At 39.8% G+C, this 114,344-nt stretch overlaps 3 protein-coding genes across 6 annotated transcripts; all 3 read right to left on the bottom strand.

Moving 5' to 3' along the window:
- Positions 1 to 731: 731 nt before the first annotated feature.
- Positions 732 to 2,355, bottom strand: LOC135203286 (uncharacterized). The gene is made up of 4 exons (XM_064233044.1): positions 2,189 to 2,355; positions 1,445 to 1,662; positions 1,029 to 1,190; positions 732 to 906 (listed from the first exon to the last, which is right to left on the bottom strand). Exons 1-4 carry the CDS (start codon positions 2,333 to 2,335, stop codon positions 735 to 737), a joined length of 699 nt encoding a protein of 232 aa, XP_064089114.1. The 5' UTR covers positions 2,336 to 2,355; the 3' UTR covers positions 732 to 734.
- A 20,031-nt stretch (positions 2,356 to 22,386) lies between these two features.
- Positions 22,387 to 90,391, bottom strand: LOC135203283 (major facilitator superfamily domain-containing protein 6-like). Of its 4 annotated transcripts, none has more exons than XM_064233041.1 (10): positions 90,267 to 90,391; positions 85,498 to 85,619; positions 75,665 to 75,819; positions 66,611 to 66,840; positions 59,002 to 59,163; positions 58,715 to 58,878; positions 49,065 to 49,268; positions 40,866 to 41,033; positions 37,771 to 38,033; positions 22,387 to 23,422 (listed from the first exon to the last, which is right to left on the bottom strand). In XM_064233041.1, the coding sequence occupies exons 2-9, from the start codon at positions 85,589 to 85,591 to the stop codon at positions 37,792 to 37,794; spliced, it is 1,419 nt and encodes a 472-aa protein (XP_064089111.1). In that variant the 5' UTR covers positions 85,592 to 85,619; positions 90,267 to 90,391; the 3' UTR covers positions 22,387 to 23,422; positions 37,771 to 37,791. The 4 variants fall into 4 exon arrangements, with proteins under 4 accessions (XP_064089111.1, XP_064089110.1, XP_064089112.1 ...); XM_064233040.1 differs by lacking the exon at positions 90,267 to 90,391 and adding an exon at positions 90,092 to 90,211; XM_064233042.1 differs by lacking the exons at positions 49,065 to 49,268; positions 90,267 to 90,391 and adding an exon at positions 90,092 to 90,211.
- Positions 90,392 to 104,016: 13,625 nt separating this feature from the next.
- On the bottom strand, positions 104,017 to 106,068 carry LOC135203527 (DNA/RNA-binding protein KIN17-like; the record flags this gene model as incomplete). Its single annotated transcript, XM_064233263.1, is given in 1 exon segment — positions 104,017 to 106,068. A coding segment is annotated over 1 exon segment (1,188 nt). The 3' UTR covers positions 104,017 to 104,863.
- Positions 106,069 to 114,344: the final 8,276 nt, after the last annotated feature.

Below are 114,344 nucleotides of genomic sequence, written 5' to 3'. Positions count from 1 at the left end.
TTTGTCCCAAAACTAAACAAAAAGGCACCGTGTACGAAGTAGAGTAGAGTTCCTATTACCTGCACTACCACTCTGGAGTGGCAGTGCGCTCTGTGGTCAGCTGCTGAACTTTTATTGACTTCTTGATCTGTGCCAAATGTAAGGTTTCTGGTACTCATTCCATTTGCTGCAAAATTCACTTTCATCTGTAGACCGAATTATCCTGCTTTTAAGATGACTGACTTTTTTTTTATTAATGACAAACAAAAAGAAACCCCTAGAACACTATTCAGTGAAACCCAAACACTAATCTAGTCTTGCTGGGACAAACTTCCAGCACAGAATTTATGAGCTTTATAAGTAAGTGTCTTATTATTGAATAAGTCAGAGGCAACACTGGAATTCTTTTAAACAATTTTCATTCCTCTTTTGCAGAATATGCTGCTTGACATGTAATAGCTGCCAGCAAGTCTAAAAGTGAATCACCAGTATGCAGTTTTTCTTTACACTTACTGACTTGTCTAAAGCAAGTTTCTAGATTCGTTTTAGCCAAGTGTTCTTGTGCAGAAATTAAATTGCATAAATTTTCCAGTGAATACAGCAGTCACAGTCTAATCAGTTTTATTTGAATCTTTATGATTTGTCCTTATCTAGAAAAATATCTCACTATTTATAGAATATAACCAAAATGAATCCCTTAGAAGCTTTATTTTGGACATGTGACAGTTTAATATTAGTCCCCCAAACCATGATTTTCACTTACCTGCCACAAACAAAGCCCCAAAGAGGAAGAGAGGCTCTGCCCTGAACAAGAGCTGGGAAATCTCTCTAGTGAGTGAGATAGAAGACATCTTGAAGTCCATATTAACGCCAAGCATTAACAGCCCCGTAATTACTTGCAGTGCAGCCGCGATGTGGAAAATTTCACTGTGAAGTAAATTAAAGCATCAATTTCATATTTATTTGACACACCTGTGAGATGTGCTCAGAATATTAGAGAAGTTTCTCGATTATTATTGAAAAGTGAATTTGTCATTTTTCCCACTCACTTGAAGCTTCCTGTCCGGTCCATAATAACCCCGCCCACATAAGAGCTGATGCGGCCACCCACTGTCCCCCAGGCTTTTTGGTAGCCAAAGTTGACATCTGAATCTTGGGCGTTAGCCATCACAGCAGCATCAAAGAAGACTAAAGTTATTCCGTTAAATACCCTGCGATAAAATCATTATTCGTCCTAGATAATCCCAAGGACATTAACTTTATCTCTCTATGTAATTTCATCTCTAACAAATAATTGTTACTAGATTTATCCAAAGGGAATTTAACTTCTTAAGTCATTGTGAGATATTATGCAAGACTTTCATAGTTAGTGAAATGTTAAAAATAGAACCTTATTTGTAAGGTTAGCACAGCTTTCTCAATCTAAAACAACAATTGCCAGTTGCATCATTATAAAAAGTCTTACCCATAAGAAGTGCGAACACAAAGGTACATCCAGAATTTCCATTCCAGCGGATTATCATCAACCTCGGTCATTGAGTTGCCCTGACCTGAGCTATTGACCTCAAAGGAAATGTTTGATGATGTTGCATTAGAGAAATTCGAAATCGGCATCTCAACTTTAGCTGATGGAAAAAGCAAGGCAATCCCTCCTGTTATTATAGAAACAGTAGCCATCAGGATCTGTAAACAGAAACAGAATGTTGTATTTTTTCAAAATGGTTACACTTATTTATTCTATAGTCATACTAAGACTTCCCTGCTGCTTTTTATTCCTGTATGTCCTTCCTGAACCAGTTTTTTCTTCATATTGATGTAGTTTTAAGACCTATGCCATTATGGTTTAGTTATAAGGGATTATCTTGCAATCTTCATTTGATTACCTATTATCCTGATTTAAATATTCTTTTAAAATGAAGTAATTATAAGTAAATTTTAAAATTAAGTAATGATAAGTGAAATATCTCTTTGAACCCATTTTATTATCTTTTACTTGGAATCACTTTTTACCCATGCATATCAATGAAAGCATCAGATATATCTTAACAGTGGCATATGATTGACATTCCAGCTGTGGTAGGATCAGTATTTTCTTCTTTTACCTTTATCCCATTTTTGCAAGGTCATTAAACTTAAACAATATTGGATGACAAAATTCTGTCTTCAAATACTTTCACTTGATTTACAGAATTGCACTGTTTTCTCTTACCCTGTAGTTACCAACTTTATCCCCAACGAAGCCACCAATGAATGGGAAGAAAATGGTGGAGACAGAAATAACGGAGGCAATGGTACCAGTCTGGTTTTTATTAAACCCGAGGGCTTTTTGATGAAATATTAACTGCGGACATATCATCTCAGTAGCTGTAAATAGAAGAAAGTGTTAAGGTTATTAGGATATACATTTATACCCAAACAAGTTAAATCATCAGTCCATATAGAAATATCCTTGCAATATTATGGCAAGCCACTTTCTGTGCTTTGCCCATCATGTCTCAAAACTTTCTTCATTGTAACATCTTATGTTCTATTTACTCCCCGAGTACTTTTATGAATTAACCTCTTTCATTTTTGCATCATGAATACAATAAGTAATTTTTGTATCTTCCATACTTATACTTAACCCTTTATAACTTTGTGAGGTCCAGGGCTGTCGCCGGGACCCTCAGGCCACCCTTGCTTGAAGATAAATCAACGTGATTTGCCGAGACTCTCAGGAAACTGATCCACTCCCTATTCAAATAACTTGTTATCCATTTTTCAGAAGATACCCTATGTCCTTGTCAGAACTGTAATTACTGATATATGTAAAGCATTGGAAGCTTTCTAATCAGATGTATATGAAGCCTCTTCCTAATTTAAATACTTCCTAATTTAACCATTCTTCCTAATTTAACCATTTTTCAGGTGTGAGGTAACACATCTGACTGATTACAGACGTCCTTCTGTTTTCCTCTAATGTCAGATTCTCCTTTACCGTTTACAAGAATTCTTCACTTGTCAGAGATTTTGTAACAATAAATCAGAATACCTTGAACCGTCCCTTACTCACTGACCGTTATACTGGTGACCTCAGAGATGACTGACACCAACACTGCCAGCAACAGCCCACCCAGCGACAATGCTGCAGCAGCAAACATTCGCCAACTCACTGACCATTATACTGGTGACCCCAGAGATGACCAACACCAACATTCGTCTACCGCCCTTCTCAACTCAAAACCCAGGCCTGGTTCTTCAGAGCAGGGACGATCTTTAGTTCTAAAATGATCTCTTCATCCCAAAAATCTGACACCGTCGTCAAGTTCCTGCCAGACGCCACCCCCCTATACCACTATTGAAGCTCCAGGTGGAAAAACATACCAAAATACAAGCTCATACCAGAAGAATATGCCAATGGCATTTGTTTCTATCACTGGATGTTTGGGAGCAAAGCCCCAAAATATGGAAATGATTGCCTCATGTCATAAAACGTGCAAAAGGGTCGCAGTCACGACCCAACAAAATAAACGTCAGTTGTGGGCAGACTGGTTGCCTCATAAGAGACACCATGCCTACTTTCCTCTGTCTTTCTTCCAGTCACAGTCAAAAAGGCTCAATGTTTTCTTATCGTAGACGAGACATCAAATATGGAGTTCCTGGATGACGCCGGCACTTTCAAATCATTTGTTCCAGCCAATTGACATGAACGACACAATCCAACCCCCACCACCCTACAATCACACTTTTAAGAGCAAATTTCCTAAAAGCCCACAACATGCTGGGAGACGTAGCAGAACAGCAGTTGATCACATTACCCACCTCATAGCCCCACCCACACCGACTCCAGCACCAGAGATAAATTGCTTACTACAGGAGTTCATGGAGGTATTTAAGGACGACCTGCAGCACGATCTGATCTGACCAAACCTACAAAGCACCACGTCCAGCACTACATAGTTACCAAAGGTCCCCCAGTGCACATCTATTTTAGATGGTTGGTGCCCAGAAAAACTCGCCCACGCTTAAGAAGCCTTCCAGTCACTGGGGATTTCCCATACACAAGCTACCAAAACTTGACAGGACACGGCAACCCTGCAATGCTTACCGGACGCTCACCATCAAGACAGTGCCTGACGGGTACCCACTGCTGATCATAGCTGTTATAACCAACCAGATGGAGGGTATCAACTTATTTACAGAAATTGACGTGTTGAACGGATACTTCCAAGTCCTGGTCGCAAAGGAGGACATGGAAAAAAATGCCCACTCTCACCCCCTAAGGCACATATACCTTCAACTACAGCTGCTTTGGCCTTCGGAACTCAGGTGTGACCTTCCAGTGTCTGATGGGCGAAATCCTGGGCAACCTACCCTTCTGTGTTGTGTACATCAATGATATACTGATATTCAGCCCCAACTTCAAACAACACATGAGAGACGTGACGCAGGTCCTGCAGATACATAAGAAAATGGACTTATTGTCCAAAAAGACAAATGCAAATGGGCAGAACCAGTAGTGGAATTCCTGAGCCACCAGATAAACCTCTTTTAAAATTCAACTTATGAAAAATTGACAAACAGGAGACCATCCTTAGATCGTCCAAGTCACAACTGCTAATGTTAGGAGAGAAAAACCTACCACCACGAATCACTCTGTCTAGAAGAAATAAATCTCTGTCATTGTTATAAACATACGTAGGTCTTTCATAGAACACCTAATTTTCGTTCGAAATTTGCTGACACTTTCATTAGATGTTTCTCAAAGGTTAGATGTAAATCATGACTTTATGTTGTAATAACATATTTATATTACAATAACTTTCATCATAAGTATTCTACATGGGTTCACCTAACGAAACGAAAGACCTGGTTACCTGAAGTCTTCGGCAAACCCTTTGACTTCTTCAATAAACATTTTTCTCTTATTCGAAGACATATCACTTGAAGTCTGTTGTTCCCTCCCTGGAAAACTTTCTCTGCTCCTTTTTTGGATGTTCTGTCCTCAGGTCTTATCTACAGCCATCTGAAAATAGAAATATGATTAACACAGTACCTTGTATGTCCTGAAAATAACATATTCCATTATTTCCATGCAGTGTTATCAATCTGGTAGCCCAAATTCGCTTCCTGCCTACCCCCAGTGCTGGACCAGAGGAATTTGTTTCTGGTGATTAGAAATTCATTTCTTGATATATTGTGGTTCGGATCCAACAATAAGCTGTAAGTCACGTAGCTAAGTAACCAATTGGTTCCTATATATATAGCTGCGTGAATAAAAATCTAATCCTTCAGGCCAGCCCTAGGAGAGCTGTTAATCAGCTCAGTGGTCTGGTTAAACAGCTATACTTTTTTTCCATGCAGTGTTATGCATTCAACATTTGCCCATACTTTTATTTCCTAGCACCAATGAAAGATGCATCATATTGTGCAGCAATTTTGTTCCAGTACTTTCCCTCAGTTCAACCATATTTTATTTCCAACAGATGTGTGAGATTATCAGGAAAATGCTTCCTCTTTGGCCTTCCTGTGCCTAATTTTGATACTTATTTTATTTCAAATCCAGAATTGTTCCTTTCAGAGGACAAGGCTTCCCTTTGTCCTGGTATAGTGTATGACTCATCCGAGTCATCAACTTGTCTTATTGCTAAGCTTTTATTATCTTAATTCATTCTGATGGTCTTGAATCTAATGAGCAACATATTCCATAGATAAAATATTAGATAGTCGAGTGACAGTGGTTTTTAGCAAATTTTCTTGATCTTCAGTGTCATCTTCACAATTATGACTTTATACCTGACAGGCTGGTCCTGAAGCAAGTCTTAAAAGGACTTCACAGGCCTACCTTTATTGACCACCACCAAAACATGTGCTCAGAGTTTTGGTGTTTATAGCAGAGTGGGGATTTCCATTTATGGACAGAGGTAGAGGAAATGTGAGTACTTTGACATTTTATGTCCAAGTTTTTATAGTTCAGATGCTGAACCTTTGACCATTCCGGATGATATGCAAAAGAAAATGTCCTTGTCTTGGACAGCTGAGGTCCCAATTTTCCTACTCACAGGCGTTTGCTTCTGGGAAATAACTGATGTACAAATGTGATCTCACCTCCGCTATGATTCTGTTTTCTAAATACAAGGCCACTGCCAAGAAAATCCTCTTCTGAGAGGTTGAAGAATGGAAAGGTGCCGTATGTTGATGGTATAGTGAGTGAGATACTGCAGGAAGGTTATGAAGGCAGGACTAAATCACTGATCAGGGTGCATAAGGTGTGTCTGAATGAGGGAAAGATTCCAAAGGTATTCAGTATGAATATAAATAAACTTTACTACATAACTACCAAAAAAGCGATCAAGTAGAGTAAATGTGTGTTATGAAGAATACTGCACATATTCCACTGCATTGTGAGTAACCGAAGCCGCACGTTTCCGTTGTGGGAAAATGTGCAACATATCGGATACAGTTAACTATAAAAGCCACCACCATCTGGTCATCAGGATCTATCAAAAATAAAATAGGAAGATTTGACTCTTCACTCCAACGGATGTCCAACGTAGCATTGTGTGAACAATACGACCTCCATTGGGTCAGTGTTTTGCCCTGCTGACTTACTCCTCCAATGTAAGAGAGGTCCTTTTTTCCTCAGACCAGATGTACAGTAAAAGGATGCTGCAAAGACCCTTAAGTATTGCCTACAGTGTAGCACTTGAGGTACCCTGACAGCACTTTCACCCTAGGGGGAATAATTACTAAGTAGAATACAAAGGCAAAGACTCTCGACTCACCAGTGTGGAACTATATGATTGTGGATTTTTATCATACAAACTTTTTTTTCCTAAAGATTGTGGATTTCTCTGTAAAAACTGATCTCTCGGAACCAACAATATATGCTCAGTAATGCTTGCTCTGCTTCTCCAGCCTTCTATAAAAGCATAGGGTCGGCTCCAGTGTATACTCCAAGTTTACCCATCCCAACGTAATTTATGCTCTCAATTTGTTTATAGGGTATTATAGCTGTGAAAGGTTGAGGCTTTCCCATAATTAACTGCGTTGCAACGTTTCCCATTCTGCCGGAGTAAGTATTTAATCTTAATCAAACAAAGAACCACTTCAGGATTGATTTCTAGGTCAAGGTTAATCCTTGCCATGAAGGGAAAATAAACGAAGGAGTACTGCAAGACCTTTCGATGTTAAACGTCCTTTTTTGCTTGGTAAAGGACGTTTAACGTCGAAAGATCTCGCAGTACTCCTTCGTTTATTTTCCTTCGTGCATTTATCATATTTATGGATTTATCACGTTCCTAACTTTTTCGTGATTCAGTTATACTACATACATACATACATATACATACATACATACATACATACATACATATATACATACTAACATAATAACATACATAAATATACAATATTTTCAACCATATTAATACATACACATATATCACACACCATATAACACATACCACATATATACACATACCACACATATATTATATATATACACATATATACCAACACACATATATATATATATACAATAATATACACATACACACATATATATACTATATATACACATATCATACACATACACACACTATTATAATATACACATATACACATTCAACTATATTATATTTAACTATTATTATATACACAATATATATATATATACACATATATTCAACAACACACATATATATATATAACCACATATATACACATCCACATATTATACACATATATATATACACATATTATATATATAATACACATAATATTTATATATACACTATATATATATATATACAATATATATATATTATTATATACATATATACACATATAATATATATATTATAATATATATCATATATATACACATAATATATAAATATATTAATAATATATATTAAATACCACATATATATATATATATACATATATATACAATATATTAATTATATATCCATATATATACACATATATAATAATTATATATATCATAAATATATATAACACATATATAATATATATATACATATATATATAACACATATATATATATATATAACATATATACACATATAATAATATATAATACATATATATATACACATATAAATAATATATTTTCATATAATTTAACCGTAGGGGAATTTTTTAGTTGATAATGATTTCGTCCTCCCATGGATTCGAACCACCGGAAAGACAGAGAAGAAATCAGGACTATCCATATGTAGCTGTTTTAAGTCACCCCCAATGATAATTCCTCTTTAGTCTTCTTCAGCATTGGTTGAAGGAAGATTTTATCAATGATATCTGAATCCCAGGCACTCTATGAGATATTCATTACCTGTGCTTGTTTAATCAAAGCTCACTCTGTGATCTGGCTTTTGTACCGACATTTGCTGCGATAAATTATATTTGCCAAATTCCAGTTTATTCTGTGGTTATGGTTATTTTTATGGTTGAAAATAGCTGAGCTCCGTTATCAGCACCGAACTGACCATTTATATTGTATCAATCTCTGGGCTGTGATTTTACCATAAAACCGATGTAAGATTGGTCACAGTCGAGGCATAGGATCTCTTATACTCTTGTGTCTTTGGGGATTGTCTTATGTTGGACGTTAATCAAATATTCGGCTAAGGTATTTGGATAGGTAAAATCAAAAGGGTTAGATTTTCCGAGGGTCTGGGTCACCGTGTTAATCTTGTCCAGTTGTGGGATCTTTTTTTTTATTACTGTTGGGTGTCTCTCTGGTCTTGTTTTGAGGGTGTTGGTAGAAAATTATGTTTGCTTTATGAATCACTTTCTCAGTTATACGGTCAGGATACCTTAAAGACGAAAGCTGCTTACGAATTAGTTCAAATTCCTTTTCCAGGAAATCTGGGGAACAAATTCGTAAGGTTCTCAAGAATAGGTTGCCGGCTACGCCTATCTTGATAGAAATGTCATGATAACTAAAGAAATGAATGTATGAAAGTGAGAATGTTGGTTTTCTGTACATGGTAAATTTGTATTCTGTCGTGTCTCTAATTATTAAAATATCAAGAAAAGGAATTTTGTTGTCAGTTTCCCTTTCAACTTTAAATTTGATGCTGGGCACTAATGCATTTAATTTTGAAAGGAATTCGTTGAAATTGGCCCACCTGTTATCCTAACATTTTTAGAATATCATCTACACATCTCATCCACAGCATGTTCTTGGGTTTTGTTGCATTTATTACCAGAGTTTCAAAGTACTCCATGTATAAGATTGGCTAAGACCGGACTTAGAAGGATACCCATGCTACACCCGAATTTTTGCTTATAGAATGACTCCCCGAATGAAAATACATTATTACATACACATAATTCAACTTATTTTATTATTATTGTGTCAAGAGCCAGTGGGATATGATCTTCATAAGGGATCATTTTTCCCTCAAAAACTATAGAACGGCTTGTACTGGTACTTTTGTGAATAGAGAATCTTAAAAGGCTTAAAAGTTTTATATTGCGAAGTGGTGTATGTGCTTCTCTGAATTTGTGACAAAAATCTTCCGAATTTTTTATGTGACATGGAAGATTTTTATATGCTATTTCTCAGCTCTTGAGTGTAAGAGTTCACGCAATTTTACAGTTTTGATATTTGTGTTTTGCTTTTGTGAAAAGGAATGGAGGGAGGCGATACTCAATCCACTTATTACTTGTGACCCTTCGTCGACTTCACTCGAAGGTGATTAGCCCTTCTGCTATATCTTCTTAAACTCTGACAGACTTTTTTGTATAATTTTTGAGCTGCCATTTCCTCTTATATGGATGATTAGTGTAGTGACAGCGGACCACGTTTATATATGGACTGTCTGTCACCTCCCTAAACGAAAGATCAAAACATTTTACTTGGACCTTGCATCTTTCATTTCGCTTAATACAAAATTTAATTCAAGGTATACACACACACACACACACACACACACACACACACACATATATAGTAATATATATATAGATATATTTATATATATCATATATATATTATATATGAAACTTCTTCCTCATCCTCACGTTAGCTGCGCATAGCCTCCGCTCGCCATAATACTTTCTCCTTACACAACTAATCTGTCTGTTTCTGAGCTCGAGTTGACAACCCTACGTGCAAGGCAAACTGACACATTCTTTCAGAATGCTGGATATTCAAAAGTGCAATAGATGATCATGTCGTCTTGTATTTGATAAAACCTTAGATAAGAATTCCTTATCAGCTTCACGAAAAAATGAGATAATTAACAGCTAAATTTGTTTGTGCGAGAAACTTAAGTCCTCGAAAGTCTTTCAACTTAATCTTTCTGTGCATTACAGATATATATATATATATATGTGTGTTGTGTGTGTGTGTGTGTGTGCATGTATGTCTGTGTCTGTGTGTAGGAAAATAGAGATATGTTGGATATATCATTATTAGAAAAATTGTAATTCAGAGTATATATCTATTATATAAAATTATATTTGCATATGTATGTATAAATATCATATGTGTATACACAACATGTGTATGTATATGTATATATATATATATATATATATATATATAGAGAGAGAGAGAGAGAGAGAGAGAGAGAGAGAGAGAGAGAGAGAGATACTTTACATCATCAAATAATAGTGCTTGGAATGTATGAAACTGTGCGCAATAACTTTGACCAACAAAATAAAGAAATCCAAATCGACGCAAGACAAGGAAGCAGAGAAACACTTCTCGAACGAGCCAGGTCGAAAATTTCCTAGTTCTGATATGCAGGCCGGGTGACTGGGGTCAAAGTCCTCCTGCCCTTGAAATACCTGCTGCCCTTGAACTTCGCCCCTTCGGTCGGTGAACAATGATACACTACTTCAGCCTCCAGTCGGAGCAGCTGTTCAGGATATTGTGATCATATCATGTTCTATAGAAACCGTGATTTATGCATTTAGATAGATTTCCTAACAGGCATAAGAACAAACTGCCAAGTGCATTATGCATGGATGTTGTCACAGGAATTTAAATGACCTGTGGATACTTAGTACACCTAGGTGCGTTTCAATGTAGACGACTGTATTCTTGATGATTCTCTCTCTCTCTCTCTCTCTCACTCTCTCGCTCCAGATAAACCTAAAAATCTATTTTGTCTATGCCAAATAGTGAAAAGCATGGAGTAGATAACAATAAAATTCGCAATACAAAGGATTGTACGATAATGGGAAATAAATTTATAAGTGGGACTGATTTTACTAGACAATGCAGTATTCAACATGCTGCAAGAAAGTCTACATATCACTTGTTTTACCTAATCCGGAATTAGCGTTTCATTATGTTGGTATTATATATTTATATAGTTATGTATTGTTTGAAGAACTACATCTATTTACCGCATATATCAACCCCGTGAACCTATCCAAGCACCAGAAATATCTGGTATGATTATCATTGCATTTGTCATATACAAGAGTGGACAAAATATCATAATTATCGTATGTTAAACCAGGCTTTTCCTCCTCCTCCTTTCTTCATCCATTTCAACTGGGAAGAGTGAAGAATGGCCACTCTAAGTTCACCCTGGCAGTGGCGAGACTAGCGCCATCTATGTACCGTGAAAATGATGACGAGGGTGTGTCGACGGACTTTTGAACTTGACTGTACTACGTATGATGTGGAACCTCTCTTGCAGGTGGCAGAGAATCAGTGTAGCTTATGTCCAAACAACAAAAGGGCATATTCTGATAATAAATATGTATCATAAGGCAGCAGCTATTGAAAAAAAAAACCATATGTATTAAAATGTTTTGACATTCGAAAGTCATGGGTGGAAGGAAGCCTTTTAATATCTAGTACTAGAGCAAGGCGTGATCCGACCTCCAGCTTATGCGGGACATGTGCAAGATTTTCCCCTTACGCATAAGTTGTAAGCATTATATTCCTAACAACGCGAATTAACGCGCTAAAATCTACGATCAAATAGTGCCTTGTTTAACCAACGAAAATTAAAATAAATACGCTATATTTTAATAGAAGTAAGCTTTCTGTACTGCATAACATGCACATTATTTATTTGTTTATATTTTCATTCTAATGAATAAATAAAAAATATCCTACCCTAAAATTCCCGTATCCATAACTCAATACAAAGCACCTTTTTCAGACCTTTTTAGGTTCTTCTGTAGACCTTTCCTACCCCCCCTCCATCAGCAACAACAAAGTAAATTGTAGTAAGAGAAAAGTTCTGCATTCCCTATAATGGCGTGTCATGATGTACCTCGCATCATTACAGTTATATTGCTATGGCTGCCCAATTTCCATGTGTAGTAAGCAAACCCAGAACACAACAGAAGTCTGTCCACTCTGCCGTTGGAGTTAATTCAGAAAACTTCACGAAATCTACAAGCGTAAATTTGTTGGCTGGTATCAGAGGCAAGTAATGAATAGATTTTTGTATGGATATTTTTTACTATTGAAAACTGATGATGGATTTGACCCACACGACGAAGAAATAGCACCATACTTTCAAAGTTCACATAACTGAACATATGGATTGAACTTGGTATAGACTTTTCTTATTGTAATATTTCGCAGCCTAATAATTTGGAAGTAACCAACATAATTGTAACTAATGATTAAGTACATAAACACTAAATGACTCATGTTGTTATCGAATCAGTAGTACAAATATTTCAGTCATCTGCATGTACTAAACATATTTTTCATTATGATCTGTGAATTATAGTAATGCATGCTACGATTGTCAGGAAACCAATTCAGCCTGCGCACTGTTTTAAACATCGCTTTCCTTAACATAATTGCTCCAGATTTGAACGGCTATTAAGAAGATTAAATAACTGTACGAGTGACTAAATAAGCAGAAGAATCAAATAAAACGAGAAAATTAGAGGAATTGCTATTAAAAGGACATTGTAGACCAGTGGTTCTAAAAGTTAAACTTTCTTGCATTGCACAGCCACCCGCCCCCCCTCTGCATTATGTATATATCCCATGGCTTCCAACCCCTGAAAATTTTGCCAACTTCAAACTATAAATAATATGTTATCTATTTGTATACTATTATTCCTCATTAGCTTATAATAGTATGGATGAATGATATATTTTTGTTTCACTGCTGTTAAATTCCGTCTAAGTATGCGCTGTTTATTCCAGTTCACTGGAATAAACAATGTTCATAGAAAATGGGTAAAACAGGCATTACGATACTGAATTTGATCTTAATCCTTATTTAAACAGTTTCAGTACGATGCAGATTACTTTGATAGAAAATATTAGAGAAAAAATACTTATATTTTGAGTTTTTGGAATGTACTGAGATAATAATTAGAAAACATATGGAAGCAATGATAATGTTTTTGTCAATTTTGCAATTAACTTCACGAATTACAAGAACAATAGGCACCGTCTGGCAACCCTGCTTGCGCGTCCCTTTGGAAGATTCTGCCCCCCCCCCCCCCCCCCCCCCCCCCCCTTTCCCTTTTAAGAATTGAGAACAGCGCTTGAGCATAACTATGAAATAGCCAGATTTTATTACTGTAACTGCCATTATAATCACGGTCTAGATATATTTGGTATGCCGAGTTCAAATTATGGCAAGAAGTGTATCTTCCCAAATGGTGGTTATCAGGCCTTGTCCTGTTTTTCTGATATAGCAGTCTTCTTCTACATTCCTTTTAGCCCTGCCCGTCGTTTTGTTGACAGTTCTCTCGGTCATTGATTTCTTTTCTGCTGATTGGTCTCTCTGGAATTATTTGGTTTTTGGTTGACCTCTTGAGCCTTCATTTCTGCAAGTGTACTGTCCTCTCTGGCCATTGTTCTTTTAGATTGGTATTTTTTTTCTTTTTTAAAGCCTTTATTCTTTGATGTCTTAATATCCATTTCCCTGACTCAGCTGGTCATTTTGTTTAGCTTTTCCTTTTCCTTGCACTTCTATTTCCTTAGCTAGAATAATTTATTCCTTTGTTACCTTTGTTACGTGTCCTTGCCCACCAACTAGAGAGTTTACCTGCCCATCCATTCCTTCTTGACCACATTTCCATCTGTCAACAGAACCTTTGAGATTTCATTCACCAGCATTGTGGTCTTGCTAGTGGGGAAAATCAAAAGGAGCCAAACGAGTCAACCTGAAAGCGGATCATCTGTTTATGAAGTGGTGGCACTGGGCTTGAAATTGTGGGAGTATGTCTCGTTAGTTTTGGTGAACAATTGTGGATATATGTCTCATCGCTTTGGTCATTTCACCCATTCAAAAGTTTCTTATTATTGCCAAACTGCCAATGTAAAGGTGTGGTTGTGCAGTCTTGCTAAGGAGATCAGTGAATCTTTGAAGTGGATCAGGTTGCTTCCATTAAAATTGCTCTGTGGAACATGTTACTATTGTCCACAGGTCAACTACCCTTTCTCTTTTAGCTATGTATAAAATTGCTATAATCTGCTCATAGCTTGATCCAGTGCATTTATTGATAGTTCAAATATTTTATACCTAATGTCATGTAATTTCTTTGAAAAGGTTTACTAAAAAATCTTCTCATGTGTCCCACATTGATTACTAATTTCTTAATTTCCCAAATCTCATAAGCCACCCTCTTTAATTATTTACACCTTTTCCACGCTAGTACCGTCTCCTTTTGGTAACACTCGGTGGGTACTGCTTAACCAATTTCAAAGCAGATAAACGAAAAAGGAATGGTTCCTTTGGCGGGTTAACGGTCCAGACAGCGTCTCAATTTTAAGCCTCTTCTGCGCAAGGTATATAGAATAACTGCGCACCTACGTCATCTGAGGGAGCGCGGTGGTGAGAACCATTAAGAACGTAGGTCTAACACGCCGTCAACAATCTTTTTAGAAGAGAATGTTTTTGATGATGTGCTGTTTCAAGTGTCAAAAGAATGTAAATAAAACAACATTTGCATTTTGAAAATATTTTATTAAGTTGCAACTTTTATCTTTATTCTTAGTGCCTCCCTGCATGGTCACCCTTGGCGTTTCCTTTACTTAATCAAATTATTAAGAAATCTCATTCGAAAATATACGGATATCTTTACATAAAAAGCTATAACATCGTCAGGAACTTCAATATTAGACTTTTTCAATTAAAAGTAAAGCTTTTTAAAACAATGTTTGCCCTCTATGAGTGCTTTCCCGTGCAGCATTAAAGATTTCCCGCATTTTTACTAACTGTGAAAAAAAATGACTAGAAAGTACATGCAACTCCCCCTAATTACACAGTCTACCCAAGCATCACTCCTTGGTACTTCTTTATTCTTATTTCCTAACTCAGGGTATTTCACACAAAATATTTTGACAATATATCCCCCCAATGTATTTAAGAGCCTCCTCCTCAATAACTCCCTCGATATCTTTTTTTATTTCTGTGTTTGCTCTCAAAAGGTTTTCTTCCTCATCAAAAACATCTTTTCCTAAATCAAAATCAAAATTTCTAAACATCTGTGTTGTTAGACATATTTCTTATGCTGACTCCCTTTCTTTTGTTACATACTCATCTTCATTGGGTGATTCAAGGGATTTTTTCAACTGAGGTGATATTACACTTTTCACTTATTACCTTCATTTCCTTCCCTAACAACAATTATTCCTTTCTCCAGACGGAATATATATATATATTTTTTGCATTAGGACTTTTAACTCATAATACTCATTAACCCGATGACCTTGAGCAATTCAATTTACCTGTTTGTTTTTCTACATCAATACCAAAACAGTGCTTTACCAAAGTCTCCATACATGCATGAAGAATTCGTGATGTCGAGCCAATCATTCGTCATTAAAAGAAAATCGGACGTTTCACTCCAGTTTTGACACTTCAACAGTCTCCTTTCGCCTAAATATTTTTCTGAATTGGTACATGATGTAAACACTAGTTGCACTGCTAATTTAATGCGCTGTCTTTGTTGACCCGTTACATTTAAATGCATTTCATTGATCTTATATGCAAGCCCAAAGGTCTGTTTTCGTATGCTAGAAGCTGAAATACACTCTTCATTATTAAGGAAAAAAACCGGTCAATAAACTATTTCCTACTAATTTGATTAAATGGGGAACATCAGAGAACACGACGTTAATTCTGTCAGCACAACAACAGGCATGTACCCACTGGTCTTTGGATGACTTTTCTTTTGGATAACGATGGTATTTTATATTCGAGTTTTTCGTTTTTTAACGTGTATTAGAACAGCCAAATACTGTGCAGTTACTTGGCATTATCAATGGTAGAATGAATGAATGAATAAAAAGATATATGGACACACAGCAAGTCCTATAGTCTACCTTACAATTATGGGTAGCATATTGTTTTGGTTAAAAGCGTGTGAGAGACCAGGGCGCGTAACGTCACAGTATTGGTGATTCATACCCAAAGCTGCGCGCTGGCTGACCTGTTGTATCTGGACCTTGGGCGGGTTATAGACGTTTCGCCGTCAGTCGCTTTCGCGGTCAATGACTTTCGCCCTCGGGTGAAGTCGATTCGCCGTCAACATAGGAGTCGTTTCGCCGTTAATATAGGAGTTGTTTCGCCCCGTTATTAAGAAATGGACCAAGACGTGCAATTGGCAGCAGAATTTTTTTTTTATTGTTTGTAAAGTCATCGTTAATATAATTAAGAATAATATCACATTTTATTCTACTCTATGTACAATAATTTACATTATTTCCGTAGAAGATAATAAATTTAAAATACACATTAGAGAATACATGGCACAACTAAAATAAATATATACAAATCACATTTTATAATAAATTTACAAAAATTACACAAGACAAGAGATATATATATATATATATATATATATATATATATATATATATATATATATATATATATATATATATATATATATATATATAGCAGTCTCGAGGTTGAATTGATGACCACTGACGAGCAGTTGGTTTTTATACCCTATGACTACTCAACAGGTGAGAGAGAGAGAGAGTGTCTATGTTTTTCAGCGAGCGAAAGGTAATTAGTGCAGTGGTTGTTTGTGCTGAGAAAGACCGATGGAATAATTGACGGCGAAACGACTCCTATGTTGACGACGAACAGACTCCACCAAGTATGGATTACATCAGAAGATATTCTAAAAAACTATAAGGAAAGACATAGCAAGAACAGTAATCTCCCAAAGGAAGAAAGGAATGCATTCATATAAACCAAAAACAACATGCATTCGTGGAGTGCTTCCTTAGAAACTAAACAAGGAAAAATATTCTTCAAAACCAAGTGAGGAACAATTCTTGTGACAAAACAAGGAGCAGCAGCCCTTGCCAACCAGACACGGAATACAACCTACCAGTCCACACAAGAAATTACTTTGCACTCCTTGCCTAAATTTGAAGTGAAGGCAAGGCGTGCATACTTACACATCAAATACAATATGCATGCATCCAGCCTCAATATGACTAGTATCTTCCAAATGAAAGAATGTATCCTTCCAAACTAAAGAAATTACATTTTTTAAAGAAAGTGAGGATTGATTCTTGTAACCAAACAAGGAACATAGCCCTGCCTTGTCGAGAGTGGGGGTAAAAGGGCTGTCTGTTCAAGTGCAAGGAGTGAATCTTCCCAAATGAAGAGAGATGCATACTTCCAGACCAAATGAGCAATGTACTCTATCAAGCTAAAATTATTATGGCATGTTTCCATTTATCAAAGACACGTTTTAGCCAGATACTATAATAAAGTTCATCCATGTTGAAAATATAATTATATTCCAGGTCTTCAAGAGTTTCAAAATTGAATACTATATTTTCTTTTTGTCTTCTGATATTTTGAAAATGTATATCTAGGCTAGAGTAAGCACTGATGTTTTCAAAATGCTTTCCAATTATATTTGACATTTCATAAGTATCATTTTATATTTTTCCATTTAGATGTATTGCACTTCTTGGAGGTCTTATATGTTTTCCATTGATTTTTCTTATCTTTTGCCAGATATCCCTTGTGGATGTGTTTGAAGAAATGTTTGAGACATATTCTTTCCATGATGCAACTTTTTCAGCTATTACTGTTTTTCTAAATTTGGCTGTATATTTGTTATATGGTGGTTTAATGTGGTTAATTGTTATGTTTGTTATAACTATTTTGTTTAATATATTTATAGTATAGGGCACATTGTTGAGTGATTTAAGGCGAGTTTTGAATCTGTTAAGATTGCGGCCCAATATACGTTTTATTTTACTCAAGGTTGGATTCCACCATGGGACAGGGATTTTGTGGAATGTGATTTGGTTTTTGGAATGCTTTTATCTGCAGCACTTATTATGAAATTTGAGGATTCACATATAGCATTGTGATCTTCGTTATGTGGGAATGGTGGTATGTTTCGAGTGTATAGGAAATATTTATCCCAATTAGCTTTTTGGATATTATATCTTGTAGGTGGCAATATTTTGATATTACTTAAGTAGTTCAGAATGATTATGAAATGGTCACTTGTGTATGAATCATCTAGGACATTCCATTAAAATTTCTCGGCTACATCATTTGAACATAATGAAAGGTCAATTGAGGAAAAGGTTAGGTGTGCATTTGAAAAATATGTTGGAACTTCACTTTCATTGAGACAACACAGGTTGTGTTTCATTATAGTTTTTTTCTATGTTAGTTCCGGATATGTCAGTGGGGTTATTAGTATCCCATAATGGATTATGTGCATTAAATTCTCTTACTATAAGTAGGGGTTCTTGTATACTTTTGCTAATAAGTTCAGAAAAATCACTAAAATTTGCACTGAAATTTTGTTGGTTATATAAATTACAAATAGCGATTTTACTTTTGTCAGGCATATACATTTTAATAGCTGTTATTTGATATGGCATAGATGGTATATTGAAAGGTTCATGTGTTATGCTATTATGAACGTATATAGCTGTGCCTAATTTTCCACTGTCAGTTGGTGAATAACAGGCAATTTTATAGTGTTGGATATTTGTAGGGTTACTTCCTATATGCTGTAGACATATGCACATTAGGTTGCAGTCTTGTATGATTCTTTGTAATTCACCCAGTCGGGTTAAGAAGCCATTTATATTCCATTGAATAATTTTATATTCCATTATTGGAAGGAATTGGTGTTAAATTCTGTAAATTGATTGCCGATTTTACTTTGCCTCGTAGTTTATATGCATTTGAACTTATGTGTGGTTTTTAAATCGTTGTATTTGTATGTTGGTTATTAGATTCAGCAGTTGTTTGTTTTTCATAATTGAATATTAATAATTGAATATTAATAAGTCTATTTTTTATTTTGTAATTTCCTTCTTGTATTTTAAGGATTCAGAACATAATTCGTTCTCATGTTGATGTGTTAAAGGGCATTTCCTCTGTCTTGGTAGTTAGTTGGTTATATGCAGAGCCGTATCTCTATATAGGGCTCTAGTTGTATGTACTTACAAAGCAATTTCCGGTTTCGTAATTCTATTGGTCCTTTCTGTAGTGACGAGGACTGTTGGTTTGAGGAGTTATTTGTTTTGTTGTTGTTAATAGAATATTTGGGTCTTGTGGATGGTTGGGGAGTGATAGTTACATTTTGGTTTGGTTTAATGGTATGATTTCCATTAGTAATATTTGATGGTAATTGTAGAGAGTGATTAATTGATTCTTTACTGTCCAGATGTTTGATTGGGATTGAGGGTAATTATGTATTTCCACTTGTGATAAGTTTGTACCTTATTTATATTATTTTGTTGTTTGTTATTGATGTGATCGATATTTAGATTTTTCGTTACATTTGTGAAAGAGAGGCTTTTAGATGGATTACTGACTCCTCTTACTTTTAGCTCGAGTCTAGCTTCTTTGACTGACATTCCTGTTCTATTCATCAACAACTGGAGCTCTGTGTTGTATTGATAAAAGGAGCATTCCTTAGATTTTGCGTGATGGGGTTGTCCACAGTTAATACATTTTGTAGATTTACATTTCCAGTTAGTAGTATGGGTGTCTGATGCACACAGCGCACTGAAGTGGTTTTGGTATAAATGGACGCACTTCTTTATTTTGTCCAAGAATTTTGATTTTGAGTGAGAGATCTTGGCCTGTAAATTTTATTATTGAAATATTATTTTGTTTATTTTTATCTTTCCTACTTGTTTGTTTGTGTGGTGTTTTTACGTTGCATGGAACCAGTGGTTATTCAGCAACGGGACCAACGGCTTTACGTGACTTCCGAACCACGTCGAGAGTGAACTTCTATCACCAGAAATACACATCTCTCACTCCTCAATGGAATGGCCGAAAATCGAACCCGCGACCACCGAGGTGGGAAGCAAACACCAAACCAACCACGCCACTGAGGCGCTCAAGTATATTATTGTATCTTAACTTAAGGGAGTCAAGAATCAATTGTTTTGAGGGTAGTCCTTCTTCTTCAATGTTGGGTAAAATAACTGTGCCCTGTATATAATCTAATGTTTCATGACTTATTATAATTATTTTTGTGCCATTTATTTCTATTATATTTGAAAAGGTGGTGGACTGTTTTTTTCGTGGTTACCTGAAGTAACCATTCCTTTTCTTTAATATATCGGCATTCCATTTCTTGTGTTGGACATATATTCAATAATTTGTTTTCTGGTATTGCTGTTGATATTTATTTCAGCTTTAAGTACTAGAAATCTTGACGAGTTATCTGGCTCAAAAAGATGATCAAAATACACCGGTGTTGGATTAAGACGATAATTTCTATTTCGCTTTGGACCTTTTGCCTTATGTGGGTTATCTGTGTATCAGGTTTGTTTCCTTTCTCTGTTACATATGATTCCATTGTTATTATGTTTGTATCTTCTGATTGATTTTTACTCTTTTGTATAATTTCTATGGGCTCTGCTGGGAGTTTAGGATCATATAATTTATTTGGAACTGGATGTTCCTCCTTTGCTGCATTATTATTTAGAACTGACTGAGGGAGATTCAGGGATAAATTTCCAGTAATCATCAACTGTGCCGAATTTTGTCCATGAAGGGGCCCAGGGGTATTAATAACTTTATTCGTATTTATCATACAAAATTAGAGAAAAAAAATAAAATAAAAAAAATAAAAAAAGAGAAAAAATACAATAATACATTTTGAAAAGATATCATTGGCTTTTTGTGAGGTTAAATCTTCCGCCAAAGGCACAAGTGAGAAATGACTACCAAATGTCCGCATCCCTACCCTACCCCAAAAGGGGGTGGCATAACATGATTAGTATGGCCCAAGTGTAAGCAATACCCGCTTGGTAGGACTAAGAGTATTACGAAATACAATTATCCCCATCCTAACCACGTCATGGGCAAACCGGACAGAATGCCGAGAGTTCTATCCCTAGAACCAGGGCCCCCGTGGAATCCGTGGTCCACCTCCACAGAATAGTTCCGCCTGGAAAACCAGGTCCGGACATTGTCGGGTAGATGATGGATCTACCACATTTCCCACTATTTAGCTTCGGATTTAACTTCAATCCAAGTTATGATATGTTTTTTTATTTATTAGATATTGAAAATTTTGACAAAAGTGGAAAAATCCAGATTTTATTCCAAAAATATATAATGTCATATGGGACTCTTGGGTTCGAACCTGGGAAGAAATTCCTGAAGTTCGAGAGCCCCCTCACCACGTCAAGGTGGTCCCATAATGAGGGGGAACTAAAGCAGAATAACATACTACTTTCTTAAGTACCCAGTATCAAGACTTTTCTATTACTCAAACTAACATAGCAAAAGACCCTTTCTCACAACTACTAAGAGGACTTGACCCAGTGGAATGCACACAATGGCCTTCCACATTAGGGAATTTTCTGGTTTGTAATATAATTCCAGTGCCTAAAATTCCTACCGTTGTTGCCTTCTTAAAGAAAATTATGTGCTGTGGACCATTTTGAGCAATCGGAGGATATAATTTCACCACAGTAATCATTTTTTCAGGTCCTTTCGAACCAGATCGGTCATCATATCCTAACCTTTCCGGTTCTTGGTTCTCGTTTGCATAAACCAGTCGGCGGTTATTATCGTTATGGCAGAGCCCAACCTTGTTTGCATTCATATAGGCTAGGTTACGATTTCGTTATTATATTCGGATTCAGTCATCATTTGTATTTACCCAGCATAACCTTTCTGTAACTTGGAATTGCTACTCATATAGTAAATTAGTCATCAACTTATAAACTGTTTTTTACACCACTTGGTAAATTTACGGTGATGTCATTAATTGCTAAAGCAAACAATGTACAGCTCAAGACACTACCTTGAGGGATTCCTTCTTCAAGTTTATAGGTTACTGAGTACGAATTTTCAACTCTTACTTGAAAAGTTCTGTTTGTTAAAAAGTTCTTAATGAATCTTGGTAAGTGGCCTCTTAATCCCTTGGAATGGAGTTTTCGCATGATATTATGTTTCCATGTTGTCATGTGCTTTTAGCTATTAATCTTTTTTGTTCAAAGCCTTTTTGATATGATCCTCTAAATTTGTTAAGGGGTCTAGGGTTGATCTGCCAGCTATTTTACCTGATTGTTTTGGTGTTAAAATGGATTCTTTGGTTATTACATATGTTACTTGTGCATAGACAGCTTGTTAGGGATATCGGTCTATAATCGGATGGACTACCTGAATCTTTTCCTGGTTTATTTATTGGAATTATTATGGCATGTTTCCATTTCTCAGGAAAGACCCGTTCAGCCAGATAGTATTTGAAATGATGTGTGTGTCTGCGTATCATTATTATTTCAGTAAATGAAACCAATTCACATAGAGCAAGTACACAGGGGTCTTTGACTTGAAATTCAAGCTTCCAAAGAATGTTGGTTTCAACCTCCCACTGCAGCAGTAACTGATCACGATACAGAGCCAGTGATTTTTCATCGCCCTGAGGGAGGGCAAAACTGAGAATATCAAAGTGGCATGTGAACACTAAATACTATACCAATGGACCATTATGTTAGGCCCTTGATGAAAATGTGATGATAAAAGACCAGGGGTGTAAATTGCTTTCTTAGTATGAGAAGAAGCAACTATGTGAATTGTATAGGCCCTGGGACTGGCCTGAATGTATAGACAAACACTATATGTCTAGGAGGGAGCCTGTTTGCTGAAGGTGCTGGAGACTACATGTATAATAGTTTTTATGTGGGGTGCAGTTACAAATGCCTGTAGAGACTCACAATCAAGAAAATATTTTGGGTTCCCTTAAAGATTAGTAGTTTAGTTAAAGGAAATACAGCAGGATGCAAATATATTGTTAATTGGGTGGCCATAAGGCTGTCAACATCCTGTGTTTGTGTTGCTCATGGGTCTTTATTATCAATGTTCGGTTCCAATGTGGACGTCAGGGTCGGGGTCGGGGTCATGACAGTGTTGACGACTGAGGTTGTTCAGAAGCTGAAGCAACAAAGCAAGGTGTGATGGTGACCTCCGGAGTTCTGTCGGCTCATCTCTGGCAGGCTGACACTTGATGGCCACTAGGGAGACATTGGAAACAACTTCTAAACTTCCAGATCATGAGAATCATATATAAGGACATATCAAAAGTTTCGGCACTGCAATCATCCTGGCATAGTAATACTTTTGACTGCATTCAATCCCTATAACTGTAATTTTACTGCTATAACAAAAACATTACTCAATTACAAGAAACCCATGCATTCTCATAATACTGGCTTCAAAGCCATAAAAATAATAAAATCATTTATAAGCATTTTCTACTTTCAACCAAGACATGAGCAACACTTTTTATCACGTCTTTCCAAGTGATTAAAGAAACTAATGGTTGGACTGGTGTGGTTTTTATTTATTTATTTTTTTATTTATTTACTTTTACAGGTGGAGTCTGTCAACCAGTAAGGCAGTATTTTAGTAGGCCACCAGTATTTATCAAAAAATATACAAGGCCACTTAATCATAACCTTAAATAAAAAACACTGAAGCTCATGAACTTGAGCACATAAACTAGGGAATACACGAGTGACCCCTTAATTTTTCAACATGAATTATAATACTTTGTCATAATAAGGAATTCCTAATTTATTAAAAATAAAAAAAGATTGCATGGATAACTCAAAAATTATAATTAATCATTAGGTATTTGCAAGTTCTGTCACCTGTGTTCCAAAACGTAGAAATGCAACGTCCGGTTAGGAAGTTTTCAAACAAAAGACAATCAGGAGTAGAAGTGGCATCTTCACTTTATGGTCTGCCACACCAAATGTGGAAAAAATTTCCACGCTCTTTTTTAGCATTTTAAGAGACCATGCCAAAAACTTACACAAAAATTCAACTTACGCGAGGCGATTCCAGACGCCTCGCGCAAGTTGAATTTTTGTGTAAGTTTTTGGCATGGTCTCTTAAAATGCTAATAAATGGTGATTTCTAGAGTTAGAACACTAAACATGACCCTAATTATTCTCCCAAAGTACTAAGCTAACACCTAAAATAAATTAAAGTTACTGTAATTTAATCTAAAATTTGCTATTTCTCCCTTCTTTCCCCCTTCCAACTGATCTATTTTTAGACGTCTTCTCAACTTCATTCCCTCTCTGTCCTTGTTCTGAAATTCCTTTCCATAAACAAACAGGGCTTTTTATTTGGACTAAGACAACTCTTAATTATGTGTCTGTTTTAGAACTGCGCATTTACAGTTCTAATCAGCGAAGGTAAACTTAGATCAATGTAAAATTACCTACCACAAGAGAGAGAGAGAGAGAGAGAGAGAGAACCCACTGACCTGCTAATGGCGACAGTAAATTCACAGAGTATTTGACAGCTCTGACTTCGAGCGTCTCTTCAAGTTAAAAACAAAAGATGAAAGAGAGATTTTAATCTAAATTTTGTAATTACAGTTATAGTATTATTACATATCATTATCATTGTGTTATTTTGTTGAAAATAATGGAAGTTTTTAAATTCTTCTGACAAACAATTTTGCTGACTCAGCTAGGTTGTTGAGTAGAATTCCAATATTCATATTTGTCATAATTAGGATATTTGTCAAAAGTATTTTATCAAAAAATATTTTATTACATATTTTGTTTATATCTCTTTGATGGGTACAGAAACCAAGGCCAGAGACTTCAACGGAATCTTGGTAGCTATCTGGTCATTTTTGGTATTTTCTTGGATACGGGTATATTATGTATCCTTGTACTACTGCTGGTACGACTACAGGGGTTGGTTTAGTCTACATGTTTCGACCATCTCCATGGTCTTCATCACTACGTTGGTGTGGACGAACTGGATGAATGCTGGGTTCAGATCGGTTTTTATAGGAGTGGTGGGTGGTTTCAAATTCGGTGCTTATTTTTATAGGAGGGGTGGGTGGTGTCAAAATCAGTGCTTATTCATCAGGCATCCTTCTTGGCCTAAACTGTCCCTCATGCATCGATGGTTGGGGCTGGTCTTACACGAGAGCCCCATTGTGGTGCTGAGAAGGGGCAGGGGAATTCTGCTCTACAGCAGCTAAATTTTGATTGGTGCTCACGTTGCGTGAGGTGCTCGTTGCAAGTCTCCTGGGCATAGCAGGAAATTCTTTTAAAAAAATGCATCGTGGCCATCCCAATGTAACTGCCAAGGCACCCTTGGATGGGGCATAAATAATGGTAAATCACATAGGTTTTCTTGAGAGGGTCCTGCTGTAGGGTGGCTGGATTATTCTTCATAATCATACTGCTTGTTTTTAGGTTATCGTAATAAATTACTACAATGATCATCTCAGGGTTGGTGGTGCTGGCGTTTTCCTCAATGATTTCTGCGGGGCGCGATCATCATTTTTGTACTTTTTGCAGAAGAAACCCCTATAGAAGAGATCTATATGTTCACTGACGTCAAGGCGTGGCTCCTGCTGGTACCAGTTCTAGACATTCCAGCGGATAGATTCTTCTATGTTTTTATTAGTATGGCCATTATCAACAAGGACCTGGACAACACACTCAAGTTCGTTGTGAGTGTCGTTCCAGGAGGAGCAGTGCGAGAGGACCCTCTTGACGTAAGCACTGATGGCAGAGCGCTTATACCTCTTGGGGGGCACTCTCTCTTTCCGTTGAGACACATTCGTAGGTTTAGTGTAGACCTTGATTGAAAAATGGGCCTCTTTCTCTTCAACCAGGACATTGAGAAAATGGAGGCGGCGGTCTTGGCTATGCTTGATCATAATGGTGAGGCTGCTGTGTCTGTGGAAAGCGCACCTAAGGTCTTCTATTGCTTTCCGTGAATCAAATATCCTAATCAAGACAAATATGAATATTGGAATTCTACTCAACAACCTAGCTGAGTCAGAAGAACGAATCATCAGAAGAATTGACAAGACCCTGTATAAGATTAATTCATTGAAAAATAACATTTTCAATTAACAAAACATGTATCAAAGAAGGTCTGCTCCCTGCATATATTATTATTAATCTTATTATTAATATTTGAAAAATATTAATGAACATATACATACATGTATCATAAAAACTATCATCCCAGTGAGAGAGAGAGAGAGAGAGAGAGAGAGAGAGAGAGAGAGAGAGAGAGAGAGAGAGAGGAGGATGAGAAGAGAGAGTGAAGAGAGAGAGGAGACCTGCTAATCAGCAACTCTCCCACCCCCCAGTTATATTAAATTGACATTTTTGACAGCTCTGGCTTCCTGAGAGTTAAAAGATGAAGGAAAGGATAAAGAAAGGATACGTAATTTGTTTCTTTGAAATACTATCATGTACAAATTTTGTAATTACATTTATTATTATTATTATTTACTCTTTATATTTGGAAATATTAATAAACTTATACATGTACCATAAAAACTCTATTATCTCAGTAAAAGAGACACAGAGAGAAAGATTATCTTTATATTATTTAATGTTATCTAATCAACTCATGAAAGCTTGTAAATTTATAGTTTACATAAAAAAATAAACATTTCAGCAGAGTTTCTCGAGGATTCGTAAATGTTGCGTTTGCACGCCTGTGAAAAAGTCGAGTGTGATAATTACTTAGGGTCCAATGAAAAGTTCAACTATTGTGAATTTGTGCAACTCCAATCTCGTAAGTCTTAAGTATTATTGTATTGTGGTTAGATATATTATATCCTTACACTGAATGAGTCTTACCTATATTCTCGGTCATTTGCACATTTACATATCTATAAGTTTATAGTATAATATTAACTGAATAAAGAGCTATCAGAGAATGGCTGCTTACGCCGAGTTATGAAGCAGCAAAAGTTGACAGAGGAGCGATGTTTTGATTGACATTTCAAATATAAGCGACAACAGAAGGATAGCTTTAGGTTTCCATCTATGTAATTAAAGTAACAAGTATTTAACATTTTTTATCAAATGTAAAAAATTATTGTGATTAACTTAATAAGGGAAATCTATGGGAAATCATCTTTAGATTGTCAAGGAAAGCATATATTGTTTTATAAATATACAGGCAGTCCCTGGGTTACATCAGGTTTGGGTTGCGTCATTCTGGACTTGCGGCGCTTGCCTTGTGGCTCTGTTAACCGCATTTTCAACACCGTTTTACGACGCTGTAACAGCCCTGCAAGTGCTATCTATTCCCATTATAATTATGAAGATTTGAGTTAAGGCGATTTTTGGCTTACACCTCCCGGCCAGGAACGGAACTCCTGTGTAACCCGGTGACTGCCCGTATGTTAGATTTCACAGTTGGTTGAATAAATTTAAAATTTAGGCAAGCGTGGAAGTGAGTGGTGTGGAAATGTGGCAGCACTGTGATACTTGTTCTGGCATCATATTTAAACTACCCTTGCACTTATATTCTTGGGTTACGTTACTAAATGTAAACAGATCAAACAGGTTAAAATGAAGAGTTGAACATTGCCAGAAAAATATCATGTCAGTGTATCATCAGTGATGAAAAGGGTTAACTTGTAAGCTTTCACTGGATACACTACCAAAATATGAGAAGAAAAAACATGGCATATACTACAGTTGTAGCATAACTTGAAACTTATGAACAGCAGAGGCAAAGGGCCTCTCATTCCATTGCTGGACATGTTCTAGGGATCAAATATACAAACATATGATCCACATAAAGGCCCCTTTCCATCCACAATCCAATCTAAGGGGACCAGGCGAATGATAGTTGATGACAATGTAGGTAGACCTGTGGGGCCACAAAACGCCCCATCCCTAGTTTACATGCACAGTGAGGCTGTGCCAGTAAAAATCTATAAAGCCCTGAGATAGGCTTGAATTCAGGACCAAAACCATGGAAAGCTACTAGGAATAAAACTCTTCAACCATGACTTCCAAATTCTAAATCATAGGAAATACAAGACCTCTGGTATTGAGAACTAAACAAAGCACCTCGGCAAATCACAAATGCGAAACTTCTTTTGTCACAGGCAATAAAGGTGTTTATGAGTTCCTAGTTGAAATAGGGCTTTTGGCAGATGGCCAAATGGGGTATCCTCTGCTGGTGGTCTAACACACAATCACCATTGACTGGAAAAGAAAATTGTAAATCTGAGCAAGACTGCTTGAGAAAGAGAGAAATCTTGGCAGGCTGGCGAAACTGCCACCGGAAAACAATGCTCTGCCTATGGCAGAACAAACTATATGAAACTAATACAATCAGCTCTGAGACTTAAGAAACCTAACAGACAATACAGTTTTTAAAAAGTACTGTAACCAATATTGAGAAAATCATGGAGCAGGGGAACAATGAGACTGGGTAACTGCCTAAGTCTAATCAGTTTGGTGTCATATCAAACTGACAGCACCATATACTAATCCATTTTCAGTCCTGTGGTAGCACTCATAGAACATTTTGCATTTGAAAGGGCAAATGACAGCAAGAAGACTGACACTCTAGTATCTTACTTCTACACCAATCATGTTACAACTAGACATTAATACTTTAAAAGAGCAAAAATCCAACAACACTACTCTAAGGAACACAAGAAAAGATGGGAATAGTTTATTGAGATCTCCATCCACAACATTTGTTGCCAGTCTTACCAAAATCTAAACCTGGATAAGTATGTAACCTGCAATATCTTAAGAATTTCAAGAGTCACATGCCTAACTAAATTAAAGACAGAAATCAATCTAACTGGATAGTCATGAATCAAACTAGCAATGCTGTCTTGCATACCTTTCTGAAAGGGTATAGAGGCAAGTTGTTTCTGCAGGCATGACAGCTTGACTGCAAGTTAGGTAAAGTGTTGTGTTTAGTTATTTCATGTATTAGTTGGTAAGTATGCATGTAACAGCTTTAACTGCTAATCGCCAGTTGTTTTTGCTGGTCCTGCAGTTAACCGAATACATTTGGTGGTTCGGTCAACCACAGTTGTAAGCAGTCTCGCTACATCAACCAGTGTTAAGTTGTGCGAAAATGACTCATGGACTTAGCCATAATTTAGACACGAAATCATCGAGATCTCCACATCTTAATCTTAATCACTCTGTTTTAAGTTTGTTTGGGGAAAGTGCCTTTAGGGGATATGTATATCTAGAATAAGGGCAGTTTTCTTTTGATGTGCTTTGAATAAGAGTTATGAAGTATAGACTATTGGAAGCCAGTCTCATAATTCAGGCTAGGATAGCGATCTCGTCTTTCACAACAACGAATCCATCATTCACAATCACAGGAAGTTAATATCATTTATGTACCCATTGGTATACACAACGCAATGATGTATCTTGAATGCCAATTAAAATGAGTATATGGTAATCCGGGTGTCGTAGTGTAGGTCTTAGGCTACAATTTGGTTATTCACGTAGTAATACCTTCTCAAACATCATTTTATAGCATTTGTGAAAATAAAGTTCACCAGTACTTGATTGCAATCAACACTATTACAAATGGTCTACAAAATGCAAAGGCTACTGGAATGCAAAAACTACATTAATCTAAGACTCACATTCCATTCAAGGTTCAATTTCATACTGATCCAAAGATGGAGGATCACAATTGAGTCACCGATCATATAAATTGTAATTTTAAAGCAAGACGCACAACACAGGCAGTCACAAGAGGCAAAAAGACATGACAAGTGGAGTGTAAGCTTAGTCTAAATATACTGCACTCAGATTGGCTAGGAGCACAGAAGTACTGTTTCATGACTGGCTAACCACCAGTACCCTGCCTCATCCATCTTGCTTCAAGATTCACACACACATGCATCAGTTTTAAATCAAAGGAAATACAAGACTTCTGGTATTGAGAACTAAACAAAGCACCTCAGCAAATCACAAATGCGAAACTTCTTTTGTCACAGGTAATAAAGGTGTTTATGAGTTCCTTGTTGAAATAGGGCTTTTGGCAGATGGCCAAATGGGGTATCCTCTGCAGGTGGTCTAACACACAATCACCATTGACTGGAAAAGAAAATTGTAAATCTGAGCAAGACTGCTTGAGAAAGAGACTAATACAATCAGCTCTGAGACTTAAGAAACCTAACAGACAATACAGTTTTTAAAAAATACTATAAGTACTTAAGCCCTCTGGAAAAGAAAGGGTCGAGTCCTCCATTTACTTCAAATGTTATCATATATTCAGCATTATCAAGTAGTGTAACCAATATTGAGAAAATCATGGAGCAGGGGAACAATGAGACTGGGTAACTGCCTAAGTCTAATCAGTTTGGTGTCATATCAAACTGACAGCACCATATACAGTGGTACCTCAAGATACGAAAGGCTCAACTTACGAAAAACTTGAGATACGAAAGCTGACACGAAAAATTTTACTGCTCTACATACGAAATTTTCAAGATACGAAAGGTTTCTGAAAGTCCGAGATTTGCCCTATAACAATTTGAAACTCGCGCCGCGCGCCGCCATCTTAGTTCTAGTAGACTCGCCACCATCCCCCTGCTCTCCCATTGGTTCCTGATGCTAGCCAAGCCATGAGATCCTTCTCTCCTATTGGACAGCATCCGTCCCATCATGCATCTTACGTGGTGGCGTGCCTTCGCTCGGCCATTTCGCACCCGAAGCTTTATTGTACGCATGCGGCATTCGTTCGGTCCAACGATTTCGTTTGTGAGAGGTGGACAAAGAGGCAGGTAGAAGTGTACTGATTTTTATTACAGTCAAGGGAAATATAAATATACAGCATGCGGACGGAAATGTGGTCACCGACCCGCAAGAGAGTAAAAGTGGGTCGAAGGAGTCGCTTTTTTCCGAGGAAGATTGAGGCGCCCTGTGGAATCCGCGTCTGCGAGGTCCTCGTCCATGATGAAGGCTGGTTTCAGACGATCGATTGTGACCCAGTCCTCGCGACCGTTGATGGATAAGAGATATGCCTTGTCAGTGCGTCGTAGGACGCGGAAGGGACCGCGGTAGGGTCTCGTTAGAGGCGGGCGGCGGGCGTCGTCCCTGACGAAGACGTGCTTGCACGATGATAGGGCCTTCGGGAGGAAACGTTTGGTTCTGTCGGAGAAGGTTTTGACGCAGGGCGTGAACTTCCCGGCGGATTCCCGAAGCCTGGCGATGGAGACGTCAGCGTCATCGGCATTGGTCGGGAAGAACTCGCCAGGGACTGTTAATGGCTCCCCGTATACCCTTGCTCCGCGGGTGATGCCTCGCCGTTCGCCCGCGCACGGGGCATCCTGAGACCGAGGGGGAGGACCACGGTAGTTGGCTCTTCCAATTTTCGTCGGTGCAGCGCGCCATCAGGGAAGCCTTGATCGAACGGTGGACTCTCTCCACCATGCCATTAGCTGCTGGGTTGTAGGCGGTGGTGGCATGTAGCGACGTTCCCATTAGGCGGGCCAGGGCAGTCCACAACTCCGACAGGAAAACTGGTCCGCGGTCTGTCGTGATTTCGTCTGGCACTCCGAATCGACTGACCCAGCTGGCGAGGAGTGCTTCGGCACATGCTTTCATGGTCGCCTCCGACATCGGCGTTGCCCTCGGGCCATCTGGTGGAGCGATCGATTACCGTCAGGAGGTACCTGACGCCTTCCGACGGGGGCAGGGGGCCAACGACGTCTATGTGGATGTGGTCGAATCTTCGTTTCGGCTGCGGAAATTCCCCCACGCCTGATTCTGTGTGCCGACTGATTTTGCTAGTTTGGCAAGGCACGCAGGTCCTGGCCCACTCGAGGGAGTCCTTCCGAATTCCATGCCAGACGAACTTCTCCGTCAGGAGGCGCATCATCGTCCGGCCCGAGGGGTGCGAGAGTCCGTGTATGATGTCGGACATGGCTTTCCTTCGAGAGGCTGGGATCAGCGGGCGCGGGTGGCCCGTGCTGATGTCGCAGAGGAGCGTCGTGCCTGCGGGTCCGAAGGGCACGTCTTCCCACTTGAGGGCGGTGATAGCAGTGCGGTATGCGGCGGTCTCCGGGTCGGCGGCCTGTTCCCGGGCGAGGTCTTCGTAGTCGACCCCGAGATGCACGGCGTTGATTTCTATCCTCGATAGGGCGTCTGCCACGGGGTTCTTCTCGCCAGGCACGTACTGGATGGTGCAACCGAACTCCGCGATGGCTGCCAGGTGCCTCTGTTGTCTCGCTGACCAAGCGTCGCCCGCCTTGGTGAAGGCGTGTACCAAAGGGAGGTGGTCTGTCCTGATCGTGAAGGGGGAGCCCTCGAGGAGGTAGCGGAAATGGCGCACTGCTTGGTACACCGCCAGGAGTTCGCGGTCGAACGTGCTGTACCTCGTCTCGGCGGCTGACAGTTTTTTGCTGTAGAAGGCGAGTGGCTGGAGCAAGCCCTGGACCATCTGCTCGAGGACAGCCCCGCAGGCGACGTTGCTGGCGTCGGTGGTGAGGCGTAAAGGTGCAGCAGGGTCTTGGTGGCATAATGTCGCCGCTCTGGCGAGGGCCCTCTTCGTCTCGTTGAAAGCCTTCTCTTGTTCGGCCTCCCACGTTAGGGCCTTTGGTTTCCCCTTCAGGACCTGTGTTAGAGGAGACATGGTGCGGGCGGCGGCGGGGATGAATCGGCGGTAGTAGTTGACCATTCCGATGAACTCCTGCAGGGACTTGACCGTGGTTGGTGTTGGGAACTTCTGCACCACGCCTACCTTCGAGGCCATGGGGCGCACGCCCGTCGCGGAGATCTTGTGCCCGAGGAAGTCCACCTTCTCGGCGCCGAAGGTGCATTTGTCGAAACGGACGACCAGCCCGTTTTCCTGCAGGCGCTTCAGGACCGCTCAGACGTGATGTAGGTGTTCCTCCAAGGACCTGGAAAAAAATAAGATATCGTCGACGTAGCAGACGCAGAAGGATCGGGGGGCGGCGAGCTTCGTGGCATTGTTCGACAACGTCAGTTTCTTTGCCTTCTCTAGTAGTTCGTCGTCCTCTAGGGTGTACACGTCGGTCAGCTGTTTTCGGACGTCCGGCTTGAGTTGCCGCAGGAATATTTCGCTGCTCAGGCTGATCTCTTTCTTTTTTCCGTCGGGGCCTATTTCGGGCAGACGGACGAGGCCCATCACAGTGTCCCAGGCATCTTGGGTGTCGGCGCCGCGCATGGGGTTCGCGACTAGGTCGAGGGCGCGGGCGGCCCTTTCAGCGATGGGCGCGGAATAGGCTGTCACGAGCCTTTCTTTTATCTCGTCGAGCGTGACAAGTCCGGTTCGTGCTCGACCGGTCAGCCAGTTAGATATTCGGTCGAACACCTCTGTCGGGAGGGCCGATGCGACGAGGTCAGCCTGCAGCACTTTGTTCGTGAGCCCCGCGATCCGGAATTGCCCTTCGGCTCGGAAGAACCAGGCAGACGGGTCAGCCGTTGTGAAGGGGGGCAATTTGACAGCTCGAGCAGCCGCTGTGTCCGAGTCCGTTGCTGGGGCGGGGGAGGCCTGGGTTTCCCGCGTGGTACTGTCTGCGCCCATTGTCCTCTCTCACAGAAACGGTCGACAGAGTCGTGAATGGCGAGCCAAACCGTTTGAGGAAACGCCTGAACACACCTTGGGCAGGTATGCCGTATTTAGTCCGTTAGAGGCGTTGGTTATTTCCACGGTAGGAGCTTTCAGAGATCTATACTGAGGCGCCGTGTGAGTCCGTTAAAGATCTCTGAAGGTGAGCGGCGGTAGTAAGTCCCTTAATGGCTGAGCCAAAACCGCTTGGGTCACCGTCCAAACCGGGAGGTCACCAGTTGTGAGAGGTGGATAAAGAGGCAGGTAGAAGTGTACTGATTTTTATTACAGTCAAGGGAAGTATAAATATACAGCATGCGGACGGAAATGTGGTCACCGACCCGCGAGAGAGTAAAAGTGGGTCAGCGAGACCCGATTTGTGTTTCTTGAGAGACATAAAATACAAAATATAAAAGTACACAATATATGGTTATACAAGCTTTATACACTGGCGGAAAGCCCGCTGAATGCTCTCTCGGAGGGAAGTAAGAACAACGCGAATGATGAATTATATACAGAGAAAATTATGAATAAGCGTTGTCCTTACATGTTTAGTATCGTAAATTCGTTAGTGATTTCGTTGTGCTACTTTATCGTGTTGTGAGAACCTAATTAGTATACGTACTACATACGTAACTTAATTACGTACAGTACATATAGTCATCAGTCCCAGGAAAGTTGCTGAAGTTCACAGAAAGAAGAGAATGCTTTCTATGAAGACAAAGATGGAGATAATAAAAAAGTATGAAGCTGGCTTGCGGTTGAGTGAGATCGCTAAGGAATACAGCCGAAATCCGTCGACAATAGGCACCATCCTTAAGCAGGAGGAAGCCATCAAAGCAGCTACACCTTCCAAGGGCGTGACTATTTTGTCCAACAAGAGGAGCCATGTGCATAATGAAATGGAAAGGCTGCTTCTTGTACGGATCGAGGACAAAGAAATCGATGGCGATACGATAACCGAGACGGCAATCTGCCAGAAGGCCAGCGCTATTTTCGGTGATTTGATTGCCCAAGCCGAAGACGACGGCGGAGAGTCTCATGGGTGGTTCGAAAAATTCCGTAAACGGACTGGCATCCATTCGGTGGTGAAGAAATTGAAATTACGTAAAGTATAAAAAAGTAAAAAGAAATGTAAAAATCAAAAAAAGACAAAATAAATTTTATTCTAAGTTTTTTGTAAAGTTAAGTGTTACAGATTTGTTAATGTGTTTTGTAAAGTTTAGATTGTTTATCTGACATTTTTTTATGTGTTTCGTAAAGTTAAGTGTACGTATCTGCCGTTTGTCCTCCTCCTCTGCCGCCACTTTCGGAGATAGCCTCACTCGAAAGTTAAGCTTCCACATTTTACGTTACAGTAATGATATTTCTTGTATACTAATATACACTTTATTTACAGGTTATGCATTTTTATTATTAAGTTTCGTATTGAATGGTCCAAATTGTTGTAGTATTTCATTGTTATAGGTCAATTTACCTTTATTATGAAATTTACTGGAGTGTTTTTGGAGGGCTTGGAACGGATTAGCCATTTTACATGTAAAATGTGGTCCAAGATACGAAAACCTCATGATACGAAAGGCGCCTCGGAACGGATTAATTTCGTATCTCGAGGTACTACTGTACTAATCCATTTTCAGTCCTGTGGTAGCACTCATAGAACATTTTGCATTTGAAAGGGCAAATGACAGCAAGAAGACTGACACTCTAGTATCTTACTTCTACACCAATCATGTTACAACTAGACATTAATACTTTAAAAGAGCAAAAATCCAACAACACTACTCTAAGGAACACAAGAAAAGATGGGAATAGTTTTATTGAGATCTCCATCCACAACATTTGTTGCCAGTCTTACCAAAATCTAAACCTGGATAAGTATGTAACCTGCAATATCTTAAGAATTTCAAGAGTCACATGCCTAACTAAATTAAAGACAGAAATCAATCTAACTGGATAGTCATGAATCAAACTAGCAATGCTGTCTTGCATACCTTTCTGAAAGGGTATAGAAGCAAGTTGTTTCTGCAGGCATGACAGCTTGACTGCAAGTCTGTAGATTCAATGTCCTGTCGAAACTTCGACAAGATTGTACTTTGCTACAAGTTGTAATGTACATTTGTATATATCCTCCTCATTTTCCACACACAGATTGCTGCAAGTTGTAATGTACCTTTGTATATATTCTCCTCATTTTACTTGAGTATTGTCTGAAAGAAAGGTACTGTGTTTTGCTGTATTGTATTTAGTTAGGTAAAGTGTTGTGTTTAGTTATTTCATGTATTAGTTGGTAAGTATGCATGTAACAGCTTTAACTGCTAATTGCCAGTTGTTTTTGCTGGTCCGGCAGTTAGCCGAATACATTTCTTGGTTCAGTCAACCACAGTCATAAGCAGTCTCGCTACATCAACCAGTGTTAAGTTGTGCGAAAATGACTCATGGACTCAGCCATAATTAAGACACGAAATCATCGAGATCTCCATATCTTAATCACTCTGTTTTTAAGTTTGTTTGGGTTAAGTGCCTTTAGGGGATATGTATATCTAGAATAAGGGCAGTTTTCTTTTGATGTGCTTTAAATAAGAGTTACGAAGTATAGACTGTTGGAGGCCAGTCTCATAATTCAGGCTAGGATAGCGATCTTGTCTTTCACAACAACGAATCCATCATTCACAATCACAGGAAGTTAATATCATTTATGTACCCATTGGTATACACAACGCAATGACATATCTTGAATGTCAATTAAAATGAGTATAGTAATCCGGGTGTCATAGTGTAGGTCTTAGGCTACAATTTGGTTATTCACGTAGTAATACCTTCTCAAACATCTTTTTATAGCCCCATGTGAAAAATAAAGTTCGCCAGTACTTGATTGCAATCAACACTATTACAAATGGCCTACAAAATGGCAAATGCTACTTGTAATGCAAAAGCTACATTAATCTAAGACTCACATTCCATTCAAGGTTCAATTTCATACTGATCCAAAGATGGAGGATCACAACTGAGTCACCGATTATATAAATTGTAATTTTAAAGCAAGACGCACAACACAGGCAGTCACAAGAGGCAAAAAGACATGACAAGTGGAGTGTAAGCTTAGTCTAAATATACTGCACTCAGATTGGCTAGGAGCACAGAAGTACTGTTTCATGACTGGCTAACAACCAGTACCCTCCCTCATCCACCTTACTTCAAGATTCACACACACATGCATCAGTTTTAAAGCCGAAAGTGGGATGTGTTTTGTACCCCACTTGCAACTGACAATTTGAAGTGGACAAGTTTGAATCTGTTAGAGGAAGGGTTAAAATGGCTATACATATGCGAAGAAAACAAACTGCTCTGATGGTGCTTTACTGTGTGTTGATTCTTAGAAGCTATCAAATACACTTGTTCCAAACAGTCTCTTCTTTACTTAACCCTACACTGCTTTTATTATTTGCTATACTTCCTAAATTAAAATGGTCATACACTTTCCCAGCACACTAAGAACTGTTATACAGAGGAACATTTTTCGTCCACTTACCATTCCTCTGAAGCCTTGTATCACAAAGAGATACCGTGCACACCACCACCACCCACTCAACTACACTATACTGTACAGTACCATGGCATCTCAATCATATTCCCATCAACTCCCAGAAGCTTTCAGTTCTTCAGTCCATTAATGTTACTGACCTCCCTAGCTTCTCAGAAGCCACTTCCACTGGCATTCTCACATGTTTACTTGTCCTTTTCACTCTTACATCATTCATAATTGATTCTTCTATAGTGAATAACCTTCAGAACACTCCCTTCATCAAGCTAAACAAATTAGTACTTAGGAGGAACACTGGTGGCAGCAAATTGGTTACTTAATAAAAGGTTGAGATCCCCAAAAGACAACTATCATATGCTTCACTAGGCATTAATTCCTCATATCACCTTTGGTTCATTGATCAAAGACTCCTAAAATTACATTCTGTCAAGATGAGAATAACAAACAAATATATCTTACCTTCCTTAAAAATGTCCTTAGCTATATACATCCATCCCATGCTTCATTATAAATTCCTGATTGTTCTTTACTATTTTTAGTTTGCTCGTGTCCTTGTATATCTTTTAAAGAGAATTGTCTCGACCTGCAATTCTTTATTGCAATGAAGGCCAGGAAGTAAGCAGCAGTACTTGCAAAAGCTATACATGCCCATATCCGGAATGTAATTATGTGCCCAAGCCGTTCCAGTATCTCACTTCCTACAGTAATGCCCAACAGACGTCCTGAAAAGAAATTATATGCCAGGAGATGAACATATCAAACTGTGTCATATAACCCTAATGTCGAAACTTTTACGCAAGTTGTGGTATAGTTTTGTATTTTCCTTATTTACGTAAAGTGGAAATGCATATTGCGTGGAAGAAAGTTATTATGTTTTGTTGTGTTTGTATTTAGTTGTGAAAAGCAGTGTTTGGTTGTTTCAAGTATTTAATGTAAATATATGTATTAGTGGTGCCTTCGTGAAAATAACTGGTTGTCATCTAACCGTACCTTTAATGTTGGTTAGGAACTGCATGGCGGGGCAGTTATAGTTAAGATCCCTACCAGAGTGGAGGTAACCCAAATGCATCTCTGGGAGTTGTTGGTGTCTCCAAATCCACTAACGGATCCCTTTAGCATCCCCTTTCATCTAAAAGTTCATTTAGAGAATTTTCTTTGTGGATGATATGGAAATCTAAATGTAAGGCAAATTTCATGGACTGTCCTTTAGATGAGGGTTACGAGGTCTCAATCTCAATTCAGGCTAAGAACAAATCTGCCATCTGAATTACCAGTAAGTTTGTATCATTTATAAATTAATTAATATAGATAACACAATGTAGTGTTTTAAGTGTAATTTAGAATATGAGTGAGTAACCTGGGTGTCATAGCATAAAACTTAAGCTATGGTTAGGTTAGTACATTTAAAATCTTAGGCTATACAATCTCTTGCAATTCGAAATGCTATACTTATTCTGAACAAGTCCAGAATACCTACCGAGTTCAAGTTATGTAAAAATCTTATTTAGTGCCCTGTGTGGTCTGGGTATAGAAACATAATCATCTTTGTCTTCAGCCATAAATCAATATCCACAGTGTTTATTTTTCTTTATACGAACTAGTACCTTTTGGTCAAATCATTTATACCATCGCGAATTTCGTAGTGATGGTTACACGCTTGAAAATATTTTATTAGGAATGTACGTCTTCAGTGATTAAAAAGTGACAATGTTATTACAATGTAATGACAATGTTATTACAAAATTACTTTTTAAACAAAAACTACAAAGTCGAGAATTCTTCAAGTTTGTCTGAAAATTAGTGGAATAACTAAAAAAACAGAAAATTATGTAACTGAATGCATTGAAAAGACAGGTTAATCATGAAAATTAAAAAATATATATATTGTCTGTTATATAGTTTGCTTTTAAAAACTGCAATATCCAGCTGCAGAAATGAAGATATATATATATATATATATATATATATATATATATATATATATATATATATATATATATATATATATAAGGGTCCCCTCGTATTCGTGGGGGATGCGTACCCGGAAATAGTTGTAACCCCTATAAAAAAAGCCTATTTTGTTAGTTCAAACTCAAGAAAAACCCACTAAATACTTTTATACTTGGTTTTTTTAATAGTTTTATCACAAAAAAAGGGCAATTCATGATGTAATTGATAAAAAAAACCAGGAATTTGTGAATATTTCTCATAGAAAAATACCGCGAATGTGCGAATTTTCCAAGAATAATGCGGGAAAATGTTCCTGAGAGAAATCCATGAATGTGTGAGTCCGCGAATACGGGGGTCCACTGTACATATATATATATATATATATATATATATATATATATATATATATATATATATATACATGTATATATATATATATATATATATATATTATATATATATATATATATATATATATATATATATATATATATATATATATATATATATATATATATATATATATATATATTATATATATATATATATATATATATATATATATATATATATATATATATATATATATATATATATATATATATATATATATATATATATATATATATATATATATATATATATATATATATATATATATATATATATATATATATATATATATATATATATATATATATATATATATACAATATATATATATATATATATATATATATATATATATATATATATATATAATATATATATATATATATATATATATATATATATATATATATATATATATATATATATATGTATATATATATAGGGGTCCCCTCGTATTCGTGGGGGATGCGTACCTACAAATAGTTGTAACCCCTATAAAAAAGCCTATTTTGTTAGTTAAAACTCAAGAAAACCCACTAAAAATTTTTATACTTGGTTTTTTAATAGTTTTATCACAAAAAAAGGGCAATTCATGATGAAATTGATAAAAAAAAAACCAGGAATTCGTGAATATTTCTCATAGAAAAATACTGCGAATGTGCAAATTTTCCGAGAATAATACAGGAAAATGTTCCTGAGAGAAATCCGTGAATGTGCGAGTCCGCGAATATGGGGGTCCACTGTGTGTATATATATATATATATATATATATATATATATATATATATATATATATATATATATATTTATATATATAAAATTTAAAATATGACTTTCTAACATCAAGATATCTTTCAAATTAAAGCGCAAATCTGCCTGAATACTGGTCTGCATTTAGTGAATCTAACATGGTCAGTGAACAGATTTAAAGGGATGAAGTTCATTAAAATTAAAACAAAAATGATAATAATATTGCTGACAAAATATAGGTGTCTAAGAAGTGATAAGTAAGGATGCTGCAGCAAGATGACCATTAAGAAAACTTAAAAGTTCATGGCCAAAATTAACAGTTGAGACTAGGCCTAAAAGTGAATTCAGGCAATAGAGCACAAGACAGAAGGAAGTGGAGAGAATCCATTAGGCATCTAATAGCATTAAGGATCAACCATCTCAGAAAATGTTACTGGTGAAAGTGACAAGGACTGACTAACCTATGCCTGAGTATAGTATTCCTATCACTCCCCTGGCTGAAGTGATGGTCTCTGTAGGGAAGAGTACAGTGCAGTACATGATGGCTACAGTGAAGAGGAGGCCATTTACTACAGATTCGAGGATCTGGAGCGGTAGAACCCACCATGGGTCTTGGAGAAAACTAAGTCCTGAAGGAAAATTAAAGAGTAAAAACATGTTTATTGGAAGAATCTAAAAAATGGCAAATTTTTAAATCAATTTATATTTTTCATAGCTAACAAACCTGAGGTCTTAACAACAGGATATTTTCCAAGCGCAGCTGGTAACTGGTTATTACAAGGAATCTGTGAGATCTGGCATCCTAAACTGGCTGGGAATTAACCACCCAGAACGAAACAAGTTCCAAAGGAGGTGGATGAATGCCCGTGAGAAGATAGATGTACAGGCAGTCACCGGCTTACGACGGGTTCTGTTCTTGAGACGCGATATAAGCCGAAAATAGTCGTAAGCCGGAAAACGTCAAAAAATCCTAAGAGAACCTTACTTTGAATGCTTTGGGTGCATTAAAAACTAAGTAAACTGCATTTTTATTGCATTTTTCATCAAAAAACCTCCAAATATTGATTATTCTGCATTTTTGGAGTCATATTTCTTCTGTCAGATTGGCATCGTAAGCGTTGTAACTCTGGAACATGCGTCGTAAACCTGGAAATAATTTATGTTGAATATAATTGAAATGCATTGTAACCTCGGAACATCGTAAGCCGGGGACTGCCTACTTGTATCTACAACTCAATCATCTGGGTTGCAGTACAATGATATATGAGCAGATTCATTAAATTTAAGGGACTAAAGAAAATTCTGACTGTTCAATAACATACCATATAATCACAGAGGTCTGTTATTACTCCTGACACCCTCTTGCTAGAGAGCGGAGTATATGCTACTGAATAGAGGGTTTGATTATTCATAAATATAATCAGCAAACAAACTATCAGGTATGGCTACCGTGCTCACCTGTATCAGACCAGTCCAGCATATGACGTGTTTATTCCTCAACCTGCCCGAAGGAAGAAGAACGAAAAAGAAGAGAAAGACACCAGCCCACTCGCTCATTCTCTCTTCCAAACAATCACCTTAGGTAAGATACAAAACTGCCCAGTCAAGGATAATGGATGAGCTACATAACTTGTTGGGGAGCCACCACAGGACCTAGGGAAAACGTGTCCATAGACCTGTAGGCAACATCTCTCATATAAAGAGAGGTGAACATGGATTGGCAATAAAAAGTACCAGCATTCAAAACTCTATGAACAGCAAAAATTTTTCTTGAAAGCCAGAGAGGAGCTTATACTCTGACGTCATGTGCTCTAGCCTGCACAGACTCAGTGACAGAAACATCAAGAGACTAATAAGCCTACTTGATTGACTCACAGATCAGAAAGAAATGGTATTCCTTGAAACCTCTTTCTTTGATCAACCCATACTAACAAAAAAACTACGACACCCCGGTCTGAGGTGTTGAGTCCTTTTGAGATAGTAATGCAGGGTTCTTACATTGTACAGAATAGAAATAATTTTTCAAATTTTGATTTGCATGAATTAATTTTATTCAGTTGTGTAGCTTGCTATTAATGTTATTCATGATTTTTTTTTAATGTCTAGCTCCCCCATCTAATTGTCTCATTTTTTTGCTCTAAGGTGTTCAAATCAACGCCCTACACCCAGTGGGGTGTTTGAATGAAGGTTAAACAAAACAGCAGAAACTTGTCCTATAACACAGCCACCAAAAGAATGGACAAAGAAAAGTGACATATTCCTGTTGCTGTTGTTGGTTAAGGTGAATTGTGGTGTGTGACTATTGAAATATGAAAAGGATGTCATCAGCCTAGAGATGCTAGGGTGCTTATGTTTTTTCAATAAATTAGTTGTAGTTTTGTCAGCTTTTTTTTTGCATGCCCTCCTCTCACTCCTCAGAATCAGCCCACTTAGTTTTAATTTGAAATAATTTTTAAAAAACTTGCCTGAGTATCCAGTAGAGTACTGTATGTAGTTAAGACGGGATCGGGGTCGGTAACCCGATAGTAAGTCTGCGTGCTACATCCAGCCACAGCCCGCTAACCATAACAACATGACACAACAAGAGCTCTTGTGGGTCATTATCCACAAAGTCATTCAAAGATGGAATGGAAAAGGAGGCAAACCCGTCGTCATGTACCGAGGGATTCTGGGTCTTTGCCATGAATTCCGGAATAAATTTGAAGGTCACTGACCCCCAACCTTTGGTATGTTTCACATCATAACTAAGGCCATGAAGCTCTCCCACACTCTTCGAGGAAGCTGAGGCTAAGAAAAACTTTCTTCAGTGTCAAGTTTCTGTCCAACAAACGACACAAGGGCTCGAAAGGAGCTCTAGTGTAACCCCTAAGGACAAGTGAAACATCCCATGCGGGAGGCTTAAGTTCCCTTGGAGAACAGGTTTGTTTGAAACCCTTGAACAACAAGGAGATTTCCCAAGATGAGATGTCTACACCTCTCAGAAACTAAAAGGCCTTTCTCATCCCTGAGGAAGACCAAAAAATCTACTATGCATTGAACTTAGGTCTTGAGTAGAGAGAAACCCTGTCAACAATGCCAATCACAGTAGATTGCCCATTTCCCTTGGTAGACTGCAGAAGAGGACTTCCTGAGATGGTTGGACATATGTCTTGCTGTCTCCTGAGAAAACCCTCTTGCTCAGAGGAGATACTTAATAGTCTCCACCCGTGAAGAGACGGATTCTACCGACTGGTGAAACCTTTCGACGCGAGGCTGGCAAAGCAGCTGCCAACAAGGGGGAATCTCTCTTGACCTCTGACAGTAGAAAGAGAAGGTCCGGAAACCATTCTGCCTGTGGCCACAGAGGAGCCACTAATGTCATCCTAAAGTTGTGAGACCTCATCACCCTGTTCAGCACTTGACTGATCAGGCAAAATAGAGGGAAGGCATATACCTCCAGGTTGTCCCAAGGGTGTTGGAAGGCATCCTCCACCAGGCCTAGAGGATCCGGGACCACCGAGCAATAAACTTCTAGTTTCTTGTTGCAGTGAGTTGCAAGGAGGTCTAACATAGGCTTCCCCCAAACCTGAAAAAGCCTGTCCGCCACGACTTGATGTAGAGACCACTCCGTGCCCAGGATCTGGTTCCAATGGCTCAACTTGTCGGCGACCACATTCCTTTTGCCTAGAATTTACCTTGCTGAGAGTTCCACAGAGTTGTCGATCACCCACTGGTGAAACTCGACTGTCAATGAATGGAGCTGGCGAGACACCAGACCCCATGCTTGTTAACATAGGGAACCACCGTGGTGTTGTTGGACATCAGAACCAATGAATAACCCTCTACCTTCTCCAGAAAAGCTGCCTTCAACTCCAAAACATTGATATGCAGCAGCTTCTCTTCCATCCTCCAAACACCTGACTCGATGAGGTCCCCTAGATGAGCACCCCAACCTGTGAAAGAGGCATCCGAAAACAGAAGGAAGTCTAGAGGGAGAGAATTCAAAGAGACGCCGACTAAGAGATTCTGATCGTCCAACCACCAACAAAGGTCTTTCCTCACCTCTTCAGAAAGAGGACTCTCTGAAGAGGGGAATCTCCTGTCGGGGACCAGAAGTCTTTCACTCTCCACTGTAGGGATTGAAGATAGAGACGACTGTTAGGGACCAGCTTCTCAAGGGAAGATAAAATCCCCAGAAGAACCTGCCACTGGTGAGCCGGTTGTTCTGGCTGTGAAAGGAAATTGCATGCTACCACTCGCTACTTCTCCAACCTCTCGTCTGAAGGAAACACTCTCGACGCTGCTGTATCTATCACCATACCTAGATTAAGGACCTTCTGGCTGGAATCCAGATTCGACTTCTCTAGGTTCATTATAATACACAGCTCTGAACAAAACCAAAGATGATAATCTCCATCTTGCAACAGCTTCTTCCTGGAGCTCGCTAAGACCAGCCAGTCGTCACGGTATCTCAACAGGCAAGATCCTTGTGAACATCTGAGGGGACGTGGTTAACCTGAAGCAAAGGACCTTGAGCTGGAATATTTTCTCTTCGAGAGTGAAGCAAAGAAACTTTCTGAATGAAGGATGAATAGGAATCTGGAAGGAAGCGTCCCTCAGGTCTATTGACAGCAAAATATCGTTGTCTCTCACTGCTGCCAACACTGTCCCGGTATCTCCATCTTGAGCCTTGTCTTCCTGACAAAATTATTCAAGGTGGAAAGATCGATTACCAGCCTCCAGTCACCTGTCACCTTTGGTAACAGGAAAATGCAACTGTAAAACCCAGGAGAAGTCAGCATTACTTCCTCTGTCTCACCGTTGTCCAGCATCTTCAACACTTTCCCCTGAAGAGCTAAGAACTTCTGAGAATTGTAAGGGTACGTTTGACCAAGCAACGGACTGTCTGAGAGAGGGGGAGAGAAGTCGAACGGTAGAAGATATCCCACCCGCAGAACATCTACTACCCACTTCTCCACTCCATAATCTCGCCACTTGGCCCACTGGCATGCCAAGCATCCCCCTACCTGTGGCAAAGAAGGGGGAAAGGCACCCACACTATTGACGACCACCCCTTCCCGTAGATCCCCTCCTAGGTTTGTAGGGATGGGATTGAAAGGGACGCTGCTTATTTGCCTTAGCCTAAGAGGAGGACTGAGGGACCCTAGCCGAAGCAGAACCCTTAGGAGACTTGACAGGCAAAGATCTTCTTACCTGTGCCTCCAACTTTAAAACTGCTCAGTGGACCAACCTGTCCTTGGTATCAGCCCATTGCCAACCAACCGCATTTTCTAACACCATCCTGAGGAACAGGATTTGAGAATCCAGAAGATCCCTATTTCTAAGTGCCAACAAGGACTCAAGAGTCCACTGAGCCAGCCACCTTTGACAAAGCTGTGTCTCTCCTAGCTAGCAGAAGGTTGGCCCATAAGTTAGCATTAAGGTGGGTTAGATAGGAGTATGCCTTACCCCCAGACTGCAACAGCCTAGCGAGGGAAGACTAACTCACTAACCCCTCTGCCGACTTATCAGAAGCAATCCTGGCTATCGCTGTTGACCATAACTCTAGCCACAAGACCGTCTGAAAAATGGCAGCAGCTGTAGACTCCACAGTCAAGGCTTCCTGAGATGACCAAGAAGGACCTTCCGACCTAACCTGCCCTAAGGTTAAACCAGGCCCGAGACGAATCACATCCGGGTTTAGGTGACGAGGCATCAGATGAACCGAATTGGTTGAAGAATACTTCCTATGCCATGTGAGAGGAGGAGGAAGAAACTTGGATGACCCTTTCCAACGCATAGAGCCATCCCGGTATGACACCAAAGCGTTCACATGGCCCGATGGAGGAAGCTCAAAAAAAGACTTAGGGTCATGACTGACACTCAGCAAGGCCTCCAAATATGTAGGTGTGATTGAAGACTGAGACTGCATCCTACTTTCGAGATTGTTGAACCCACAAATGAGGTCAACAACCTCTGAAAAGGAAGACAAAAACCCTTGACTGTCTCCCTCCTCCTGCTCCGGCAAAGGAGACCAACGACGCGAAGAAGCAGGTGTAGCAGACGATTCGCTAGAGGGTCTAGCCTTCTGGATATCAAAAGCAGGGGAGACACCTCTAACACTTGGAGAACCAGGTACCGAAGGCTGTTGATTGTCCACCAACAACGACACTTATGAGACCAATCCCCGCTCAAAGTCGTCCAGATTCTTGTGAAGAACCAGGTACACCACCTTTGAGACGATCACGTACACATACATCAGGCAAAGCACAGACGCGTTCACGTGAGGGACAGCGTACACGGCCATGCTACGATATGAGTACACATCCATTAGGCGTCGATTGAGCCCGGTCCCAAGACAAAAAGTGAACGAAGCAAGCTTCTTGAAGGTGAACAATTCTCAGGAACGGCAAACGAGGAACCCATCCTTGGACCACATCTTTGTTGATTGAAGAATCCTTACATACAGCCTAAGCCATCTCCGCTTCTGCAACCTTAGACCTCTTGATCAGAGCTTTATCATCCTTACGACAATGAACTGGCACCGAAGCAGACAAAGGATGGGCATTTCCAATCACATCCACACATACGCGAAAGCTAGAGGCCCGTCTGTGTACAGAAGATGAAGGCTCCACACTCAAATTGTCACGAACATATCCATGTGGAAAGACACAGCCATGAAGGGAAGACGTTGATGGGTTACCAGGATGCACAGAGGAGCCCTGGCCAAACATTGACAGAGAGGAAGACTTCTTCCCGAAGGCTCCACTGCCAGAACCACAGACGCTAACCTGAGATGGAGAAGGACAATCATAAGGGGAAGTAGGCGAAGCGCTCCTCTTGGTAGAATGACCACGGACATGCATGGGAGATGGATGTAAGAGAAAGAAGGCAAAATCACAAAGTCCTGCCTCTCCAATGTCTGATTCGATGATGACAAAGCAGTGATGGAGGCAAAGAACTCCTTCATAGCGAACGCAGAGAACTTCTCTTCCAAAACAGAGTCCAGCCTCTTGTAGACCGCCTGAAGCAAAGCCTCAGATGGCTCAGCGAGCGAGGACCATGACGTCAACGCTGCAGGAGGATGTGCGGCTGCTACCACTGACTAGCAACGCCCAAACTGCCGCCATTTTGGACGACTCCGAATCTGAAATAAATGGAGAGAGAGCTACATTACACATAACATCAGCCTGTGGCACTCCCAATACTTCCATTGATGAATCAATGGAAGAAAAGGAAGGAGACACAGGAACACCAGAATTAGCATCTAACAAAGGAGCAGCAGGAACCAAATTGTCCCGAAGAGGTGAAGAATACCCTTCCCAAGAAGAAAAAGTCGAAACTCTGTGATGCTCCCTCTTCTTATTAAATAACTTCCACCGAGCCTTAGGCCATGCACGACATTCCAGGCAAGGATTCGTAACCATACAAAATTTAGCTCTGCACCTACTGCAAGGTGTATGCGGATCCATAGCCAGACACCAAAAATCCCAAGCATGGGAACCCTCGGACGCCTAGGCGCATATGCTGGCAAGGTTTTGGAGACTCAGAGGAAGCCATAACCCAATTACACACACACACACACGTCACGGGCAAAAAACAACCAGCTCGGAAGGAGAGCCAAGCGTAAGCGTCAACTCTCCAAGGCGGTTAGGAAAAGACCGAGCATCACAGGGTGATGTGCAGTCACTGACCAGTTTTCGTCTCGTACATGCAAGTGTTGCTAGATCTCACAGATTAATTACTTACAATCTCTGATTGTAATAACTAGTTACTAGTTGCACTTAGAAAATATCCTATTGTTAAGACCGAAGGTTTATTCTGCATATGAACAAACTTTATTTGTCGAATAGGTTCATCTCTGTTAATCTCATTCTCACATCTTATGACACTTGCTCATTTGGCATTTAAACAGTCGCTTATATCTACACTGGCTAAATAAACATACAGGACAGTTTAATTTAGCAATAATTTACCAAGTGGAAGTCCCATACGATATTCCATGTGCATGATTTTTGTATACAAATGCTTTTAAGAAAATTACGTGAAAAAATAGGTACTAATAGTATATGGATTATGCATTTTCTAACTATTTCCAGTCCAAAGAGTGATGACATTCTAAAATACGTAAGTAACTATAAACAACTGAAACCCAGTACAGTGAACCCCTGGTATTTGTCGACTCCGGATTCGCAGGCTCATGTATTTGCAAATTTCTCTCTGGAACATATGCCCCCATTATTCGTGGGAAATTCATGTATTCAGTGTATTTTCTATGAGAAATATCCACAAATTCCTGTTTTGTTTCATAAATTTCATCATAAAATGCATTTTTTGTGATAAAGCTTAAAAGACCAGGTATAAACATTTTTAGTGGGGTTTTCTGGAGTTTTACCTAACAATAACAAAATAGGCAGTTTTAAGCATGTTTACAAGGGTTTCATCTATTCATGGGGGGTCTGGTACGCATCCCCCACAAATACTGGAGGAACACTGTACACACGAATTTATTTCAAATTGTACTTTGCCATCTAATTCTTACGTATGTATTTGAGATAATGCTGTTATCAATACTTAATGGACAATACAGTGGCATCTGACATGTTTGACTGGACAGGATATGACAGATTAAGGAAATGCCTGGGAAAAACAAAAGTATACACAGTGAATGGATGGCTTACCCAGGAATCGTATTACAAATGACAGCATGCCAATCACAATAAGTTGCGGATGTCCAACCAACTTGAGAAAGAAGGAAGTGACGATGGTCAAAATAAATTCGAAGGGAGCCCCTATAGTCACTGTGAGGCCAATGAGAACAGGCGTGGCCCCTAAATCAGACAGGTACCGGTACATGAAAGTCTCGATGTAACCAACGTACATACCTGCGAACAGTGGTAGAGGAACTCATTTTCCCTGTAAGGCAGTGGTTCCCAAACTGGGGGCCATGTAGCAGAATGCAGGGGGCCATAATCTGAGGTTATTTATGCATAAAGCCAAAAGAGTTTAGTGGGTAGGGAGCCAGTGGGGGCAACTTACAGGTGGGGGGTGAGCCATGGACAAGTATCCTGTATGGAAAGTGGGTAGCGACCAGAAAAAGTTTGGGAACCATTGCTGTAAGGCAATTACTGGTGGGGTTGGGGAATTGCCTAGGTTGTGTCAGAAGCGACTTTTCCTCATAGGGGAAACCTATAAGGAAAGTGAATGGGGAATGTAAAGAAATTTCACTTACTTCCCTTATATGTTTTTATTCAATATTCTAAAGCGTTTTACCCTCAAATTAAAAAAGGTCGATTTCAAATTAAAAAAGGTAAAATCAAATTAAAAAAGATCAACTCCAAATTAAAAAAGATAAAATCAAATTTAAAAAGATCAAATTCAAATAAAGGTGAAAATCAAATGAAAAAAGATGGACTCCAAATTAAAATAAAATCAATTTCAAATTGAGATAAATGTCGTACCTCAATACAAAAATAAAAGTTTTCAAATTGTTTTAACATGTGCAAAGAGTGTGGGTGTGAGTTTGTGCACGTGATTTATATATGCATACTTAAACAGTAGGGTATGAAAACTCCAAAAGTATGATTGTGACGCCTAATGTATGGCAGTGTTTGCTATGGTTTGTTTGTAATGGTGTTTTTACGTTGCATGGAACCAGTGGTTATTCAGCAACAGGACCACGGCTTTACGTGACTTCCGAACCACGTCGAAAGTGAACTTCTATCACCAGAAATACACATCTCTAACACCTCAATGGAATGCCCGAGAATCGAACTCTCAGCCACCAAGGTGGCAGGTCAAGACCATACCGATCGTGCCCCTGAGGCGCTGTTTCTTATGGGCTAGGCACAGTTGTCAACATGCACAGAATTCCATCATTATTACAAAATGAGGCTTTGTTTTTTGCCTTTTGCACATGTAAAACAATCTGAGACCTTTCTTTGTATTGAGGTGCATTTATTTTAATTTGAAATTGATTTATTTTAATTTGTAGTCCATCTTTTTTAATTTGACTTTCACCTTTTTTAATTTGAATTTGATCATTTTTAATTTTATTTTTATCTTTTTCAATTTGAAATTTACTTTTACTTTGAGGGTAAAAAGCTGTAGATAAATATATTAATATAAATAGTGTCTATGAAAAATATTAAACAGCCCAACATAGCAATGACAATATTAAAAACTCTGCATTTCCTAATTTTAGGGCATGTCTAGTTCTATCACTACATTTGGTGCGTAGGGCAAAGTAGGGGGGGGGGGTCACCTCTGATATATGGGAAAATAATGTTTGTGGCATGGTAGAGAGATGGAATCAGATGGTCGGAAACATCAACTTCACATGATTGAAATATTTGATAGAAAAACACTTTACTTTTGTTTGATGGCTGTGCATAAAATGTGTACACCCAAAACAAATGCATAAAAACATGACCAGCGGCACATGAGCCTCATGTTAAAACCCTGACTAGTGACCATCTTGAAAAATGGCAGCCATTTTTGAAGATGGCCACTAGTCAGGGTTTTAACATGAGACTCGTGCGCTGATGGTCATGTTTTTATGCTTTTTTTTTTTATTATACACAATTTATGCAGAGCCACCAAGCAAAAGTAAAATGTTTTTCTATAAAATTTTTCATATAGCATATATAAAGAAAGATGGCACCCAATATGCAGCCAAAAGCCTTAAATAATCGCATCTCAGGATTCAGAGGGCATGGAAAAATTTCTTCCTGTTCAATATATTAGTTTGCAGGTCTACACATAATTTAGGTGGCAGTTTTATCTTGAGTTAAAGTTTAAAAGACTGAATTTCATTGAACATTGGTGACTTCACAGCTGTGTAACTCACCATGGGGTTCAATGTCAGATAATCTTGCTTTACTTACACTGTATAGTTTAGTAGTTGAGTGTCTCAAGTGTTGTTTAATAGCCCCATATCATTAGTTGCTGGTAAAAAGTACACACACATATACAGGCAGTCCTCAGTTACCAGTATAATTGACATTCAAAAGTCTACGGGCGCCGCAATCCACCTTACGGTACTCTAGACTGGTTAACAATGCCTGTAGATGTCACGGCCAGATATTTTACCCTTAATATGTAATAACTTGAATAAAGGTGTGGCATTTCACTTGTCTAATCCTGTACTATGGTCTGCACAGTAGTTCTACAAATTTTTAATATCAGACTTGATTAGTTTACAGAGAGAGAGAGAGAGAGTCACCTTGTTTTCGAATGCTTAATAGTCAATTTTTATTTCCATTGATAACATCTTCCTCTTCTTAGTGGCATTGCCTAACCTCTTAATTCCATCTCTTAATTTATCTTTTCTTCTAATCAAGTTAAAAAAGTAAAAGAGACTGATAAAAGTATCATTAGTAACGTTATATCATATATACGTTGTTTAAATGCCTACAGCCATAAACAACTGAACCAAAACCGTTGTTTTGGTACAAACAACTACATTGAATCAGGTAACACTTGTTTTGTTTGTTTGTTTGTTTGTAATGGTGTTTTTACGTTGCATGGAACCAGTGGTTATTCAGCAATGGGACCAACGGCTGTACGTGACTTCCGAACCACGTCGAGAGTGAACTTCTATCACCAGAAATACACATCTCTCACTCCTCAATGGAATGGCCAAGAATCGAACCCGCGACCACCGAGGTGAGAAGCAAACACCAAACCAACCACGACACTGAGGCGCTAACACTTGTTTTGCTTGCATTTCAGCCATCATATATTATTAAAAAATTAAGTATGTACCATACTTATGTTACAAATGACAAGTAGAATAGGACTGACATATCATTACATTATACTTTTGGTCGCTATGGAGAAAATATCGATCGGCAAGCAAACAGAAAATATAGTATGTACTGCTAAATTTAAGCTGCAGTTGTAGCTGAAGCTGAGAATTTGAGAAAGCAATTACTCAACCATAAATAAAAGTGGAGGAAAAAGTATGTATTTTAATTAAAAAAAAATACTGGGAACAAAAGAACACATTTTACTGATGTTTTCATGCCAATAAAAGATAAACTACATAAAGCTCGTATTATGACCCAATAGGTGAAAAGAGCAAACGGAATCTGTTAACTTTTTACCCAAAAAACATTCTCCCAACACCATCTATTACCGAAAAAATAACTAAATTTAGTTCACAAAAAGACATATTCAACCCATATGTCGACTTAAAAACACTTCATATAATGAAAAAAAAAATCCTTGTCCCATATACAGTACATAAATAGCTTCTAGAAGCAAGAAATCACTATGAATCGAGCTAAATACGAAGAAATAAACTTAACCCTGCCCTCAGCTTATCTTTCCAGACCAAAACACTGATCACTTTGTTTGTATTTTATAATGGAATTGTAATATGAGACTACGTACAGCATTATTGGATACAGTGAAATAAAACCATAACTTTTTAAAATATCCAAGGAGAAGATGAATATTTGTTGTCTGTATTTTATGAGGGTCTCACTGCACTCAAGCCACCGATGATAACCAGACAACAGCGCTGTAAACCCTAAGGAGGGTAAAACCCAGTTATGAATATACGCCAACAACTGGAGGCTGCCTGCAGTTGGTTCATCTAGTTAGACAGCAGCACCTGAATTGACAGGGTTATTATTATTATAATAAACGATTGGTTTATCCAGACCTCTGAGCCAAATAAAGGTTCTTCTCGGGCTGGTTTTCAGGAACTAAAAAAAAATAAATTAAGACATTTTAGAAAGCAGGTTTCATTTAGGAACTTGATCCTATTAAATAGGAAATCTTTGCTTTCAGCAAGAATGCCTTTAAATGCTGGTTTTATAAAGTAAATGCTTCTTTGTTGGTTCCAAATTGGACATTCAACTAATAAGTGTTTGACAGTCATTGGTTTTTGGCACGTATTACATTTCATTGAGGCTGAATGTGGATTTGACATTGTATGACCACGTGAGAATCTAGTATGGCCTGTACGTAGTCTTACTAATGCAACATCTTCAGCTCTTTCTTTTTGAGATGATGCCATCCCTGAATGAACTTCACTTTTTATAGTTCTCGGTTTGTTTGTAATTGGCACAGATGTGCAATCTGTTTGCCAATCTTGATATATTAAAGGCTTAATAGAAGTTATCCAGTCTGACACTGGGGCACGTGTAATTGTTGATGGAGTAGTGCGAGCTAATTCGGCAGCTGCATCTGCTCTTTTGTTTCCTTCAATTCCCACATGTTCTAGAATCCAAAAATTTTCTTATTATGAGTCCCAATTGAATAAGTTGGATTTTTATTTGGATCTCTTGGGCAAGATGATTTGGAGAACTGTATCTGTTTATAGCATTGATAGCACTTCGTGAGTCACTGAAAATCATGGTGGAAATTGCTCTCTACTCACTTATTATGTCTGGTACTGTTCACATGACCGAGTTCTGCAATACAGTGTTCCCCCTGTAGTATTCGCAGGGGGCGGGTGCTGATATGTGAAAGTCACCATTCACTCGATGCGGCGATTTATGGCGCTTATAGTCCCAAGTTTCAGTTAATGGCAACGATAACCAGTTAACGGTGCCTCTCTTAGGGACATTATGGCACCGTAACACTAAGGTGCCGATAACCGAAACTTTCCCTTTGTGGTGCCATAAATCGCCGATTTTGTGGTGTTAGACAAGCTGACTTAGACTGAACGAAGGAGCGTTGATATTGAGGACGGGAGGAGACGAGAAAGTTAAAATATTACTGTATGTATGTATGAAAAAGCAATAACGATTCACATAGAGGAATTTTGCAATAAATTTAACAATGATAAACTGAAAACAATCAAATGCAATACAGACACAATAAAAGTTTTAATTGAGCCAGTGTTAGGTGCACCGAGTGAGACCATCTAGTTGTACAATATTCAACAAAACAGTAAATGAAAGAACAAAGCCTTTCACAATAAAATTTAGCATAAACGATTAACAAAATCATTCGTCATTGCGGTGATACACAGCTAACTTGAGGTAGAGTGAGGGAGCGTTTATACTTTTGAGGAATAATGAATTAATGAGACCCAGGTACTTACTACATGTCCAACCGCACCAGTCCTGTCATTGTATACCCCGTGCTAGGACAATAAAGCATCAGTACCCAGATACCTCTCAATCTATGTCCTCATTATATATATATATATATATATATATATATATATATATATATATATATATATATATATATATATATATATATATTTATATACTAAAGCCTTACTTGAGCAAGTGTTCAGCGCACTGAGTGAGATGATAAGAGAGAGGAGAGGGAAGATGGGGATCTGCTTCCTACCTACTTACCAGCTGGGCTGGGATAATTATTCACCCATTTCTTTCACTTACACTTGATTTTACCCAAATCACTTATTTTTGTTACAGTAAAATACCTATCAAGTGACAATTGCTTTTTACAATTTTTCACCACTGTAGAAGTAACTAAGTAACTAAGCTCCATATTAAACAAACTGGTGCCACATTCAGCTTCTGCCTCCTGCCTTCAATTGTTTGTCCAAACGACTTCCTTGTGAAAAGTTATTTGATCTCTCCTTCCTTTTTTTCATTCTTATTACTTGTTTGCAAAATCCTGTTTATTATAATTTCTGCCATTTACCAGCAATAAGTTGATGTACTGTGGCATAATTAATCTCTTTCATGCACCTATAATCCAAGTGTAAACACGTCAACAATCATACAAATTTATTACTCTATCTCTGTCTCACAGACATAATCGAACACACACTATTAATTCCTTTGATTTTCCTTGTAAAATGTGAATAAAACTGATTTTGTTACCAGCCTTTGCCTACTGCGACCATTTCAGTTTCCTTAAAGGGTTCCCGTCTCTCCTCCCTCCATCCCCCAGCCGGCCGGGCCACCATTTTCACCAAACAGTTCATAAATCGTACACAGAAAAAATAAAATGTCGAAAATTTTACTTCAAATCATGTACTGTTTCATTACTTTATACTCTCAATTTAACTTTTGAACACAATAATAAAAATATGTGAAAAGGGGGACTTTTTGTGTTGGCTGGAATGAATCATCCTGATTCCCTTTATTTCTTATCGTTTCATATTTCGATCATATCGTACTTGGAACAGCCTTATGGAACGGATTAAGTTCGAAGTCTGAGGTACTACTGTACACTTGTTTGCACGCTGTAAAGGTTATATGCGTACTTGAATTGTAGGGGGATATCAGTTTTTACCATAGTTTTAAAATCATTACTTTATTTCATTTGTTGCCAGCAAGAAAAAGTAAAAAAATACAAAACTCCTTGAACAGAAACATGCATTTAATTAACAGAGTGAACAGAGAAAATGACTATAAAACTGAGCTTGTCTGGTTATCAAAGATCTGTTCGGTAAACACAAGCGACAGCCCTATTGCATTTAGTAATGTATTTCAAATTGCAAATCAATCGGCATACTTCAGGATGAGAACTAAATTTTCTATGCCAGCCATAACTAATATAAAAAAGATAATTTTCATAAACTATGAATAAAAAGAATATAAATTTGTCGTCAAACTTACACGATGGCTCTATTTTACCACAGTACTTTGCTTAAATGCACCAAGACAAATTCACATCAGAACTACTAGACCAAAGTGCATTATTTCATACAGCAACAATAAGAGTTAATTCTCAAGGCTTAAATGATGCATTATATAAGTTTCGCAGTTCAGTTAAAACTGCAAATAAGTAGTCTATTTGAACAACCACCCCTCACACACAAATAATATCTCAAAAATGATGTAGCAATGTTCTGAGACCATATCATCTTGTATCTTGAAGAGTTCTTGACAATCCACCTAAGAGATGGATGTGGAATTTTTGTTAATCTGAATGAAAAGATCCAAAACAAGAAATCACAGTTGTGTAACTAGAGACTGAGATTTAATTCAAGTCTACAGTGCATTGCTTTAGGAGACACGTATTACAAAAGTGAATGAATCGCTGTGCTGAAAAACCTTTTTGATTCGTGTTTTTCTATTATAATTCTTGAAGAAACATTTTGCCCCACTGTAGCAGGCACCGTAACCAGTATTTGCCATCTCAAATTAGAACATCTGCCTATTCGTTTTGATAAACATTTTTAAACTTCCTCTCTAAAATAAGGTCATTTGGAGCTTCATAGGTTCAAGCGAAGATGCGATGCATTAATGCCCTGATACCATTCTCCTTGCATTTTAATACATTTTTGTGTACATGCAGCCCCTGCTTAATGACAGAGGTTCCGTTCCTGGGGGCCCTGATGCTAACCGAAAATTGTCACTATCGGAAATTCAGAAGTCTACAGGCACCACAGTCCAACTGACGGTGCCCTAGACTTGTCAACGATCCCTTAATTAAGTGTCACAGCCAGATATTTTGCCCTAATGTGTAATAACTCTTGAATGGAAATGTGAAATTTCATTTGCCTAATCATTTATTATGGTCTGCATGGTAATTCTACAAATTTTTAATGTTAGGATTCGTTGAACTTATTGGTAAATCTTGGCCTAGTGAGAGAGAGAGCTTTCATCCATCTCTTTATTTATCAATCTTCTACTTAAATAAGTTAAAAAACCAAAAGAGAATGATGAAAGTATTGTTAGTAACATTATAATCGTTGCATAAATCGCACAGCCATAAACTACTGAACAATAACAGTTGTTTTGCTACAACAACCGAACCAAATCTGATAACATTTTGCTTGCATTTCAGCCATCGTGCGATAGTAAAAAAATTACCGTAGTTATGTTACAACAATTGAGTAAAACAGGATTAAATATATTTGCATTATACCTTTATTTGCTATGGAGAAAATATTGCGAAGTATATAGTACTACTGCTAAATCTAAGCTGTAGTTGTAGCTGAACCTGAGAAAAATAAATGTTCACACTGCTAATGACTACAAATTATCACGTATCAACATCAGCAACATGGATGAAACTATACCGCAAATAAAGGTGGAGAAAAAAGCATTTTAATAAAGAGTAATTGCCATGAAAGAACGCATTTCAGTGTTGTTTTCACTCCAATAAAAGTTAAATATGTAAATCTCGTCTTATGAAATTGAATGATAATAACGAACGGAATCTGTTTTTTACACACAAAAAACATGCTCCCAACACGATCTATCAACGAAAAAATAAAATCGAGCTCACAACAATTCATATGCAAAAACACTTAATATAATGAAAAATATCCTTGTCCCATTAAATATTTATGAGTTTCTAGAGATCTATTTATGCTAAATTGAAGGAAGAAAATCGCTCTGAATCAAGTTAAAGGGAACAAAATCAACTGCCTATGCCCCCAGCTGATTTTTCCAGATCAAAACATTGATCACTTTGTTTTATTCTATAATACTATAGTAATATGAGACTACATACAGTATCATTGGATACACTGAAGTAAAGTATAACTTTTTAAAAGAGCCAAGGAATAGGCGCATATTCGTTGTTTGTATTTTATGAGGCAGTCTTTTGGCGCTTGGGCCAAGTACTGATAACCAGACGTATTTAAGTCATATCTCAACTTAAAAACGCTTCATAAAACAAAAAATAACCTTGTCACATATGCAATTAGTTTCTAGAGATTAATTTACGCCAAATAGAAGCAAGAAAATTGCCGTGAATAGAGGTAAATACGGCAAACTAATCTTACCTCCACCCTCAGCTGATTTTTCCAAACCAAAACATGATCAATTTGCGTGTATTTTATAATACAATAGTAGTATAAGACTACATACAGTATTAATGGATACACTAAAGTAAAGGATAAATTTTTAAAAGAGCCAAGGAAAATACATATATTTGTTATGTTTGTATTTTATGAATTGGTCTCAGCACTTAGCCTAAGCCACCGATAACCAAACAACAGCGCTATAAACCCTACGCAAAGTAAAACCCAGTTATGAATATATTGAACAAGCGCCGTAAAACCAAAATGCTGGTAACCGATACAAACGGTAACCAGGGGATGTCTGTATTTCCCTTTACTTCCCCTTCTACGTCCTCCTAACTAGTGTAATGATGGAAATCATTCATTTAGCATTTATGACAGTACCCATAGAAATTAGTGGACTGGAAAACCGAATTGGTTTTCATCTATGGGTACTGTCATAAATGCTAAATGAATGATTTCCATCATTACACTAGCACCTTAACATTCTTTGGAAGCTTGAATTTCAAATCAATGGACCCTGCAGTGGGCTTGCTACAAATGAATAGCCTTCATCTACTGAATAATAATATGTACTTGGCTCTTAAGTTTTCTTCTTCTACAGTAGTTCATAACCAATGAGATTATTTGACATACCTGCTGCTGTAACAGCTCCAAAGAAAAGCAGGACCTCTGCTTTGAAACAATGCAACAAAAGGTCTTTGGTCAGCGAAGTAGCAGGTACCTTGTAGTCAATCCTGATGCCCAGCATTAAGATTCCTGCAACCATCTGCAGGCCAGCTGACGCATAGAAAATTTCACTGTCAAATAAGAGATCATGCAGACAATCATCAGCTGAAAGAACATCTCAACAAGATAATGAGAATTGGGTCATTGTCTTCATTCTCAGAGGAACTTCCTGTACAAGCAATGATGCCACTTACTTGAAACCACCAGTCTTTTCTACGATGACACCACTGAGGTATGAGCTGATGATGGCACCTACAGTCCCCCACGCTCTTTGATAACCATAGCTGATGCTTGACTTCTGCACATTGGCCATGACGGCTGCATCAAAGAAAATAAGTGTGGCTCCGTTGCATGCTCTGAAGGATGTTATGACAAATTTTTAAATAATTTGTATTTTTCATAGCTAACAAGTCTGAGGTCTTAACAACAGGATAAATCTTCTGACAAAAGCAAGAAACTGGTTAAAATCAGATTGTAAATGCAAGGATTCTATGACATCTGGCATCTGATGGGCAGTTGAGGTGGAAGCAAGTTGAGAGACCACACTAAAATCCAGCAATGCATGTCTTTCTTCCAACCCACGATGAAATGTAAGAGGGGTGGCTAGAGTTTAAGTTGTTAAGACCTCAGGTTTGTTAGCTATGAAAAATACAAATTAAAAGTTTTTCATTTGTTCAAACGTGGAACAAACATCTGGTCTTAACAATAGGATAGCTTAACAATATGATAGACAAATACTTGGAGGGAGGTATGAGAATCCTGAACCGACGGGGTTTGTCACACCCCATCATTCTTCTCAGAATATGACATTGCTAAAGAAGAGGACCTAAGCCTTTGAAAAGTAAGATATATCGATATCTAACACTCAGTCCACTGGGTTCAAATACAATAAAACATGACCAGATTAATTGCATTCATGGAACCCCAAACCAACTATTGTATGTATGCTCGTGTAACATGCGATCTAGCATATCATGCAACTCACAAATTTTCACCCTTAAAAAATCATTTTATCATGTATCTCACGTATCTTGCGAGTCAAACGAGACCAAATGACAATAGGCTAACCTCTTTTCCTCCTCTTTATCTATTCCATTTTTTAGTTAGGCTAACCCCTTTTCCTCCATCTCTTTAATAGTATATTTGCTGTGTAAACGCATACATCCAGAAACAGCTGATTTGCTATGAACAACGGAATCTGATAACAACAGCGCTTTTGCTTGCATTTTAACCATCGTACAATAGTGAAAAAAAATTACTGTAGTTATGTTACAAATTACATTAAGTAGAATAGGACTCATATATTTTTACATTACTTTATCCTTACTCGCTATGGAGAAAAGATCAGCAAGGGGATAATACTGCTAAATTTAAGCTGTTAGTTTTAGCTGAAGCTGAGGAAAGAATGTTGATCTGCTAACGACTAATACTATGCATTGGCAACGTGGATGAAACTCAAGCAAACTTCAGTATAATACCATCAAACTCGAATGTAAACAAAATTTGAGAGAAACATGTTTTAATCAAACCATTGAGCATGAAAGAACACATTTTACTGTTTTCACTACAATAAAAGATAAATACATAAAGCTCGTATTCTGATGAGATAAAGTGAAAATGTCAAACGGAATCTTTTGATTTTTGTTTATGCAATAAACATGCCCTCAGCGCCATGTGTATTTAAGTGATATTTCGGCTTGAAAACACCTTGTATAATGTAAAATAACCTTGTCCCATATAAATAGAGTACCTTGAGATTCATTTGCACTAACAAGAAACAAGAAAGTCGCTTTGATTTGAGTTCAATACAGCAAAACAAACTTATCTCGCAATCGCCCTCAGCTGATTTCCAAACCATAACATTGATTGCTATGTTTATACGTATCTCTTTTTATAACACAAACAAATAGCAACATGAAAATATATATATCATTGGACACAGAGAGGTAAGCATAACTTTTTAAAAGATCCATGGAAAAGATGCATATTCATTACGTTTGTATTTCATCATACAATACTAATATGTGATTATTATATACTCTAATCTTATAGCTCGTGTATGATGTGACCCTCTTAAAATTAGCTCCAAAATTAGTCTTCAAAAATCCCATCATACATGATTATATATGGTACATATATCTGTTCAGGCAACAAACCATGTAGGCCACAAGAAATGGGTTTGTTACCACTCCTCACTTCCCTTGCTGGAGAGAGGAGTTTACGCTACTGAGAAGCAGATTTGCATGTTGCATGGAACATGAAAAGTGCTGTAACAGTATGTTTGCAATGCTCACCTCTATCAAGCCAGTTCCAGCATATGATATGTCTTCTTCAAACTGCCTGTAGGCATGAAGAAAGGAGAAAAGGGAAAGAAAAGAGGCCAGTCAACTCCCTCATTCCCTACTCCACACACAATCATCTTAGGCAAGGCACAAAACTGTCCCACCAAGGGCACTGGGTGAGTCACAGTTGTTGAAGAGCCACCACTGGCACAAGGGAAACTTGTCCAAGGATCTGTGGGCCATGTTCATGCAGAGGAAAATGAAAGTGGTTTGCAGCAGTCATGAACCAGCATTCAAATCCTAAGAACAGGCATGTACTTTTAAATGCCAGAGAGAAATGTATTCCTCAGACATCATGTGCCTCTGCATGCACCCAAACAGTGGTAGAACTTGATGATGAGGAGTCAGGTTGTCTAAACATCCAGTTTAGGAACTCAAAAAGGGGTGTTTTAGGTAACCACCTCCTTGACTTGGCCTGTGTTAACATGAAGTCTACGACACTTAACCTCTAGGAAGACAGGACATTCAGATAACAATGCAGTGCTTGATGGGACCCTGAAGCTCTCCAATCTTTTCAAGAAAGCCAAGGTCAGAAAGAAAACTGTTTGCAAAGCCAGTTTCCTGAGAGGTGATTGATGCATGGGGTCAAAGGAGGTTGAGAGAGAATACTCAGTACCAGAGTAAGGCTCTAACTGTGTAAGGTCCCATGCTCAGTACCAGAGTAAGGTCTCAAGTAGGAGGTTCGAGTTCCCTAGGTGAACAAGACCACTCCATGCTCTTGAACCACAATGTGGATCCTTACTGCGAAGAGAGGTCCGTATCCTCCAAATTAGTAAAGTCTGTGGCACCTCACCAGTATCAACAGGAGGAGCCTCCTCTGTTCTGAAAAAACATTCAGAAGATCTTGTCTAATAAACAGGAATTCTGAGTGGACAGTATCTTTCCATGATGCCAATCGCATCAGCAGATGGCTCATCTTGTATACGGCTGACAAAGGTCATCTGAAGTAATAGCCTTACATCTGAGTTGTTGTTCTGTTGGATATATCTCCCAAAAAATATAATGGAATGACTCCAGAGATGAAGATCTTAGTGATTGGTGGTTTTCTCCACAAGAAACTGGCGAAGATGTGCTAGGGAGGAGTCTCTCTTGGCCATCCAGCTTGGGGTTAAGGAGCCACTAGAGTTAACCTAGACTTTGGAGCTTGACAAAGGGATTTGCCCTTGTACTTACGAGCCTCCTCCGAAGGATTGGGCACTCCTCTTGAAGAACTCATGGCCTTGGGGGCATGAAGTGTACAGGACAACCAAGTCCACACCAGCGTGTTGGAGTTGAGCGCAATTTCCCAAGACCTTAAGAGGTCCGAGGAAGGATGATTGGGCACTCCATCGTTCAACCTCCAAGAGAGTTCCCAGAAGGCAAAGGGAGTACTCTGCTCCAACGAACAATTCTGGGACCATGAAAGAAGACCTCTAGCCCTCTTCAAAGAGAAGAAGTCTTAACATGGGTTTTTTCCAAGTAGACAGAAGAGATAATAGGGGATTTTCTATGACAAAATGCTCAGCGTAGGTATGTTCTAAATATCCTACTGTCAACTTGTGCAATGTCAGAGTAACTGCACAGTAGACAGGGAAGAAGACCTTGAGCTGCCATGGAAACGTGCAACTCCAACAGAGAAGACGACTTATAAGGTGTTCCCTTATGATGACATATGATCAGTATGCTACCTATTGCAAGAGACATCTTATGATGAAGGCCATACAGGCTTGACTGAATGAATCTATTGACTTGCTCTGGAGGACAAAACATTTGGAGATCGATCCCACATGTTGAAAACATGGAACATCTGTCTGAAGCTACCAAGGGAACTCTTGTCAGTCTACAGACATGCAGAACTACCTTTGGGCGGTCGTCATCTCTTCCATCAGAAGGACTATGCCCTCGAATGATGGACTAAGATCTTGAATTCACCTTTGTCCAGGAACAACCTGGCATGCAGCCGTATGACGAACCATGTACATAGCCGTGCAACAAATCACATAAACAGATGTGTAATGAATCACGTACATGGACATGCGATGAATAACAAACAGATGTGCGATAAATCACGTACATGGCCGTGCAACAGTAGGGGAAAAACCCCATTGTCCCTCAACACCGGTGTTGAGGGACAATGGCGTTTTTTCCCCTTACTTGCAACGAATCACATAAATAGATGTGCGATGAATGACGAAAGTAGGACCTCCATCATGTACACAACCACGAGACGAATCATGTAAGAGTACATGGACGTGTGATGAAGAATGATGCATTGAAAACATCTGGGAGAATGAGAAGACGAACCCCTAGACTTCTTGGTCACAGGATGAAGAAGCACTACTATGATGAGAGACAAAATTGATGACAGCCTCACGTTCACGACCGTTACTGGAAACACGTCCGTGGGAAAGCTGAAGCCTCTAGAAGAGGAGAACGTCTAGGAGGCCCTGGAACAGCAACCTGAGAAGGGAATGCCTTCGACTTCTAAATGGAAGCCCTGTCATCCTACACTGAACTCAAGCAAGCTAAGGGGATGCTGTAGAAATTTCAAGGTTACTTGAAATTGGAGAGAAACGATGAATCGAAGTTTTGAAGAAAACTGAGCAAAAGAAGCATATGAAACAACCTTATGAGTCTTAGATTTCAACAAAATCAAAGAATTTGGACAAGCAAATAATACATGAACAAGACAAAGGGTGGTTGCTCACTCTACCCAGGTGTCCAAAGAGACAAGAGAGAAGCTACCTGTTTGGGAAAATTCCTGAACAAATATGAAAGACACTAGTTTCTCTCCAACTCGCCAAATCCTAGGAATAGAAAAAATAAAATAAAATAAAATAAATAAAAAATATAAAAATTTACCAAGAAAATCCAACGCTTTCTCTTGAAGGCAGCATTGATCAAAACTGTCATCATAAGGCGAAGCCATGACATAGTTTTGATCAATGCCCTTCCATGAAGTCATACTGGAGACAACTCTAACAGAGAGAAAACAATGCATTTAAGAGCAGAAAACATATTCAAACAAAATTGTACTACAATTTTATTTCATGTTACAAAGAGGAGTACCAAGTCAAACATCATCAGATGACAAAACATCAGAGAGACTAGAAGCCACATTACAAAAGTAGTCTGTCAGATTGGTACCCCTGCATGACAATGTAGTCCCGCAGGCCAGCACATGGCAACATAGTCTCACAGGCCAGCATGAAGGGGCTCTGAGTATAGAAAGGAACACACCGCCCACAGGACTCTCTTCACAGCACCAAGGAGCATACCAAAATTAGTGAAGTGGCAACTCTGTCAGAAGAGGGGCTCTCAAGATCTAGCGGAACAAAGCCGCTGCCCTGTCAGGGTGAGAAGCAGGGCTGACAACTGTAGAGCCTGTAAAGAAACAGGAAAAGAAGATATCTTCTATCCTGAGGGAGGGAAAAAATCTTATTTATCTGTGAGGATAAAAGGAAGGGAGTGAGATGTACGACTCATGGCACTCCACCTCCAAAATGAAGGGAAAGAGAATAGATAGCAATCATGACTGATCTTGCAAGCAGATGGGATCAATACAATTGGACATCATCCTTCAACAAAATTTGTGTCGAGTAAGTGTAGAAATACTCCTATGCTGGAAAGCCGGATCCTAGCATATAAACCTTGTCTGCAACATGAACCCATAACTTCTCAAACATCCCAAATCACAAAAATTCTGAATGACTAAAACATTACCACATTCCCAGAAAATGTGTAGCAAATGTTTCAATAGATCTTTTATATAACAAATGCCAAATGCTACAGAACAAAATGTAGCTTGCCCAATACCCCCTTGAGAGAGAGACCAGCATTATACATAAAAAAGCTGATGACGAAGCAGAGGAAAAGGTGTGAAGCACATCTACCTCAATTTGCATCTGTCCCAGAGTAATGTGAAGATGGGAATCCTGAAGGTCCTATAAAAACATTGATGCTCATCGGACTTCTGGGCTGGATAAATATGAAACAAACCAGCTTGGGAGGAGGAGAGCAAAGCAAAGGTCCACTCTACAAGGCGGTTGAAGAAAGACCGGTGCGTCACTAGATTCAAGAGAGTCTCTCAACTTGCTTCCACCTCAACCACCCATTGGATGCCAGATGCCACAGATTCCTTGCATTTACAATCATTGATTGTTTTTAACTGGTTTCCAGCTGGCACCAGAAGATTTATCCCATTGTTAAGACTCAAGGTGTGTACTGTGTATGAACAAAGATAATTTCTTTTCTGTTCAAAAGATTTGAAATGACTCATTAACCCTTAAGAGCCAGGCTAAAAAAATCAATATGCATCACCCATGGCCGGGTAAACTCTGAGGTCAGCCAGTTTAAGATAAAAACGTCGCTGGAAAGACGAAGATAGTACATGCGGTTTAAGCAAAAAAATTCTAAACACCTCTTTTGCATGACAAAAGTAAATTTAACAAGTTATACGTGTTAATAAATTTATTTTACTTTGTAAAATTATAATTACAAATCATAAAATATCAAAACAGATAAGAACTAAATTCAGTAAGAAATTCTGAGTACATTTGTTGTAAAATATTTACATAAATTTGCTAAGATGAAAGATGTAGTAACTTTTTGGGATTAAACTAGTCTTTTCTAAAATTTCTTTGGAAAATTACATCTATAACTGATGCACTATCATAAAAGATAAGGACTAAAACCAACAGCAACCCCTGGGCATATATATGAGCAAATATATAATAAGACATGTGAAAGAGAGAAGCAGTACTTGCTCCCTTGAAGTCAAGATCACAACTGGCTCATGAGCTGCCAGTTACTTGATTATAGCCAACCTAAAAAGTTGCCATAAGTGAATTTATGGGTTATGGAAGTAGTACAGGCAGTCCCCTGTTATCAGGTGGGTTCTGTTCTCGGCAGGGTGCTGGTAAGCGAAAACCACCAATCACCGAAACTCGGCGATTTATGGCACCAAGTTTCGGTTAATGGTTATCGGCACCGAAACTTGGCCTGTTGCGGCGCCATAAAACCGGATCGCCATTTACTGAGTCCGCCGATAACCAGGGATTGCCTGTGACGGAAACACTCTCCTGCCCAATTCCTTCAATTCAATGGAGTGTAATATTGATGCTCACATGAATGGATCCGTTCCACTACCCAAAACCGTTGCAGTATTGCTACTCGTATGAGGGGATCCATCACTTAAGGGTCAAGAAAAAAATATGATGACTTTATATGAATATGTATAAAGATAAATAATCTCAGTGTTGATGTAATTCATGGTGCTTTAAACCTTATCTTTCTCGGCCACTTTCAGATTCATAAACATGAAATTATTTCCTAAAAGGCATCAACACAAAAATCAGAACTACATCTTACACATCAAGGTACTGCAACAGACTTTCCGAGGAAATAGACCCTAGCGGGTTAAGCAACTCAACTTCTGGAATACTTGATGAAAGTAACCAATATTTCTAAAGAAACAACATACCCATAGACACTTCGGACGGTAATGTATATCCAGAAGGTTAGCTGCTGATGACTGGCATCAACTTCTCCCATCATTCTGTTTGGAGATGGAATGCTGCTGGTTTCAGAGGAAAGATTTCCTAATGCTACATCACTGATGTTAGAAGGAACTATTTGAACTACTGCCGATGGAATCCATGGAAAAAGCAGGGCAATGACTCCCGTTATCATGGAGATAATGGCCATGAGGATCTGTGTAAGACAACAAACAGGACAAATTTAGCTCACAGTTCATAAGCAAGCACTTGTATAGATGTATTCCCTTGGGAATTTCTAGAGCTGTTAGAACTGATTCCTGACTAATGATTTGCATACAGAAAAAGCATGGTGTGATTCCTGCCTTATTTATAAGAAACAGTGCAAAATATCAACATTATGAACTGATATTTCAAATGGTCTCGCAATTTTTGTTTTTACATAAAATTACTTCACAACCGTCCCAATATTACTATTAATTCTAAATAATGCATATGAATGTTCAGTACAGATAGTGTTACTAGGTATATCTGATGAGAAAAAGCCTAACAATTAATACATCTGTGTACATATATGGTTATCACTGATACTCTAGTAAACTATAAGAAACAAAATAATGTAGACCTGAGAAACACAGTATATCAGCAACATGGAATCAATTCCTGACAAGATTAAATTTGAATATACATTTTGCAGTGGTCCATTGATGTTCAGAGGTGGCAGAGCAGAAAACCACTTTCAAAATTTTTCTTGTTTTTACTCTTGTACCAGAAATCATTGTTGCTCTGGTAGATGGAATTGTCAATAACTAAAAGCAACTTTCTCCGACACTGTGAACATATGTTTTCTATATTTACAGAAATTGTTACCTTCTTATACTCATTAGCATTTTTCATATATAAATCTTGTCATGCTTGCTTAACCTTACAAATGTCCTGTGATCTTTCATGGAACTCGGGTATGCATATCATCAAGCTCTTTATTAGTAACCACATTTTGGACCAATTTTTCTATTTAAAGGCTGCTAAGAGTATAAATCTGGAATCCTGTAGTTTATTTCCTAATCATAAGTTTACTTACGAAGCAGACCTTCTCTCAAGCATACCTTATTAAAAGTAATGGCTACTTCAGCAGCATTACACTTGTCGAGATTCTTCTCTATTTTCTGAATAAAATAGCAGCTTTTTCCGTGCTACTTAAACAGGCTAGTAGAGCGCTTATTGAGGTCATGATCAAATACAGGGTCAAAATCAGTGTATATATATTTGAATTTTACAGATAAACTATGATATCATAGTCATCAAAGTCAATAATGATTTTCTCTCTCTCTCTTGAAGCGAGCTTTCGTCTGGAGCTGCCAGACATCCTCTAGGCTAGGAAGCTGAGGGTAGACTGCTTCTGGAGTGGTGTCCATCCTACTTATATCTGGGGTCGTCAGCAGGGGGTCTGGCCCCATGCTGATCTCCTATTGGCTGGCAGCAGTAAATCTTCTTTATCATTAGTTGCTTGAGCTGGGTCTAAAGCCACTTTCGCCATGCCGATGGTTTCGTTCTTGTTGTCTTCTAGACCTCCTGAAATGTGTGGTGACGCTGCTGGGTGTTGTGTAACGTTGCGGGACGTCACGGCTAATATGATTGTCGTTGCCTGCAGGAGTATATTGTTCGGGGGCGTTGTCTTCTGTAGAGTGTTAGTATTCAGTGTTGGTTTTATTTGCTGGATGAGAAGCACCTCCAGCAGGCGTAACCGACCGGCATCAGGGGCCTTCCCAATGATCTTAGTGTTCTGGATGATCATATCCCAGGAGATGGCCTCTTGATGCTTGGTGCGGGCATGGTTCTTAATAGCTCCCTTTTGGGCATGACCCGAGAGTCTCCTAGATAGGCGCATGCTAGTTATACCAACGTAGGCGTCACTGCAACCGCGGACTGGGCATGTGTATTGGTATACCACATACGTCTGCTTCAGGGGGCCTTGTACCTGTGAAGAGAGGGTTATTTTTTATACTTAGGTCGCTTGTCCTCTGATTCTGGTAATGTATAATTAAGTCAATTTTCTTGGTGTTGTCGATCGGGATCACATTGTCGGAAATAATCTTCTTAACATTCCTCCTCTTCACGGAAATGGGAACTCATGAAGGATTTATAATACAGCTTGATATCCGTACCATTTCTCCAGGGCTGTAAGGACTTCTCTACTTATTAATTTGTTTTTGTTTGTTTGTATGGTATTTTTACATTGCATGGAACCAGTGGTTATTCAGCAACGGGTACTTGGGAGGCATGGTTGAGTTCCTGATGAGTGACCTGCCAGGTCAAGCAGTGGGAGAGGGCTCCCCTGACGAAGACCCTGATGGTCGTGCTTTTGAAGCTGTCACAGTTAAGGCAAAGTCCAAGGTTGGTCTTCTTTGTGTAGACAGAAGTACGGAGGCTGTCTTCCATCTTACTCACAAGGACGTCGAAGAAGGGGAGCCGATCGTTGGTGCTGTATTCAACTGTGTAACTCAGCACGCTGCACTGCTGAAATGCCTGTCGGAGGGCTTCTACCTCTTCTTCGGTGTCGACTTGAACAAAGATATTGATATAACGGCCATATCTGTGGGGTTGCTGCATCCTGGCAAAGACTCTTTCCTCCATGGTGCCATGTAAAAGTTAGCAAAGAAAAGAGGACCCCAGTGGGGAGTCCATTGCCACGCTGTCCTTCCGGCACTACATCTGGCCACAGTGGGTGGAGAAAGGGGCCTTCTTGGTGCAAATCTCCAGCAGTGTACGAAGTGAGGCTTCGGATATGTTGAGGGGCGCTGTCAACTGACTCCTGTAGACATGCTCAAGGGTGATGTCGATGGTTTCATCGACAGGCACGTTCGTAAACAGGGACTCCACGTCCAGCTAAGTGATAATCCCAGTGCCAGGGGCATCCTTGATGGCTTCTAGGAATTCTACTGATGAATGCAGGACATAGGGACGTAGGGGGTCAAAATTTGATTAAGGCGTTTTGCCAAAGCGGGCATCTGGCTGATGATCAGCCGGAGGGCATTTCCTTGTTTGTGGGTTTTTATGTTACCATATAAATAACCCAGGCTGTAGTCTCCTTGTATGGACAGGGGGTGGACATAGTTTGTCGCAGCATTCACTGCTCTGATGACTCTTGGCCTCCCTCATGATGTCTTCTGTCGGGTTTCTTGTCAGGCACTTGCTCTAGTCGGACAAAATAGCATCCAGCTTCTCATGGTATTCAGCAGCATCAATCAAGACGAAGGCTGCCGTTTTGTCTGTGTGTCGCACCATGATATTCTCTTTTTCCTTCAGTTCCTTCGCTGCTTTCTTCATCTCCTTGGTGAGGATCCCGCTGGAGTGTGAGCCCCTCTCTGTAAGTCAGCAAGTAGGAGGGGTTGAACGGCGTTGGTAGTTCTCAAGATGCTCCGGGCTTTGAATTGCTGGATGGAGTCGAGGAGTAACTAGATTTCGAGTCTCTTGTCATGAGGCCTGGGTCTCGAAATTAAGTGGCAATTAACCCAGCTTCAGAAGGGCGTCTTGATCGGGGGTGGGGTCTCCTAGCCTGTTAAGTAGCACAGAAAAAACCGCTATTCAGAAAATAGCGAAGAATCTCTCTAAGTTTAACGCTGCTGAAGTAGCCATTACTTTTAATAAAGTATGCCTGAGAGAGGGTCTGCTTCCTGAGTACACTAATATTCTGCTACATGACCCGTCAGCAAGAAATAATGAGGACACTAGGAGGTTTAGAAAATCCCTCTTACAGCGGCAAATAATGATCAAGACTACCGAACTGTGTGCCCTCTAGGACAAGATCAAGAGACTGCGGCAGGAGTGGGAGAGAGTGAGAAGCAGCCCTGGCACCAGTGGAGTAGGAGAGGAATCTACAGCACCACGTCCTGGTGCCCTCCGAGAAGGTAGTCATGGACTGGTCAACACTGAATTTGATAACCCTAAACGTGACACACCCACTGAAGAAGACAACCCCGCAGGAGAGGAACCAACATACCCTGGGAACATCTAGAGATGCCTCGTCCACCTTCTGGAGTACGACATGAAGCAGCAGATGAGAGGTGCCCTGCGCAAGCTAATCTCCCTGAACGGCGGCAAACTCCGCGTCCCTGAACGAACCCAAGGATACATTAACCTTACTGATTACGACCCCACTCCCGATAAAGACGCCATTCTGAAGCTGGGTCTTAATTGCCACTTCATTTCGAGACCCAGGCCTCATGACAAGAGACTTGAAATCGAGTTGCTCCTCGACTCCATCCAGCAACTCTCAGCCCAGAGCATCGTGAGATCTACCGACACCCTGCAACCCATCCTACTTGCTGAAGCCCTTACAAAGAGGGGCTCGCACTCCAGCGGGATCCTCACCAAGGAGATGAAGAAAGCAGCGAAGGAACTGAAGGAGAAAGAGAATATCACGGTGCGACGCATGGACAAAACGGCAGCCTTCGTCATGATTGATACTGCTGAATACCACGAGAAGCTGGATGCTATTTTGTCCGACGACAGCAAGTTCAAGCACCCGACAAGAAACCTGACAGAAGACATCAAGAGTGAGGCTAAAGGAGTCATCAGCGCAGTAAATGCTGGGACAAACGCTGTCCACCTCCTGCCCATACAAGGAGACTATAGCCTGGGTCATTTATATAGTAACATAAAAACCCACAAACAAGGAAACACCCTCCAGCTGATCATCAGCCAGACGCCTGCCTCTATGCTGCTGGAGATCTGCACCAAGAAGGCCCCTTTCTCCACTCACTGTGGCCAGATGTACCACTAGAAGGACAGTGTGGCAATGGGTTCCCCACTGTGGGTCCTCTTCACTAACTTTTACATGGGCACCGTGGAGGAACGAGTCTTTGCCAGGATGCAGCAACCCAGCAGATGTGGCCATTATATCGACGATATCTTTGTTCAAGTCGATGCCAAGGATGAGGGAGAAACCCTTCATCAGGCATTTCAGCAGTGCAGCGTGCTGAATTACACAGTTGAATACAGCACCAACGATCGGCTCCCCTTCCTTGACATCTTCGTAAGTAAGATGGCCTCCGTACTTCTGTCTACACGAAGAAGACCACCCTTGGACTTTGCCTCAACGGTGACAGTGAGTGCCCTGCCAGATTCAAAAGCACAACCGTTAGGGCCTTCGTCAGGAAAGCCCTCTCCCACTGCTCGACCTGGCAGGACACTCATCAGGAACTCAACCACGCCTCCCAAGTACTTGTAAATAAAGGGTGTTCAAATAAAGTAATAAGTAGAGAAGTCCGTACAGCCCTGGAGAAATGGTATACGGTAGTGAGAGCCCGCAGCCCCGCCCCAGGATAATATCAAGCTGTATTATAAAGCCTCCATGAGTTCTCATTACCATGAAGAGCAGGACTCCTATATTTTCGACAATGTGATCCCGATCGATGACACCAAGAAAATTGACTTATGTTCTAAAGGGTCTACAATAATAAAAAGTGTTAAGAGTCTGTGTATAATTTTTAAAACTTTACAAAATGCTTTCAAACCCTTCCCTGGGTTCATCTTCAGTCCAAATGAACAATTAGTTACAACATGTACTGAGGTGAATTTAAAAACTAGAGTCGTTGAAGATCGTTGACACCAGCCGTGACCAGTGTCAACGATCTTCAACGACTTTTTAAATTCACCTCAATACATGTTGTAACTAACTGTTCATTTGGACTGAAGATGAACCCATGGAAGGGTTCAAAAGCTTTTTGTAAAGTTTTAAAAATTATACACGGACACTTAACACTTATTATTGTGGACCCTTTAGAACATTATATATACTCTCACGATAGAGAGTTTTCCCCTACTAAAATTGACTTAATTATACATTACCAGAATTGGTGGACAGGCAACCTAATTATTAAAAATAACCCCTCCTCACAGGTACGAGACCCCCTGAAGCAGACGTATGTGGTATACCAATACACATGCCCAGTCCATGGTTGAAGTGGCGCCTACGTTGGTATGACTAGCATGCGCCTGTCTAAGAGACTCCTGCCACGCCCAAGAGGGGGGCTATCAAGAACCCCTGTACAAACATCAAGAGGCCATCTCCTGGGATGGGATCATCCAGAACACTAGGATCATCGGGAAGGCCCCTGATGCCCGTCGGTTACCGGTTACGCCTGCTGGAGGTGCTTCTCATCCAGCAAATAAAACCAACACTGAATACGACACAGGAAGAATTTCTTCTCCCTATGAGTATGAGAAGACCTGCCACCAACAACGACACCACTGACCACGACAACTCTACAGAAGACAACGCCCCCGAACGAGATACTCCTGCAGGCAATGACAGTCATATTAGCTGTGTCGTCCCACAGCATTACGCAATGCCCACCAGCATCACCGCACACTTCAGGAGGTCTAGAAGATTACAAGAACGAAACCATCGGCATGGTGAAAGTGGTTTGAGACCCGGCTCAAGAGATCAATGATAAAAAATTTACTGCCACCAGCCAATAGAAGATCAGCTTGGGGCAGAACCCCTGCTGACAACCTCAAATATAAGGAGGATGGACACCACTCCAAAAGCAGTCTACCCTCAGCTTCCTAGCTTAAAGGATGTTTGGCAGCTCCAGACGTAAGCTCGCTTCAAAAGAGAGAGAGAGAGAGAGAGAATTGTTAATGACTTTGATGACTATGATATAGTTTACCTGTAAAATTCAAAATATATACCCCGATTTTGACCTTGTATTTGATCATGAATTTATTGGCACTCTACTAGCCTCTTTAAGTAGCACGGAAAAAGCTGCTAATCGGAAAACAGAGAAGACTCTCTGCAAGTGTAATGCTGCTGAAGTAGCCATTACTTTTAATGAAATATGCTAATCGTAAGTTCTTATTCTAATTGATGAATGTTCTTATCCTTATTGATGAATGTTAGTTCCACGTTGGCCGAGTGCAATTCGCGCTCGGCTACCAATCTGGTGGTCCGAAGTTTGATTCTCGGCTCGCCCAAAGCGGAACCAGAGGAATTTATATATTTCTGGTAGAAATTCATTTCTCTATACAATGTGGTTCAGATCCCATAATAAGCAGTAGGTCCCGTTGCTAGATAACCAATTGGTTCCTAGTCACGTAAAAATATCTAATCCTTCGGGCCAGCCCTAGGAGAGCTGTTAATCAGCTTAGTAGTCTGGTAAAACTAAGATATATACTTATTGTTGAGTGTTGTAAATTTCCAAAGTATATTAGTATCAGTTTCTAGATATCACCACAGCCTGATTAGTCTTTGTTTCTCATATTTGGTTCCAGCTTGGAACTAAACCTAAATGTATCCCCGGTAAAGGTCACATATTACTGTGGGTAACGAAAATCAAAAGGTTTCATAACTGAAACACTATACTCGAGATATAGTACCAAGTTCATGTGCATTCCCATCTGACCATTTCTTTTGTACCAGACCATAGTTCAAGATGTCGCAAGCTTTTCATTGAAAACTAAAATACCTTTGTGCACGACTGCTCACCTCCATCAATACCTGTAACAATCCTGCTTTTCTACAAAAACTGTATCAGCATACCATCCTATTTATTTACTGGAGTTGGTTCTAACAAGTAGCTTAGCTGTATGTCATTCATTTGGTTATAACCATCTTCCTCTTTATTATACAAATATAGTCCTCATATAACTGCACATGGTATACTATACATATTTTTGTTCTCTGTATAGGCTCAGTGACCATGTTTAGACACATTTTAACTTGTTCCAAAAAAACTACTGTATTTCCCAACCTTTCTGATTACTACTACATACTTGCGATTCTAGAAGCCCCCATCATACTTGCTTATACTTGCTTCACTTAGAAATCCCATGGCACTGGGGCAAAAGTGCTTCTCTTGTGTTATGAAATGGCAAAAATATTCCAGCTCCTTTTCCTCAGATATAAATAACCTTTACTCTTTTGCAATTTGTTTTTGATTATTGCTTAGAATGGGGGATCTTCAATCACAAATGACTTTAGGTAACATCAGTGTCATTTAATGAGATTATGCAAAGGTTGTCCGACCACATCTCTTCCCCCATAGCCTTTCATTTGAACTCTTATTTTTCTTTTCTTTTTCAGAGATATCAGAATATGACTCTCAAGCTACCATTTAAATTTCAGAGCCAGTACACCTGATATATCAATTGTGTAGGTGTCATGGTGTCATTCTTGCATTGTTAAATGAAAATGCACTTTTTGGAACAATGAGTTTTATTTAGAACTAAACAAACTATTGAATGAAACTCGAAGAACATCGCTTCCTCCCAGTACAGACACCCCTGTGTTTTCAGGCAGCATTTTCTTTTATTCAAGAGAATTGGTTCAGCAAGTCAGGTAAACAACATCCTGTTCCAACTAATTAGCATTTAGTGGAGATCAATCACAGTGTCAGTTGGAAAAACTTCAGTTCCTCAAGGATCTACAACAAAGTTTCAAAATCACTTTGCACAAGCATCCTGCAGTTTTGTGGCTAATCCTGCTGGAGTTGCAGGAGGCAGTGTTCATGGCATGTGAATGTTCCAATTTTCTCCAAAAATGAGGTTTCCACTCACTTCAGGACTATGCCTTGAGCCACAGCGTTTTCAGTGTCATACATGGGTTCTCATACTTGAGAGATTCTAATGGTTTCATTTCCATTTCAATAATTTAATTTTTTTTTTTAGCTGTCAGTGCTAGTAAAATTGTCATTAGGCCAGCTGAAGGGACAGTGCTTATTCTCTTACTGTCATGATCATAATATATTAAACTGTGAATTGTAATTTTTCCAACTTCAGGCTTATATCACCAGCAGCCAGTGTGTACTGTTCACCTTACTTACGAAAACAGTTACCAAAGTCTAGATATTACAACTGCTTTGTTGGTGTTGCAACATTGCTTAATACCTATAATTATAGAATAATCTATTTTCATGGATATACAAGTCAGAAACTTTCCTGGATATACGAGTCAGAAACTAACTGAAAATCTATTATTTGTAAGCTTCAGAAATCTGCATGGATGCTGATGGCTAACTATGCTAATTATTATGTCTTACCCTGTAGTTTCCAATTTTATCCCCAGCAACACCAGTGAAGAAAGGCTGACATATGTAGAGAACAGATGTAACTTGCATAGTGATACCTGTCTGGTATTCTGTCAGTCCAAGTGCTTTTTGATGAATGGTGAAGTGTGGCCATAAAATCATAAAAGCTGCAATTAAAAGATAGGATCACATTCATGGGTTTTATTGTTTTCATACATTATAATCAACATAAAAATGGGTACCTTTTCCCTCTATGAGGAAGGGTAGGTTGATACCCCATACTGACTTATCTGCTGTTCAAAATAAGAAATTCACATTTGAACAATACCAAAAGGGGAAAACTTTCAGAGATATCATTGTATGATGAGACAAAAAAAAAAAAAAAAAGTTAAGATGTCAGATATGAAGGTTTGACATACAACATCCTAAGGAAAGCAATGGCATCCTGGTACGTAGTAGGCAGTCCCCGGCTTACAATCGTCGTAAGCCGGAAAATCGTCAAAAATCCAAAGAAAACCTTACTTTTAATGCTTTGGGTGTATTAAAAACTATGTAAACTGCATTTTTATTGCATTTTTCATAAAAAAAAAATATTTCAAATATCCCTTAAACGCCGACTGGACGTATTATATGTCGACTAAAATTGTCTGTCGGGTGCTAAGCGGACGTACGGTACGTTGACTACAAAAGGTTTTCTAAATATTCGCGGAAAAATAGTTATAGGCCTAGTTTGCAAAAAATTTTAAATCACGCACCTTGAGGGATGCTGGGAGTTCACCAATCACGCAGTTGTTTTGTTTACAAACATTACTCAGGTGCGCATGTGCAAATTGCTTTCTTCTTGCACTAGAAAGCATCAGTGACGCATCAGAAATTCTTTTGTCACATTGTCGTAATTTTTGCCCCATTTTATATTAGCCGTTACATAGAGTTTTATATATGAAAATATGCGCAATTTTATGTAGAATACAACAAAAAACAACTCATGGTTGTAGCTTTTATAAGTTTTGAAATATTTTCATATAAATAACGATAAGTGCCAAAATTTCAACCTTTGGTCAATTTTGACTCGACCGAAATGGTCGAAAAACGCAATTGTAAGCTAAAACTCTTACCTTCTAGTAATATTCAATCATTTACCTTAATATTGCAACAAATTGGAAGTCTCTAGCACAATATTATGATTTATGGTGAATTTTTGAAAAAAAACTTTTTCCTTATGTCCGCACGGTAACTCGGCTGAAAATCTCAGAAATTGTTTTGTCACTTTGTCGTAATTTTTGCACCGTCTTATATTAGCAGTTACATAAAGTTTTATGAAAATGTGCGCAATTTCATGTAGAATACAACAAAAATAACGCATGGTTGTAGCTTTTATCAGTTTTGAAATATTTTCAAATAAATCACGATGTGCCCAAATTTCAACCTTTGGTCAACTTTGACTCGACCGAAATGGTCAAAAAACCCAATCGTAAGCTAAAACTCTTACATTCCAGTAACATTCAATCATTTACCTCCATTTTGCAACAAACGAAAAGTCTCTAGCACAATATTTCGATTTATGGTGAATTTTTGAAAAAAAAAAACTTTTTCCTTACGTCCGCGCGCGGTAACTCGGCTGAAAATCTCAGAATTTCTTTAGTCACTTTGTCGTAATTTTCGCACCGTTTTCTATTAGGCGTTACATAAAGTGTTATGCATGAAAATGTACGCAATTTCATCTAAAATACAATAAAAAATAACTCATGTTTGTAGCTTTTATCAGTTTTGAAATATTTTCATATAAATCACGATAAGTGCCAAAATTTAAACCTATGGTCAACTTTGACTCAACCGAAATGGTCGAAAAATGCAATTGTAAGCTAAAACTCTTACATTCTAGTAATATTCAATCATTTACCTTAATTTTGCAACAAACGGGAAGTCTTTAGCACAATATTTCGATTTATGGTGAAAAAAAAAAACTTTTTCCTTACCTCCGCGCGCAGTAACTCGGATGAATATATCAGAATTTCTTTAGTCACCTTGTCGTAATTTTTGCACCGTTTTCTATTAAAGTGTTATGCATGAAAAGGTGCGCAATTTCATGCAAAATAGAACAAAAAATAACTCATGGTTGTAGCTTTTATCAGTTTTGAAATATTTTCATATAAATCACGATAAATAGAAAAAATTCGACCTTTGGTCAACTTTAACTCGACCGAAATGGTAAAAAACAGCAATTGTAAGCTAAAACACTTAAAATTCTAGTAATATTCAATCAATTACCTTCATTTTGCAACAAACGCAAAGTCTCCAACACAATATTTCGATTTATGGTGAATTTTTGAAAAAAACTTAGTTTTTAGGTCTGCGCGTTACCCATGCGTCATTTAGTGATAATATTTTTTCTGTGTTGTTTTCATCGTTTTACAATTTGTATACCAAAATCATCGCAATTTAGTGTACAATACAACGAAAAAAATTAACTCATTAGCCGGCATACGACAGACACTTTGGTAAATAGAGGCTTGGCGTTTACGGGATAATGATTATTTTGCATTTTTGGAGTCATATTTCTTCTGCCAGATCAGAGTCATAAGCAACATAACCCTGGATCACTTGTCGTAAACCTGGAAATCATTTCTGCTGAATATAATTGAAAGGCGTTGTAACCTCGGACATCGTAAGCCGAACCCGTTGTAAGCCGGGGACCATTATTTTGAGAGACATTACCAAAACCAAAAAGATGAATGTCTCGAAATTCTTCTGAGCACTCTGACTTAACTGAAAGTCTTAGAATTCCAGTGAGAGTGGTAGCTCCTGTTTCTTACTTTGTAATTCATTGTGTGGTTAATCACATCCGTTATTTTGTCAACAGAAGAACTGACTTTTATCCATACAGGTGCATTGATGAGTTTATTGTCTTCCCTGAGAATCCACATCTCTCCAAAATCAGATCACCCTTCCTTCCTAAATGGGTTCAGTTATTTCATTCAGGTCATTCTGTATAGACGACGAAGCTTTTAGTTTACTACATGCTTTAGCTGCAACATTTTCCTTTGTCTACATTGTCCACGTCATCATTTCTGCCTTAATATTGAAATAATTCTTTTGGTTGTATCAACATTGACTGTTGTGTTGCTAGGAACTTTAGTGGTTCGCATCAAGATTAGGCTTACAAACATAAGTTTTTATCCAGAAATTGCCAGTGGTATTAGCTGTTACCATTACATGTTTAAACCTATTATGTTATATAATCTCTAAAGTGAGTTTTTGCCCTTTGCAGACCTATTCCAGAGAGCATTCTTTCTCACAACAATGAGTCGCAGTTGATGAAAAGGCTTAGTGTTCCTACCTTGCTTACCATCCCCTCCATTCAAGTGGAGAAGTAGCAGCCACCCACATTTCAAAGTTTAAATATCTGCAAATGTCAATCTTCTGCAAGCCTTGTTTTGGCTTATAATATCTTCTAAGACAATGGAAGGTTTCTTTACTTCTTTCTACTGTACCTTGATTCCCAACAAAATCCAAATGACTTACCTAACCACTACACTGTTAGTGCTGTGTTGACTGTTCTGTTAGGATGCTCACACTAAGGGAGACATTATTACGCTTGACAAATTTTTCCTTCTTCACAGCCTACCACCAAGATGGCCAAGATTATTGGAAATAGGCTTTGGGGTTTAGGAGATAATCTGTAAAATTGCAGCGCTCATACAAGACAATATTTTGACCTCAAGACAGATACCTCAAGGGACTGAGTCTCATCAGTCCTCTTCAGGGTCTTAGAATTTATTCCATCAGTGACATTGCAATAACAGCAGCTATTCTCTGAGCTCTTTTCAACTTGGTATTGTTGAACCATAGTTGACAGCTTTGTTAATATTTTGCTTTATTTTTTTCAGTATCATTTCTATGCCATCACCACCAAACTGTATGGAAGGATTCGCCTGTGCTGGAAGAGCACTGAAAGCATAAAACAATGCCATAACTATCAGCAGCACAAGCATTCTTTAAAGTGAACAACTTAACTGAATGAGCCTTTCCTTTTGTCTCCTGCTGACAAAAACAGCATTTATCCCTGATAATTTTCTAATGTGGCTTTGTTTTTCTTGCCAATATTAATATTTTTGTTTTGTTATCCAATGGTTTATGCTGAAAGTTTATTGATGAGTCAATGAGGGCAAGAGTGATCTGACACGTAGATGTGGAAACACTGCAGTGCTGAAGGCCTTTTAAACCTATCAAGCCAAATATCAGCAGAATGCAGTATTGCAATGCAGGAGTTTACAAACCCACCATACACATCTTGAGAGAAGCAAGGATGAACAGACACTAAGCTGATCTGACAAGTTCAGTTCAAAACTCCCTTTTCTTTTCAGTCTTTTCACCGAGGTACATCATTATGGCTCCAAATGGTGCTCAATTATGTGTAAGTGGTTAAACTGGACAAAGAATCATCCATCAAATGACTGACAGATAGGTTAAGGCAGTGTACGTGGAGAAAACTCCTGTCAAGGTCACCCCTGATTGAACCACTAATTCTACTCTTCTCCTTATTTTTTCCATGGGTCTCTACAACTTGAGATATACCTGCCTTTTCTCAGTCCTCTTTGAAGCCAGGTGTCTCCCAAAATCTGGAAGGCCACAGCTGGCTCACATAATGCCTGAACATGTTGGAGATGCCATCCTCGAAAAAGGTTCAGTACTCCACAGAATACCACAGAAGCTTTGATAAAGATGGTGTAATAGCACATTTATAACTCCACTCCCGTTGTCTTTGCCAGACGAACACAAGCCATTCATAAAAACAAATTTGAGAACATCATAGCCCTCATTGCAATTGGCAGCTTTGTTTTGTAATGAGGAGGAGTATATAAGTGACAATTTATCACTACAATAACCAATGAAATGAAGAAATGGGATTCCACAATAGTTAAATCACAAAGGCTACATTGGAGGAATCTTTCCATAACACTACACCAATTGGGGAAGATATTGATCTCCTTGTCATCTTCCTTTACTAAGAATGGTTGTAGAGTAAGAGGTTGTACTTCAAACAAGAAAGTCCAAAGCTGAAAACTGTTAATATAGAAGTCTTACCTGCCATCAATTATTACTAATCTAAACCTTGACTGGCTGTGATTCAATATAATTAATCTTATGTGTTGGCAAAGAGATTCTTCCTGCCTTTAAAATAAAAAGAAAAATAGAAGCCTTTCAAATACGTGCCAAAGCATTCAATATCCCTAATTAAACAACAGGTTTTATTAATGAACAAGAATGCTAAGTCATGGTTGTGCTCTGTGTCAGCAAATACACAGGTTACAATGGCTTCTCCAAAAAAGATGTCCTTGCTTTGTTGACTGTCATGGCAAAGTTTGTTTGTTTGTTTGTATGGTGTTTTTACATTGCATGAGACCAGTGGTTATTCAACAACGGAACCAATGGCTTTACTGACTTCCAAACCACATCGAGAGTGAACTTCTGTCACCAGGAATACACGTCTCTCACACCTCAATAGAATGCCCGAGAATCGAACTCACCAAGGTGGCAGGCCAAGACCATACCGATCACGCCAATGAGGCACTTGTCATGCCTGAGCGTTCTATCACCTCAAGCTACAAAAGCTTTAAAGTTCCAGCATGCAATAGATCATGGTCTGGATGGACGACGACAACATTATGGGTACTGGATCACCTTGAGGTGGAAGTGGGTAGAACCTCCAGAAATTACTAGTTCTCTTCATCTAGGTTATTTCAAGAATTAATCTTGCTCCAACAGACTCTTGAAAGTCATTCATTCCAACATTTCTGATGCCTTTATAACACTATGCAGCTCTTGCAAGAACTTTGGACTAGAGTGGTACCTCGGTTTTCATACATAATCTGTTCCGGAACCTCCAACAATATCTGGAACGTACGAAAACTGAAGCAATAATTCCCATAATGAATAATGTGAAGAGCATTAATGTGTTCCAGACCCCCAAAAATATTTTTAAAAAATACATATTACAGTGAATAAACAGTTTTACATACAGAAAACAATGGGAAATAATCATAAATGAACAATGAAATGAATAATGAACATTTAACATCACTTACCTTCATGGTAGACTCTTGCTAGCGTATGGAAGACGGAGAGGAGGGGGGAGGGAGGAGGAGAGGTTGCTGTTTGGAAGGCGAATCCCCTTCCAGAAAGACTTCAGGTATCATGAACTTATCTGGGGTTACTTCTCTACCTTTTTAGTGGCACTATCTGAGGTTACTTCCCCACTTCGTATTTTACTGACACTAGGACCACTAGGCCCCTGCTGAATAACAAAACAGTCCAGACATTTGTTTCAGACATCTCTTAAATATCTGCCTAAAATGATACAAAGCATTATCATTAAACATGTTAGAGACACAGATTACAAAGTCTTTGTTAGGATGGTATGTCTCAAAAAAAATTTGGATATCACTCCACTTTCTTCAATCACTGAAGTAGGCACAGTATCCCCTCTCTCTTCCTCCTCCTCCTCCTCCTCCTTGGATTCCTCATCTGCCATCTGTTGCTGTTCCTGCTGAAGGTCTTGCAGCTCCTCCGTGGTTAGCTCTCCCTTGTGGGCATCCACTAACTCTTCCACATCCTCACATCCAACCCCATAGACTTCCCCAGAGACACAATAGATGCCACAACAGGCGTAGGGTCGTTAGGGTCAGCCTCAAACCCTTCAAAATCCTTCTTGAGGTAACACTAGCTAAGGCTAGAGTTCATTGCACTGGAAGTCACTCCCTGCCAAGCCTTAGCTATAGGCTGATGCAGTTGAAGATATTGAAGTGAGCCTTCCAGAACTCTCTTAGGGTCAATTCAGTGTCTGAGGTCACTTCAAAGCACCTTTGAAATAGTGCCTTGGTGTAGTTTCTTGAAATTTGAAATGATCTGTTGTTCCATGGGCAGAATGAGAGGAGTGGTATTAGGGGGCAAGAACTTCACTGTGATGAATTAAAATTCATCCAGCAACAGGTCTTCCAAGCCAGGAGGATGTGCAGGAGCATTGTCCATTACCAGGAGGCAGTTGAGGGGCAACTGATTTTCTTGCAGGTATTTTCTCACACTCAGGCCAAACACTTCATTGACTGAAACAACAAAAACTTGTCTCATGACCCATGCCTTTTTATTGGCCTTCCACATCACAGGCAATTGATTCTTTATGACAATGTTTTTCTTGAACACTCGGGGAGTTTCAGAGTGATACACAAGTTGGAGTTTGATTTTTAAATCCCCATTGACATTCCCACAGATCAAGTGGTAGCCTATCCTTCATAGGCTTGTGCCCTGGCAATGAACTTTTCTCCTGCATGGTGTAGGTCCATTTTGGCATTTTTTCCCAAAACAGGCCTGTCTTGTCACAACTGAAGACCTGTTGTGGGAGGAATCCTTCAACCTCAAAATACTCTCTGAATTCACCAACGAATTCTTTGGCGGCATGCTTATCTGAGCTTGCAGCCTCTCCAAGCTGGCCTTGAGATCACCAAGAGCATCACTAGTTGTTGGCATTTTCTTACTTAAATCAGCATGCAACATCCTAGCTTTCATACAAATGATTGCTTCGGAAACACTACCCCCCCACTAACTATTTTTCATTGATCCACCCCAACAGCTTCTCAACATAGAATATGGACTGGGATCCATTGGAAAACCTTTGGTGTCCATTTCTTAGGGGCTTCAACAATATAATGACTCGCCTGCTCAGACAAAGACACTGCAATGGCGCACTTGGCTATAAATTAATTATTTATGTACAACAGGTTTTGAACCAAATTATTTCATGGTTAAATTGTCATGTTAAATTCACATCACAGGTTCATTGTCACTGGTCAATCCACCAATTTCACTGACAAAAAAAGTTTAATTTTACAAGTTATGTTGACAGCCATATTAGAAAATGGCCGCTTTAATAGTATACATAGTTCATGTGGAGAATTTGTGGCTTCTAGCCTCTGCAATGTACCGTACTCAAAGAATAATTTAATTTTCCAAGTGCTGGGACCTATGAGGCCATTCAGCGTTGAAAGGAAAACAGAGTAGAAGGTTACAAAGGTATAACAGGAAGAAAACCTCGCAGTTGCACTATGAAACAATTGTTAGAAGACGGTGGAAAGTAAGATGGAAGAAAGAGGTTGCAGCTAGGGGTCGAAAGGACACTGCAAAGAACATCCAAGTAATGACTACAATACAGGCATGAAAGTGCACTGACAGCACCAACTCCCTACAGGATATAATACTTTTCTTGCTGGATCAGGTTTCTCTTAGAAAAAATTCAATTTCACAAAAATCAGTGTGCATTCCCATCAGCTGTTGATATGGAGGATCCACCATTCATGTGGGCCTCATTGTGTCCAACCATAACATGCACTACACTGCTAAATTTTTTGGAAATTACAAAAATGGTTTATATTTTTTTTTTCTTGCAAGGTAGGGTTGTTAACATTGCACTGTTTTATATTTGGCCGGTTAGGACCGACATATCTTTTGCAATATCAATGGTATTTCAACCTGTAAACCCATCATGAAATATAGATAAAGGCTAATCTACCCATAACTTAATGATTAGGTCTGAGAATTAGTTTCAAATCATGACATGAAAGAATCACATTATAAGGAGATTCATTCTCATAATTCAATATAAGCGGCCCCTGGTGTCAGGGTTAGAGAGAGAGAGAGAGAGAGAGAGAGAGAGAGAGAGAGAGAAAGTCACCTTTCTCAGAATACTAACATTTCCTCCATCTCTCTATTTATCATTTTTAGTTATTAAATAAGTTATAAAAGCAAAAGAGAAGGATATCGTTAGCAGTGTTATATAAGAACTTAACGCAAACAGTTGTTTTGCTTCAACAACCAAACTGAATCTGATAATAACAATGTTTTGGCTTTAATTTCAGCCATCGTATGATATTAAAAAATTACTGTTATGTTACAAATGACGTTAATTAAGTAAAACAAGACATATTTTTTTTACGTTACGTATACCTTTATTTGGTATGGAGAAAATATTAGCAAGGAAATAGAGTACAGCTAAAGTTAAGCTGCAGTCGTAGCTGAAGCTGAGAAAAATAAATGTTCACACTGCTAATGACTACAAATTATTGTGCATCAGCAACATGGATGCAACTCCACGGCAAACAGTGGAGAAAAAAGTATTTTAATAAAAAATACTGGCCATAAAAGAGTACATTTTACTGTTGTTTTCACGCAGATAGAAGATAAATACGTAAATCTCGCATTATTATGAAATAGGATGAAAATAGCGAATGGAATCTGTTTTTTACACTTAAAAAACAGTCCCTACACCATCTATTAATGAAAAAATAAACTAGTTCACAGCAAGATGTATTTAAGTCATGTTTCAACTTAAACACACTTCATATAACGAAAAATAACTTTGTCCCATGTGAATAGAGCGAGCCAAGGAAAAGATGCATATTCGTTATGTTTGTATTTTGTGATGCTGTCTCGGCATTCGGCCTAAACCATTGACAACCAGACAACGGTGCTATACCTTACAGAGGGTAAAACCCAGATATGAATATATTGAACACGCGCCATAAAACAGAAATGCTGGTAACTAATACCAACGGTAACTGGGATCTGCCTGTACTTGGATGCAATTATCACCACCTAATTATAAACAATAGAAAACTGAATCATGGTACGAATTGTAGTAATAGTACTAGAAGAAAAATTAGTAGTAGTTTTAATAGTATATAGTAATGTACGAAGTAGCGGGAATTACCTTTTAAAAGGGCTCTTTATTGAGAGAGCCTCCTCTCATCATGAATGTATGAGCAAATGCAATAATCAATGGTGAAGCTCCTCACCTGCCAATAAGAGGATGTAGATGCACTTCAAGATGAGCAACTGACGGTTGAAGAGGTCATTGAGAAAATCTCTGATTCCTTCAAAGGGAGACATTGCTCTCTGGTCCCTTCTCCAGTAATTTCTGGAAGAATAAATCCCCTTCTGTAAGAACTGCTGTTATTAAATGAATCACGAAAGTGGAATGACAAGGCATAGACCATCAAGTACGAACATTTGCCTTTCTGTTAAAATTGAGAGAGAGAGAGAGATGAGAGAGAGAGAGAGAGAGAGAGAGGGACCTTACCTTACCTTACAGACTTTACATCTTGTTCGGGTTGCCCGGTTCCCGGCCCTCAGTGTGAGGCACCTGCTAGTGTCTACCAGAGAGTTGCTAGTGCATCTTCCGGTATATTTGACATCTTCCAATCTTGGATGGTCTGGGATGCAGCTTAGATATTCTTCGAGCTTATTCTTAAACACATCTACGCTCACTCCTGATATATTCCTCAGATGAGCTGGCAACGCATTGAATAGACACTGCATTGTCGATGCTGGTGCGTACTGGATTAATGTCTTGTGTGCTTTCCTTCTTTTTTCTGGTATTGTTTTGGGCACTATTAATCTACCTCTGCTTGCTCTTTCTGATATTTTTAGCTCCATGATGTTTTCGACAATTTTGTTTTTTTCTATCTGTTTCCATGCCTGAATTATCATTGTTGCTGTTCTCTTCTCCTTTCTAGACTATATAATTTTAAGGATTGTAGTCTTTCCCAGTAGTCAAGATCCTTAACTTCTTCTATTCTAACTGTAAAGGATCTTTGTACACTCTCTATTTGTGCCTATCCTTTTGATAGTGTGGGTACCATATCATATTGCAATATTCATGTGGACTACGAACATATGTTTTATAAAGCATAATCATGTGTTCAGCTTTTCTTGTTTTGAAGTGCCGTAGCAACATTCCCATTTTTATTTTGCTTTACATTTACCAATAGAATTGCTATTTGATCATTGCAACATGTTCCTATTCATCATCACACCAGGTCTTTAACTGCTTCCTTATTTGTGATTGTCTCATTATTAGGTCCCCTATATGTATATAGCTTTCCTTCTCGGTCTCCATAATTTATTGATTCAAATTTATCAGAGTTAATACCATCCTATTTACCTCTGCCCAATCATATGCCTCTGTTAAGGTCTCTTTGTACGCGTTCCTATCTTCCATCACAAGTAATTTTTCTACTTATTCTTGTGTCATCGGCGAAACTACTCACTACCGAGTCCTTAACATTACTGCCTATGTCTGCAATCATAATAACAAACAGTATGCAGCTAACACCATACCTTGTGGCACACCGGAAATTACCTTAGCTTCATCCGATTTCTCATCGTTTGCAATAACTATCTATGTTCTATTGTGTAAAAATTTCTTTTAACCATCTTCCTACTTTATCCACTATATTATGTTTTCTTAATTTTCTTCGCTAATATATTATGATCTATCTTGTCAAAACCTTTTGCAAAGTCTAGATGAACCACATCTGTTTCATTTCTGCTTTTATATTTTTGTATATGTTCTCACGGTGGACTAACAGTTGGGTTTGTGTACTTTTTCCGGGTACAAAACCAGTTGTCCTATATTAAAGAAATTATTTTTTATTAAATGTTTCATAATATTTTTTTTATTACCCTTTCATATACTTTCATAATATGTGATGTTAGACTCTTGATCCACTTTTGAAAGTAGGGGTAATATATGCTAATTTGTGCTCATCATAAATCTTGCCTGTATCTACAACTTTGTCTTAATAATATTGCAAGTGGCTTTGCGTTAGAATGAACTACTTCCTTTAATAAAATAGCAGGTACCCATCAGGCCCTGCTGCAGCTCCATTTTTAATTTCATTAATAGCCTGCACAATATCAGCTTCATTAATATAAATGTCTGCTAAATATTCACTATTTTCATCCCTTACTGCTATATCTTATCTTCATTATCAATTCTTGGGGTGAATTCTCTCTTATATCGTTCTGGCAATATGTTGCATATTTCCCTTTTTTCATTCATTAATCTCCCATCAATTCTTAGAGGGCCTATTTCTATTCTTCTTTTATTCATCTTTTTCACATACGAGTACAATAGTTTGTGGTTTTGCTTGATATTTACTAGGGTTTTTTTTCTTCCAAGTCCCTTTTTTTTATTTTCTTTTGATTGTATAATCTTTTGTTCTGCATTTTCTATCTTACTTTTTAGTTCGATAACTTTCCACGCATTTTTTTCTTTTGCAAGACCTTTTTTCCACTTCTGAATTTTCTGGAACAAGATCCTTCTGTCTCTTGGTATGCCTGACTGATGTTTACTTATTTTCGTCTTCGGTATATATTTATCCACTATTTTTCTCTAATATTTTATATAATATCTCCGTATTTACCTTTATATCATCACATACGAAAATGTTATCCCAATCTTTGCTTAATTCTCATTTATTCTGGACCATTTTATATTTTTACTGTAGAAGTTGTATTTTCCATATCCTTCCCACTTTTTCATTTCTTGCTTATCTCTGTTTTCACTTACTTTGGAATGGACTGTTTAAATTCTGACATACTCGCATTCTAAACTATTATTTCTTAACATAATTCACCTCGCTCACAAATACTAGGTCTAAAGTATTTTCCTGTCTTTGTTGGCAGGTGATTTATTTGTTGAATGTTGTATTCTAGTAGCATATCTAATAGTTTTTCGAATTGCTCTTATCTTCTGCACTACTATTACTCTTCTTTTTTTATATGTATAAATACAACCACAATCTCCTATTCGTTCTTTCCAGTCTACGAAAGGAAAGTTAAAGTCTCCGGATAGGAGAATAGTCCTGTCCTTGTGATTTCTACATATATCTCCAATTTTTTCTATTATTGTCTCAAACTCTGTAGTATTAGGGGTCTATATATTACTATGTTCATTAATTTTTCAGATTCAAATTCCACCGCTATTAGTTCACATTCTGAGTTACTATATTTCTCATATATTTTTCCTTCTTTTTTTGTCTTTCCCATATATTGCGGTTCCCCCTGATTCCTATTTTTTTCTATCTGATCTATAAGTTTGGAACCCTTTTATTTGATCGTCATTACCAGTCTCTTGGGAATACCAGGGTCACTTATATTCATTATATCTATTTGCTTTTCAATTTGGGTTAGTTTCTTCTAAGTACTCTATTTTTCTTTTTGAGTTACTCGTAACTAAACCCTGCGCATTCATCACTATGATGGTTTGCATGTTATCTCCTTCATTTAATATGGGTAATAATAAGGATTTTCCCACGTCTCTTTCCTGTTTTGGTATGTTGTTTTTTCTTCGTTTCCAGAAATTCTGACATTAAAAAATCCAACTTTTCCATAAAATTTGATCTTCCTTCATTATAATTATTCATTTTGTGTCTGAATCTGCAATTTTCTCCATATGTGCAATATCCCCTAGCGTCGTACATACAGTATTTGTCTCTTGAGCTGTAGTATCTTGGAGCTGAGGCTTGGAAACTTAATTTGACGGACACTCCATATTCGCGGGATGAGGGCTTGCCTTTTTTTCCGTTGACCTCATATACTTTGTTCCTCCTTCTTTATTTGTTCTTTTCCTAATTTCGGATTTTATTATTTAAATTGATTAATTTAATTTCATTTTGATGTTCATGGATTACCAGGGTGCAATATTTACAATTTTTTTGTCGAAAAAAAAACAAAAACGTGGGAAAAAACTTTACAAAATCCTTCTCCTTCTTGTAGGTTTTTGCATATTTTTGGGGATGTAGATCTCTGCAATTATCATAATAGGTCAGAAGAGAGAGAGAAACGGAGAGAGAAGAGGCGAGTGTGATGAGAGAGGAGAAGAGAGAGAGAGAGAGGAGCGAGAGAGGTGGAGTGGAGAGAGGAAGGAGGGAGAGAGAGAGAGAGGAATTTACCAAATGCGTGTTTAACATTACAGAAATTTATAAATGTATGTTTAAAATTTTCAGTACTTTGTTGATAAGGACGGTACTATTATACCATTACAATTCTATTTCATTACCAGTTACTTATAACTTCTATTAATCTGTTTACAAATCTGTTCATTGCTATTTGTTACACATTTTCAGTTTACAGCAATCCCCCATTTCGACTCGTTCCACATAAAATTTACGCACATGAAGAACAGGAACAAACCGCAATGTGTATCCACAATATATGTTTTCCTCTATCACTGGTCCTGCGCTATGATCTGGGTCTGCACTCTCGACCTCATATAATACCGTCAGTTTTGACACTTCCCCATCTCTCTCAATTAATACATATGTTTTTAAATAATAAAGGATAATTTCAAGGTTACCAAGGCATCACATTGTTGCATAAGGAGTTCATAGACAAACTGAAGATGCTTGAGGAAATCCTTACTCATTTGAATGTTGACTCACCTATTACATCTAGTTTGATATCTCTACAATGACTTCAATGCTATAAATGAACATTTTGGCGATGAGAAAATACTTTTTTTTACTGTAGTCTCAAACAAATCTGGCATTTATGAATCCTGTTTTGTTTATATAAAAAAATTTCTCGGCGCAAAGTACAACTTACCGCATTCCCATGATGACGTAGCATAGAAAACACGATGCAAAACGCTGGGATGATTAAAAAATACTTTACCACATCCAAGAATGACAAACTGGCGAAGAGACAAAACACTTTAGTAATCCCACATTTGGATACAGACAATGCCATATTTACAACACACCCACAACGTTAGGCCTACCTGATTAGAGAAGCGAGAATTTACAGGACGACAGAAATGGCAAACAGATTCTGGCTCCAGGCTGTACGAAAGTGAGACACTGGGCTCCTGCTAATGAAAACCCTTGAGCCAGGGCACTTAACAACTGATTGTCGTCAGTGGATCACTTAAAGACCTCTTCCACCGCTTCCTGTCTGTTTAAGCGTAGGCACATTTAGGTTATGTTGTCCATTTAGTGTCGGTTTAATGCGGTGGACTTAAGGAAGTCATTATAACCTCACTTTTACTTATTTAGTGCGCGTACATTAATTCTGTCTGTTAGTGACTGTGATATCAAACTGGAGAAATTGCAATCTATAATAATAATAAATTCAGAATGGATCTTCTTTGTCCTCCCCTGGGTGACAGTAGGGAAGATACGACACAGCCACCCACCCCCTGCAAACAGGTTTGTCGGCCATGGGTGGGGGCGGGGGTAAATAGGGAAATAGGAGGGTAGGAATGGAATGGAATGGAATATGGAATTTAGGCTTGAAGCCAAGCACTGGAATCCAAGGGATTATTCCGCACTGTAATGAATTTAGTTTGCGATCTACATCAGTGAATTTTATGGAGTGAATAAATAAAATAATAAATTATTTTAAAACTATGGTAAAAATTGATATTTGGTAAGAACTGATATCCTCCATAAAAAAATTAAAACCTTGAATTTAGGATATGCATATAACTTTTAGTGTAAAACAGTAAAAAATAAAAAATACATACATAAAAATACTTATATACACAACTACAAGTGTATATACTATATGGCAATGTACCAAGAGGTCAGACATCAAATTTCATTATAGACGTTAATGCCTATAAGGAATGCCACAATGTTATTAACATCTACACTACGACCAAGCAGTTCTGCTATATCCCTGCCCACTAACCCATGTCTTTGCCGTGCTGCAGCATACCTACGGTAAGAAGAGAGTCAAACTGTTTAGTACAGATTGGTGCAGCTTCCCCATCTAAAAGGAATCTGTGGGTTAATTGAGTGTGGCCGATTCTCAGACGACATATGTATTACAATTTCTACCCTACGGTTTTGTTGGAATCCAGATGCCCAATGTTCAATACTTTGTCTGATCTTCCTGTACTTTTTATTGTTGGTCAGAAGGGGAGAAGACCGACGTGCTTGCCATTTATTTTTGATATATGAACGAATAGTCTATTTCATGTCAGTAGCCGAAATATGGTGGAATAGAATGTCATCTTCAGTAATGACATCTCTTGCTTCATAGTCAGCAAGTTCGTTACCAGCAATACCTCCATGGGTAGAGACCCAGCAAAAATGGACTACTTACTAATTTGAATTTGGAAGAAATCCTATGCAACTATTCTTGAATATATTGAATAATTGGATGTTTAGGGTGCACTATAAGAATCTGAGTATATGGTGAAATCATTACCCTGTAGAGTAGAAACAATTTCAAGAGATTTGGCTAATGCAGTTAATTCGGCTGTAAAAATAGAGGCATTATTAGAAAGTCTGCCCACATATCAACTATTACCATGAACAACAGCACAACCAACACCATTTGATGTTTTTGATCCATCAGTGAATAATTTAACAGATCCCGAATGATCAAGAAAGCGAGCCTTCACTTCCTTGACATTAACTGATTTTTTAATAGCAGCTTTTTGACAGACCGATGGTTCTGGGGTCAACCAAGGAGGCAACTTAGAGCACCTTAATCTTTTGGTTTTTAAAAGACACATTGTCAACTGTAGCATTAATTCTTACATGAAAAGGTTTGGATGCTCTAGCATTTGCAAACTGATGAGAGTCGCTTTTGTTAAGAATGGATGCTGTAGGGTTTTCAGGGGAACCTCTAAATTTCAACATACTATGCCGCAATTCCCAGTTCCTCTCGACATAAATCAGTATATAAGCTTTCAACTGGTGATGTCTTAAATGCACCAGAGCATATCCTTAGACCAGCATGATGAACTACATCCAACTCCTTAAGTTTGCTTGTACTTGCTGAAGAGTAGACTTGGCAGCCATACTCAAGCTTAGATTTGCATAAAGTGTCATATAATCGTAAAAGTGACTTCTTATCAGCACCACAGTTAAAACCTGAGACTACTTTTAAAATGTTAAGGGATTTCTTTACCTTAATTTTCAAGGAGTCAATATCACTAGCCCATGTTAGCTTCTTATCAAAAATCATCCTTAAAAACTTCACCTCCTCCTCATATGGCATTAGTGTGTCTTTCAGCTTAATATTTGGGATGGTTTCCTTTCGAGTACTTCTAGAAAAACGAACTGCCACTGTTCTGGAAGGGGAGAAGTGAAAGCCATTGTCATCAGCGCAATTGCTGATTGCATTAACTGACTTTTGCAGGAAATTACACGCTGCAATAGCATCATAACTTGACATACATAGCAAGGTCATCTACAAATAAAGATGCCTTTATTGGAGATGACACATTAATGATGCTGCTTATAGCTGCAGCAAATAAGGTGACACTCAATACATTACCTTGTGGGACACCTTCCTCCAGCTCAAAAGCATCAGACAAGTTATTTCCAACTCTAACTTTAATATACCTATCACTTAGAAAGAATATAATGAAATTTAACATATTACCTTGTATTTCCATGTCATGAAGCTGTTTAATAATACCAAAACACCAAGTGGTGTCATACGCTTCTCTGAGATCAAAGAATACTCCAATAGTCTGACTGCATTTTGAGGAACCTAGCTGAATTTGGGATGATAAATCTTATTAGATGCCACATTAGTCTAGAATTCACCATTTTCTCAAACAATTTGCACACACAACTTGTAAGCGATATTGGCCGATTAGCTTGTAGGAAGATGTGGATCTTTCAATGGTTTCTTAATGGGAACAACAACTGCAATCTTCCAAGAAAGGGAAGGAATACCAGTTTCCCATATTTTGCTAAATATTTTAAGAAGATATAGCAGAATCATGCTATAAAGTTATCATTCCTGGGGGAAGTGGGTTCAGATGATGATAGAGCATCCCTTAATTCCCTTAAAGTTAACTTGGCATTATTAGATTCACAATTCAATGGAGGGTAGGGGAGACATCCACCACCTTCCTACAAACTTGTTTGTCTCTCCCAAGTGAGGGCAGGGTAGATAGGGAGGTAGCAGTGCTGGGTTGCAGCTTACGCATCATATACCAACAAGGTCGTTTATATATATATATATATATATATATATATATATATATATATATATATATATATATATATATATATATATATATATATATTAGCCAACTACCTTAAGGTGTTCAATACTCAGACGTTTTCTTGAACTTTGAAAAAATCGCAGAAAGAGAGAGCTATCATTAAGTACTACTGTGAAACTGACTGAAAGGCTCAATATCTGTCTTCAGATAATTTAAGTCCTTGGATTTTTGTTTGTTTGTATATCTGTCCACAATCATGTTATAAAGAATTCTCCTATACTACTATACTACTGAAAAACTGAACAGTATGGTGCAAGGTGATAACCTAAACTTTAGTAGATTTTACTTTGCACCTTACTCTTAAGATCATTGCTACTTCCTCGGCCATGTTGATTCACATAAGGGTAATTCTAACAGATACAGGACATAAACTAAGATGCAGTACTTACTTCTACAATTTACCCCTCGGCCTTCCTTTCCATGAATCATTTGATGTAGCCAAATTTTCTTGCAACAACCAAGATCAATCTGTGTCACCTAACACTAACATAACACCGCCAATTTCATGAAAATTTTGCTGGTAAGAGTTGCAATACCCATTAATACAACAAAGCCCATGATATAGTAAAATTCGAGTGAAACATGATGAAACAAACTATCTCACCCTGCAAAAATAACTTGAATCCTTAGTTAACTAGTCACCATCTTCAACCTCACAGAATGCTTAGAACCTCAATAAATAAATACCAAATAGATCTCTAATGTAATCTCTTCCGAAGGAAGTCAATCATTACTAATCCACATGTATAGATCTCATCAACGTTTCCTTGGTCTCTTATGCCCAGAGGTCACAATGAAAAGGAAATGGACATGGCTTCGACATGTCCTTCACACAACCCGAGAAAATAGTACTAGACAGCGCTGGCTGGGTTCTTATGGGCACCAGAAGTTTGGAAGACCCAAGCCTAGTTGTACGAGAACTGAGAGAAAGGAGGTCAGAGATGTGTGAAGATCTGGTAGATGAACCACAGAGAGATGCGAATGGCTGAATTTCACACAGGCCTTTTAGGGTCTGAGAGGAGGAGATGGTGTTAATGATGATGATGATGATGGTTGAAGCTCAAATGTAATAAGAAAAGAAGGAATGAATAGTCACTTTCCCCAGTTAGTTTTCTGCAATTACCCTTGCCTAGTCTTTGTTATCCTGAAAAGGTCCTAAAAACACACACACACACGATGTGACATATCTTCTGCAAGAAGTGGTCATTAAGAGCAGTACATATAGAAAACTAACATCTACTTGCAAAGAAAGATTCCTGTATCTGAACTGTGCTCAGTTTGAGTTTTATTTCTGGTGGTTAGACGTCAGCAACAGTCCACATCCCCTCCCCCACCTCTTCTCCCAATCACTACATTAAATTCAGGCTGAGCAGCGTATAGAAATGAAAGAAAAATTAATGCACAGCACGAAGCCTTCAAGAATAAAAGATACGAAAGTTGCCGATGGCACAACACAAAATGCACACCTTTTAACCAAATTGTCTGAGCTGAACTTTAAATGGAAAAATGTACTTTACATTTTTCTTTATTGTTAATAAAGGACAACTGAAACAAACAAAAAGCTTATTCTCTTAATACAAAACTTAGTCTAACTTAATACTACTATGACCCCGGAAGAACCTAAACCCGATTCCTTAATATTACAGCAGTCCGAGACCTAAAGCACTTAATACCTAACTCCTAACCCTAAATCTAGTGTTTCCTCCCTAACTATCAGGAGAACCTTAACCTTATTAAAGAACCCTAGTCTAATACTTCAATCTAAATCTACAATCCTCCCATCTTAATACCATCAAAAAGAACCCCTTCCATTACTAGTTTTCCCAACTTTGGTCTTCCAGACTTCATTTTGGAAATCAGCTTGCTAAGCATCAATCTTGTTTAGTTATCTACTATAGCCTTCTTTTGTTTCTTTGTATGGCGCTTTTACATTGCATGGAACCAATGGTTATTCAGCAACGGGTATATCCTTTCTACTAGACAGACTAACCAGTGTTTTCTTTCGCCTTTAATAGCTGTCGAAGTTTATTCGAAGAAAGTATACCAAGACTGGCACCTTTTAGGGTTTAGCATCATATATGGAGGAACAGGAAAAGGGAGTGGCACATAAGTGTTTGTTTCTCCAATCTAGCAGCTTCATTTTCTTTATCCCCTCTCTTCACTTTTACTCTATTTTCAACTACTCCTCTTCTTTAGTCTTTCTTTGACTACTTTCTTACTATCAGGTCATGTAAAAGACCTTTCTTTCTATCAGGTCAGGCAAAAGAGAAGCAAGGCAGCAACTGCAAGTAAATAAAAAAAAGAAAGTCTAAAGGCCTGTCCACACGAGCGGGCCTGATCGGCGTGCTCCGGGGTTGACGGGCAAATTCTGGCCGGTTATTTCACCCGTGAGTGTTGTCCACATGGGTGAGGCGATGGAGAGAGGTGGGCATGCCCGACGATGCCAGTAGTGTGTTCAGTGCCGGTACGATAAACATGGTACCTACCGCAAAGAAGAGGATATTGTTTAGCATGATAATTGCTTTCTGTGTGATGAAAAAGAAGAAAAAGGAGAGAAAATGGTGCAAAGGCTGGCTCAGTAAAAGAAATGTATATGGTTAACGTACGTCTGCCAGGGTCGAAGCTCAAGTCATCGGGCACCACCATGGTGATTTTGCTACAAGACCCATCGGGCAATTTAACGGTTTGCCCGACAAGTGTGCCCATTAGAGGGGAAGTCCGCCGATCAGGCCCGATCGTGTGGACAGGCCTTTATACTTCCACAATGCACATTTGTGAACATATGACAAATTTTTTTTTTTTTTCCAAATCAATCACATTTATACCCTTTACGTATTCAGCCTACCACACTACCCCTTACTAAATTAAAACAAATCTCATTTTTTTCTCTTCAAAATCCCCTTCTTGCCACCCATTCATACTCAAAAACTGGACCTTTAATTCCGGTCCATGGCCTCGCATTCACCACCTCGTCTTCACTGATCCCAACTCCAACTGCACTACTATGAGATTCAGAGCCTTTGGCATAACTTTTTTTTTCCATGCATTTGACAAAGATATTACTTAGCCAAAGTATACTTTACAACTCTACCTAATTTTCAGCAGCAATCTTTATTACTTAGTATATGAAAAAAGTATATTCAAAAGAGTAAAATAAAGCAGCCAAAGCCAGTGGCAGAACGCTCTTCAAAGTTATACGTGACGTAAACACATGACGTCCCGACTCGTCCCACAAGGTGATGACGACAAACAGCTGTCTCTGAAATTCTGAATGAATATTCGTACCCTGTCAAGGCTTCAAATATGGTGACTATGATAGGTCATTGTCCCCATGGCTGCAGGACAGCTTTTGTGATTCGACTTGCACAATTGTTTAGAAGAGAGGAGGCCCATGGCAAACCCTACATAAGCTTGAACAGGTAAATGAATAATAAGACCCTTTTGTGGGTAAGGAGTACACCCAGACATCCAACGATACCAAGTTTTTATCATTGGTCGACTTCCATATGGTGCAGAAAGATAATCATATATCCTTTATAAAGCAACCGTTGTTGATTTCTTAGTAAAATGTAACTTGCGGAACATTAAAATTTGCTTTGAGAAAAAAAAAAAAAAAAAAAAAAAAAAAAAAATAAGTCATGGGATATAGTACATCACTGAATGACCTCTATAGGTCCCAGTGCTTGGCTTGAAGTCTAAATTCTATAATCCAATTCAATCCTATGCAATTGTCTATTAATTACAATGATTGTCACCATCATATTAGGAAAAATATCAAAGGAGTTATGATGAATGCCAGTTTTCTTCACTTGGTTAATTGATTTTTAATTACATAATTTTTCAACGGAGAAATAGTGATAGAAAGTAATTTCTCGGATTACCTGTTGAAACCCTTTTCTTCAAGGATTCTAGTACTCGACCTCGTGCATAAATCCTGTATAGTACTACTGCTACTACCACCACTGCTACGAAGCGTAAACAAGGAGTATTGGTTGTATTTCATTGTTGCCAGAGGTGGAGACTTTCACAAACAGGCAATTATCCATCAAGAAGGAGGCAAGTTAATGACATCTTTAGTTATGTCATTATATCTTCGAAAGACATTCCTCTGAGTTTGCTGGCGATGTCTACAAGAAGTCGGTGTTACTCTTATAATTACTAGAAGTGTGAAACTTTTGTAATACAGAATACAGTAAAAAATTAGGTAGGTATGTAAGATATCCTATGACAAAGTGTCATCTTTGTCAGCTACGTTGATCAAATTTCATTCCGGAAAAACACCAGGAATCTCATAGTAGACTCGCCCAGCCTTGGCTCGTCAGCTTCAACCCCACTAACACCTGACATGGCTTCTATCATCTCTTCTATACTTTCACTCAACTCTACTAGGCTTCGACTCAAGTTATCCAAAACTCCCCCATTCTCACTCTCTACTAACTCTCCCTCATTCACACTTGCTTTTTCAACACTTTCACTCAAAGGAAACTTGACACACGCTGCACATACAGTCTTTCTCATGACTCTGTGTTGTTCGCAATATATCTAATTCTTGCATTTCCATGTCCACAGTCTTTGTATTCCTCAAGTTCACTCCTTCCACATTCTTCTCAAATCCCCCAAAATCAAATTTCACCCTCAATCGTATTACCGCCAAACAACAACGCAAGTGTAGTATTTTCACTCCTTACGCTTGCTGACTTCTCAAATCCCTCAAAATCAAACGGGCAATTCCATCTTTCTATTACTTTCCCCATTAAACCTTCTCTTTCGTTCTATCAACACTAGCTGTTTATCTCCCCAATTTATATCTTCTATTTCATCACTCTCCCTTTCCTTCTCCTCCCTTAACAAGTTCCTAATGGGATGCTCTGTTATGTATTTTGGGAGTTCTCTCCATCTTCTCAACTAATTATAGCATGCTCTTACCTTCATATTTCCTTCTTCACCCCTGTCTTCTAACACAACTCAACCCATTTGACCACAGTTTTCACTCCACACAGACCTTCATATTTCTCCCACATCTTACCCCCTGTCAATCTTCCTTTTTCAACCACTTCCTTCAACATCATATCTCCTACTTGAAACTCCTCAAACCTTTCATTAATTAGCCTGTACCCACACATCCCGCTCTTCTTCATTCAAATCCAACCTAGCTCTCACATACCCCTCATGAGTCATTACATATTCACTTGGAGGCATGCCAGTGCTTTTACGTACTAACCCATTATACATCACCACCACTCTTCCCAACAACAAATCTCATTCCTTCTCTCTATCAGTCAATCCTTGTAACATCTCACTCTGTGTCCTTATAGTTTGTTCCGCCAACCCATTCACATTCGGCATGAATGGAATAGTTACTACATGCTCAATACCCCACTCTCTAAACATTAGCCCAAAAGGTTTACAAACAAACTCCGACCCAATATCACTCATTGTTCTTACTGGCCTCCTTACATACGCAGGCAACAGGACCATATTAACTACTCTTGCTACATTTTCACTAGCCTATTCTTCACCACTGCACAACTTACTCTTATGATCTACCATAACAACCACGGATACATTTCCTCTTGCAGTTACCAGCAAAGTTACACAATCAATTGCCACTAACTCCACCGGTTCTCTCATACTCAACTCCAAAACAGGTGGGATAGCATACACACACTCATATTTTCCTTATGACGTTCTTAACATGTAACTATTACATCAGTATACAGTAGTACCTCGAGATACGAAATTAATCCGTTCCAAGGCGCCTTTCGTATCATGAGGTTTTCGTATCTTGGACCACATTTTACATGTAAAATGGCTAATCCGTTCCAAGCCCTCCAAAAACACCCCAGTAAATTTCATAATAAAGCTAAATTGACCTATAAACAATGAAATACTACAACAATTTGGACCATTCAATACCTAAATTAAGAATAAAAATGCAAAACCTGTAAATAAAGTGTATATTAGTGTAAAAGAAATATTATTACTGTAATGTAAAATGTGGAAGCTTACCTTTCGAGTGAGGCTACGTACATACGTAACTATCCAAGGAAGATTGCTTCTGCCTACTTTTCACAATGTTCCTGTGTGAGCCTTTTCGGGGGTGTCTTCTACAAATGATTGCACTTTATGAAAAGTGGCTTTAATTTCTGCCGTTTTTTATTTCTTTTGTACATACTGTTAACGTTACGTACACTTTAAAAAATTTTAAAAAATAACGCTACACAATGTTCCTGTGTGAGTCTTTTCGGGGGGTGTCTTCTACAAATGATTGCACTTTATGAAAAGCGGCTTTAATTTCTGCCATTTTTTTTTCTTTTTTTGATTTTTAACTTTTTTTTACTTTACGTATTTTTTTTTTTTTTTTTTTTTTTTACAGAATTTCAACTTTCTGTTTTTTTATCACTTGGTTCTTTTTTTGCACCTCATGACTCTGTTGGCCCTGGTGTCCATCAAAACCCTGTTCAACCAAATGCTCTCTCTGCAACTGATTGGGGTACTGAATGTTCGGCTGCTGACCTTCAACATAAACTGAAGTGCCTTGATTATACGTACTGGTATGCATGTTGTAAATGATTGGTCTACACCCTCTGTTCAGCAGGGAGTGGATATTCTACCAACCTTGCAAAGTTTCCAGTTATCCCATGAGAGAGACCTTGATCACTTATCCCATGTGAGAGATCTTGGTCACTTTTTTTTTTTAAATAACGTACACATTGACGATCCCGAAAACGAATACCGCGTGCGTACTATAACAATGCTGGTACCGAGTGGCCGAAGCATGCCACCACGTGTACATAGTAGATGCATGATGGGAGGGACGCTGGCCAATAGGAGAGAAGGATTTCATGGCCACGACTAGCATCAGGAACCAATGGGAGAGCAGGAGGATGGTGGCGAGTCTACTAGTACTAAGATGGCGGCGCGCGGCGCGATTTTCAAAATTGTTATCCGGGCGAATCTCGGACTTTCAGAAACCTTTTGTATCTTGAAAACTTTTCGTATGTAGAGCGTTAAATTTTTCGTATCTCTTGTTTTTCGAAAGTTGAGCCTTTCGTATCTCGAGGTAGTACTACTGTACTTTATTAAAAGTATGGCTTACTTCAGCAGCATTACACTTGTAGAGATTCTTCTCTTTTTCCGAATAGCAGCTTTTTTGCCATGCTACTTAGAACGACTAGTAGAGCGCCTATGGAGGTCATGATCAAATTTGATATATATAATAAATTATCTATATATATATACTATATATTATTATATATAGAAATATATATTATATATATATATTATATATCTTACAAGTGTGTAATGTTAGTGAATAACCATATCAGTTTCTTGGCTTTGGTAAGGGATAACAGGCTGAGTCTGTAGGGGTCAGCTTTCTTGAGTGAAGGAATTTTGGTATGTAAGAGTTTTATATCGAGAGATCCGCACTCGTATTGTCATCAAGCATGTACATTCGTTTGTACGGATGTTACAGGTCTAATAGACCAGGGCACTTGCGAAAGTCACATTCCTTTTGGTGAGAAAAAAGGTCAGTTGGTACAAGCCAGGTGTCGGGAGAGAAAACCCCCATCATAAAGGTATGGCACATTTTGTAAGACTTAGAAAACCGTTACCTTTGAAAAGAGAGAGTAGTGTGAAATACATTCTTTTACTTAATTACTTTGAAAAGTGTGATGTGTGAAGTGTATCTTTTATCAATTGTTATCTTTATTACAGATGGGTTTTATTCCATGGTATTAGACGGGATTCTCTAACCTGACTAATATAATGAACCTATTGACATTCTGGGTCTGGGAGTGAATTCTTAGTCAGGAGGGAAAAGTGATAACTTACTAGTTTTCTTTATGGGCATATTTGGGTTTTTGTCACTATGACTTGTTAATCATTTTGTTCTATTCTATATTCATCTGTTTTGGGTAATTAATAGTATATTTTTATACTTACGTGATCTTAGCAACCTAATGACGTTTGCAGACAGAGGGCACCATTGACAACAGGTAAGGGTTTCCAATTTGTGTACTTTTAATAAAAGGGTGGTTAGAGTGGTGGCAGGCAGTTTAAGAGGCTTTTTATATATTTATAAGCTGTAGGTATGCTAACGAAGAGACTAGGTGACTAGTTAGACATAGATATTTTTTTGGTAGGAAAAGGGTTATAATCATGTCACAGGCAAGGGCAAGCTCAGGCGGGCTCTTTTTGCTGATTCAGTGGGTTGGGCAGTGAGAAGCTGTACGTCTCTCGGGCTAAGTCAGTGTCGGGCATCTTGGGATTCTTGAATACCAGTGTTTTAAAACGTGAAGGGGAAAAGTTTAATTTTCGATGTATTAAAGTGTTTCACAAGTGTGGTAAACAGGTCATGCTTATTTGCAGTGCATATACGAATTCAGTTTCCAGTCATATGAAGATGTGAGTGTATTTTCAAGCTTTCTTTCTATTTTCTCCTTTTTATCTTTTATTTTTTTTTACTTTTTTGTTGTTGTTTCTTTTGTTGTTTATATTCCTTTTGTTTGTTTGTGGAGAATTTACTCGAGCGGAGTTTTTTGGTTGCGAGTCACGCCCTGAGAGAGAGAGAGAGAGAAGAGAGAGAGAGAGAGAGAGAGAGAGAGAGAGGATCGCTTAGTAAGCGTTTTGCATTTTTTTCTTCTTCTATCCCCTCCCTATTTTTTGTTGTTGTTGCTTTCGGGGGATGATATACTGGGCGTGGGGCGCGTTTGCCTTTTGTTATCCATTATTAGGGGAAAATTTGTATTAATTTTTCTGGATTGCGTTATGTGTATATAAATACATTGATGTTATTGAGATCGGGGAATCTTATAGAACAAAAGAGCTTTCAGAACCAGAGAAAGATGGCGGATACTAAGAGTACCACAACGCTACTACATCACGTAACGAACGTGAGTGCGGGCGTGAGTCATTTCAGAGGGATGGTAGATGGTGTTCTATCACAACCTGTCCAAAGTTTTATTGAAGGGGTGAATAATTATTTAGCTGGAAAGAATATATCAGATGATATAGAGGCATTTCGAGAGGTGAAAGCTTTGCTAGACTTCAATAGGGGAGATCTCTCCCATCGTTGCAGGAGTTTCCAATTTACAAAATGTTGTACATGGACGGATTTGCAAGCAGTTTTTTGGTTTTTTGAAAACAGCTTATGGCTCAAAGGAACACGGAGATATGTAAGGGGACCTTCGGGGGTCTTTATAAACTACGGAAGGGCATAATAGCCTCGCCTCCGGAGAACATAGTTCAAAACTTTTTGACGGCAGTGGCGGGATTGGGTAGGAAAATTGAAAACATCTAAATAGGTTACAGGGAGTAATGTCTCTCTTGATAACATTCAAAAACTGATCTATTTTTCCCTGCTCTTGCACAATGTACCGTATGCGATAGTGAATAGCTTTGATGAAAAGATTGAACCTACTTCAGACAAAGAATTACTTTATGCCCAAATTGAGAAACATGTCTAAATGTCCCACTGTAGATAGCACAATTTTTAATGGACAGGCCAGAGGGATAGAGTGCAAAGAGACACAGAATTTTCTCCTCCCTGTCTGTGTGCAAAAGTTGAATATAACAAAAGATTGATCGACCAAAAGCAACAGCAGTTGTGCTGTTTCAACTGCAATAAACCAGGGCATCCAAAGAAATTGTGTAGGGTTAAATATTGCGGAATGTGTAAGAGTACCGATCATTATTGGCAGTCTTGTCCGTCTCAGATACGGAGAGATGCGAGGCCTACACCTCAAGGTTCTGGTAATTATAATGTGAGAACTTCCCAGGCAGGTCAAACCAGAGGGCAAAGGGATCGGCGAAATTTTTGGAAGCCTAATCAACAAAAAGGGTACAGGTGATTGGTACGTGCCATTGTGGTCTCGTGGAGGACGCCCCAGAGCCCAGGCCTATAGTCTATGGAACAGTAGGGGATGTGGATATCCCGATATTTATAGACTCGGGGGCGTCTATAAATTTAATGAAACTATCGGTCCCGAAGAAGCAGCGACTTTAGATACTGTGAGGGACCACAGATCCAGCCAGGAGACCACCTGGAAAGCTGCCACCTCAATTTTTAAGCAGAAGCCACCACACTTCCTGCCCCCCACCCCAGGGCAAACATGTGAAAATGGGGGGCGATTAGGCGTATTTGAGCCTTGGGTTTGCATGATCTCACAGAGTTTGGATTCTCGTACGACAACGATGGACAGAGAGCGAAGGCACGTCTGCACACCACGGCAGCTGAAAGCAAAGTGGAATATTTACATACAGTCGGGCAGGACTCCCGACTATCAGACAAGCAGTTACTGCCTAACTACCTTGTTATTATTCTTTTATAAACGATTTGCAGCCTAAACTGAAAGTAATTCCTTATGTAAAGGACAAAGGGTTTGTATTACGTGTAGGAACAATATTATTTTTCCTTGACAGACCAATGTTTAAAAATCAACATTTTGCCAGGTCGGGCGTGAATCACAAAGGTAACTGTAAAACAAAAGATGGATTGAAAAAACACATTTAGTATAAGACCCATGGGTCCATAACTTCAAATTTTCTTACATAAAACTAATTTTTCTTACATTTACTACTGTCATCATCATCATCATCATTCACATGCAGAACTTGTGTTGACGATATCAATATAGTAAACTACACCAATTAGCTAAACCCTGACAATGAGGAAGCTCTCAACTTTTCTCATTTTAAACATGTTGCAGACTTAGGTGACCAAACAGCTACTACTATTCTTAATCTTTAAAACTACTTCCATGGCATTTCATCTCCTTTAGGTTAATTTCATAAAAACCTTATTGTGGTCACTTACCTTGAACCACATCCATTCTACAAAAGAGTGGCACTCAAAAACTCCACAATCCTTCTTATTTCAAATCAATAAAGGCAAGAGAGAGATAAAAACTTCTATGTACAGGAACCCGTTTGCTACAGGTTACTGAGATGATTCCTCTGAGACATACGTAGTCTGTTAATCACACAATTATTGACTGTTGAATTCCAATTCTTCTAAGCAAGCCTAACAGGGTATAAATAAAACCAAAATATTTAATTGCACATGAAGATCTTCTACATGACCAGGCAATGTAAAGGACCAAAGTAACACTGGAGTTTTTGGGAGATCTTTTTCACTCGAAGGATGCTTCTATTTATTACAATTCAATGCATACCCTGTTTTTCCTAAAACTATGTAATACAGTTTCCTGAAATCAGTGAATACTAGCTTTTAGCATTACATATAGAAAAAATATAATGTATCCCACTAGGCAGTAAAGTCACAATTCCTGAAACACTTTTGACATTATCGAAAGATTTTATCAACACAATCCACAATCATTTCAAGGTACGTGAAGTTTACTGAAACCTTCATATGGAACGCTACTCAAAACTTTTCCCCCTTTCAGCTCTAACTCTGCACTAAAAGCAGACTCGTTGATCTTTTTGAGAATGGCTTCCATGCCACTATATTTCCCGCTGAGGACGAGCACCTTCCTCTCTGGTGACGGAATCACCGTTTCTAATTTAGACTGGTCAACTTTGAGAGTTGTGCCACATTCCAAAAGTTTAATCACACCCACATAATCATTCACCACATCCTTGACGACACCCTTCACTTTGTAATATTTTGACCCCAGGTCTTTTGAGACAATTTTCACGATGATATCCCTCTGTAACCAAGGGCGTTCTTTTCTTACTTCTTTTTCTGCAGCGAGCTGTTTTGCCAGCATTTCTTTGGCCCTTTTCTCTTGCATTTCTGCCTCCATTATTTCTTCCAATGCAGTGCGTTGTTTCTTGGAATCAGTTTTACTTTGCAGGTGAGTTCTTTTTTTGCTAGAGGTTGCCTCAAGCACATTACTGACTGTATTTGCCTTCAATTTAACTGGGACTTTATTTGTGCTTAGTTTCAAATTAAGACCCAATGCTTTCCCCTCTTCATCCTGCTTCAACTCTGTGTATACTGCTTCCTCTTTCTTTTCTTTTTGTTGCCCCAGTTCTATTTGTTTGTTTATAAACTCTTGCATTCGTTCCTCTTCATCCTTCTCAAACTTTTCTTTCTTTTTAAGCATTTCCTGTCTTCTTATTGTCTCTGGATCACGGTCCACATACGCAACATACCAACCCTTTTCTGTTTCATCAACAACACAGTATCCCTCGCGTCCCAGCCACTTGACAAAGTCAGTGAGTGTTTCCCACTGGGTTGCATTCATGTGTACATGATGCCTATCTTGAATATATTCTTGGTATACATTATTTGCATGCACACGTTTGGTTCCAAACCTTCTTTTGAGCAAGCTAGTGTAACCCTCCATAAACTCTTCCGAAAAACTGTCCAGATACTTGTCTGGATTTTCAGCAAAAAGTAGCAACTGACGCTGATGACTCTCTGACATAGTGTGACACTTGAAACCATTCTCATCACGACACTGTTTCTCACACATCTGGCAATACCAGCGAAGCTTTTGAAGGCCTTTGGCTTTCATTTTGTTGGCCAAATCTTTTGGCGTTCCTTTTTCTGTCTTCCCCATTTTGGATGCTTTTACACCTGTGTATATAAAGAAAAGAATAAGTAATTAAAGCATGTTATTAACTATGAAATTATACAAAATAATTTTTGTATGCTATATCTCCTAGAAGGCAAGGTTGAGCAAAGCACAAAATCTTATTCAAGTTTAAGCAAAGAATAAATCGATGAATAAATACAAAAACAGACAACTGATATGGCCATAGTATGTGCTTGTTGCCAATACGAGGGATACAAAGGAGCACTCCCAGTAAACTACAGATACTCGCCACCTTACGACTGGATTAGGTTCTCTTATCAGACGTAATGAGAATAGAGGCATTTCTGGGAATCCTATGCAATGTATGTGCTACTTCTTGTACTTATGTAGTATAATAACCTATCAATGTTACTGTCCTATTAGCTTTCCAAAGTTTGCACCTTGCATTTACTTCTTTTGTAAAACAAAACCTTCAGTTTACATCTGCCTAATCCAGGATTCAACAACTCCTTGAACACACACCACAAGAAGAACTACTTCCCACCTGGGCAAGCATCCCTATGGGTATTGTTCCAAATGGCTAAGGTTAAGGTAGACTTTAAGTCATTATAGTGATAGTTATGCCATTCCCTGTGTTGTCCAGATGTAATACAAGAAGTGGTCATACTTTCTAAAGCAAATTTAAGTTTTTATCGTATTTGTTTTAAAAATCTTATTTGTCTAACCCAACCCTATTAGTTTACAAATTCCTGGAAAGCTATTCAGGTCAAAAGGGCTTTATGTTCAAAGCAAGGCAACTTTCTCACAGTGAGAGAGGAAGGGCAACCAGGAGAACTTTATAATAATATGGGGGTGACAGCCAAACAAGAACCATGTCAAGGCGCTGAAAAATATTGAAAAATACCTCAAAAAAAAGGTTAGTTAAAATTCAACATACTGTCCACGCCCCTTCAGCAAAGTATGGATGTAATACCAAGAATATTATGACATTCAGAGAAACAGAGTATAGTTCAAATGAATAGGACGAGACTAACATGGCATCTCCCCCTATCCCTAAACTTATTGATTTTGCCATGTCAAATCCAGCGGATTTAAGAATATTATACATTTAGCAATAATTTACGGGGGCCGGCCAGAACCCTTATATATGGGGGTATGGGGCGAAAAATGCAGTCATGAAAAAATTCATGGAGCTTTATTTGGCAATGGAGAATACGTATACGAAATATTTCGTTAAAATTCCTCTTACTTTTGTTATTACAGGGTAATTAGTAAACGTAACTCAATAAGCCAAAAACATTGATCCGTACAAGAAAAATGACAATTTGTCCAAAATTGCATTTTTCCTAACTATACAAACCTGAGGTCCTTTTACAATAGGAAGGTTACTAGCGGCAGCTGGATAGGTCGTAAGCTTTCGAACAAGGGGTTCGGTAGTTAACTGCTTGTCCGACAGGCGCGCGTGACTGGGAGGTAAACAATCACTTTTGCTTTTGGCCCAAGCAAAAAACTGCAGAGTGAGGGGTGGCATGAGGTGGGACTATGTGTAAAAGGACCTCAGGTTTGTATAGTTAGGAAAAATGCAATTTTGGACAAATTGTCATTTGTTCCGACACGGCATACAAACCTTCGGTCCTTTTACAATAGGAAGACTCACTTCTTGGTGGGAGGAATCTGAGTCTTTTGTGAACAGACTGGTGTTCGCCCAACCTTGGAATGCCTCCCTGGTCGTAAGAGCGAGGGAGGGATCCAAGCCTCTGTCCGATTGATCGGGGTGTGCACCGCAGGATCAATGGTCAGACCTCATGGACCAACCGTACTAAGAGAAGGAAGGCAAGCGTGGTCTCTTCGTACCAGCAATGTAAGAACTTGTTCATGTACAGGAGCAAATATAAAGTCATGGGTTTGTCTCTTGTTGGCATCCACTTCCCCCCCTTGTAGGAGGAAGTGGTGGATATTCTGCTTCTATCCCTAGTGAAAGGGATAGAATGGGGCTCTGTCATATAGCTCACCTGCATCTCGTCCTCATCCAGCGTAGTGACGACCGTGGTGAGCCCTCTGCCCACAGGTAGAGGAGGAGGAAAAGATGGGAAGAGGAGCCAGTCACTCACTCATTCACACATCCATCCGCACAGTCACACCAGGACTCGATGCTGATTCAGCCTGCGAGGGTCTGGGTTAGCTACACAACTTGTTGAGCAGCCACGGGTCCCAAGGAAAAGGTATCCAAGGACCTGTGGGCAATATCCCGAAGGTAGAAGGAGGTGAAGGTAGTCTGGTTAGCCCAGACACCTGCCTTCAGGACCTGCGCCACAGAGAAGTTCTTACAAAACGCCAACGAGGGGCCAATACTTCTGACCTTGTGAGCTCTCGGACGGGACGTACGGATGTCGTCACTACCATCAGCCTCATACGCCCTCCTGATGACCTCACGCAGCCAGAACGAAAGTGTTCTTGGATACTTCTTTCTTGGTTACCCCAGTGCTAACGAAGAGGCGTCGACACTCAGGCCTGAGGTGCCGAGTTCTCTTCAGATAGCGCCGTAGCGCCCTCACAGGACAAAGCAGCATCTCATCCGCATCATTATCGGTGAAGTCCATTAGGGAGGGAATCGTGAAAGACTCGAACCGTCGTCAGGACCGAAGGTTTCTGAGTCTTCGCAACGAAGTTCGGGACAAAATCGTGCGTCACAGATCCCCATCCCCTGGAGTGTTGTACATCGAAGGAAAGACCATGAAGTTCCCCTACTCTCTTCGCCGATGCCAGGGCCAGCAAGAAGAGGGTCTTGAGGGTCAGATCCCTGTCTTACGACTCTCGGAGTGGCTCGAATGGTCTTCGAGTCAAACTCCTAAGGACGAGAGTCACATCCCACGCAGGGGGCCTGAGTTCCCTGGGTGGGCAAGACCTTTCGAAGCTCCTCATGAGGAAGGAGATCTCGAACGAGTTCGAGATATCCAGTCCCCTCAGTTTCAGGACTAGTGCCAGGGCGGCTCTATATCCTTTGACTGTGGGAACTGAGAGGAGCTTCTCTCGGCGAAGAAAAACGAGGAAATCCGCTACCTGCTGAAGAGTGGCTCTGAGAGGAGATATACCCCGTCTACGACACCAACCACAGAAGACGGCCCACTTCCCCTGGTACATAGCTGCAGAGGACTGACGGACGTTTCCAGCCATCTCTGTTGCTGCGCTACGAGAAAAGCCTCTCGTTCGCAAGAGATGGTGGATAACAGCCAGCCGTGAAGTCGTAGGGACTGGACTGTTTGGTGGTACCGCTCTACGTGTGGCTGGACGAGAAGGTTGTGCCAAGGGGAAATCTCTCTCGGTTCTCCTGCGAGAAGAGCCAGCAGGTCCGGATACCAAATGGCCTGGGGCCATTTGGGAGCCACCAGGATCATCCTGAGATTCGGGGTGACCAGTGCTCGACTGATCACCTTGCGAATCAGGCTGAACGGGGGAAAGGCGTACGCGAAGAGGTTGTCCCACGGATGTTGAAGAGCGTCCTCTGCAGCTGCCCATGGGTCCGGCACGGCTGAAAAGAAAACCTGAAGTTTTCTGTTGTGCCGGGTGGCGAACAGATCCACAACTGGTCGCCCCCACAGGTCGAAGAGCCTTTCCGCCACGTCCTGGTGTAGAGACCACTCGGTCCCTATCACCTGATCCCGACGGCTGAGCTTGTCTGCTACTACATTCCTCTTCCCTGGAATGTAGCGTGCCGACAGCTCTAATGAGTGTGCCTCGGCCCACTCGTGCACCTGCCGAGTCAACTGGTACAACGGGAGAGACACTAGGCCCCCCTGTTTGTTGACGTAAACCACCACCGTGGTGTTGTCGCACATCAACACCACTGAGTGTCCCATAAAGCGGTCCTGAAACTCTTGGAGCGCGAGAAACGTTGCCTTGAGTTCCAGTACATTGATGTGAAGGTGCTTTGTCGTGCTCGTCCCACACTCCTGAAGTCAGCAACTCCTCCAAGGGGGGGGGGGGAGAGAGAGAGAGAGAGAGAGAGAGAGAGAGAGAGAGAGAGAGAGAGAGAGAGAGAGAGAGAGAGAGTGCGTAGAGGCACTCCCTTTAAGAGGTTCCTGTCGTCCAGCCACCAGGCTAGGTCCTGCCTCACCTCCGGTGTCAGCGACACCGGAAAGCTTGGGGGATCCGTTGCCTGTGACCCACTCTCCTTTAGTCTCCACTGAAGAGACCGCAGGTGAAGACGCCCGTGAGGGACTAACTTCTCGAGTGACGACAGGTGTCCGATCACGACTTGCCATCGCTGAGCTACCTGTTCCTGCCGAAACAGGAACTGGTTGGCTGCCTCCCTGAATCTGCTGATCAGCGAGTCTGCGGGGAAGACTCGCCCTGCTACCGTGTCGATCAGCATACCCAGGTACTTCATCCTCTGCTTGGGTTCGAGATCGGACTTCTCAAAGTTCACAACGATCCCCAGATTGCGACAGAACTCGAGTAGCCGATCCCTGTCCTGTAGCAACGACTAGCCAAACATCGAGATACCTCATCAGACGTATGCCGTGCGAATGGGCCCAAGCAGACACCAGAGTGAACACTCGCGTGAACACCTGTGGGGCGGTTGAGAGACCGAAACAAAGTGCCCTGAATTGGTACACCGTCCCATCGAGGATGAAGCGGAGGTACTTTCTGGAGGACTGATGAAAGGGTATTTGGAAATACGCATCCTTCAGGTCCACTGAAAGCATGAAATCGTTCTCCCTGATGGAGTCGAGCACGGAGCGTGCCGTCTCCATCGTGAACCGGGTCTGGCGAACGAACCGGTTCAGGGAGAGAGATCTATCACCGGGAGGGCGCCAGCCCCCCGTAGACTTCTCCACCAGGAAAAGTCGACTGTAGAAGCCCGGTGACTGATCCGTGACGATCTCTACAGCTCGTTTGCTCAGCATGGTCTTCATCTCCTGTCTTAATGCTACGTCCTTCGAAGATCCTGGAACGTACGACTGCTGTTGGACCGGGTTGGAGGTGAGGGGTGGCCGAGATTCGAAGGGTAATAGATATCCCTCCCGAAGGACATCTACTATCCAGGTCTCGGCGCCGTAGCGCTGCCAAGTTGCCCAATGGCTGGCCAGGCACCCCCCCCCCACTTCCAGCAGCAGGTGAGGGGGCACGCCGTCCTATGTTTTCCCCCTTTCTTCGCCTTCTCTTCCCAGACCCTCCTCGCGAGAAGGAAGGCTGGGAGGAGGGCTGGTTTGCAGAAGACGAAGAAGACAGAGTCTTTCAGCGGGGCTTCGACGCGACTACCGTCTTGGCCACCGTGGAAGCGCTAGCCGAGCTCTTTGGCTTGGCCGCAGTTCGAGGCTGCCCAGAAGCCTTCGAAACTGCCTGGTGTACCAGACGGTCACTGTCATCAGTGCGCCGTTTGTCCACCGCAGCGTCCACCATCTCTCCTGGGAAGAGAGATGCGGAACTCCGTAACGGTCCATTACGAAGCTCTAATGCCGCCTCACGCTCAGCCGTCGGAGAACCAGGTTGGCCCACAGGTTTACCGTCTGGTGGGCTAGGAAGGAGATGGCTCTTCCCCCAGACTGGCAAAGCCTCCTGAAGGCCGAGTCTTCTTCGGGAGAAATTCCCCCGGAGTTGGCTGCGACCTTAGACACTGTGAGGGACCACAGGTCTATCCAGGAGACGGCCTGGAAAGCTGCCATGGCAGTGGATTCCAGACCAAGTGCCTCTTGCTGCGAGAACCATAGGTTCTCTGACAGGAGCTGCTGCAGACACACCCCCGGCGTTAGCCTGGCTAACTCCGGGTTCACCTGTTTGGGCGGCATCGGGTCTTCAGACGGCACGTAGAAACGCCACTGTCGCAGTAAAGGAGGCGGAAGTAGCTTGCTCGACCTGCCAGACTTGAGAGAGCCGTCTTGCCCGGAGACAAGAGACTCCACCTGGTCCAGAACCGAGTCGGCGAGCTCCGATCGCGGCAATCCCACCGACGGTCTGGGTTCCCTCTTCGGGCCCCAGAACGACTTGAGCCGGCCGGGACGTGGGCCTTCAAGGTGGGAGAGGCGATCCTTCCCGAGGTCGTTGTGCTGACGAATCAGCGCAAATACCTCGGCAAAGTTCCTCTGGATCTCCGAGTGACTGCATCCTGAGGAGTAGGACCGTCCAGTCCCTCGAACAGGAGGCAACTCCCGAGACCCTCCCCCTCGAGGGCGGGGGGAACAGCGACAGACCCCCTCTCGGTCTCCTCCAGCCGCTTGCGCATACGTCCTGGCCGGTCCTAGAACCGTGCCTGGCACGTAGGGCGTCGCGGTGGGATCATGAGGGGCGCACCCCTCACGATCACTCCTCAATACCTCGCTCCTCCCGGTACAGCCCGAGGAGGTTGAAGGTACAGGAGAGGCAGAACTGACGCTCCCTCCTCGCTCGCTGGCAGAACCAGCAGGCTTGGAGGGCTGCAGGCGATCGTCAACCCGCGGTGGCGATCGAGCTGCAGGCCTGGTCAAACCGCCTCGCTGTGGGAACGCTGGACTGAGCACACGCGGCCCCGATCTCGAGTGTCAGAAGAGCTGGTGCTGGTTGCCGTACCCGAGCGCTCTCTGTGAGAGCAACGGTCAGGCGACCTGCAGGCTCCACTGTCACGGTGAGACCGGTGCTTGTCCTCACGGCACGTCACGTCGCTGGTGCCAGCCGTGGCTGGTACCGGCGAATGGGGGGACCTCTTCCCAGCCTCAGCCCGTGGCCGGTCGTGAACCGTCACGTCAGCCCGGGTAGCCAGCTGGTCGCCGCGAGAGCTGGTCTGGTGAGAGTCGCGTGAGCGGCTGTCACCAGTCTTCCGCTCCGTGCCGTGAACCTGACGCTGAGCGGGCTCAGAGGTCTGGTTCCTGGCTGCACGATCGCTGGTAGGCGACCGTACACTCGGTACCTCCCGCGAACGAGAGGCCGAGACGGATCCTGATGCAGTGGCAGAACCACTGACACCAGGCAAGGAAGTGCCGGTGTTAGCCGGCACCCCTCTGGTCCCCGTAGTCTTCTTCCTTGCGGAAGAAGAGACGGGCCCCGCTCCCGAAGGAGCAGGATGACCAGCGGAAGAACCCCCCGTCTCACCGGAGCGAGACGGGCCCTTAGAAGTTCCTGAAGGAGACTTCTTAGGGGGGGAGGAGGCGACCTTCTTCTTCTTAGGCTGTGAAGCCTTAGAAGATGAAGGAGGAGAGGCGGCAGACGACGACGACGACGAAGAAGACGACGAAGACGACGACGACACCTTCTTCCTCTTCCTCTTCTTCGTCAGCTTCCTCAGGACCGATGTCAAGTCAGCCATCCAGGGCGGAGCCGGGGCTGCTGTTGCCGAAGCAACAGGGCCCGGACGCACCTGTCCAGACAGACCGACATCGGGAGCAGCAGCGCCACGAACAGGAACGACATCAGCAGGTGCAGGCATCACAGGAACAGCAGGAACAGAGACGGCAGGAACGGGTACAGGAACGGCAGCGGTGGTCGGCAACATCACATCACTCGTCAGCGGCTGGGCAGGTACAGCAGGCATGGCAGGTGGTACAGACAGGCCAGGAGGACGGACCAGCGACACCGACATCCTAGGCACCGGCGGGAGGTCCAGGGGCGAGCTCTTCGGGCACACGAAGTCCGGTCGAGGCAGCACGGCAAACCCAGGCGGCGGTGGCATCACACTCCCCCGTGGTACGGCGATCGGCCCCTGCACCAATGAAGTTGGTGTTACAGACACCGCATGTGGGGAATACACCAGATGAGGAGGTGAAGCATAGCCAGGGATCGACAAGGTCGTGGTAGTGGTGGTCACCATGGCATGCGTGACCGCAACAGAGCCAGCTAGATGGTAGAGCAGCCCCTGGACACTCGGCACGCCCTGCAAGCCCAACGATGCCCACACCTGTCCAAGGTCGTCCTTCGCAGCAACAGCACCTGAGGAAGCAAAGGTCGGGTGATTAGCAGGAGCCTCTACCCGTTCGCGCGGTATAGACGAACGGATAGAGGACCCAGAGTACAACTCTACGTCAGGGTACCTAGCGCCCTCCTCCACACTCGACAGGTCGGGTGAGGAGAAGGACCTGGAAACCGCCCCCCCGCAGGGGAAGGCGCCAACCGTGGGAGCTGAGCAGGGGGCAGGAAAGAAGACGAAGTGTCCGTAACCAAAGGAGTCGCGGGAGAGCTCTCCGACGACTCCTTTGTCGGCCTTCGCTTCTTCCTACCCTCGTACATGCCCCACTGCGCCTCCGACCAAGACACACATACATCACAAGGCTCGGCGCGGGTACACTCACGCCCCCGACACCGAGCACACAGCACATGAGGATCGATTTCTGGGAAGGAGCGGAATTTT

Source organism: Macrobrachium nipponense, chromosome 36, assembly GCF_015104395.2.
Source record: "Macrobrachium nipponense isolate FS-2020 chromosome 36, ASM1510439v2, whole genome shotgun sequence".
NCBI classification, from domain to species: domain Eukaryota; kingdom Metazoa; phylum Arthropoda; class Malacostraca; order Decapoda; family Palaemonidae; genus Macrobrachium; species Macrobrachium nipponense.
This window is presented reverse-complemented; position numbering and strand designations above follow the sequence as displayed.

Bases quoted from the DNA above. Each gene is read 5' to 3' on its own strand.
- LOC135203286 (XM_064233044.1), bottom strand. From the start codon at position 2,335: ATGATATGTCCGCAGTTAATATTTCATCAAAAAGCCCTCGGGTTTAAT. The intron at 1,663-2,188 runs GTAAGAGAAAAC...TTCTGTTTACAG, and splicing joins ATAAAGTTGGTAACTACAGG to ATCCTGATGGCTACTGTTTC. The intron at 907-1,028 runs GTGAGTGGGAAA...TTTACTTCACAG, and splicing joins GACCGGACAGGAAGCTTCAA to TGAAATTTTCCACATCGCGG.
- LOC135203283 (XM_064233040.1), bottom strand. The intron at 59,164-66,610 runs GTATGTTGTTTC...AACATCCTTCAG, and splicing joins ACCGTCCGAAGTGTCTATGG to AGCATGCAACGGAGCCACAC. The intron at 41,034-49,064 runs GTAAGCCATCCA...ATTTTCCTTCAG, and splicing joins ATTTGTAATACGATTCCTGG to GACTTAGTTTTCTCCAAGAC.